At 39.8% G+C, this 144,179-nt stretch overlaps 3 protein-coding genes and 1 long non-coding RNA gene across 6 annotated transcripts; 2 read left to right on the top strand and 2 right to left on the bottom strand.

Moving 5' to 3' along the window:
• Positions 1–16,377: 16,377 nt before the first annotated feature.
• Positions 16,378–18,529, bottom strand: LOC134501732 (uncharacterized). The gene is made up of 2 exons (XR_010068384.1): positions 18,174–18,529; positions 16,378–16,861 (listed from the first exon to the last, which is right to left on the bottom strand). It is a non-coding gene; the product is annotated as an uncharacterized LOC134501732 (long non-coding RNA).
• Positions 18,530–21,942: 3,413 nt separating this feature from the next.
• Positions 21,943–67,176, top strand: SEC24B (SEC24 homolog B, COPII coat complex component). 2 transcript variants are annotated; one of them, XM_063310054.1, is made up of 24 exons: positions 21,943–22,101; positions 25,182–25,889; positions 26,940–27,101; positions 32,072–32,176; positions 34,798–34,878; positions 36,006–36,196; positions 41,221–41,396; positions 46,043–46,145; positions 46,649–46,775; positions 48,296–48,405; positions 48,970–49,082; positions 49,736–49,854; positions 50,244–50,299; positions 50,864–51,070; positions 53,490–53,613; positions 54,764–54,922; positions 55,608–55,781; positions 55,999–56,109; positions 57,329–57,504; positions 58,185–58,322; positions 60,193–60,297; positions 62,299–62,391; positions 63,300–63,403; positions 63,797–67,176. In XM_063310054.1, exons 2-24 carry the CDS (start codon positions 25,199–25,201, stop codon positions 63,909–63,911), a joined length of 3,540 nt encoding a protein of 1,179 aa, XP_063166124.1. In that variant the 5' UTR covers positions 21,943–22,101; positions 25,182–25,198; the 3' UTR covers positions 63,912–67,176. The 2 variants fall into 2 exon arrangements, with proteins under 2 accessions (XP_063166124.1, XP_063166125.1); XM_063310055.1 differs by lacking the exon at positions 32,072–32,176.
• A 7,939-nt stretch (positions 67,177–75,115) lies between these two features.
• Positions 75,116–123,358, top strand: MCUB (mitochondrial calcium uniporter dominant negative subunit beta). Its single transcript, XM_063310639.1, has 8 exons — positions 75,116–75,348; positions 114,020–114,095; positions 115,043–115,213; positions 118,276–118,380; positions 118,838–118,998; positions 120,641–120,844; positions 121,780–121,896; positions 122,837–123,358. The coding sequence occupies exons 1-8, from the start codon at positions 75,205–75,207 to the stop codon at positions 122,912–122,914; spliced, it is 1,056 nt and encodes a 351-aa protein (XP_063166709.1). The 5' UTR covers positions 75,116–75,204; the 3' UTR covers positions 122,915–123,358.
• Positions 123,275–136,691, bottom strand: CASP6 (caspase 6). 2 transcript variants are annotated; one of them, XM_063310640.1, is made up of 8 exons: positions 136,539–136,691; positions 135,101–135,142; positions 133,922–133,970; positions 131,758–131,910; positions 131,231–131,307; positions 130,025–130,200; positions 126,020–126,179; positions 123,275–124,641 (listed from the first exon to the last, which is right to left on the bottom strand). In XM_063310640.1, the coding sequence occupies exons 1-8, from the start codon at positions 136,579–136,581 to the stop codon at positions 124,388–124,390; spliced, it is 954 nt and encodes a 317-aa protein (XP_063166710.1). In that variant the 5' UTR covers positions 136,582–136,691; the 3' UTR covers positions 123,275–124,387. The 2 variants fall into 2 exon arrangements, with proteins under 2 accessions (XP_063166710.1, XP_063166711.1); XM_063310641.1 differs by having other exon boundaries at positions 135,101–135,139.
• Positions 136,692–144,179: the final 7,488 nt, after the last annotated feature.

Raw genomic sequence — 144,179 nt, 5'->3', positions numbered from 1 at the left:
AATGAGCACATTCCAGGCAGATAAGAGGATTCACAGTCCGGAGACTGTTGCTGGGAAAGTTAAGAAGTTCAAGGTAGCTCTGCCCTAGAGTCTCCCAGGTTATTTACCTTAGGTTAGTTAGAGTAGCTTTAGTCTGGCAAGATTCTGTTTGTATGGTGAAAGCAATAAAGAACTGGAGCTTGGAATACACTGACTTGCCATTGTTTTTGGGCTGGCCCCAGCACCGCCCACTCATTCAGCAACCGTTTGAAGTTACAGTGGTGCTGAAAAAGGAGTCTTGCGACTGGTCTTCGAAATTGCAGCTGTCACAGCATCCCTGCGGTCATATGATCATGATTTGGGAGCCTGGCAACAGGTCCACATTTACGATGATTGCGGCATCCCACAGTCATGTGATCACCATTTGCAACCTTCACAGATGGCTTCCGACAAGCAAAGACAATAGGGAAACCGAGAAGAAGTCGCAAGTCGCAGTCACATGATGTTGCGCTTAATGACCGCAGCCAGAACTGATATCATAAGTCAGCACAATCATGTTACATTACACTTAATAACTACACCACTTAGCAACAGAGTTGCCAGTCCTGATTGTAGTCAGTAAGTGAGGACTACCTGTATTCCTTCCTGTCCCAAATTTTGTCAAATGCAGCCAAGTATTTCTGGACAAAAGTAGAATGACTGGGTGCAACCATGGATGCTGACAAGGCAGAGTTTGTGACTGCATGGAGCATTACAGTATACTAGTGTATGAGCGAATGGGCATGTCATGCATTTCCATATATCCTTGTGTCTGGCAGGAGAGAAGGGTCAGAATAAGCAGTGCAAGATGATGTAAAAAAAAAAAGCTCAACATGTGTGAATCCCAGATATTGCTTAGAATGCTTGAACATGACAACAGCCAACTCACACGCATTACAAATTCTGGAAACTGACTGTGATTCGGGCAGCCATACAAATGAATGAATGAATGAAAGGAAGGAAGAATGTTGAACGTAATCTACTCCATTGTTTCTACTTTGTGAACAAGAAACAATTAACTGCAATCAATAAGACTGTCATTCCTGGAAGAATTCTTAAGGGCAGGTGGAAAATATACTGTAGAAGGATCCTATCCTAAATAAGATGCTGAAAAATACCTGCTCAATAAAAGAAGACGGCAGGCTGTGAAGTATACAAAGGGAGAGTGACTTTAATCCCTTTTTTTTTTAAAGATACATTTGGCCCAACACAGTCTGGAAAATGTATTGCTTTTTCAAGCACACTTTTGGAATATCAGTGAACTAACTGACTGGTGTGCTCTGCACAAGTGACCTACACTTGGATCCAACATGTTAGATTTCATACATGCATCATACTGTAATTTGCAACATATTTTAAAATGGAAGATGATTTGGTTGCTAGACACTTCTTCACAACTTTGATGGGAAACATCTGTCCCATATTTATGAATGCAGTTATTGCATTTTTTTAACTCAAAAAAGGCTTGTTCTGCCATATGACAGCTACTTGAAAATCCATGCTAAATATTCTTCTATAATTTCCAATCACGCATCATAATAAAGCATTCAGTTCGCTAACAATTCTTATTATTTTCATCCAACTCAGTCTGTTGATTTCTTTTCAATTTGGGGAGGGGAAGAGTACAGAACTAACGATTTCTTCTACATGACATAGTAAATAGTTGTCATGTGCGCCGTTTCAATGTATTTGATGCATCGTAACGTTTCGCATGTCATTAATTGGATGCGTGTTTCATTTGTCTAGGGAGGATGGGAACGATTATATTTTGGCTTTGCTTTGGAATGTGTTTCTGTTATCTACTGCGCTCAAGGTTACTTTCCCAGGCTAGCAACTCTGACGATTGCTAGCACCTGTGCCGGGCGGGGCTGTTACGAGGGAGGCGGGATACGTTTGAAGCAAGGGTTTAAGTTTGTATTTGGCGCGCTTTTGCTCATTCTCAGCTTTCTTTGTATTTGTCTGTGGTCCCTTAATAAATCAGATTTCATTTAGCAGCCTCTTGTGAGTCTGAGTATTTGGGGCTAGGGCAATCATTACATAAAGCTGAGAATCTCAGTTCCTAACTCCGCTGGCCCCTGTCCAGGGAAGACACGCGTCTAACCTGTGAGGGAGAGAGCCCGCGATGACCGAACCCGACATTTTGATAATGGAGGAAGGGGAACCGGACTCGACCGTGAGGCAGTCCGGCCGCCCGTACCCAGGTGGAGAGCTGTCCGCCATCAGAGAGGAGGCGAGCTCCGAGTCGGAGAGCGAAGCCGGGGGGCTGGAAACGGCCCCGGAGACCACCCTCAACTATCCGGGTGAGCTGATCACCTGGGATGAGACCCGAGGAGATGCCACAGCAGAGGGGGGCCCATCCTGGAAGCAGAGATACCCATTATCCCCCAACGTGGTGCAGGTGCAGCCAACGGAGGGCTCACCCACTCCGGATCGGATCCGAGTGCTGGAGTCCAAAATGGATTCGTTGGAGGCTATACTGAAACAGCTGAGCTTGGATGTGACCTCGTTGCGAGAGGTCCGGGAAGAATCCAGCCAGAGGCATTCAACCCCTTCTTCCCAGGGGCTGACCCCGGAACGGCGACGGGTGGTGCGAAGGCGTGAAGGGGACCAGTCGGTCCAGATGGAAATCGCAGCATCGCCCGGGCGATCGCCCCGGGGCCCCGTGCCGCCCCGCGTCAGGGAAGCACCAGCCGCAGCAGCACCAGTGGTGGGGCGCAGCGCGGCGGGAGGCGGCATGCGAGACTTCCCTGTCAAGTTTGATGGGGACCCGACCAAACTCTCGTTCTTCCTAACGAATGCGAAAGCCTATATGGAAGAATGGGGGGGGGTTTTCCAATCGGAAAAGGCAAGGATCATCACCATTGCCACCAAACTGAAGGGGAGGGCGGCAGACTGGTATGTCCAGATGTGCCAGTCGGAAGCGCCTGAACTGGAAAGTCTCGAGGAGTTCCTCTGGGCGTTGAAGCAACACTTCGAGGACCCCTTAGCCAAGGAGAGAGCAAAGCGAGCCCTGAAGGAACTCAAGCAGGGGTTCAGATCAGTGGCCGATTATGCGTTGGAGTTTAAAGCGCTCGCTGGGAAGGTCGATGACTGGTCCCAAGCAACTATAATCGAGCTCTTCAAGGATGGCTTGAATACAGAGGTGCTGCGCTGGTCCCTGGGGAGGGACGACCCATACACGTTGTATGAGTGGATCCTGCTCGCAGGGAGGGCTGAACATGCCCAGGAGATCTTTGCCCAGCGAAAGAACGCCAAAGCGGGACGGGAGGTGAAGCCCAGCCGCCCATCGACCACCGGGGGGAAACCGGGACAACGACCCTGGGACGAGGAGCGAGAGAAGCGGTACGCCAAAGGCTTGTGTCTGAGATGCGGTAAGGAGGGGCATAGAGTGGCAGCATGCCCGAAGGCAAAGGTAGAGGAACGGCCCGGAAAACCGCCAGCAAAGTCCCCTGCATTGCCGAGGAAACAGAAAGCTGCGGTGGCTGAAACCGAGGGAGACGATGTGATGTTCTTCGAAGTTGAGGGGGAGACCGAAATCCCGCAGCCGGCGGGAAACGCCAGCCACCTGCTCTAAAGGGCGCCGCTGGGCAGGTGGTAGAGGACGGGCGCGAGCCTCCATCGGTGAGTGGCACTTACCGCATACTCATGGTGAAATTGAAATTGGGCTCCCAATCCAAGACTGTGGAAGTATGGGCCATGATTGATTCGGGGTGTTCCCGGTGTCTTATGCACCCCGACGTGGTGGCAGCTTTGGAGCTCCCCACGTTCCCTTTACAGCGACCCATCGCTTTTACTCAATTGGATGGGTCCGTGGCAGGGGGCAAACCGGTCACCCATTTTACAGGGCGTGTAGCCTTGCAACTGGGCAGTCACCAGGAAGGGTTATCTTTTGTAGTGGCTCCTGTTGGGGGACCATTGGTGGTGTTGGGGGTACCCTGGTTGGTGCAGCAAAATCCCCAAATAAACTGGGTCTACCGAACTATCACGTTTAGGGATGGATTTTATCAAGCGGCAGAGGGGAAGGGTGCCCCAGAGGAGATGGTGGGGGTTGCGGCAGCTGCGACTCCGCCTTACCCGGCCTCTCCTCTGGAAGGCTTGCCGGCTGAGTACAGGATGTTTGCTGATGTATTTGGTGAAAAGGAAGCTGACCAGTTGCCTCCCCATCGAAAAACGGACTGTGCCATAGAACTGTTGCCCAACACTCAATTGCCTAAACCAAAAATTTATTCCATGACGCAAAAGGAACTGACTCTGTTGAGGGAATTTGTGGACAAAAATTTGGAGCGCGGATTTATTGAGCCGGCGAATTCACCCGTGGGGGCGCCGGTTCTTTTTCGCCCAAAAAAGGACGGCACATTGAGACTTTGTACGGATTTCCGCGGATTAAATGCCGTCTCAATTTCCAACAAATATCCCTTGCCATTGATAAAGGACATGTTGTCACATCTGGCCAAGGGCAAGATCTTCTCTAAACTGGATTTAAGAGAAGCCTACTATCGTGTACGAATCAAGGAGGGTGATGAGTGGAAAACTGCATTCAATTGCCCGTTGGGAGCCTTCCAGTATAAGGTGTTGCCGTTTGGGTTGGCTGGGGCCCCTGGGGTATTTATGCAATTAATCAATGAAGTGTTGCATGAACATCTGTTTAAAGGTGTATTGGTGTATTTGGATGATGTATTGATTTATACGGAAACCATGAAGGAGCATGTAGCTCTGGTAAAGAAAGTATTGTGTAAACTCAGATCTGCTGAATTGTATGCAAAGCTATCAAAATGTGCCTTTCATCAGACCCAAATTGACTACTTGGGGTATAGGATTTCTGATAAAGGTATAGAAATGGACCCTGCCAAGGTGCAGGCTATCATGGACTGGGAGAGTCCCCGCACCCGCAGGCAACTTCAAAGTTTCTTGGGGTTCAGCAACTACTACAGATTGTTCATCAGGGGGTTCGCTGAGATTGCCTTGCCCCTAACGGAGCTACTTCGAACAAAAGGGGTGGGAGATACTAGGAGAGTCAAAAATCCCGGAGCGCTGTTGAGATGGACGCCTGCTTGTCAAACGGCGTTTGAGCGGCTGAAAGCAGCGTTCGTCAAAGAGCCCATTTTACAACATCCTGATCCCTCCAAGCCTTTCGTGGTACAGGCAGATGCCTCCGATTATTCTATTGGGGCATTATTGATGCAAAAAGATGAGGCAGGATGCCTCAAACCCTGTGCCTATCTATCCCGCAAATTCTCCGAGACTGAGAGACGTTGGCATGTTTGGGAAAAGGAGGCATTTGCAGTGAAAGCTGCATTAGAAGCTTGGCGGCATCTATTGGAAGGGGCAAATCATCCCTTTGAGGTATGGACTGATCATAAAAACTTGGAGGCTCTTAGTACCCCTCGAAAACTGAGCCCTAAACAGGTTCGTTGGGCTCAATTTTTCAATCGCTTCAACTTTCAGTTCAAATTTATTCCAGGGAAAAAGAACTTCTTGGCTGATGCCTTGTCCAGGCAACCTCAGGACTCTGGGGCGGCGCCAGATGTGGTCAGCACCCTCTGGACGGCGCCCCAATTGGGCATGCAGGCTGTGACGCGAAGCCAAACGCGCGCGCAGCAACCGCCTACCACAAGCGCTGTTCAGCCAAGCACTTTGTCAATTCCCTCCCAATTGCAACAAAAGTTTCTAAAAGAGCTGAAAACTGATACTTGGTTGCTTGCGAATAAAGATACTGTTACTTTTGACAGAGGCTTCGCTTGGAAATCCGACCGCCTCTACGTTCCTGAAACCCTCAGGAAAGATGTGTTAACACGTTCCCACGATGACAAACTCGCAGGTCACTTTGGGTTTGTGAAAACCCTGCACCTCGTTCGGAGGCAATTCTGGTGGCCCACATTACGCAAAGATGTCAAAGACTACATTGCTTCCTGCACTGTCTGTGCAATGTCCAAGCGCAAGGTGGGCAAGCCCCAGGGACTGCTGCAGCCGGTAGCAACCCCCTCTTCCCCTTGGGAAGAAATTTCCATGGACTTTATTGTAGAGCTCCCACCCAGCCAACGCAAAACGGTCATTTGGGTGGTCAAAGACTATTTTTCCAAACAGGCTCACTTTATTCCTTGCGTGTCCATTCCGTCAGCACGTCAATTGGCCCGCCTGTTCCTTGTACACGTGTACAGGCTACACGGATGTCCCTCCCGCTTGATTTCTGACAGGGGTACACAATTTACCTCACAGTTTTGGCGGGCTTTTCTCAAGCTGTTAGGCACGAAGCAAGCCCTGTCCACGGCTTGGCATCCTCAGACGGACGGGGCCACTGAGGCTCTTAACTCTACTCTGGAGCAGTACCTTCGCGCTTTTGTGAATTATCAGCAAGACAATTGGGTAGACCTCCTACCATTTGCTGAAGTGGCTTACAACAATGCAGTGCATCAAAGCACTGGACAAACCCCGTTTCGGGTGGCTCTGGGTAAAGACTTTGTACCTATCACTGATCTCCCACAACCTCCTGCCGGTGCAGTCACTACAGATGATTGGTCAACACAACTGGCTGACTCTTGGCCAATGATTCAACAGGCATTGGCTGATGCACAAGCAGATTATAAACTGTATGCTGATCGGAAGCGTGCCCCACACCCTGCATTCCAAGTTGGGGACTCGGTCTACCTTTCTACCAAGTTTATCAAATCTGCACAACCTTCAAAGAAACTGGCACCTAAATTTGTGGGTCCTTTCCCAATCCTTGCTCAGATTAACCCTGTGACTTTTAAACTTGACTTGCCTCATAACCTTAAACGCTTACACCCTGTTTTTCATTGCAGCTTACTCAAACCGACTACTCCTTCTGATCGCTGGCATCGCCAACCTCCACCCCCCACCCCCATCATGATTGATGGTCAGCAACACTTCGAAGTTAAAGAAATCCTCGACTCTAGACGCCTTCGCAATACATTGCAATATTTAGTTCGTTGGAAACATTTCCCTCATCCTGAATGGGTCGCTGCACCAGATGTAGCTTCCCCGGTTCTGGTGGCCCGTTTCCATTCTGCTTATCCCTCGAAACCAGGTCCCTAAGGGTATTTTAGGAGGGCGGTATGTCATGTGCGCCGTTTCAATGTATTTGATGCATCGTAACGTTTCGCATGTCATTAATTGGATGCGTGTTTCATTTGTCTAGGGAGGATGGGAACGATTATATTTTGGCTTTGCTTTGGAATGTGTTTCTGTTATCTACTGCGCTCAAGGTTACTTTCCCAGGCTAGCAACTCTGACGATTGCTAGCACCTGTGCCGGGCGGGGCTGTTACGAGGGAGGCGGGATACGTTTGAAGCAAGGGTTTAAGTTTGTATTTGGCGCGCTTTTGCTCATTCTCAGCTTTCTTTGTATTTGTCTGTGGTCCCTTAATAAATCAGATTTCATTTAGCAGCCTCTTGTGAGTCTGAGTATTTGGGGCTAGGGCAATCATTACAATAGTTCATTTAGGCAGCAGCATATTTCCTATAAAATATGGCATTTGCAGCACTAATGGTACATGAGTTTTGTTGTGTTTCCATTAAAAGTCTCATTTTGTACATATTTTGTAATGCACCATTAATGTCTTCAGCCAGGGAATAAAACTTATTCTAGATACTACCGGCTGCATTTGTAGCAAACCACAATAATGTAAAAATGATGTGTGCAATGATATCATCTCTCCAATGCTACAATTATGTATTTGCATTACAACTTAGGATCATAACACTGCAACATTGCACGGTTATTCCATCATGCATGTGTTTTCACTTGTCCCCCTGGTGGATAGATATAGGCACAGAATCTTTATTGCATTCAATGACCACTCCTTAAAACACTTGGATACCTACAACTAATACTGATTAGTTAGTTAGGTGAACAGATTTGACAGTCAGGTTGCTGCACATCTTACATATTACGTGACAGGATTTGGCCAAACTCAGAGTCATTTGAATCTGATAGTAAGAGGTTGAAATGGAACTGATCAGAGTGAACAGGATATTTAATTAGCTGTGAAATTAGTAGCTCACAGCAAGCATCAGCATAAAATGGACAGTACAGTAAAGCATGCTTGATGGTTTCTATGGGTCCTTCACCACATGGGTACAATCTGAATTTAAATGGAATCCCTTTGTATCTCCCCTCTAAAACCGCTGATGGAAATGCATTAAACCATGCTAGGCTTAGAGCCCTCCTTAGTTTAGGAACAGTTATTTAGTTTAAGTATCTAGCAGGTTTGTAGGGGGTATGAGGGCTACTTAAAAATACATCTTTGGGAAGGGACGTCAAGTATGTATCCAAGTGTTTTATGGACTGGTCATTGGCCACAATATTCTGTTCTGTTGGATCCTAGATATAGGATGCAAGTATGAAAGGTTGGGGCTCATGTTCTGATGTTGCAACACACATTTCATCATTTCTTTCAACATCAAAGGTGAATGTCTAGGCATAAACTATTCTCTGGGTCACAATTTATCCCTAACTATAGGGTACATAGGGACGTGGTGGCGCTGCGGGTTAAACTGCTGAGCTGCTGAGCTTGCTGATTGGAAGGTCGGTGGTTTGAATCCGCATGACGGGGTGAGCTCCCGTTGCTAGTCCCAGCTCCTGCCAAACTAGCAGTTCGAAAACATGCAAATGTGAGATTAATAGGCACCGCTTTGGCGGGTAGGTAACAGTGTTCTGTTTAGTCATGCCGGCCACATGACCACGGAAGTGTCTACGGACAAACGCCGGCTCTTCGGCTTTGAAACGGAGATGAGCACCGCCCCCTAGAGTCGGACACGACTGGACTTAATGACAAGGGAAACCTTTACTATAGGGTACATAAGAGGAGATAAAAAAAGATAATTATCTGAGGAAGTGCATATACAGTATTTGGCTCAAGAATGAAGGAAACTAAAGGGCAGCAAAATTTAATGAATGGTGAAGCCTTTCCACGTCTGAAATCTATGTGTATGCTGAAGTGCATATACGTTACTAATTCTGGATGATGCACCTGTACCATGTGAATAGTAGAATACAGAAATTGCAGTGTTTTTGTCATTACTATAGAGTAGATTTGTGCCATTAAGGACTTTAGTTCTCTTCTGATGTGTGCTAGAAATAATCCCCATTCAAAGAAATGTGCTAGCCAACTGACATATGTGCAATTATTTATCCACCAGAAGAACTGGCTGAAGAAAAAAAAAGACAGATACAAGGAAGTCCTTCAAAATTTAGCAAATCTGCTGATTTTACCAGGGTAATGCCTTATAGCACATAGCATTATCTATCACAAAAGATAATTATCTACCTACCTGACGGAACGTCACCAATTTAATGTTTTAGAAAAATGTCCACTTTTTGCTGAAACGGAAAACATGACATACTGTAATTCCTTAGGATCATTTAACATGCAAAAATACATGGCAGAGCTCATGCAACTGTGGCTCCTGGACACACATTTCTATAAAACTAAAAAGTATATTGTGTGAAGTATTGATTGGTCTTTGTCTTTCAGATTTACCTTGTGAAACTCTCAGGATGTGATAAAAACTGAGAAGTGTCTCAAAAGCTGTAGAGTTATGCTTGAGTAAATGTATTTAAAATCCTTTTCCAATAGCAGAATCCTATTTTAAAGCTGTGTTTGCTTTGTGGATTTAGGACCATTGTTTGCTTTGGTAAGGAAAAAAATTGCTGTAACATATTCTATTTCTGCAAGTGTGTCATTCTCAGCACACTGTCAATTTGTAATTTTAGTATATGCCCTCAAGATACTGTTGGCAGAAGGGGTGAAGAGGAAAGAGCCAAGCTCATGTTAGTATAGGACAGAGTTGTTCTGTTTAATCATAAAAAAAAATAATTAAATGGGAAGTTGACATGATTCACAGCACCAGTTTCCACTATACTTTTTATTTCCAAGAATGCCGTTGGTCTCCATTTGGGCCTCTTGAGTTTTCTTAGAAAATAAAAAAATGTCATTGTTGGAAGATTGGACGTTGCCTTTCTGCCCCACAAAGTGACAAAGGTAAGCAAGGTAGTAGGGACACTCCTAAGGGAAGGGATATAGAGGAAGCAATAGCATCAGTTTGTATTTTGAAGAATTGGTTGCTTGTGATGGTCCCCACCATCACCATGGTAACTATTTTGCTTGAAGACTCATGAAATGCTGTGAAAATTCAAAGTATACTCATGACCCAAAAGGTTTGGGACACCTTTATCCCCTTGATTTGTTCAGCATTTCTGCTTGAGAAGCCTGATGGGAACATCTCTTTCCTTGTCCTGCTGACAACTCCTCCATGCTATCCAAAAATACGAAATGGCACTATTTCCACTCTTCAGTCCCCGAGGTCACTCCTGAGGTCACTCCTGCTGACTCGGAATGCTGAGAACAGATACGGAACACGTGAGCCAATCGTATTCCTGCCAACCGACTAGCAAAAGAACGCAAAAAGCATCATTCACTCAGTGCCCCACTTCTGAGCTACAGCGATTCCTGGAATAACAAAAATCCCTCTCATTCCACAAACGAGTAATTGCTAGTCACCCCCACTAATTTATGGGATATGCTATATATTGGGGGAGGGGCTACTATAGGATGACCCCAAAAGCCCTTCCACATACAAAATATAACAGATTTTTAAAAATCATTTTACTGCCATTCTTTACATCATGATGGCACAGTTTGTATCATAACATAATTGCATGTTGGTAATTGTTGGTCTCTGTGTTAATGATTTACTTATAGACATCATTTTTCAAGGAAACACATAGATGATGATGACTTTGTGACTACCAGTCATAATAGCTATATATTACTTCCAGTATCCATGGCATATATTGGGGAAATAAATGAGAGGTAGCTGTTGCTCTCATGTTTTACTTGTGGCCACTGTGGGAATAGAATCTGGACTACATAGGCTGTTGGTCTTTTTTATGCATTCTAAGCAGTTTACAGCAAATAACTTTCCGCTGATGGGAACCGTACATCAGAGAAAATAAGGCAGAAGCCCTGTCTGCAAGTTTAGAAAGAAAAAGAAAACAGAAAAGAAAGGACTTGAGATCAACTTGACAATGCCAGAATACAGAAAGTGAATTTCTTGCCCATCAATGCTGCTTTCATACCTCACCTTGTCTGATGTCTTCTTTGCATAGTTAAAGTGACAGCTTTGGTAGCCGTTGTCAGTAAGATTAAAGGTATAGCTGGTGTTTCTACTGGTGATGTGAGAACATTTGGTTTAGTTTTTAAAGGGAAAAAAATTGCAGTGCAATTATTAGCTTAAAAATTGTATACAAAAATATGATTTGGGTAAAAATTTCATCCCATAAGTACTCAGGAGGTAAAACAAACCATTATGCCCCAATCCAGTTATAACACTAAGATATAAACTATGGTACACAACCTATCATGGCTGGGATCTTATTATTGATTAATATAATGCGGGAAGTCAGCCTTTGTATAACGTACAGTATATCAGTGTTCTAATCTTAAATTTGCTGTACATGTAATAATCTTTAGAAGCTTTGAACCTGCATTGCAATTTTAGGATTTGGCTGTTAGGAGTCCCCATCACCATCCCCAAAACTTAGCTTAATTCAAGCTATCGTTTCAAAATATTATTTTTGCATATGCCTATATGATCCATTAAACTGGGGTGAGGAACAGCTCAACCACCAGATTTGTTGAATTACAACTCCTAGAATCACTGGTTATACTGGCTTGGATTCCTGGGAGCTGTAAGTCAGCAACAGCTGAAAGAACACAAGTTCCCTACCATTAAATAATAGTTATTGGAGTAACAGAGTAGCAGCAGTAACATTATCATTTGATCTATATGTAATATATGAAACCATTAAAACACCTCTAATAAAGTTTCTATATGGCATGTGTACGCAAGAAAAGTGATAAATGTTAAAGTATTTCTGCAATAATATATTGTATTTTTATACCACCACAATCTGCAAGGATTCCATAATTCATAAAATAAACAAGCAATAATACAAACAAGATCCCAATTACAACAAAGAGGATTGCTTATTCTTCCCTTTCAACACCATTAGAAACATCAAATATTAAATATCCATCCCATAATACCAACTATTCAGTATCCTGAGTAATCTAACCTTAATCATTAAAAATGAGAGCCAGTTTGGTGTAGTGGTTAAAGTATCAGGCTAGAAACCAGGAGACTATGAGTTTTAGTGCTGCTTTAGGCACAAAGCCAGCTGGGTGACCTTGGGCCAGTCACTGTCTCTCACTTCCTCAGCCCTAGGAAGCAGGCAATTTAACCATTTCTGAAATCATGCCAAGAAAACTGCAGGGACTTGTCCAGGCAGTCACCAAACAAACAATCATTAGAAGCTCTACTAAATAGGTCCATTTTCACAGGCTTTCTGAATATTAGATGGGAGGGTGCTTTGCATAGGTGTCCTTTCCTAACCACAATATTACCAAAATGATGAAATGTGCATAATGATGTCATAAGACAAGTTCTACCCTTTTGGACTAAGTTGCAACATGTTTTATTTTAACCCTTCATGACCACTTTCTTTTCCTTTTCTTGCCTCTGATTTGCACCTCCACTTTAGTCACTTCAAATGCACACTTGTAAGGACATTCTAAGCCAAAACCAAACTAACTGTATTAGTGTGATGTTTGAATCCAGTTGTTGAGTTCAGTGTGGCTGAGTAAAATCACTGGTGCCTTATTACCTCTGAAGTCTTCAGTTTTTGTAATAATTCTCTCTTCCCCTGATAAAATGATTATATCCTTATGATGCTATCGCTCTTCTCTTTCAAATGCAAAAGTTTCTGTGAAGCCTTTTAAGTCACAAGCCCTCATTCCAACTGAAAGAAACCCAAAGTTCAGGTAAAATATTTGATGACATTCCTTATTCACTGAGTACTGTTGTCTTCCATGAGGTCTAAATTTAGATTCTATGGAGTAGGGACTTGTTTTTTGATGTTTAATATTTGAATTGAACTTTGCCATTCTCCCACCAAGTGTACCCACTACCTTTTCTTGTTTGATTTTTATTAACTAATTAATTAATTAATTAAAGAGATTTAGATGGCCACCCAACTCACTCATGGTGACTCTGGGCAGCTTACAAAAATAAAACCTCAAATACAAAACCCAAGCACATAACAGCTCTTGATTTCAGCCTCTATAAATTATTTCTAGGGTTTTTTAAATTTAACAGGCTCATTTTGACCTTACTAATTTCCTTGAAATAATGCTAATTGTCTGATTGTCTGAAATTTTCTAAGTCAGTGATAACTTCTTGTGATTTGTAAGGTTCTTGTAAGCAAGAAAATTATTATGCAGTTCTCTGAACATGAAAATAAATCATGTGTTCCTTTCCAAAATAATGCTACCTCTGTTTTGCACTTCCAGGAACTGTAAGAATCTAGAAATCTCCTTCAGATGTTTCCTCTACTGCATCCACATGTCAGTGACAACCAGCAATGGGACTTTCCAAGTTTGACACTTGCAGATCAAGTGTCTGATAACTCCTTTGATGAAGCTGTTCTGCATGCTGTCTAGTCATTTATGGATCTAACTGAAATACTTCATTAGAGCTCCTCACATGCCAAGCCTCCTTCATTTCCTTCTTCTAATCCCCTCTTAAATATATTTCCTTTCAAAGTTTTCCAGAGCTGATCTCCTAGCAAACTGCATCTGTCTTTATTTTGTGATGGACTAGCAGACAGGAATTGCCTGCTTTGACTAAAGACGACAACCAAGGGATTTGTGTTTACTAATAATGTTATAGTGTTGTATAAACTTTGCCTTTCTTGTTGCCAGATTGCATTTTACTGGGAAGTTAGAAAGACCAACTGCCTAAAATGTTAGAGCACCATACACATAACCTCGTGCAGCCAGTTTCTTTCTACCCACTGCAATAGGCTCTGTTGGTTTTCTTGCAGATATGTACAAAACAAAATGGCATATGTAAATATTCTATCTGCCTCTATATCCTTTTGAAAATCAGATTTATTAATATCATTTACCTCAAAGAATGAAACTGATCATAGTATATTAGTCATGAAAGAGAATTCAGTTCTTTCCATGCTTGCTGGGATATGTATCCCACATTTCAATACAGGAAGGTTGCGGTTAGTGCGAGTTTGAATACTGAGCTATTCAATTTAGTGTAAATTGTAAATTGATACCAGGTTGTGTTTAACGTGACCCAAAATTCAGTAAACGCGAGGCTAGCGTCTGTGCAATTCAGGCTTGCGCATGCGCAGGTACAGTTGGGGTTTTCGACGCTGCTAATCTTTGTGTGCGCAAAAGGGCGAAAAGGAAGATTCCATCAGAGAAAACAGTAGAAGTTTAAAATAGAAGAGGCTCGTTATTAGAACAAAAATTTGATGTAGTTGAACATGAACATGGTTATAGCAATGCTAAAATAGGACAAGATGTTGGAATGTCTGAATATATGATAGAATTTTTTGTTTTTATTTTGCTTTCTATAACGACTCTGATTTTCTTAACCATAAAAAATATCCTTCCTGTAATATTTCATTAATACATATAATAATTATGTCAAAGATGAAAGATTTATATGATCTGAAGAGAAACCAGAGTATTAAAAATTATGTTTAAAAAATTTCATTCCATATTTTTGTTGAGCTGGAACCAATTACCATATTTCCCATAAAAATATCCCTTCGAATAGTGCAAATTTAAATAATGCAACCATTTCATGGGATTCATTAACCGCATTGAGACCTACCTGTGGTACTTTTTTTGCAAAGTATTTCTGTTATCTGCAATGATTATATATGGGATCTACGGGTTCTGGCTGATTCCGATGAGAAGGATCAGAGATATGCCAGTTAGCTAAGCAGAATGTCCAAGCTTCCCAAAAAGTAGTTGGGTTCCCAACCATGGCTTATACTCCTGTTTATGGTGAAAGTCTATCTGTTCTAGATGCTTGTGTGCTTCATGTTACTTTCATACCAGTGTTTCTCAACCTTAAGATGTGTGGACTTCAACTCCCAGAATTCCCCAGCCAGCCTTGCTAGCTGTGGAATTCTGGGAGTTGAAGTCCACACTTCTTAAAGTTTCCAAGGTTGAGAAATTGTTCTGTACAGTGACAACTATAATGTATTATTTATTATTTTTCAAGAAAATACAACAAACATCTTTTTCAGCAGTGTATTTTAATTTGTATAACAAAATGTGTGGAATTTTTTAAAAAAAATAAAAATCAAGCCCACTTACTCACTCCATGTTCCTTTGCATTTCTTTCTCCCCTTAAGTATTTATTGTGCTATGCACTGTCTTTTCAAGACGTATGTGAGGTTTCTTTGATGTGCAGCAGCATCTCCTAGTGGACATAAAATTTTAAGCTCTCTTGCAGATGGAAAATAAGACCAATCTCTCATACCTTCTCAGCATCTTTATTTAAAGCTGCCTTTTCAATGACTATATGTATTTTTTGGAAACACACCAAAAATCTTACAAATAAAAGCAGATTTTATCTCACAGCAAACAGCTTTAACCAAGTCAGGCTTTTGTTCCATTAACTCAGTTTTACAGACCTGGTCAATGCTAGTTCTTCCGAATTCCAGATAGGGAGATCAGCCTTACTTGGCAATAGTGGTAATAGAACTGGGGCTTCTGCATGCAATAGTATTCCTCAAGGGTTTTAATCCTCAAAAAATTGCAATGCTGAGAAAATATTTAGTCACTACTTTGACAAAATTCAGGAAAAAAAATAAACCATACAGGAAAGTGGATCGTCTGTGTAGAACAGGAGTGGGTAACACATGACTCTGGTTTTTTTTGTCATAGTCGGAGCTCTGTAAAGCTAGTACAGTAATTCCTGAAAATTAGCAATAGCATTTCAAGTATTTTGAGATTGGAAATACCTAAAAACTGTAATCCCAAAAATAGGTTTTACACTAAAAACTTTAAAAGAGAGAAAGAAAAGATCAAGCTCTGTCCAGATATATGTGAGCGTTTTGTGATGTGATCTCACTCTGTCGGCCAGCAAATGTCAAGCGTAGCCATGTTAAAATGTTACTCATATAGGCTGGATAAAGAAAGGTGTTGAAAGAAATATGGTAACTGCTATAATTCACTACCACTGGAAGACTCTTTAGCCCAAATGAATTTCCCTCATTGCTTTCTACAAAAGCCCCTCCAGTTGGGGTTGAGATGGATTATAGATCCATTACCATTTGTTTCAACAAACTTCCCAATTTTTTAAAAAAATTGGGGGCCAGGCTAAGTTACTGTTCCTCTAAATAAATTGTGATGTTGCACCTATGTTTGCACCATAGTTGAACAGGCCCCAAACAATTTTAAGAGCTCCAGGGAAAGATAAAGTAAACTAGCAAAAGGGAGAAAATGGCAGCGCCACACAAAAGAAATTGTGTACAGGTGATACATTTATTGGCATTGATTAGAAATACTTTTGTAATAATTTACCAATAACCAGAGAGAGCACAGTCACAGAATTAAGATTACAGGAGGGAGACTGCATTAAAAAACCTGAGCTTGGCAAGTACATTCATGCACTTTTAAACCAAACAATGTTTCTGAGTATAAATTGAACAGACTGTTCCAGCTAATGTAACCACATTATTAAAGAGAGACAAAGGGAGCTAAATTTATATAGAGCTGCTTGAGGTCTGTTTTGCTAATTAGCAGCACATCTGGCTTTACTAACAGATGGTTTCATAGAAAACAAAAACTACATTTGGAAGGTAATTTATTAGCTTTCAGTATAAATGCAAAGCAAGAATCACTAGTAGAAACATATTCAGCCATCTCATTTTCACAAGAAATAATATATATTAGTCTCCACTCCGGGCCAAAGACGAGATGCAGTCATCCTGACCTGGTACCTGTAAGCTGTTTGGAAGTAAATGAGAACAAGTTCAGGTTTAATCCTAACAAGACTCCAGCTTGAAATGGAACTATCCTACAGAGAGCATATTGCACAATATGTTTTTTTTTCTGGATTTATAGCTTCTGCTAGAAGAGCCAATAGAAGTCATGCCATGTCACCCTTTGCCCAACTTTGGCTAGTGTGCCAGTTGCAGCTGTCTCTAGAATGAGAGACTTCATTGACAGTCACTTATGTCCTTGTCACTTTACAACTGCTGCAGTTTACTCTACCTGGGGCTTACCCTTGAGGACCATTCAGAAACTAGAGCTGATTCAAAATGCACCTACCTGCATGGTAACAGGTGAAGTCTAATACAGCCATGTAACACCAATATTGCAGAAGCTGCCTTGGAGGCCAGTGTCTGCATTTGGTTAAAATGTGCTGTTCCTGAGTGTCACAGTGTTACATAGTGTTTTTTTCAAACTGGAGGTATATTTATTGCAAAGGTGGCAATGGACACAGAAACACATGACAGTGGAGTCTGCTATGCTTTTTACTATAAACAGTTAAACAGAGTTAAACAACAGTCCTGGTGTCAGGTTTCCTCCCACCTCTCCCTCCCAGTGACTTTCCCCCTCCTTTCTCTCCCCCCCCCCCATTTCTGGGCTTGACAAGAGAAGGAAAGTGAAAATAAAGGAAGGGACTGGACTTTACATAGTGTGCCTTGAATTTTATCCTGCTCAGCCAAAACATCTACTGCTTCTCTGTTGGGGGATGAACTTCTCTCAGGGTCTTCTGCCCAGTTTTCCCCCAGAAACCAGGGCTTTTCTACTGGCAGCTGATTCCCTCTGCTCCCTCCAGGATCTTTGATGTAGCTGCCACCTGCAGCCAGCCAGGGCCCTCCTTCCCGTTCTTGGGTTTTGCGTGGAGGTCTCATCCCTCTGGGTCTTCACTTCCCTTCATCCAGGGAAGCCATCCCTGGGCCATTCTTCTCACCCCGAACAGGAGCCAATAGATGCTCTGCACACTTCACTTCTCTGTCCAACTTCTTTCCAGCTACTCCATTAACTCCAACTACTTGTCTTTTACTTACCTCTACTTCTCTCCACTCCTCCTTCTCTCTCCAATTTTTGGTTAGACCAGCAGCATATCCCACAGCAACTGAGGAGGCAGATGTCCCCCTGGGGCTCTAGTCCCCAACATCTATGTACTTCACTGCACCAATGGGGGTGCTGTCACAAAATCTCACAGCCAGGTCAGTTCATCAGGCCTTGTGATAGAGCAGCTGCCCTTGAAGGCCAGAACTCAGACTCTTCCCCCTCTCCTTTTACTTACTCCAATGCTGGCTTATGCTGGCAGCAGCAATCATGCCAGGCCACTAAAATCCATATGCCACACAGACAAAGAAAGCAGCTGCTATAATTTTATTTTCATGCATTTAGGGTCTTGTAAGCATTTCAGGGTAACATTGCAATGTAAAAGGAGAGCTTAAAATATTTTAAATAAAGTATATAGTCTGTTAAAGGTCTAAAGTTCCCTTTAAAGGGACTTTAAAATAATACTTCAATACTCTTTTAAAGAGTATTCTGTCTTCAGAACCTGTTTGCATTGCTGAATACTATTTTGTCTGCTGTACATTAAATTCTTTTATACTGTAATAGTGTATCTAAGCCAGAATAGTTTAACAAAAACTTAACATCTAATACTTGACTTCACAGTGAATCCAGTTGTATTGCACAACATTGGAAAAAAAGATATTGTACTGACAATATCTGATTGGGAACTCAAAGAATATGCAGCAATGATGAAACTAACAGCATATATACAGAATAGAAGTTTCACTAAATTTAAGCAAGAATAGCCCCCATATCTACTATATATAAAATACAGCAAAGCAAATAAAAATGTTTAGAGTATGGCTTCTAAAGTTTATGTTAATAAATATTGTAAATTGGTTGGAGTAAAAAAGGGGTTATTCAGAAATTAAATACTTATCTATATGATTTTTTTTCTTTTCCTTATTTTTCATATTTACAAATACAGTGGGGATTTGACACTAAGCTCAAAGATTTATGCAGTAATATATACATATATATCTCACAAAAACAAGTCAATGTAGTTTGTCTGGAATGGTTATCTTTTGTTAATGTTATATTGAGCATTAATTGTATACCTCAAGAAATTTCTTTGTCAGGCTTCCAGTGGGAACATGCCTGTCTGAACAGCTGTGCTTGCGGGCTCTGCTGAGCCTGAGCAGAACTGACAACATGGCAATTTTTGGGCTCAGGCAGGTTTTTCCTGAAGCCCAGGAGTGCTTTTCCAGAGAGAGGAAAACACTTGGAATTACCCCATCTGTCCTTGGGGCGTCACCATTTCCAAGCCGCGCTGTAGCCTTAAAGGGACATTAAGACTGGCCACCCCATTTCTAAATCATCCAATTTATTTTTAAGTTTATGTACCCTAAGAGAGGCTTTCTACAGCAAGGAGAAACATGTTCTCTTGGTGCTTATCATTATTTTTGTGATTAATTTCTTTAAAAAAAAATCTTTTAAAGTTTTGGATGTTGTTTCCCATCCAAATATTAAGGAAGGTTGAGAGTATGTAATTGCCTCCCTGCTGTTATTTTTGTACTAAATTTGAAGATTTTAGCATTTTCCTGCATGTTGAATCTGCTGTTTTGAACTTTCAGCTTTCTGTTGCTACTTTCCCTGGGGAACTGCCTGTTATCATACTTTCACTTCTGTAAACACGTTTCAGAATTTTTATATTATTTCCCACTTTTGCTGATTAAATATCTAGGGGGTGCTATAATCTACTGCATGAGACATGGATGATTTCAAGCAAACTTTCTTGGGTTTTCATCATGACTTTAAACAGATCCTTTTTGATTCCTGTCAAGTTTTTCTGCAAGGCATTCAGGACATGGTGGAAAATATGAGGTCTAAAATGTGTCATCTGGTTGGGGATGTAGTGGAAGAAACTGAAGAACTTAATGATAGAAATGTTTCTTCTAATAGTGAGATCGGGGCTTCTGTTGAAATACTGGATGAAGACCAGATAGTCGAGTTGAAGAAATTAAAGGGACAGATTGAATTGCAAGCCATAAGTGAAACTGAATTGCTGATGGAACGTTATGGAAAAGAAGGGATTATTAGGTATGGGAGGCTTTTTGTCGAGAAGTCGGCATTCTTAAGGGGGCAGTTGGGCTGTCTGATTTCTTGATGAAAAACGTTCTGTGTGTATTGTGGGGATGTGTAAATGCTCTGGTTTATTTTGAAGTGGGTTCAGGGCTTAAGAATATCTATCTGGATTGCTTCTAGGGCTGGTTTGACTTCATTCATCTTTAATGATTTGGACTAAGATTAATAAGGTATAATAAATGCTTGGTTTTAGGCTTAATATGATTAAGACTATTATAATTGTTGTATTATTAATTATAATGGCAAGCAATTTATATGCTTTTTAGTTTAATTTTTATTATAGTAGACAGAAATGTATAGAATAGTAGTAGGAAGGAAATAAATGTTATCTTTGGGGGGAAGTTGATTAGGATACACACACACACACACACAAATATTTCTTTTAATATAAGGGGATGGCACAACTGTATTTAGTGATTTTTGTAATGTGCCAATGGAATGATTTATAGAAATAATGTGATTTTGGTTTAATATAGTGTAAGGGATTGATTATGGAAAATGTGTTGTATATCCTTGCTGTTAAAAGTCGGAAGTCACCTCTTCTTGTAATTGTAAAAAAAAAAATTCTGTGTTTTCACACTTTTTTAGTTTTCTCTTTTGTAGTTTTTGCTTTTTTGTAGTTTTTATCTTTGTCTTAAATCTAATAAAATTCTTGTAAAAAAAGAAATTTTCTTTGTCCACTTATTGATATGTCTTCTAGAATTATCTCTTTGTTTTAAATAATTTTTAAGAGTTATATTTTTGAAAATGTAATCACAACACAAACTAGTAATTCTAATGGCTGTGTTCACTAGGACTAAATAAAAGACAGTCAATATCCTGGCATTTTGAAGCCATACATTCAGGTGTGCAGGAAGCAATGCGTTACTTCTGTTTGAAGACTGATTTCTACAAATCTGTGCACATACATACAATTATTAAAAGACAACCTCAGTACTTCACAGAAGGCAAAATATGGAAGTGTTTTCCCCTTTTTGGTCTTTAAACATGATACACATTTATGTAAAGTTTATATAGCCCATTTAAGATTACAGGCTCATTCTGTGATAAAAAATGCCAAACTACTTGCCCCTGCCTTGTTTGTTCATAGATAATATCTTTCTTCAATAAAATTATTTTTTCTGAAACTTTAAAAATGATTGCTGGTGTTGTAATTGAGTATGAGCATAACTAGGTAACCAAAACACAGTTTTCATAAAACATACTAAGCCAAAAACAGAGTACATTATGACTTAGCATGCTGTGTGAACTCAGACAATTGTTGTTTATCCAATACACCAGGCCCAGCTAGGTAGCAGCATCTAGCAATCTTGGCTCAAAATCAGATGTGGTTAGCCCTAGAATAGAGATCATTAGCAAATATCCGAGCTGTAAGTTAGACATGTAAAAAAAAAACTTTGGAAGGCAGCAATGGTGAATCGCTTCTGTACTGTTGCCAAGAAAACTACATCCCCATGTAATCACCACCGGGAGCCAAGCACAACACAAGGAAACCAGTACTTTCACATATTGTAGTTAAACTACAGTTTAGCAATGCTGCATTAATCCAGCCATTCTTGTTTAAAATCCATGGCTTTTAACAGTCATTGTTAAACTTATTCAATAAACCACAATTAAACCAATCACTACGAACGTACTAGGAACAGTCCAATTCCGCGCTCACCACTGTAAGCAATTTTCCTACCAGCCAGGACAATTTTCATCTTCTGGCCGGGAGGCAGTCCCAGCAAACCATATATGCGCAATGCAACCTGGGAGACATTTTAGACCAATGGGCAGCGTCGATTGGCTTTCGGAGGAGGAGCTTCCGGGGTCGCGATTGGGTGGTGAGGTTTCTTTCTGGTCGGATAAAAGGGCATATAAGGGAGCCCCGCTGTGGGCCTCAACCATTGCTGTTGCGACTTCAGCAAGCCGGTGTGGAGGAGGGACCCATAAACAAACACTGTGGCCCGGCGAAGAAGGGAGGCTAAGCGAGGGAAGACGGGTCGGAGAGATCATTAGGAGAAACAAATAGGCTGCGCAACAAAAATTTAGATCGTGGCCGCCTGGCTTGTTTCCCCCGGGTAGGTAGAGGGGTTTGGGACTGGACGGGGAGCCCAGGGAGAAAAATGGTAGCACCCGGAGCTTCGTAGCGGCGCCAGGAGTTTTGCTGAAGCTGCCTTGCGCTTCCCCATTGCTTCACCACCACCCCTGGTAGTTATGTAGTTTTCTTGTGTATCTGTCCACAGGCTTCGTGTGGAGATGCGTGCCGTTGTTCCTTTCTACATGCTTGTTAGAGTAGATCGGAAGATAGCAGTTATATGAATGCATCGTGTATCGTGGTTCAATTATTGTTCTGAAGTTGGCTGTTCGGTGGGTAGGAGCTTAAGTTCCAGGGGAGTTTTGTAAGATAGCTGGCCTGGAAGGGTAGTTCTGGATGTAAGATTGACGTTGCAAAGAACAGATATATTCCAGTTAGATAGCAGACAGCTTTTTAAAATATGGAATACACGGACACACACACACACAGACAGATATATATGTGTGTGTTTATTATTTCATTTATTTAATTTTTATCCTGCCTTTATTATTTTTTTTATAAATAACTCAGTGCATAGTTCTGCATATACACACACATATATGCATACCCATTTTTAATGTCAGTGTTGGTCAAATGAGATATAGTTCCATTAAACCTGATGAGGACATTTTCACAAATTGTACTTAAAATGAAGGGAATGGAAGATTTTAAGTATCTGAAGGAGTGTCACCCAAAAGAAAGTAAAAATCTGTTCTTTGTCATTCAGGGTATGGATTATGCTGTAATGGTCTAAAGTCCCAAGAAATCAGATACTGGTTGAATGGTAGGAAAAATAAAACCATGCTAACAGTAAGAACATTATGATATTGAGACCTATTGGGAAATAGTGCTCCACTGGATTGATACTTATCTGGATTGATAGTTCTGTGATTCTGAGTAGTTTTGACCTTCATGGCTTATATGCTGTCTTCAAGCTCTGATTCTGTGAAAAATTACATCTGGGAAATACACATTTAGCCTAGTAGTAAGGAGCCTATCAAATACTTCCTGAGAAGTATTTGATAGGCTCCCAATTGTTCTTGTCAGCAGAGTTGATAGTTAGGGATAGGAGTTGTTTTCAAGAATGAGGAGGGTTTCTAAGCTGAAAATTAATTGAAAACAAAGGTGATTGGCCTGCATGGAATACTTGAATAAAGGTGTTAGGCACCTCCCATCTGCCAACTAAAATGGACTGCAGTATTTTACTGTGTTAAAGCCAGGTATTTGTGGCCTGCCAAGCAAAATGGAAGCAGAGAGGTTTAGAGCTTCCATCCTTCTCTTCACACAATTGAGTTCTATTCATCTGGAATCTCCTCATTTGTTAAAGGCTAAATGTGTTTTTGTGATTTTATTGTTGACAGGAGAGCCATCAATACAGAAATTAGGGTAAAAATGCATTTTGACAAATGTTGGTTAGAATGATTTATGAGTGACGTTGTAATTGTCATGTTTCTCAGTGTGCAGTAGTCCAGTATTGTCAAACAAAATGTAAAGTAAGCTAAAGCAGTGGTCCTAGTTTCTTTGATCAGTATGTAACTGATATGGTAATTAGAGCCAATGCGGTATGACTACTAAGGTGTTGAGCTATGATTGGCAGGATCTACTTCTAATGTACCTTTAGCTGTGGACGCTCACTGTTTCAGCCAGCCTGTTTTGCACAGTTGTTTTAGAGATAAATGTGGAAGACGGAGTTCTCTGTAAACCACCTTGAGCTCCTGACTGAAAAATGGGCTTAAATTAAATAAATTAGGAAGTTGATAGGCATTGAAATCTTTAGATATATTCACTAGTTCTTGTCAAGAAAAGATCAGGTAGTTGGTTGTACCTGAACCCAATTGAATGCAAGGCTGGTTGTACCTGAACCCAGTTGAATGAAAGGCTACTTGTTTGTGTCTAGTCAAAAACAACCTGAACTTATTTATGAGAAGCTTCTTGTGTGAATTAACTTAAGAATGTACAAAGTCTTGCTGGATCAAACTGAAAGCATATGTGGACTAACTCTATTTCTGCAATGTTCCACCAGATCATGAGTGCTTTAGTACCACTCATTTATTTCCCAGTAATTGGCAGTGATCAAGAAATGTATTGATGGTGGGAGCAATGTATTGTCTGCATGCTGACTGCCACTAATAATCTTATTCACTTAATGCTTTTTCAAGCTCTCCAAAATGATGGTCATCTGCTTATTAGTATTAATAGTATTAGATAGAGGGGTCTAGTACAGCTGCTGAACTCATGGTTTGTATGCAGAAGGTCCTAGGTCAATTCCTGATGTCTCCATTTCAACTGGAAAGACCCTTATCTGGAGAATGGACCAATGACTTGATCGAATACTTTTGTAAACTGCGTTTTTTAAATTGTTAAAAAATTGCTTGACTTTGGTCCTAGATTATCGTTATGATCCAGAACAATATGAAAGATACAGCGCAGACCTTAAAGTAGATTGAAGTATGTATGTTATGTAATGTATGTATGTATGTGTATATGTGTGTGTGTGTGGTGTATACATATATATATACAGACAGACACACCCACCAGATAAGATTCAGTCTTATGCTAAAACAATAGCTGCCTATAATTATGTTGTAATTTAAATATTTGTTTCTTGTTAGTATCTTTAAGTAATTTTGATTTTTATGTTATAACATTATCACAGTGTAAATATCTAGTTCCCATTGAAAAGAGGCAAAATATGTTAAGTGAGCCTGTACTCTCTTCTGCCTGGTGACAACACTGTAATTCTTCATAGAAAATTACACAGATGATTTAGTTTTCCATTCACATCTGATATAAAAATTTTATATTAATTGTTTCAGTGCCTGCAACTTGTAATTATGCAGGTTGCTATAAAATTATCATCTGTCCTCTGTACTGGTTGATTGATTATATGCACCAGGTTGGTGTCAGCTCTTAGCAATTACATTGGTAGACTTTCTCCAACAGAAACAAACATCCTGAAATGCAAACTAGTTTGTTTCTTCCCACATTTTCTTTTGCAACTGATGTGTCCTACTGATATTTGGGTTCATATTCTTCCTTTAAAGAGTATGCAGCTTTAATTATAATAATCTTTCTTTCTTCCAGGATTAGCACAGAATCTGATGCAGTTCTCCCCTGGATATGGATCACATCCTCAAAACTACAGTGCTCCCTCAGGAAACTTCTCACAAGTGCCCAGTAAAGCAATTCCTTCACAGCTGGAAAACTATTATAGTGCAGATTATTATTCTGCCCAATGTCCTGTACCAGCACAAAATGCTAATGTCTCTTCTGTGACACCGAACATGTTAAACGCACAGGGATCGCAACACTTGTACAGTAGAGCACCTCATAATGCAGCACCATCAGGACCTGTCCAAGGAACAGTATCTCCGGCATCCCAGTTGCATACCAGCATTTCACAGTCCTATTCATCATCTACTAGTCCCTACAGTAATTCCATCTTGCATTCTACCAGATCTTCTGCTCCATCTCAGGGATTTGTTGCTTCCTCTAGTCACTATCCCATGCCTGCTGTGTCTAGTGCTGCTTACCCTAATATTGTATATCCTCCCATGTCCACTGGCAGTCCATATGGGCAGATACCTAGTTCTCAACCAGCAATGTCACATGGCTATTTGAATGTGGCAGGTGCTTATTCTAATCAAAGTAGAGCTCCACTTACAGGACAACTTGGAGTTCCTTTGGGCTACAGCTCTGCATCATGGAGTGCTCCAGAGCTCCAGTTGGCTCAGGAGAATCGTGGCAGCTTTGCAGGATCGCTACCTGAGAGAGAGAACACAATGAGCACGGGTATTGCACAGAGAAACAAATTAGATGTGATAGAGAATACAGATAAATTTATGTGCTTGCTTTATGCTTAAAATGGATTGACTGATGTGCACAAAGTTGTGTGCAGGTGATGGAAGCTGAATGTTCTTACTGTGCTTAATATTCTGTTTTTTTCTTCTTCCTCTTAGCTTGCTTTTTCTTTCTCTCTGTATAAGCTGAATGTGTTGCTGTGTGCTGTTAAAATGAATTCTGGATTATGTTCAAGATCGTTAGCTCCCTATTTAATCCACCCATACCTTTAAAGGAGTAAGAATGATTATTTGCAGGATTTTAATAAGCAGTATATTGCCTGTAATAGGCAAAGCTGATACATGTGTTATGCTCTGAGTGCTTTCAGTTTAATACTTTTTTTAAAAAAACTGAAAGTTGATTCTTCATTTTCTTGTTGATATTAATGTTGTGACAAAATAGACTAATCTGTTTTTCAAATTTGATTCCAAACTTCCATCAAGTAAGTCCAGGTCTATAAGCAAATACATGTATAGAAAATAAAGATGTGTAATGAAGCAAATTATTAATAAAAAAGCAGCTTCAAAGGAGTCCTACACAATTTTTTCAAGTCTTTTTTGAAAAATTCATTTATTCATTATATTCATCCATTGTGACATACTGAGGCATCAAGAATTATACCATAAATCATTTTAATATGCTAAGGATAATGGGGGGGTGTCAGTCATTAAGATCAAGGTCCAGCTATTTTCTTCTCTTCCATGAGAATAAAAATTACATTGTAAAGATGGGAGGATTGTCATCTGTTTGCTTTTCTTAAATCATTTAAGACTTAGACAAAATTACCATGAACATACCTATACCATGTAACAGCATATTGTAAATTACCATAATTTTATTAAAAACTTTGAGCCTGTTATCTGCATGCTTCTCATCCTGCCATTTTCAGAAATTTCATGCTATATCTGTTTTTAACTGTACAATAGCTATCTCTCTGAAAATGATTTGTTAATCGGTATAGGTAATCCCTTATAATGTATATTCTCCGTGTTTGATTTTCAGGGTCACCACATTCTGTAAATCAGAATCTCCACTCAGTAAAACCTGTCCACGGAGTGGTTTCACCTGCAGCTTCTTCAGTTAAACCGTCTGTTTTAGAGAAGACAGGAAAGCCCATCACTTCATCTTGTCTTACACAGACATCAGATTCTTTTCTTCATGAAGGTATAGAAACTGGCATATGAGAAATGTTTTCTATGTGTTCTAAATTGCACAGAATTGTAAGTTAAGAATTTGTAGGATTTTGTACATATTATATTTTAATAAAATGCTATTGGTGGGTGCAGGTAATTTGAGAACAGTGGTATAGGACTGTAATTTTAATATTTGTAAGATTTTAGTTCTAATTTAACTGACTACTATCTTCTATATTTTATAATGCAGAAATAATGTACGTACCATAATTATATACAGAGCTTGCATCTATGCAAGTCAGCTTATGTCTTGTCAAAATTGCAATTATAGAGTCAGAGTCAACTTGTCCCAGTGGTGACCTTTTGTTTAAACTCCTGTGTCATAATGCATGATGTATTTACAGGAGGATGTACAAAATGTTCTGTGCAAGAACTGTTCTGTGCACAGTACAACTGTTTTCAGGTGGCCCATGCTCAAACCCAACATGTGTGTTTTTGGACATCAATCCAGATGGGTCTGTTTTATTTCAGGTGCAAACCAAAATGTGTTTGTTCCAGTGTTCTGAATGTTTTATCCTGTTTTAGTTGCTATAATTGAAAGACGTCTTTTGCTATTGTGCCTATTACTTTTTTAATTCTCCTGTCTGGGTCAGGATAAAAGGTGAGATCAGTCATGTCCATACTGCTGTTTAGCTTTGGCCGGTTGTGACAATAATATTTGAGTTTTGAAGTAAAGCAGTAGACTTTTAAGGAGCACATAGCACAGAGGGAACTACTCCTAATATGTCATTGAAGGAAGTCTTTCTAAAGAGAATGAAATTGTTGTGAGGGCTGTTAGACTCAATGCTGGACTGGTGCTTACATACAGTTTGCAACCAGTACTCTTATGGACCACTACTGCAAGATTTCTGCTGGAATGTGAAGAGTTGGTGAAGAGATCACTGATAATAAAGGTATACATTGTAATGGTTGCCTACTCCAAAATACTCAGTCTCACAAGCCAGAGCTTAAAGGTAACTGATTTATTATAAGAATAGTGTGCAAATACAGAGAAAGCTGAGAATGAGCAAAAGCACGCCAAATACAAACTAAAAACCCTTGCTTCCAAACCAATCCCGCCCCTATCCCCTCTTAGCAACCACCCCCTCCCAGGTGCTAGCAACCGTTACCCACATCGGCCTGAGAAAGTAACCTTGAACAGAGTTACAAACTCAAACATACATTCCCAAGTAGCAAGATAAGAAACAAAGAGAGACAGAAAAATACCAGCAAGCCTGCAAGCCTGCAATGCACGGATCAGAGCTGTGACATGTGAAACGTTACGATGTTAACAGAACGTTGAAACGGTGAACATGACATACATGTCTCAACACCTGATCCCTCAGAACATCCCCATCCAGTAAAACTCCATCTCCCTGTTGTTCTAGCAGCTGTGTGTCTAGTAAGTGGCCATACACAACATAACGAGACATTTGGCTATATGTGCTTTTGATCCCTGGGTGTGAAGACTCGTGGCTGAGGCAATTTCTGAACTTCATCTGTTCTTCACAGGGATCCTTTTAATGAAGCAATAGCCATGCTGAGCCAGAATTTTCTGCTTGAAAAATCCTTTGGTGAACTCCAGAAGAATCTGGGATCAAAGGGTAACACCCTTGGCAGCCCATTGTCACACTGAATCATGCATTGGTTGAGACCTTGGGTTCTGAGCAAGAATTCCGCTTGCCAACCTGAATTAGCTGAGGGTGAAGGGGATGATCCTGCACTGACCCCTCCCCTGCCTGGAGACAACTCCTGGTGATGGAGATGTCCCAGGTACAGGACAGAAGTCTAAACTGCAGCAGCTACTGCCCCAGTTCTGGCACAGGATTCTTCTCAGTTTACAATAGTTTGGTATAATGCCTGGGAGAAGATAGGTATTGTCTGCTGGCTCACCCTCTGAGTCATTTGTTGAATGGAACATGGCCTCTCTTTCACATCCCCTGAAAGATACATACTGGATGATATCCACATGGCTCACCTGGCTGTCTTTTTCAGTATCTGAGCAACACCACTGAATGAGGCACAGACTAGAACAGACTTCATGTGGGATTATCTAATCCCTGCATCATCTGAGTTGCAGTAGGACTTAACCACCATACCTTCCATAGTTTTACACACACACACACACACACACACCCTTGAATGCAGTGCTATGGCCCATGGACTTGCCCTCATGACCAGTGATGACATGTTGGGCTGCAGTCTTTGATTCAGCCAGTTTATTTGCTTAGAGGTGAAACGAACTCAGAGCATGCATATATACATGCTGCATAGAGGTGGTAATCTGAACTCCATTGTTTCTCATGGATAAAACATCTGAAGCTATTCTGAGATATGATTCCCTTGAAACATGTAACAGGCAAATCATTTTGGGTTTTGTTTCTGCTAAAGTACAGCTAGCCCCACAGATTGGCAGAACTTTCAAATCTCAGTGTTTTATTTTGGGTTTAAGGCATATAGTGAAGAAGAGGTATAGAAGCAAGTTGTATGGCGAGAGCTCTCATTAATAATTCTGATTGTAATCTCACGTTTCTACTGGCTAAACAGCTATTGTATGTTAGTTAATAAACTCTCACTTGTTCAGTTAATCAGTCATTTCTGACTCTTTGGGACCAGATGGACCTCTTTTTGCCAGGATTGTCTGTTGATGACTGCTTTTTTAATGTCTTGTAAGCTTTGACTTGTGTCATCAGTGATAGCATCTTGCCAGCTTATTTTCTGATGATCTCTTTTACTATTGCTTTCAAACTTTCTATACATCAGATTTTTTTTCATTGATACCTGCCATTGTTTTATGTGTCCAAAATATTTAAGGCTTATTTTCATTATTGGTGCTTCCATTGAGCAATCTGGGTTTACATCATTGAGTATTGAATGATTTGTCCTTCTTGTGGTCCAAATTATTCTCAACAATTTTCTCTAGCATCACAATTCAAAGACATCATTATTTCTTTGTTCAGCCTTTTTTTGATGGTCCAGCTTCACAGCTATATGTTACAACTGGGAGAACCATGACCTTGACAATATTTACTTTCATTGTTAGGGTGATGTCTCAGAAGTTTACATTTTGTCTAAACTTTCACTACAAATGGCCAGTATCTAATAAACTCATAGCAAAAGGTATCTGAAAAACAATTTGAAGAGTTGGTCATATCTTGAAGCATGTTTCAAAACATGTATCCGTTTTAAATGTTATAAGTGGAGCCTCTTTCAGGAAAAGTCAGATACACAATATACATTCTAGTTGCTGTGATTGGAAAGTGATTCATCAAAATAGTTTTTATTTCCTTTGCTGACAACCCCATTTTTTCTCCTTTCCTGCACTGTAGTCTGCATATGCATGATTGTTTCTACATACATAATGAAAGTTATAAATCTCTAATGTCATGTTACATGAAAATTAGGGTACTTGGACATTAAGGAAAATGTAATCATTAAAAAAAATCACATGGGAAACAGTACATTCTAATGATATCAAAATATTCTATCTATGGGAAATTATACTTGATCACTGCTTATTTCAGTTCCTGAAAAACTAATTTAATGAACTTTCTGAAGCAGATTTTGATGCATCTTTGTGTTCGTTCAATTCTCAGACTTAGACTTGAGGCTCCTCCCTAGCAACTTCCAGTTCCAGATACACATGTGCAAGAATTAATGTCTTATTGTTTCTTTAATAGCTTTCTTTTGGGATATTGTCACAAGCATTCTGGTAAAAACTATCCTCCCAAACTGTCAATTGCTATAAATGGGTTGTTGCCTGCAAATAAAAGCCGTGGGTCACCTGCAAGATTAGGTGTATACAGGTCCTTCCATATCAGCTCATATTATACCCCAAGCATTAATTATTAGCTTAATACAGTTTCTTCTTACACTTTAACTTGACTTGATTGTGTTGATGTAACTTTAAGGTTTATTCAGATCTGTTCAGTGATCCATGGCTGCCTTTATATCTGCGTTTGTAAGAGTTTTGCAAAAAAGATTTTCATAGTTATCTTGGTCAAGAAATCACCTGATGTCTTGCTCAGGTGCCTCACCTCTTTTCTTTGCAAATAAATATAAGTGTATAATAAAACCTCCGTTTAATGGACCATTTGGTGGGGTGGGGGTAGAAACTCAGAAGAATCTTCAGTCTTCAGAAGCTATGGAATAAGTTTTGATGCTAAGGAATTCATATTTACCTAGGTTCTCTTGCAAAAAGTCCTTGACTGTACGGTTTTGAAACTAGGTAGACTTTAGTAGCAGGATGTGTAAGTTAGTTTCAGGTTGATGGATAATTGGAGCTGAAAAATTCTCCTTGCCCCTATGCCAAGACTGATGGATTGAGGTTGCTGGCTAATCTTTACTATTTATTATTCCTTTCATTGCTATACCACCAACTTCCGGTAGCTTTCATCATAAACCAAAACACAACATAGTTTAAAAGCCACAGTACAATTCAGCATAAACATGAAACAATAATAATAAAAATGGTAGTATGTGGTGGGGGAGGGGTTAGACCAGTATTTCTCAACCTTGGCAACTTTACGTCATGTGGACTTCAACTCCGAAAATTCCCCAGCCAGCATCCAATTCTGGAGTTGAAATCCACACATCTTAAAGTTGTCAAGGTTGAGAAATACTGCTTTATACTCCTATATCAAGAGTAGTGATTTCTCAACGTAACTTGATGGTTAAGAGACAATTTTGACTTTTTAAAATCTCTGATGATGGGTAAATTATGTTCTATTCTACTAAATTTCTCTGCCTGTTACTAACACCACAGCATTCTAGAACTGTTTGTTGACTTCTGTAAAAAGTTACAGAACTTCTCCAGGGTTAACGAGGTTGTTTTGTTCTTTGTGTTACGGTGTCCTTTTGTCATGCTTGGATTGGTGCTACTTTGATGCTTGTATTCGTGCTTTAAATTTCTTGCCTTTCCTGTGTGTCTGACTCTTGTGTTTGTGCTTTCCACTTTTACAGGCATGCAGTATGGTGGATATGTTAATAATCAAGCTAGCTCTTCAGCAACTCCCTTGTCATCAAGTTCAGATGATGAGGAAGAGGAGGATGAGGATGAGGAAGCAGGTCTGCTTTAGCTTTGCACCAGTATTTCTAACTTTTCACTTTTGATGGCATTATTCCATTTCTTGAATGCAAGAAAGGGGTTAGGGTTAGGGTAACTATCATAACTAATATTTACTATTACTGTTACTATTTTACTATCATTAAACTGTCATGAGTCTGGAGCCTAAATCATATTCACTAGCAGTTAAAAAGATTTGGGGAAATATTTGTATAAAAGATGCTAGTGCTTCATTAATGAAGTATTTTACATGTTTAGGCAGAAGTTAGTCACATGTAATTGAATGGAGCTTACTTTAGTATAAGTGGCTATAAAAATGAACATCTTCTCTTTAGTTAGAAATAGGTACACAGTATATGATATATTTTGTGTAGTTTGGAGGCTTTTTAAAAAAAAATCGATACCATAAATGTCCTTTCTTTCTTCCTTCAGCATCACTGTAAATACTGTAAAGAAACACTGCTTTCCCATTATGGAAACAGCCTTTCCATCTTCCTACTCAGGCAAATATTGCAACGTGATAAATTGTATTGTATAAACCATATCAATTGTAATTGCCAATACATTCCATTCTGCTTTTCCTGACAGGGTGACTGCATGTAATGCATAGATTATTATAATTTTAATAAATTTAGGCAAGCATCTGAGAAAAATGTCCTTGAAGATGCTTGAAATAAGATGACTAAAGACTAAATCTTTATCTATAAAAAGTGTATCTACAGCATAAATTAAAATATGAAAACGAACTTCAAAAAATTACAATAACGTTGTTAAACCTTATACACCCATGCGTGTATGTTTTGTATAGGGTGGCCCAATATAGTGTATGTATGGGAATATTGCCAACTTAGTATGTGAAAATGTGCTTTCCAGAATGTCCTAGAGATTTTGAAACTTCAGTGTAGCTCTTAAATTACAGTTGTCCTGTTTTCACCTACATAGGTTTATTCTTTATCCTAATGGTGTAGAGTAAAAAAGGTTCCGCAGTGTCAGTTTTCTCATTTTATGTCAAATAAAATGCTGTGAATTGCCAATGCCATATGTTAATGTGTTGGAACACTTTTACAAAATTATATAGTACAAGTGATTTATCTTCACAATCCATTTAAATCAGATTTAAAAATTAATATTTATTACTGATCAGCTTGTTTAATATACTCAGTCTCATCAACTTAGTAGATACTGAGAGAGTCAAGCTGTTTACAGATCAAAAAGATTACTATGAAATTTCTATTCCTGCTGCTTTGGTCATCGTGTTTATTAGAATGGTATAGTAGTAAGGTAGTGTTCCATTTTCTGTTCTGATTATTGAAAGACTGAATAAAAACACTACTGAATTAGAAAATGTTTTCATAATTGATGTGGGATAGCTATCAGGTTGTCCTGTCTCAGACATTTTATCCATTTGTTTGCCAAGTTGGAGAATTCAGTGCAGGGTAAGAATGTTTCTAGAGTATTCAAAATATATTGGAGATATTTTAACTTTGGGAATCTGCTGAAATAAATATAGAAGTCAGATATAGAAATTGGAGTGTTGATACTGAAACCTAATTTTTAGTTTGGTTTTCAGTTTTATCTTTTTGCTGAAACCCATCTAGCAAATGGCTGGTAGCATTGACTCACCTTCCACACAGCAAATATGTAATATGCCAGTATAATAAAACAATTATATAGTATGCAGAGGTCTGATGTTGGAATCTTCTAAATTTCTAGGAAGTAGTAAAGGTCATTGAGTCCAATAGGACTTACTTCCTGGTAAGTCTGTATAATAATGCAATCTTTGAGTTGAATGCATCTGTCATAATTAGTCATAATAATTTAATCACCTTTAAATGGTGATTTTGGCGTAAGCTTTTGAGGAATACAGCCCACCACCTCTTCAGGCATGTGTTTGTGTCAGATTTTCTCTGCATGTTTATACTTCGTTTTGTGAACCTAATGGCTAGGAGAATATGAAAAGTTCAGATTAAAGTTCTGAATGTAATCTCCCTGATTACATTCAGTGTTGCATTTTTAACAACACTTAAACAGCACTGTATGGTTTGTAATAGTTGTAATGCCCTGTCCTCTATCCAGATTTTCCCTTCAGCAGAAAAATCTTTCATTGGATGAAGGAAATATTTGGAGACCCCTCGTCTACTATGTGTGCATTATCTGCTGCACATTTGTTGCTACAGAACTGCTGCATGGATTAACACGGTGGCCTCTTTGGTTTATAGTTACTAAATATCAAGGAAAGTTTGTGTTTGTATGTAATGATATCCTCATGGAACGTCTATTCCTGAAGGAGGTTATTTGAACATGCATATGGAAGCAAGTAAATTTTCACTAAGAGTATTCTTTGCAGAAAATCCTTGATTACTGTTTCTCTTAAAGCTCCACATCCACAAAGGCTTCCAAAGCGTAAGAGGTTTTATGCCCTTGTTCATCTTTGCAAGTGATTCTCTAACTCAGAAGTTTCTGAATGGGAAGACATCATATATAGATACTAGCTTAAAATGTATAAAGCAAGAATAAACATTGCTAGTAGGATCTTTGTAGTTCCTTAGAAGATAGTGATAAGCATCTATCAGCATGCAGGTATTATCAGTTGAATATGTAATATATCTGTATTTTCTCCCAGCTATTGACAGCTCTTCCACTACTAGCAGCGCATCTCCTGTTCTCAACAATTATGACACACTTGAAGGTGGTGGCTATCCAGGTGAATCATGTTCTGTTTAATAATTAATATTATCAGCACTACTAATATCAACTTACAATAATAAGGCCAGCCACATGGCAGCACCTGGCCAACCTTTACTGGACTCAAAAAGATAATTAGGGATAAACCTGTTAATATTTGCCTGGAAGATCATTAGGAAATCCCAAGGCGGTAGGCTAAACTAGGAGGTCAGAAACGTCCCAGAAGAAGAGTGTGGAAAACTGCTTTGTTTTGTTGCCAAGAAATATACAAGGAAGTCTCTATGAAGGAGCAGATTCCTTGAAGGAGCCAAGACATGAAGACTTTTATCACATAACAATAATAATGCTGGCTCTAGGCACAGAATAATTATATAACTTTGTCATGGCAGATGAACAGGCATCAGAAATAGAGACATATTTTCTAGTTTCCCCACACTCTGTTTGTCAGCTGTGCCTACCAGAAGAGGGAGGGAGGGAGTTTTCTGTTTGGGGGAGAAAAGTAATTTAAATGCACCTACATCCAGCTTTCTTTCTTAAAGTGGCCAGCATTTTATTCTGTCTCATTGCAAATTTCATTCCACTCTTTAAAAACTATGAAGGTGGTCGTTTATAGAGCTCCTGGAGTTTGTCAATATGAGCAAGAAATCTTAGCTTTTTTATTTCAGACCTAGTTGTATAATCTCTCAAATGGCCAAAGTCAAAGATGGTCATTTACTATATTGCCAAAATAGAACCCCAAACCAAATTCTGTGATCCATTTACCCTCTTACTTTTATCCTATGTAGCTTAAAATAGCCTTGCTTTAAGGCTACATCAAATGAACACTGAAGATGAACAAGTAGTCTTGTAAATTAACATCGGGGGTTAAATATGGAAAACAGCTTGTTCAATTCTTTGGCTGTCTTGTTAGAAATAATTTGGAATGTGTTCAAATTATTGTTTGAATAATTTGAAGTGTATTCAGTTGGAAAAAGATATACTTGATTTGTTTCACTGAATTAGAAACAAGTCATTTTTTCATTTTACTCATTAAAGACTATAGCGTGTAAGTCTGCAGCTTTGCTAATAATAGATGTTATGCTTCCAAGTTCAGTTGTGTGTTTTATAAGAATAAAAGTGATTTTAAGACTTTTTTTCCCTGTTTAGAAACATGTTCTGCAGCAAGTAGCCCACCTCCTATTTCCTCTGTTCCTCAGATGTCTAAAGTCTCTAAGTCATTTGGGTATGGATACCCTGCTCTTCAGCCTGGATACCAGAATGTGACACCACCTTTGCCACCTCCTGCCATGCAACCCAGTAACTCTGGATATAGTTCTGGATTTTCTCAGTATCCACAGGTTAGAAACCAGAAAATTCTCTAAAACTTTATGTCCCTGATGAAGCTTGTGACAGATACATTGAATAAGAAAGCATGTTTAGATATGCAGGATTGGGGTTAGAATTTTGATGCTTTGAATTAGAAAACTAGTTCCCCTTTCTTCATATTAAATATATATTTTATGTTTTAACTCTTTTGACTGTGTATTTGGACTTTGTAATCTGCCTAGCATCTACTGGAGTGGGTGGCCTTAACAAATTTAATGAAGTAAATAAATACATAAATAGTTTTATTTTCCTAACAAAGATAGGATTTAAATCCATATTTTTATATACGCCAAAACATGCTAACATTTATAGCAAGAGAGAATGTTAATTGAAGCTAGAAAATCCAGAAGTTACCTGCTTCTGCCATTCCCTTTAACTTCTCACATAGGAAAAAAAAAGTTTGGTGTTCTCAGTAGCCTAACTGTGACTTGTAAGAACCTGTATTACTATATCTGAGGCTGGGTGGTCAGCCAGTTTAAAGAACATTTATAAAGACAGTGGCTGGTGCTCATCATAATCTTGCTCAACAGCAATTCCCTCTAATTATTTTCCTTAGAACTCTTATCCCTCTTCCTCTTAAATGGGTCAGTCTGGCTAACGTATAATCAGTTAAAAATAAAGCAGTTCCAATCCGCCAGTTTATAACCTAAAAGGACAATGCAAAAATGGAAGAGAAGAGAGATGAATATGAGCATCATTTCTTAAAGTGAAATGGCAGTTTTTATAATGGACAGTTGAACACTTAAAAAAAATGGGTAGGAAGGAACTGATTTTTCAACAAAAATCGATAGAATGGCTCCCTTGTTATCTCTCTCTGCTGTCTTCTGGGGGAAAGTTAGTAGAGCTACTATGTAAGTTGGTTTGGAACCTTAGTCAGCCTAGACTGAAAAGATTTTTTGCAAAAATTGTTTCCTTCTTTACCATGCAGAAGAAATCTGGCTATCAGATACTCACAGCTCTTAACTTTTTAGGCAAAAAAACTTCATGCCTTTTGTCACAGGTATCTATATGGGTGTCTGAATTGTACAATAGATTGTAAATTAATTCTGCTCTTTCAGATACGTGAAGTTATATACTTTGATTTAAGGACTTCAAATAAATTCATTGCAGTTCATATAAAACATCCATCTTGCATATACAATATTTTTGTCACATTTTTCTTAAATGCTGCACCTTAGGATTAGGAGGCCAATTGAGAATGACATGGCATCACACACGGGAAATGCTTTAGTGAACAACGAAGTGATGCACACCTCCATCTTTGTTGTTTATTCGTTTAGTCGCTTCCGACTCTTCGTGACTTCATGGACCAGCCCACGCCAGAGCTTCCTGTCGGTCGTCAACACCCCCAGCTCCCCCAGGGACGAATCCGTCACCTCTAGAATATCATCCATCCATCTTGCCCTTGGTCGGCCCCTCTTCCTTTTGCCCTCCACTCTCCCTAGCATCAGCATCTTCTCCAGGGTGTCCTGTCTTCTCATTATGTGGCCAAAGTATTTCAGTTTTGCCTTTAATATCATTCCCTCAAGTGAGCAGTCGGGCTTTATTTCCTGGAGGATGGACTGGTTGGATCTTCTTGCAGTCCAAGGCACTCTCAGAATTTTCCTCCAACACCACAGTTCAAAAGCATCGATCTTCCTTCGCTCAGCCTTCCTTATGGTCCAGCTCTCGCAGCCATATGTTACTACAGGGAACACCATTGCTTTAACTATGCGGGCCTTTGTTGTCAGTGTGATGTCTCTGCTCTTAACTATTTTATCGAGATTTGTCATTGCTCTTCTCCCCAGGATTAAGCGTCTTCTGATTTCCTGACTGCAGTCAGCATCTGCAGTAATCTTTGCACCTAGGAATACAAAGTCTTTCACTGCTTCTACATTTTCTCCCTCTATTTGCCAGTTATCAATCAAGCTGGTTGCCATAATCTTGGTTTTTTTGAGGTTTAGCTGCAAACCAGCTTTTGCACTTTCTTCTTTCACCTTCATCATAAGGCTCCTCAGTTCCTCTTCACTTTCAGCCATCAAAGTGGTATCATCTGCATATCTGAGATTGTTAATGTTTCTTCCAGAGATTTTAACTCCAGCCTTGAATTCCTCAAGGCCAGCTTGTCGCATGATGTGTTCTGCATACAAGTTGAATAGGTAGGGTGAGAGTATACAGCCCTGCCGTACTCCTTTCCCAATCTTAAACCAGTCTGTTGTTCCGTGGTCTGTTCTTACTGTTGCTACTTGGTCGTTATACAGATTCTTCAGGAGGCATACAAGATGACTTGGTATCCCCATACCACTAAGAACTTGCCACAATTTGTTATGGTCCACACAGTCAAAGGCTTTAGAATAGTCAATAAAACAGAAATAGATGTTTTTCTGAAACTCCCTGGCTTTTTCCATTATCCAGCGGATATTGGCAATTTGGTCTCTAGTTCCTCTGCCTTTTCTAAACCCAGCTTGTACATCTGGCAATTCTCGCTCCATGAACTGCTGAATTCTACCTTGCAGGATTTTGAGCATTACCTTACTGGCATGTGAAATGAGTGCCACTGTTCGATAGTTTGAACATTCTTTAGTGTTTCCCTTTTTTGGTATGGGGATATAAGTTGATTTTTTCCAGTCTGATGGCCATTCTTGTGTTTTCCAAATTTGCTGGCATATAGCATGCATTACCTTGACAGCATCATCTTGCAAGATTTTGAACAGTTCAGCTGGGATGCCGTCGTCTCCTGTTGCCTTGTTATTAGCAATGCTTCTTAAGGCCCACTCAACCTCACTCTTCAGGATGTCTGGCTCTAGCTCACCGACCACACTGTCAAAGCTATCCCCGATATTGTTATCCTTCCTATACAGGTTTTCTGTATATTCTTGCCACCTTTTCTTGATCTCTTCTTCTTCTGTTAGGTCCTTGCCGTCTTTGTTTTTGATCATACCCATTTTTGCCTGGAATTTACCTCCAATGTTTCTAATTTTCTGGAAGAGGTCTCTTGTCCTTCCTATTCTGTTGTCTTCTTCCACTTCCGCGCATTGCTTGTTTAAAAATAATTCTTTATCTCTTCTGGCTAACCTCTGGAATTTTGCATTTAATTCGGCATATCTCCCCCTATCACTGTTGCCTTTTGCTTTCCTTCTTTCTTGGGCTACTTCTAGTGTCTCAGCAGACAGCCATTTTGCCTTCTTGGTTTTCTCTTTCTTTGGGATGTATTTTGTTGCCGCCTCCTGAACAATGCTGCCAACTTCTGTCCAGAGTTCTTCCGGGACCCTATCTACTAAGTCCAGTCCCTTAAATCTATTCTTCACCTCCACTGCATATTCCTTAGGAATATTAGTGAGCTCATATCTAGCTGATCTGTGGGTCTTCCCTAATCTCTTTAGTCTGATCCTAAATTGTGCAAGAAGAAGTTCGTGATCGGAACTACAGTCAGCTCCAGGCCTTGTTTTTACTGACTGTACAGATGTCCGCCACCTTTGGCTGCAAAGGATGTAGTCAATCTGATTTCGGTGTTGTCCATCTGGTGAAGTCCATGTATAAAGCCGTCTCTTAGGTTGTTGGAAGAGAGTGTTTGTTATGCAGAGTGAATTGTCTTGGCAAAATTCTATCAGCCTGTGTCCTGCTTCGTTTTGTTCTCCCAGGCCATACTTACCTGTAATTCGAGGTGTCATTTGACTGCCCACCTTAGCATTCCAGTCTCCTGTGATGAAAATAACATCTCTTTTAGGCGTGTTGTCCAGTAGGTGCTGCAGATCCTCATAGAACTGCTCTACTTCAGCTTCTTCAGCATTTGTGGTTGGGGCGTATATTTGGATCACTGTGATGTTAGATGGCTTGCCCTGAATTCGAATTGAGATCATTCTGTCGTTTTTTGGGTTGTATCCAAGCACTGCTTTAGCCACTTTACTATTAATTATGAAGGCTATTCCATTTCTTCTGTGGTCCTCTTGTCCGCAGTAGTAGATCTGGTGGTCATTTGATGTGAAGTGGCCCATTCCAGTCCATTTCAGTTCACCGACGCCCAGAATGTCTATCTTTAATCTTGTCATCTCACCAATAACCACATCCAATTTGCCCTGGCTCATAGATCTTACATTCCAGGTTCCAATGGTGTGTTGATCCTTAGAACATCGGATTCGCCGTTCACCACCAGCACCGTCGGCCACTAGCCGTCCTTTCGGCTTTGAGCTAGCTGCGTCATCACGTCTGGGGCTAGTTGAGCTCATCCTCTGTTCCTCCATCTACATCAGCCTTAAAACCATGTTGCCCTGTTTGCATGTTTTGTCATATTCTGTAGTATTTAATTACCCACAAGATAGGCAATCTTGTAATTTGGTAATAAAAAGCATTTTCACCAGTTGTGTTTCAGATGATCTAACAAAGGGTAGGATGTCAATAGCCTCTGAAGATTTACTCAGAAATGGTAGAAATTTATAGAAATTCTGAAGATTAATATGCCTATCAGTAGATCTGCATAAATCTAATTTACACAGGTATGAGTTTGGAAGGAGGTGGGGAAAATATGGCTCATGTTTTCATAGAGAGAGATCTGCTTGTGGAAATTGGTAAAAGCAAGCTAGCCTTCCCTGGCAGGCCCTCATAATCCCACCATCACTGCTACCACATTTTCAGGTTGAATTGAAAATTGGGCAGAGTTGGGACAGAATGTTTATCCATCTGAGTTTTGATACAGGATTGCTTTTGTTCCCTCTCACTTCCCATTTTACTCAGCAGCTGGTGAACAGCTGTTGTGAAGAGGGCATTGGGTTTTCGGGGAAAGAAGGAGGGCAAAAATGGGCTTCGATTTAGTTCTGTCTTATAGTGGTCTTCTGAATCCAACTCAGAGTGGGATGGAACATCTAAGTTTTGCAGAATAGTAAATAGAGTTGAAGTTCCTGGAAAGAGTTACTGGGGATGTGAGGAAGAGGGGAGGTTGAACAAATTCTGATCAAGGCATTAATTTTTAGCTGTATTGAATGTTTATTTTAATGCTTTTTTAAAATGTCTTTTTTTCCAGGTATATCCTACCATAAATCAACTATCAGCTAGTTTGGGAGGACTTAGTATACAGCAGCCAGAAAGTCTGAGACCAGTGAACCTTACTCAAGAGAGAAATATTCTGCCAGTTGCTCCAATTCCACCTCCTATGCCTAATTTAAACTCTGATCTGAAAAAATTGAACTGCAGCCCAGAGTAGGTATAAGATGACAATTTTTTGCATGTTTACAGTTTAATTTCCCTTGAGAAAGTGGTCTTAGAATGTGTCCTGGTTCCATCTCAACAAGAGAAATTCAGTCACTGTATGTACCTTGGGCATCTGCAGGGAGACAAATGATGACATTTGCGCAACTACATAATCAAATACTACAACTTGCATCAGATGTCAGGATACAACTTGACAAAGGTGGTGTTTGCATAATGATGTCACTGCACATGTAGTGTCATTTTTATGTCGTCATGGTTTGCTATGGGTGCCACTGATATGTACCACATCACTTTGAAATGTATTCTGAAAACATGACTAAAAGGAATTAAGGATGCTTCTTTTTAGTCCTTCCACATTTTAGTCTTGAATGCTGTAAAATGATAAGTGCTGAAGTCAGAGAAGAAATTAGCATATGTGAAGGAAAACAGGAAAATTAATTTTTATAGTTACAGATTTCTCAGATAAGTGTTTGTTGAAATCAGCAGGTCAAATCTGTTAATATTTTTAATTTTAAAACAAGGCTTCATCTGAGCATGGAGAAAAATTTTGGGCAAGGAATTCCTTGTCCTAGTGCATATATTTTGGTTGGATGAATTGTTTCTGCTTTAAACTTTGCTTTTAGTTCTTTTAAGTTTATTGTTTTTTTCAATTTATAGTTTTTATTGAGGTTTAAAAGTATTTACAATTGGATTTCCTAAAAGAAAAGTACAATAAAATAACAGTTAATGAGTATATATGTAAAGTATGTATAATAATTATTATATACCATATCCTTCCCTCCAATCTAAACTGTTGTATAATAAACTATTATTTTGTATATTGTTGTACACTGACTCCTATGATTAGTGCACATTTCAAGGAAGGAAGGAAACTTTTTTTTTTAAAGAGGGACAGGGAAGAAGGGAAAAAAGAGACAAATTAATAAAAATTCCACATCTATCAAATTTCAAAATCATGTAACATTTTTCAATGTCATGATCATTCAATTTTTGAAATTATTTTATTAAGAATTTTGATTATAATAGTAAAATCTAATACAAACTAAACTTAAAGAGAAGAGAAAAGATACAAAGTGCAAGGAAAAAGGAAAAAAGAGAAGAAAGAAAAAAGTAAAAATATAATACAATACAATACAATACAATACAATACAATGCAATACATAATATAATATAATATATAATATATAATATAAATATATGAATGACTTCCAATATTCATGATGAGTATAAACAAATTTAGTGACTTTTCGCCCCCTAAATAAGGTAACAAACAATTACCTCTTCATCCCATAACCCATCCCTTATCTGTAGACAAATACATAAAGCATCATTTTTTCAGTCCTGGTGTCAGCAGAAAGTCCATAAAGGGTTGCCAGAAGTAACAGCATATCTTGTTTTAACCTTGATCAGAATGAATGAATATTTTCATGACGGTAATTGACCAGAATTGCAAACAAAAACACATTAAAAATAAAAATAAAGAACAAAACAAGATAAAATATTACAATTGGTGATGGGTTCATCAGTGGGTAATTAAAGTCTGCCTAATTTTATACAGGCAGTATAACAAAATTTAGCTACATTTAAGGAGACTGAATCATGCTGATCTGACAACAACAACTGTACATAAAAAAGATCAGAATTTCCCGGTTGTTTTACCAGGTAAGGAGTTATAAGGCAGGTCCTTGAGTCCTTATAGAGGGTATAATATACCAGGACATGAGCTGTAGTTTCAACAGCCGCTTGTCCACAAGGGCACAGTCTCAGCTCATAGGAAACCTTTTCGTATCAGCCTTCCAAAACTCCTATGGGGAGAGCATTTAAGTGTGCTAAAGTTAATGCTCTTTGGAATTTGGAAACAGTTATGTGGTTCTAAGTATCTTGTTGGTTTGTAAAAAAGGGCTTGACTGCTCAGAAAAATGTTCTTAGGCAAATCAGACTGGTCCTGTTGGGCTTCCAGGTCTTTGATTGATTGATTGATTTATCAAGTTTTTATCACTGCCCATCTCCCCCCCCCATGAGGGACTCTTTGATACGTTGTTTGTATACACTATACACTGAGTGCATAGTCTTGATCAAATAAACCAACTTTATATTCCTTCCATTTATTTCTAACAGTCTTAATCTTTAGTTCATTCAAATATTGTTCTATGATTTGCTTTCTCTTCATTTCCTCTGTGTCCCATCACACAGAGTTCTTCAAGGCTTTAACAAGCCTCTTTTGTAAATCCAGTAGGAAAAAATTGTCCTGATCACTCTCTTGGTTTATCATTTGTATTTCCCTTTTGAATTTTAAAACAGCCAATTTCTTTTGTAGATCCAGTGAAACATCCTTTTCCAAGTCATTCTGTTAGCCTGTTGGTTGTAAATCTACTTTTGATACCACCTCTATCTTGTTAGATAAAATTTGTTCTTGTTAGATAAAATTTGGTCATTTCTTCAATAACATTTTTGGATATAGTCTATTCATAGAAGCAGACATCATTACTGACATTGTTGATATTGTGGCTACTAATTTCTGACACCATTCTTCGAAAGTCGTCTTCAGTATTTTCATTGTTACAACATTTTGCATTTTATAGAGTTGGATTCTTTCCCTTACCTAAAATCTTTAGTCCCCTCTAGTGTCCAGTTTTTAAATCATAAATTACTTATCTCTGTTAGGTCTTCCAAAATCCAAAACAGAATCTATTTTCCACAAGAAGCTGTTTGTACTTTATAATTAATCCCAAAGTCTTACTGTAAAATTTTCAATATTCCAAATTTATCTGGACCCTTAGTCCATTTATAACTTTCTAAGATTAAACTCTTATTTAGCTTTTTGCTGTTTATTTCAGATTCTTTAAGTTCTTAAGCTTACAATTTTTCTTTTGTTCAGGGTTGAAAAACTCACCCGATGAAGATCTTTCAAACTTGTCATTCCAAAGGTCTCTAATAGTTTCAGAATGGTTAATAGGCAATTTCAAAAAGTGATTAGAAAGTGAGGTTTGCAAACTTAGTGTCCTCTAAAAGGCTCCACCACAGTTGCAACCAAAATGGCTAATCCCTTTGGCCTGGTACTCAAGCCTGCAGAAAACCGCTATCCTGTGGTCTCCTCATGAGGAGCAGCTGTTTGGAGCACATGTGGGCAATCTCCCATTCTCTCCTTATCCGGAGAGTTTCCAACAAACCAGTCTACTCACCGGTTCCTTGATCTTTGCCCCAGTTGTTGGCTCTGCTTTTGCAGAGCCATCTTCAGCTTGCTGTGCTTCCCCCAGAAGTCCAGTATAAATTTTTGAACAGTGAATTGAACCTAGTCAATGTAGAATCAGACTGTCCAATTTTGTCTGTCCTTTGATTGAAAGTCAAAATGCTGAGAATTAACAGATTTCATTAAGCCAATTTTCAGAATCTGAGATATAATCACCTTTTTTGCAATGCTCTATACATCCAAAGATTCTCATAAACTTTAGATATATCATAAATCTCATAATCAGTGAAACTCTATACACACACACACATACACACTGTACACACAGGCACACATACAGAATTATATAATACATTCATTCCCTTCTCACCCCTATGGGTTGTATGTGTCTTCCTCAACCTCGGGTCCTCTACCAGAGGCCTGGGAGTTTGAGGGTCCTGCACAGTATCTTAGCTGTTCCTAGCACTGCACTCTTCTTGACTGAATGCTTTGATGTTGCTCCTGGAATCTGTTGGAGCCACTCTCCCAGCTTGGGAGTCACAGCCCCGAGTGCCCCTACCACCACTGAGGCCACTTTGGCCTTCACTTTCCACATCCTCCCTAGTTCCTCCTTCAGGCCCTGGTACTTCTCATTCATTCATTCACATTCTTTCTCTCTCTCTCTCACACACACACACAGACAGACAGATAGATAGTTTAAGAAAACTTTAACATCTATGACCCTTAGCTACCTTTCAAAAACCTGGTTCAGTATAGTTATAGTATCTGTCCAATAGGGAATTACCAGTGGACAATTATATAACATGTGAACTAAAATTCCTTCAAATTTATTATGTTTCCACCATAGAAAGGATGTCAGCCAACCCTTTTTAAATATTCTTTGAGGGGCATAATAAACCCAGTAAATAATTTTTGGTGCATTTTGGCAAATAATTCCTTATGTAAGACATATCTGACTTTCCTTAAAGCCTGAAGCCATTGATTGGGCAAGAGAGTATATACAATTCTCCATTTCACATTTCTTTTATACAGTATGTCCAAATTTGTTTTTGTATTTTAAAACATTTGTTATAGTAATAAATTGTCAGTTTAATCTCAATAGACCTTCTCCAATGCACTCAATGCCTCTGGAATTTCCAAGGCCACAATAACAATAAGCATACATGATTTTGCATTGTCTAGGACAGTGTTTCTCAACCTTAGCAACATTAAGATGTGTGGATGTCAACTCCCAAAATTCCCCAGCCAGCATGCTGGCTGGGGAATTCTGGGAGTTGACGTCCACACATTTTAATGTTGCTAAGGTTGAGAAACACTGGTCTAGGATCTTTGGCAAGTTCTGGTTAACAGTAATGTGGCTCTTGAACACTTAGGACTTTTTCTGTAGAACAATCAGTACTACTGATAACAACAATTGATATGTGTGTTTATGATTTCTCTGTAGCTCATTCCGATGCACTTTGACAAATATTCCTCAGACTCAGGCATTGCTGAACAAAGCAAAACTTCCCTTGGGGTTGCTTCTACATCCTTTCAGAGATCTAACGGTAAAACAACTTTTTATTGCCACAAGTTTTACTTAGCTAAACTTGAATAAGGTGATCGTGTTTTTTGTTTATATATTATACAAATATATTAATTTTATGTAGTGCAGTAATAATTTTTAAGTGATGGAAGCTGTAATTATGTTGGCTATTAATGGTCAGTTGTCTTTGAAGAAAAATACACCATTGAAAATTGGGAAAATGTTTTAAAGAGAATATTGCTATTTACAGATTTAAATCTATTTACTTGAATTCAGTGATTTTCAGTAAATCTTAAAAAATTAAATTACAGTGTTAGTCTTTATAGCATTATCTTCTATGGGTGGCCTGACTAGCTTACTTGATTTGTTATCTTACTATAGAAGAATACTTGTTTCTAGTACTTAATCTCCGAACAGTAAATGATCAACTTATATTTGTTGCTGGCAGTCTACATTGTTTCAGGATAAAAGACTTATGAAAAAGGTTTCCCTCACATTAATTCTAGAATTTTGTTGCTTTATTAGCAATTGCCTGTGATAACATCAAACACCATTGTGAGGTGTAGATCATGCAGAACCTACATCAATCCTTTTGTGTCTTTTATTGACCAAAGGAGATGGAAGTGTAATCTGTGCTACAGAGTTAATGACGGTAAGTATTGGTCCTTCTCCAATATACTCAATGTTTCTAGAGTTTCCCAGGCCGCATTTCAGTTATAGTGGGATCATCTTTGTGTGATTTGGAAATCTACTTCTGAGAGAAGGATGCCTGTTGAAGGCAGTTAAGGTGGCAGACAGAAAAGAAGAACAAAGGTTCACTTTTAGAACTTCCAGTTGCTGCTGTAGCAAAAAGCAAGAATGAAGGAAAAAGAAGACAATATGCTGAATGTGTTCTAATTAAGATTTTTTGCTGGTATACTACCCATCCCCCTGCTCATCAGTCTGCCAGCTGAGCTGTCGGAGATTGTCCAGTAGTTGGTGGTAAGAAGCTCTGTATGATTGCTCTGTCAATGTAAGTATACATGCCACAGCAGCTCAGGACTTCAGTGGTAACAGTAAAGCTATCCTGTTCTGTCATCAGCTCAAAACATGTAATAGGAGGCGTTCTGGATATGGTCTACCCAGTCTGGCAGGAGAATGTGATCTGAAAGTATGTGCAGTTATCCCAAACAAGCCCTTCATCTTTTCAGCTAATCCTGGTGAGGGAATTGATCATTGGTATGGATAAGCATTGGTATGGATAAGGCACAATAAAGTGAGATCCAGATAAGATAGGTATTCTGATAGTATATATAGGGTAGCATAAAGGTGGTTTTTCTGGGTAGAGAGTGCTTGCTATACTTTGGATGGGGTTGCACTCCCAGTAGAGGATATGGAGTACTCTTGGGTTCATCATTGTCACTGGAGGTCCAGATGGCTCTGATAGTCTGGAGTGCCTTTAATCAGCTCTGTATACTTGTTCATCCATTTTATTTGTATGCTGCCTATTCTCAAGAAAAGCTTAAGTTGATATATACTGTATGGCCTATCTGAACAGAGATAACCTTGTGGTAATTATTAATTCTATAATAACCTTCCTTTTGGATTATAGCATTGTGTTCTAGTTTTATATCTAGTTACTGGATAAATATTACCTGAGGTCTTCTTTCAGTTGTGCGTATTAAATGAGTTGAGGCAAGTGGCTTTGTGTCTTTCATAGAGAAGCTTACCTGATGTTCCAAGTTTCTCAATTCAGTATTAGAAAATCTTTTTGCAGGCATTGTAACAATTGTTCTGTATGTTTTTAGATTTCCACACTGTTTTATTCCTAATTTAAATGATTGTATATGCTGTTTTTTCTACTTCTTGGTTTTATTTTGCTGTTTTTTTTTGTTACTTTACCAGTAGCTTTCTGGAGAGCTAAGGTTCTTTGGTGATTTAAATGAAATACATTTATTTTATAATTTAGTTCCTTTTTTAATATATGATTTTTATTGAAAAGGAAGATAAAAACTAATACAAACTAATATAAAGCAAGGAAGAAAAAAGAAAAAGAAAGCAAAGAGAAAGCAAATAGTGTAAGAAAAGAAAAAATAGTTGAAGAAAAATAGAAAAGAAAGAAAAAAAGATACAAAGGTTTCCAATATTCTTCACAGCAGTTATAAGTACAATTATATTTATTTTATAATTTAGTTCCTGAAGAATTTATGTACAATCCTCTGACAAGATCCTATGGAGAGCCTCATAAGCGGCCAGAGGTCCAAAATTCTACAGTGGAGTTCATTGCTTCTTCAGACTACATGGTAAGTTTATAGTTCTAAACGTAACTAGACAGCCCATGATCCATTGGGTCATTGTTTCAGAGATATTTCCTTACCAGATTCCTCAATGTCTTCAACAATGGAAAAGTTCCTAAAAATTCAGGGAGATATTCAGAGAGGTATCTGCCTATGTTATTCATATTGAACTGTATAGCACAGTCAAACATCAGGAATTGACCACAGGAAATGTTTTATGACATTTTGAATTATGTCATAAAACGTTTTATGATGATTTTTATGTCATAAAACACTTCATAAAATTTGCCAGATTTCAATTCCATGGGAGTCATGGATCCCTGATTTTGGATGCGTTCTGTAAGTTACCCCTTTTGAGGTTCCTTGGTTCAAAAATTGTTGGTCTACGATGCACTGTTTCATCCAGTTAAAGGTTACAGACAAACAGACATGAGAGTTCCAGTAGAATATAGATAGATATTTTATAGGTCTGTGTATATGTAAAAATGGGGGCTACAGAAATGGCAAAGCTGTTTTATGGCTATAACCAATCTAGTAAGCCCATTAGTAAAAATCAATCTTATTTTACAGCTTCGTCCTCCTCAACCTGCAGTATATTTATTTGTGTTTGATGTGTCCCATAATGCAATAGAAGCTGGATATTTATTAGTTGTGTGTCAGTCTTTGCTGGAAAACCTAGACAAGTAAGAACTTTTTCTACTTTTTGGACATAATAGGATTGGCAGTTGCTTTTTAAAAGATAAAGAAGATTGAGGGAGATGAAAAGATTAAGAGAAAGTTGTGCAAATGCTTGAGAGAAAAGAAAGCTTTGCTATCTTAAGAAATAGGTAGTATGGCAATAGGAGCTGCCATAAAAGAAATCCAACTCACTTGCGGTTTTTTCCATTTGAAATGAAGTGTTTAATGGTAATTGTAGTTGTGGGGCTGAGCTTCTTGGTGAGAGTGTACTATAGGAAACAGTCACTTACCTTTAACAGCATGTTGCTACCATGTTCAACCCTATATTTAATGAAAATCCAGGCACTGGGAACTTAAATTTCTCCTTTCTTTTTCCATATCTCGCCCCACCACAATTAGCTGCAATTTGAGATGGCTAGCTTTCTATTTAGTAAACAAGTAGAAGAGGGAGAATATTTGAACCAACCATGTGCAGGTTTCATTCATAACTTCTAGATCCATAACAGAAAGTAGTTAATAATGTGTTAGGTAGTGTTCATTGGGAGAATACTATTTTCTAAGATAGATCAACTATCACTTACTAGCATTAACAATTCTGGAACATGCCTCTGTACTGAAGGAACTTGTTTGTTTTGTTTTGTTTTGTTTCAATGTTAAGGTTGCCTGGAGATTCAAGAACAAAAATTGGTTTCATAACATTTGATAGCACTGTTCAGTTCTACAATCTGCAGGAAGGATTATCACAGCCTCAGATGCTCATTGTTTCAGAAATTGATGGTAAGATGGGTAGTTATCTGAATAACTGGAAGAATAAAAATGAGAAGGACTAATGCAGAATTCAACATGAGTTAGCTCACTTTAAAATGTTACGGAATAATACAACTGTGTGGAAAATACTACTTCAGTTGTACTAGTTTGATCATAATGGAATTGAGTGGTGTTTTCTTTCCAGAATTCATATCTGCAAGCTAATCTGAAAACGAGTCAGGACATAATAGAGTATTGTTAAGGAATAACACATTTGTTCTCTTTTGCACATACAGAAATGTAATTCACTTGTAAAAGTGCATTAAATTTGCATTTGACCATTTTGCTGTTTTATTATACTTTTAAAATTATATTACATTAACATAAAAAATCAAGAGTGAAACATGTCTTCTCCATAGATGTTTTCCTGCCTACACCTGATAGCCTACTTGTTAATCTGCATGAAAGTAAAGAGGTAAGATGAATTAAAATATAATGGCATTTACAACAATAAATGTTAAAATGAAAATACTCATGGTAGCTTCTTTGCTTTTGATTAAATTAATTTAAGAATAGTAGTGTTGAAACTAAGATGGCATCTTAACAGGTCCTGCATCTTTCCAGCCTTGTTTTCATCTTTATCTTAGAATATGCATTTTGGCTTTGCTTTCTATGATTCAATATAATTTAGAGACTTAGAAGAGATTTGAGCAGACAAAGCAAGGCTTTTGCTGTGTTCAGAACTTGAAAAGACCAACTGGCGTAGCACAGATGAAATTTATCCAGATAGGTCAGCATGCCCTGGAATAAGATAGGGACCACAGTTGTGCTTGAGGGCAAATACGTGTGTGTGTGTGTGTGTGTATAAACACACACACATACAGTATTTGGTTTTTGGGAATCTTGGATTTCATTTAGAAGAATCAGATTCATAGATCACAGCTGAAAACTGACTATTTAGAAATCTAGAGTTGTACTGAATAATATGCTTTAAAAGTATTGCTGAAATTTCAGTGTTCTTGCTCATTCTATTTTCCAGCTAATTAAAGACTTGCTGAATGCACTACCAGATATGTTTACCTACACAAGAGAAACACACAGTGCATTAGGCCCAGCTCTTCAAGCTGCCTTTAAACTGATGTCTCCAACTGGTGGGCGTGTATCTGTGTTTCAGACACAGTTACCTTCTTTGGGCACAGGATACTTACACTCCCGGGAAGATCCTAACCAAAGATCAAGCACCAAGGTATTTTGTCTCAGATAAGGAATTAGGCAGGTGGAAGTGTTCTGTAGAAACATTAGCCAGCACACTGATTGAGAATCCCCGTATTCATTCTAATGAATCAAATGTTGAGTGTTCAAACTGTACGTGATGCTTGCTGGAATCTGACATTGTAGCCCCAGCCTTCTTATTGTTGTGGAACACTGTCCAGTCTAAACTAATATATCATTTGTTTAATCACATAATTTGAACAGATCGCAAAACTCATGGAGGAGGATGTTACATAATGGTCCTTCATTAACCATTTAACCTTCAGTGGTCTTTGAAGGTTAAATAATTTTCTAGACAGTATATGAACAGCCTCAATATAGAACTTGGAAATTTCCATGAGTTTCCTTGTAAAGCGCTCTACGTGGGGCTGCCCTTGAAGAGTAGCCAGAAGCTTCAGCTGGTGCAAAATGGGCAGTTCTGTTTGCCTCTAGAAGGACATATGTTACACCTCTGCTCCACGTGTGTAACGTATGTCCTTCTAGAGCTGCACTGGTTACCAGTTTGCTTCCAGGCCCTGTTCAGGGTGTTGGTTTTGACTTTTAAAGCCCTACATGGCACAGGGCCAGGTCATCTGAGGGACCGCCTTTCCTCAATTACATCTACCCGTCCCATCAGGTCCATCAGGAGAGGCATGCTGTGGGTCCCATCTGCAAAAGAGTTCCATCTGATGGGACCTTGGAGGCGAGACTTTTCTGCTGTGGCACTCGCCCTCTAGAACATCATCCCTCCAGAGGTGAGGTTAGCCCCAACCTCATGGCCTTCCGGAAAGCCCTTAAAACATGTTTTTTTCAGCAAGCCTAGGGATCCCCGGGTAATTAGAGAGTCTGTGCATTGGCTGTATTAGGTGTAATATTCTCCCACTTGCGGTCTTGTTTTTATCTATTTTCATCATTTTGTTTTTAATTGGTTTTGTAGTATGTTTTAATAGGAGGTTTTATTGTACGTCTCCCAGAGTCACTTCATGTGAGATGGGTAGCCATATAAATTTGACCATTTAAAATAAAATAAAATAAAATAGCAAAACAATAATTTATGTTTGTCTATCTGAGCTTCAGGTGCTCATAAAGTTATGTAATTATGTTGAATACCTAAAATGCTAATTTTCAGCTTATTTTTTAAATAATCATCATGTGATATATTGTAAGTGATGTACTGAATGTCTGGGATAAATATAGGGAAAGAATAAGCCCTTAGTAAGAATTTCCCCTGTTGCTTTGCTATAAAATACTTATCTTTATGAAGAGAAAAGCACAAAGAAATCCACTCAGTGGAGGATTTGTTTCAGTAACAACTTCCAGTTATTAGAAGATGAAGATAAACACTCTTTAGATTCTTTATTCACAGTGATTTAGTTCACCTGATTGGTTTCAATACCTTCAAATAAATAGCACAGGATTTTTAGATTAGAGTAGACTTTTAGTAACATGGATATAATCTATTGTAGTTTATTTCTTTCTGTGATTTATATTATGCTGGCCACAGTTCCTGATAGTTATGCTCGTTTAGAGTTTAATCGCAATTTTCAGACTTTTAAAATGATATGATATATTCAGTTATTCACAATCACCTGATGATATACTGGGAAATTAAAAACCCTATGGCATTTGTAAATCCCTTGTTTATTTGTTTATATTTTACTGTCTAATCTCTTATTTTTTGCCTGTTTTTATATTTTAGTTATATTTTATATATATTATTAATATATTAATTATAGTATATTATATATATAGTAAATATATTAATATATTATAATAATTATATATAATATTATAATATTTTATTATTTTATAATAATTATATATATATATATATATTATAATAATTATATATAATAATTTATTACATTATTTTCTCTGAAATGCCTAATAAAATATGTAAAAAATAATAATTAGAAATCTCAGAATGCATAATATATGTCTCTCTACTATGTAAATATTTTCTGTTGAAATGTGGTAGCAGCTTATACTCAAATAGATACAGAGATACAAATCTACAGTGGTACACTTGAAGTGATGCTATAGGAATATTCCAAGAGAAATGCTTTTGAAATCATAGAATAATGTAATTAAGGTTTCTCATCACTATTTAGCAAAGAAATATCACTATCATAAGCAAGTATGCCAAATATCTCTATGCCTTAACTATACTATTGAATTCATCAGGAAATATAATAGGTCATATTTTATTTATATATAATATGTTATGTTTCCATAGATTTTTATATAGCTTCAGCTATTGGGTGGCTTAAAATTTAATACATAAATATATACATAATCCCAATCAGACATTAACAGTGCATTACTATTTAATCTGAAAACATCTTAGATAAGCACAATTAATTTTTTTCTACTGTATCAGTAACCTTACTTTGTTGTTGTTGTTGTTGTGTTAGGTTGTTCAGCATCTTGGTCCTGCAACTGATTTTTATAAAAAGTTGGCACTAGATTGTTCAGGGCAGCAGACAGCTGTGGATTTGTTCCTCTTAAGTTCACAGTATTCTGATTTGGCTTCTCTTGGTGAGCAGTATTAACTTGCAGTTACTTCACAGTTTAACACTTTAAGGAATTTTCTATGTTAATCTGTCAAAAAAAATTCTAAAGTTCCAAAACATGTTTGCTCAGATCTTGCATTAAAAGTACATGGTAAATACTTCATGCTAAAATTTGAAATATTGTAAGGAATGCCTTCTCATTTTTAAATCAAGATTTTTTTTTCTATATGTTTTCTGTGTACTGTAGGTTACCTCACCTACCTGATAGGTCTCATGTAAATGACCCGGCAGGCTTGTTGTGAAATGTGTAAAGGAAGCCCTACTGCATTAACTATTTTGAGTTCCTAGGAAAAAAAGGCAGTATATAAGTATCATAAATAATTGGAATAAAGTAAAACATCTAGCAAAGATGCAGATGAAGCTGTTACTGTACTTTGCAGCATAATTGTTACTTTATGTTGATGCTACAGTCAAGCGGATATTGGTTAGAGTGGTGTTTCTCAACCTCAGCAACTTTAAGATGTGTGGACTTCAACTCCCAGAATTCCTTGGCCAGCCATGCTGGCCGGGGAATTCTGAGAGTTGAAGTCCACACATCTTAAAGTTGTTGAGGTTGAGAAACACTGGGTTAGAGGTACTTTGGATTTTGCTTGGGCATGCTTGCTGTACCTGTCAGCAGCCCCTTAAGGGAATACCTTTCCCTAGGCATGTGCTTCTTTCAGGAGCTGCCAGTGGGTACAATGACCCCATCCCAGCTCTGGAGCACCTTCCCCACTTAGATCCAAAGACTGCATGCTGCTAGTATCCAATGTGTATAGTAATACCTCAGAAGATTTTAAGTACAAAGGAAAAATGCAGTATGAGATGGCTGAGTGAGATGCTACAAGAATTAAAATTGGGGAACCCATACATAACCCTAGATACCATCTTTATACCATTTGTTCCTTGCAGCTGTTCTTAACTAGTTTCATACATTATATCAAAAGTCCTCACCTGATTTTCTTCAGAAAAAGACTTGCATAGCTAGGACCAATCTCAGATGCTAAAGCATTTCCTACAAATACTAGAAAATTATTATTTTCTGCTTTCCAGATGATGAATATTTGTTTTAAAAATAGAAACTGGGTTACCTGTATTGAATGGATGTTGACTGTTTTTTTCATCCTCCCCTAAAGCTTGCATGTCCAAATACTCTGCTGGATGCATCTACTATTATCCATCCTTCCATCATATTCACAACCCTATTCAAGCAGAAAAACTGCAAAAAGATCTTAAAAGATACCTTACACGAAAGATTGGATTTGAAGCCGTAATGAGAATAAGATGTACAAAAGGTATTGTAGAGATTTTGAAATAAATTTAGCTTGAATATGCCAATACCATTTAGAGCACGTATAAAAAAATGATATGCTCTGATACACAGAGAAATTAATTCTATAACCTGGATTGGAGTGCTTTTGGTTTTAAGTTTAGCATTATTTGAGCAACTCTGCAAAAAGGACTTTTGAAGGCTTATGCATCCTTGCCTTGATTATGATTTTTCTAGTAATTGAACTGTACTGAGGTAGCATACCTATTTTTTCAGGCTTAAAATAAAGCATGCCAGTATTCTGGCTGTCTTTCGAGTGGCATGTTTCTTCATTTTTAATTGTTTGGAATCAAGGCAAAAGTTTATGAAGTTTGCTGGGAGTGTTTGGTTTGTTTTTTTGGTCAAGGCCACTCTTACTGCTTGACACCATTTTTTCCCAATGCTGCCCTCAATTCTTGCAATTCCTTGTGAATTCTTTTCTGTCATGCCTGGTGGGGTGGTGGTTTGGGGGGCAGAGGAAAGAATGGGTCAAGTTGCCCAAATGTTTCCTATCACCAGTACATATTCTATATTAAAGTGTGGGTGGTATAGCCTGCAACATAGTTTCTGGAGAGAAAGCACTGTTAAACTCAGATAATGTGCCAAGGCTAATGTTTATCATCCACCTTTGTTATTTGAATATTAACTGAAACACTGCCTTTTACTTTTAGGTCTTTCCATTCATACTTTTCATGGTAACTTTTTTGTGCGATCTACTGATTTGCTGTCCCTTGCAAATGTCAACCCCGATGCTGGATTTGCAGTACAGATGTCCATTGAAGAAAACCTCACGGACACATCACTAGTTTGTTTTCAAACAGCACTTTTGTATACTTCCAGCAAAGGTAATTTCAGAGAAGTGTAATAATTGTTTTTAATATCTCTTCTATAGAAGAAGACAAAAATAGAGAATGATGGCTTTAGCAGTAAGTGTTTCCTTTGATTTGAAGTAGCTGGCGTATTGCCCTTATATGACTTGTAAATAGGTACTTTTCAGAATAAACGTTTTGGCTCAGAAATAAAAATTGCATATTTCTTACTGTATGATTGATCCTAATACAGGTGAACGGAGAATTAGGGTGCATACGCTTTGTTTGCCTGTAGTGACTTCCTTGACAGATGTTTATGCTGGAGCAGATGTACAAGCAATTATATGCCTCCTAGCTAATATGGGTGAGTTGAAAATGAATGTTCAGATACCATGCTATTTTGCAATTAAAAAGGCATATATTTAAACAGGGGTAGGCAATGGGAAGGCACCCTTCCTCTTTCTGCCCTGCAGAAAGCCCTAATTATCTGCCCTACAGATTACAGGGGATGACGCGGTGGCGCTGCGGGTTAAACCGCTGAGCTGCTGAGCTTGCCGATCGGAAAGTCAGCAGTTCGAATCCATGTGATGGGGTGAGCTCCCGTTGCTAGTCCCAGCTCCTGCCAACCTAGCAGTTCAAAAACATGCAAATGTGACTAGATTAATAGGTACTGCTTCGGCAGGCAGGTAATGGCGTTCCATTTAGTCATGCCAGCCACATGACCACAGAGGATGTGTCTACGGACAAACGCCGGCTCTTCGGCTTTGAAACGGAGATGAGCACCTCCCCCTAGAGTTGGAGAGGACTGGACTTAATGTCAAGGGAAACCTTTACCTTTACTAGTCAGTGATACTATGATCACTATTTACATCAGAGAAAAATAAGCCCAATTTTTTTTGGCAGGGGGAACGGGGTGATATTGGGAACTACAGTAAGTGCCCTAAACACCTGCCATGATTGGAGAACTCTTTCATTCCTTAATCCTGTGCACAACTTCTCCCACAATCGTCTATTCCAGGGAGTTCCTGGGGATGCAAATGGGGTGTTGGACTGCCACCTGCAGGTTACAAATGGCATACCAATGTTTTAAATTTAAAGGAACTATTAAGAATGCCTAGTCTACAATTAGAAAACAATGGTTAGTAACTGTATATTAACAGCTCATAGTCTTGAATGTGTACAGTAGGTAACACAACTACTATAAAGGCAGAGAATAGATCCAATGAGTCGACATAATGCTAAACAATAACTTTATTAATAGCAACATGCTCAGTTGGTAAAGAGCTTAAAACTTCAAATTATTTTATTTTACAGTTACTAATTAAGATAAAAACATAAATTACAAGTTATTTATACAGTAGATCTTTCTATTTTTTCTAAAAGGGTTTTAGATAATTATCAGATATTAGGTGTGTTTCCTTCAAACCAATATAATTTAGTCTAGAGGATGTTCAATATCCTCAAAGCTACTTAGCAAAATGAAAATGTGCTAACAGAGTATTTATCACTGTACTGGTATACTCTCATTGCCTCTTTAAATATGTTTCCTTCGAAATTATTTGCTGCTACTTCATTTGCCACAGCTGTGGATCGATCTGTTTCATCAAGTTTGTCAGATGCTAGAGATGCTTTAGCAAACGCTGTCGTAGATTCACTGTCTGCATATATGTCAACAGCATCAAACCTCCAACAATCTTCTTTGATTGCTCCAAATTCTCTCAGGCTGTTTCCTCTGTATATTTTGGCTCTCTTCAAACAGGTACCTCTGATAAATAGCAATTCAAAAGAAATAAATGTTAATTTTTTAAAAATGTATTTTATTTTTCTGTCTTGCCTTTATTATTTTTATAAATAACATGAGGCAGCGAACATACCTAATACACCTTCCTCCTCCTCTTTTTCCCACAACATCAGCCCTGTGAGGTGAGTTGGGCTGAGAGAGAATGACTGGCCCAAGGTCACCCAGCCGGCTTTCATGCCTAAGGTGGGACTAGAACTCTCATTCTCCTGGTTTCTAGCCCAGCACCTTGACCACTAGATCAAACTGGCTCTCAGTTCAAAATATTATATCAAAATATGTTTTGATTACAAAAATGTGATGACTTATGGAAATGCATAGGTTGAATACCATATCTTTGTAATTTTGATGTTTTTTTTGTAAAGTAGAACAAATAACATGCATCAGTTTGCTTAGCTTTCAGAGCTTTTAAGGAGGTAGAAAAATTCTGTTGTTACTCATCAAAACTGTACTTGTAATCAGTGTGTACACTGTTTTATAATAACAGCTAAGAGATATTTAAAAGTTTGTGATATATGTCTGCCATTTAAGTGGGAAAATATTCTGCCAAGCAGTTTCTTATTTAGATGTTCTTAACCAAGATACAATACAATACAAAACACAATATTTTTCTATTAATTGTTTTTGTATTTGTTTTACAGAAAGCTTTTAGAACAGGCACAAGTACACGTCTGGATGATCGCATATATGCTATGTGCCAAATAAAAAGTCAGCCTCTGGTTAATTTGATGAAGATAATCTACCCCAGTTTATATAGGATAGACAGGCTTACTGATGAGGTATATTTGTGTGTGTGTGTGTGTGAGAATATATATATGTATATGTATATGTATAGTATAACTGTTACTTCTGCTAGACAGAGGTGGCGCGCCCACTGCTATCTTTACTCTAGTAGCATCTTGACTAGCTTCTTGGCTAGCTACATAAACTTCAGTTGCTCCACTGTATCATACCTAATTCATTACCTAGCCTTGAAAGACTTGCATTGAGTCCTAGTGTATTTTGTAGCACAACTCAAAACACTGGTTCTAAACTTAAAAGTTGTATCTAGTACAGGATCTAGGTATTTTAAATTAGGATTGTGCTTGAAGCCAAAAAAAAATATTTTTTTTCTTTGCTCAGAACAAAACAGCCACGCACCTTTTGAGTTGACTGTATTACAGTGGAACAAATTTGAAATTATTTGAGTGGTCTGTATTTGAGGAAAGAAACTCGGAACATTTCAAGTATTTTAGCAATAGGAAATAATAGGAACTGAAAACAATTTCTTGTTCCTCTTTTTTTGTTTTGTTTTGTTTACTTCAGGGCCCCAAAAGTAGGTGAGCCTTTGTTGCTACCAGCCTTTCAACCTGTGGAAAATTGGCCTAGGTGATAATTGTTAAAATCCTATAGGAAACAGTGGAAACACAGATCTGCTCTCACCAACTACATTTAAGAATCAATTAACAGAAAAGATCTTGGGGTTCTTTATTTAGTAAAGAACGCTTTTTAATCATTTAAATAAATCTTGAGGAACACATGACTAGAAATAAAGAGTTAATCTCATCAAGATTTTATCTCATTTAGAATTGAACAATATATTTAGGCCAGAAAATAAATCAGGCAGGCAGGCATAAATTTTACTCTGTTTCCTTTGTTTAGCTGCTTAAAAAAATGAAAATCTCTTGCAACAATAAATAGAAGACTGTAACAGTGTTTCTCAACCTTGGCAACTTTAAGACATGCGGACTTCAACTCCCAGAATTCCACAGCCAGCAAGGGAAGACTGGCTAGGGAATTCTAGGAGTTGAAGTCCACATTTCTTAAAGTTGCGAAGGTTGAGAAATACTGCCATAACATAACAGTAAAAATTTAAAAAATACCACTGCAGTTATTGCCTGATGCTTTACAACTAGCAAACAAACCTTAAATGCATTCTGAAGTTCATTGGTGCAAAAGATCAATCATACAAAAGCTCAGCAATGATCCCACCAAACCAATACTCAGTCTTAGCATTTTTAAATGAATCCTGAAAGTGGAGTTTCAGTAGGATACAAGTACATCACAGTCCCTAAAGCTCAAATTAACATAGAAGGCTTTGTATGTTTTAATGCATTTTGGAGCTCTGTATCAAGAGAAGATTGAAGTATGCAGACTATTCAGAGATAATCTCAGTTCAGAAATCAGTCATATCATCACTGCACACAATCTCAGCAGCAGTTGCCATAATTGTGTATGAAGTACAAGACTACAAATGCATCCATGCATCTTGTATTGTCCAATAAGGTACAGTGCAATGTAATGCAAGCTGTTCACCTACCTGAACCCTAGTTTCCTCATAGCAGAGAACTTCAGGCAAGCAGTCCTGAACAGTCATCCTCTGTCTAACCATGTGGTTAACTGCTATTCTTCTTTGAACATTGCATTCCCACCCATCCTATCTAAATCAGTAGGCATCATGGGCACAATTGATCCCTTTGTTGTACTGACCAGTCTGGAAAAAGTTTGGAAAAAGGTGTCACAGTACTCAGAACAGTTGAAATGCTTGAAAGAGCAAAATTTTGTGTTATTTTTTTAGGAACTTGGGATGAACACTCACTGCCCCCAGTACTGAATTATTGCAATGAGACTGAATTATATTGCAAGTTTAATTGTATTGTCCTATTTTAGGGTGCAATACATGTCAATGATAGAATTGTACCTCAGCCCCCTCTTCAGCGACTGTCTGCAGAGAAGTTGACGAGGGAAGGAGCTTTTCTTATGGATTGTGGATCAGTGAGTTGCCCACTTTCAACTTTGTTTTTCATCTGTTTGTATCCTGGATATTTGAAATGTGTCCATTAGGGATAACATTTGAGACTTGCAGATTTCTTTACCTTGTTATTAAATGTAACTCATTAACCGTTCCATCATTGCGTCAACCTGTCAGTATATCATATCAGTCATGAACAGCTGTTTTGCGTGGAAAAATTTTCAAGGCCAGAAATTTTTTGGGAGGGCTGAGAAAGACTTCAGTCTGAAATCCTGAAAGCTGCTGTCATTGCTAACAGTAGTGATTATACAACAGACCAGTGATCTGATTCATTTTTTTAATAGTCATTTTATTAAAAATTACAATTGCAAAGACAAAAACTAATACAAAGTTTAAAAAGAAAAGAAAAAATAGAAGGTACAGAAAAGAAAAAAATAGAAAAAATAGGAATATAGTAAATAAAAAGAAAAGAAATATATAAAGAAATGACTTCCCCCTTCATCACAAGTATAAACAATTTTAGTAACTTGTCACGTTCTCTTAAAATATAACAAATGATCTCTTCTACCCATATCTCATTTCTTTATCTATAAACAAATCCTTAAAGCCTCGTTGTTTCAATCCTGATGTCAGCAGAACTCCATTAAAGGTTACCAGAGATGATAACATGCATATTTTAGCCTTGATCAAATAAACCAACTTTATATTCCTTCCTTTTACTTTTAACAATCTTGATCTTTAGTCCCTTCAAATAATGTCCTAGAACTTGAATTCTTTTCATTTTTTCTTTGTCCCTTCTCACAAAATTCTTCAAAGCTTTAACAAGCCTCTTTTGTAAATCAATATACGAAAATTATCCTGGTCTCTTCATTTGTTATTTGTATATCCCTTTTAATTATTAATTAAATAATTAATAATTATTTCTTAATTTCTTTTGTATATCCAGTGTAGCATCTTTTCCCATATCATTCTTGTAGCCTGTCATTTTTAAATCTACTTCCAGATCAGTCTCAATCTTGTCAGGTAAAACTTGTTCCTCTTCTGTAACAGCTTTTAAACACAGTCTGCCTATAGAAGCAGGCACTCTTAAAATTAACTTCTAGATCCATTGTTCAAAACTATTCTTCAATATGTCCAATGTTAAAATATTTTGCTTTGTTCTGTATTAGTAAGTGGAGTTTGAGAGTTCTTCTCCTTTAATTGTAATTTTTAGTTCCTTCTAGTTCCCTCTAGTGTCCAACCTTCAAAGTCTCATCCTATGATTTTTTTTTAAAGAATTCAAAACAAAACATTTTCCCACAGGAAGGATTCTTAGTATTAATTCCAAAATCTTATTTCAAATCCATCCAGACCCTTAGTCTGTTTGTAACTTTCCAAAATCAAAGTTCTAATCACCCCTTTGCTGCTTATTCCCTCCCACTCCCCAAAAAAGAATTTTTTTAAGTCCTTAAACTTGTATTTAAAACTTATTTCAATAAGGATTGAAGGAAGCTCACCCACTGTTTTCAGACTTGTTGATCCAAAGGTTCCTAATAGCTAAAAAGCAGTTAACAAGCAATTTCCTAAAGTGATTAGAAAAGGAAGTATGTGAACCCAATATCCTTAAAGGTGCCGACCATGGTTTGAGAGAAGATAGCTTTCCCTCATCTCCCAGAGCTCTAAACCCGCTGGAAACAGCTGTCTTGCAGTCTCCTTGCAAGGAGCAACTGTCTAGAGCATTTGTGGGTGATCTCAAGTCTTCTCCTTGTCCAGAGAGGAATTACAAAGAACTCACCAGCTCTTCATTCTGCCACTATCATTGGCTGTACTTTTAGCAGAGCCATATTCAGTCCACCATTTCTTCCCCAGAAAGCCTCACCAGTGATCTGATTCATGATACAGCGGTTTCCTGTGCTCCTCTCCTCATTATCATGCATCCTTAAATCCATTTTAAGAAGTATTTTATCCCAAGAAAATCTTGATGACTTCACATCTTATCAAAGAAAAATGTATACTTAAGTGACTTTATTTGTAACACATTCTAGATCCTCTACATTTGGATTGGAAGGAGTTGTGATAATAACTTCATTAAAGATGTGCTTGGATATCCAAATTATTCGTCAGTACCTCAAAAACTGGTAAGAGCTGATTTTAAATCCAGCTAATATTTCTGAAGAAGCCTTATCTTCATAAACTAAACATACAGTACATTTGTTTTTACAAGGTGCAGTTTGGGCTATATCCTCTATGTGGTACATGGCCTCAGTTATTTTTTTTTTACTTTGATACCTGCTCAAAGGACTGATGGAAGTACTGTATTTCACACTTAGAGGCATTAATAAAGTTCCAAAATAAAAATGTAATTAATGCCTCTAGGTGTGAAATACAGTACTTCAATCAGTTCTTTGAGCAGATATCGAAGTAGAAAAAATAAAAACCTAGGACTGCTACTTGCTGGTTTGCTTGTGATTTTTTGCAAGTATTTGCCGTTCTAAGATGGGTGTGAAATCATTACATCTCCATGTTTATCAGCTTTTACTTGTAGCCCTTGGTTAGGTTAAAAGTATAGAAGATAGGACAGAAAATGCTTTGCCGGGAATATGCAATCTGTAAAGTCCCTTTCTTTGTAATTATCTGTTATGTTCATGAAAAACCAAGCATACTTATAGCCCTTATAGAAATATATACAATATGGCTATAAATGAGTCATGTAGTGCTGCATATGAAATAGTCTGGGTGGTCCACCCCTCAGTCCTTTTTAGGGCTTGCCTAATTTTGAGTCCCATCTTTATCATTTGTTTTCTTACTTAGCGTGTAAATAATTCTCACTGCACTTTGTTTACAGAGAGATGGCATTTAAATAAGATGGAAATATAGGATAAATGTAAATTACATTTTTATTTGAATTGTTTTGGTAATGTAATAAATAAAAATGTCTCCGAGGCTGTTTTGAATATCTTAAACAGCAACATATTATAAGTGTTTAATTTTACTGTGATGTGCTCCTTTCAAGTTTAAGATGATAAATGACATTTCATTTTTCTAGACACAGCTTCCAGAATTAGATAATATTTCTTCAGAGAGAACCAGGTCCTTTGTATCTTGGCTAAAGGATAGTAAATCTTTAAACCCAGTACTTCAAGTAATTAAGTAAGTATTCATATATAGCATCCAAAAGGCAACATTGCTTATATGAAATAGGGGGTCTCCTAAGGGAAACTGTTCTTTGAATAGTTTTTGAAAAGAATGTGCACAAGAATGCTATCCATGTTTAATTCTATAACTACTTGACAGGTTTATAAATCAGAATATTGTTTATAAGGAAGTAATTGGCCAAGCGTTTCCTGATCAGTATTTCTGAATGGCACAAGCCTATCTGTTATGAGGGCTTGAGGATCGGTAGGTAGGAATTGAGAGTGGTTGGTGGGCACGAAGGGAATGACACTGGAATTATTCAGAACATTTACCCAGCTTATTTCTATCAAGTATTGAATCTTGCAGATAATTTTTATTCCACTCCCACCCACCCCCTGTGCGTTTCAGGGATGAAAGCCCAGTGAAGAAAGACTTTCTACAGCAATTAGTTGAAGACAAGACAGAGGCTGCATTTTCTTACTATGAATTTTTGCTTCACATTCAACAACAAATTTGTAAGTGAGAAGAAACAAACAGAAGGGGAAAAACCCCTTTATGGACTTCTTATCCAAATGTCAGCTGTCAAAGAAGCACACTGGAAGTGATAAAACCAAGCATAGGGTCTTCAGCATCCATATACAAAGACTTTCAGTTGAAGGGATAAAATACACTTTTTCAGATGGATTTTACAATTCTGCTTCTGTATAAAAATGATGGATATGACACAGTAGTACTAGTATGTTTTCAGTTGGTTTTATATGCATTTCCAGTAGTGCAACAGTATGGTGTTTCTGCTTATTTCAAGCTGGTGAACATATGTGGCAGTGTGGAATAGTATTTCTTAATGAAATCTAAAATCAGACAGTCTCTTTCTCAACATCTCATTTAACAGCCTTTCCAGATGATCTCCAGCAGAGATGCCAAAAGGCAGTGCTCCATGTTGTTTATATCAATTTGTAAAAGAGAGAATTCACTTTTGAAAGCTTCACCATTTTCTCTGTGAAGACTATATACAATTTTCATACAACTTACAAAATTGTAGAAATATGTATAATGTACAGAAGTGTTAACATTTGTAAAAATACATTTTTTTAAGTAACAAGTATGAATTTCTTGGTGGCCTGCGGTGCTGGTGGTTCAGTTAGAAATCACTATCTCAGTTAAATAATAAGAGTTGGCTAGTGCATATTAAAACAGATCTAAATCCACATAGGAAAATGCAACTTTGTAATTCATTTAATCAGTCCTTTTATGTGGCTTTATTTATGATCAGCTAATTAAAAGTATTTGCTTGATCATGTGTTTTTATCTCTATGTGATTACTGCATTTTAAACACCAATTCTGAATTTGTTGTGCTGTATTAAGGAATGTTTATTACTTTAGAGAACTCCAGAAAAGGGGTTAGTGGGAATATTGAATTCAGATTGGGGATATATTGGCTTGTGACACTGACTAGTGGTAGATAGTGTCTCTTAGCCTTAGATTACTTTAGATACTTTTGCAACATTTTAGGGTTCTGAATTCTTTGTTTTCTCATCCTACCACCATAAGATGTTAAAGAAAAACCTGATTTTATTTAAAGATGGATGTTTTTCCAGCAAGTGATCCACATATTTGCCTGTATTTTTCCTTTTTTTAAAAGTTAAAGCCTTTATGCACATACTGTCTAAATAGGGCTATTGATTACAAATTTGCATTTCATTTCTTAAAAATAATTAGAGCTATAGAATAAGAAATTTTATTTTTAAAACCTCTTCTTTTTTAAAAAGAGATAACAAGCACTAATAATTTCTCAGAAATATCTGTGTCCCAGTATATTTACACATGTAACAATGTGCTTATGCAACAAAGTTGTTCTATTACTTTGTGATTTTAATTTTATGAGTAAGCAGTCCTGATGCTACATTTTCAGTGACTTTTACTAAAGCATGCCAAAGGATTTCTCAGATATTTCTGGCATATTTTAGCTATGTATCAAAGTATGTTGCATCAGAATAAGAAGCAAACACCTAATACTTTAAACTTAAATTATTCATGTTTTGAAGAGATAACATGCCTCAAATATTTTGATAAATATATTGACTGAAAATGTATGTTATATGGAATCGTAAATGTGTCAGATACATTAAGTGTGATTTTAACAATTATTTTTGAATAAATTCTTCTGGAGCTTAGTACTGAATATTCAGAAACATCCAAAGCCATGATGTATGGTAGATGATCTGTAAAACAATACTTAAAGTTTTATTCTTCTATATTTTATATATAAAAATTGTCATGAAAAGTACATTTGAGCAGTATTTTGCTTTGGATAAGGTGTTTGCTACCTATTAGTTGGAAAATATTTAGCACTTGTAATCCTTTCTCATACTTCAGTATAACCAAAAGCATAAAGGTGGATGAGTTCAGGTAAGTGCTATATACAATTACTAGCTGAAATTCAGCATCATAAATTGTAAGGGTTTCTGTAAAGAGAGCCCATTCAGTGGCTTGTAATTAAAGATAAGGAAAAAAAGGATTGATCGATTGTCTTAGCTTTCTTTATGGTGCAGTCCTATGTCCTATACCATATTCTACTCAGGAAAACAATGCTCCGTTGAATTCAGTGGTAGTAGCTCCTCATTTAAGTCTATAGACTTGTTGCCTCAATTCTGCTTATGCAATTTCCTTTACCACTTTTACTAGTTTTTAGATGGTTATGCAGAAAAGATCAAAAGTTTGTGATGAACAGCTTTGGTAAGTATCTCAAGTCAATTTTTTCAACTTTCTCCATAATTGATAAACCAAATATTTAACTAAAATACTATACAAGTTGATCAGATGGAAGTGGAAAATGGTGAGCCAATATCAACTCATTGGTTTTGGTTTGTAGCATGCACTGGACTAAAATGTGATTGCCCAGTAGATTGGGCAAACCCAGCCTGTATGGTTAGTTTATGGTTAATCGGTTAGTTATGGGCCAATTTCATGTAAGCATGTGCACACAGCCACTGCCTTAAACACAATTTTGAAAGTTAACCCTTTTTTAAGGATTCTCTACTTAATTGATTCTTGCTTGATTTGAATGAGCAATATTTTAGTACTTGTAATAAGCATGTTGACTGTTCAGACCATGTCATACTGTATGTATAATCTTATAATCCTCATAACAATGCTAGGATGGTACTATTTTCTGCTAAAATTGTAAATGTGAGTGAATGCATAAATGAATCTGGAAGATAGTTCCTCCTGCTACCATAAGAGTCATCAGTTCTGTTGCCTCTCTGGATCATTGTGACTGAGGTGATGAATTTATGCTTTGTAGTGATATGCAGTGAATACATTCATATAGGCAGGAATGCAGACTTTTTTGGCTTGTTAATCCATTAGATTGTGCATATTTAGAGAAATTACATAAGCAGCAATATTTGAAAGAATTCTTAGTTGAAGCTAATTAGGCTCAAGCTAGTTTACTCTCAAACTAGTAAATTTTATTTAAATCCAAATGTATTGGTTTCACTGATGTAAGTCTGGCATAATGGAGGACAATCACTATCACATTACATGTGTCGATTTAGATGTAAAGGAGTATGTAGTAATAATTGTATCTTAATGGTAAAGTACCTTGTTTTTTGTGTTTGAAAAGTATGTATGCATAAATCAGCCATGTGTGAAGCTTGTGCAAGTCCTGAAATGGAAATACAAGTATAGATATTCAAGCTGAACTGAGCTACTGACTTTATTCTCTGTATTGAGACAAGTGGAAGGGTTAAGCTTGCATATTAAAGAGAATCTTAAATGCCACTTATTTATCGTGCTCTTTTTCCAAGAGTTTGGAGTATACATGTTTAAGCTGAAAGTGACTGGTCCAAAGTCAGCCCTGAGTTATATAATTAAATGGGGATGTGTCTTCTGCTTTGCCTATTCTAACTAATGCATACTGTAGTGGGTTGAGAATATAGATACATAATGTGTCCCATTCTCTTCATCAAATGTTGCTCGCAGTTAGTAATTCCAGCCAAAAGTATAATGCAAATCTACCTCTCACCTTTTTGGAGCTAGTGTGTGTATTTGGAATTTTGTGAGCATATTTGGTTGTCACAATACACTCATCAGAAAGCAATCTATAGACTATATGTATCTACATTTCAGTCTGGGATTTTTCATATAGATAAGCATTAATTTATGACAAGTGAATCTAGTGGATGCAGTTTTGAATGTGAATTGATCAAAGTAGCTGAAAATACAGTATAGCTGTCTTTGTAGTGGGCCACACTGGTTCAATAGAATATTTAAAAGTGTGTATTGGGGTGGGGGGTGATGTCTTTCATACAATATGCAGTTAGCTATTTTGGAAGCTCTGTTAATGTATCTTGTTTTAAACTATTGCCCAAAATGTATATGGTCCTTGATGTCACCTGGAAATAATGTCAAAAAAGACAAGAAGGTATGTTTCAGCCCCTCATTTCCCCAAATTTCATCTTTATTATCAAATCATTGGCAGGTTTGACTTTTGTTGCAAGTAGGACTCAGCATATCTTGGAACAGAAATGCCCTGGAACAGCGTGTGGACTGTCACTTCAAAATGGTCGGCTGGTGGTGAATCCTAAAGAATTAACTCCCAAATGGGAAACTGCATACAAATGTGACATTTCCCAGGTGGATTTGTTTCAATTTAGAGTTTGAAGTGTGAGAAATTACTGACGTTAGCACAGGGTTCTGAATATAGCCAATAGTCAAGGGACGGGTGCTTTTTTGAAATAATGTGTAGGACTTAAGGATATGAAATAGATTTAAGAATGTGTAGTGCCTGCTGAATGTGAAATTGTAATAAGTGTGGATCTTCTATATTGATCATTTGCAGAGGTAGAATTGTACAAAATAATGTATTGCACACACAATAGCACCATGCACAGCACTTCACGTATGTATTTAGAACTATCCCCAGATTGTGTATATTAAATGGGAAGAAATGTGTGCTGAGACTGAGGCAAAGTGACTTGCTTAAGGTTAGTTTGTAGATTCAAAGCAGAGAAGAGAGTATTTGGAAGAGAAGAATTATACAGGATATATTAAAAGTCAGGCCCCTTAGGCCAAACATAAAATGTTTTAGTAATTTATTTTTTTTAGGAAAATGTTACTATACTTAGGAATGTTCAAAGGTAATGCATCAAATGAGTAAGGAATTGTTTAGAAGAAAATTGCAACCAATTCAAACAGTTAATGTAATTTATATAATCAATTGTCTGTAGTGCCTGACTTTGATTTACCCTGTGCATAGTTCTGCCTCAAGCTGCACTATTTGCTCTTCTAAGCCATCTGGGTTAATTGCTTTGCATGATTTCTACAGGTTATAAAATTTAGGAGGATATGAAAAATTGGGGGGCTCAGCTCAATAGGTACTGCCTTCACTATGTTGTTGCTTATTCGTTTAGTCGCTTCCGACTCTTCGTGACTTCATGGACCAGCCCACGCCAGAGCTTCCTGTCGGTCGTCAACACCCCCAGCTCCCCCAGGGACGAGTCCGTCACCTCTAGAATATCATCCATCCATCTTGCCCTTGGTCGGCCCCTCTTCCTTTTGCCTTCCACTCTCCCTAGCATCAGCATCTTCTCCAGGGTGTCCTGTCTTCTCATGATGTGGCCAAAGTATTTCAGTTTTGCCTTTAATATCATTCCCTCAAGTGAGCAGTCTGGCTTTATTTCCTGGAGGATGGACTGGTTGGATCTTCTTGCAGTCCAAGGCACTCTCAGAATTTTCCTCCAACACCACAGTTCAAAAGCATCGATCTTACTTCGCTCAGCCTTCCTTATGGTCCAGCTCTCGCAGCCATATGTTACTACAGGGAACACCATTGCTTTAACTATGCGGGCCTTTGTTGTCAGTGTGATGTCTCTGCTCTTAACTATTTTATCGAGATTTGTCATTGCTCTTCTTCCAAGGATTAAGCGTCTTCTGATTTCCTGACTGCAGTCAGCATCTGCAGTAATCTTTGCACCTAGGAATACAAAGTCTTTCACTGCTTCTACATTTTCTCCCTCTATTTGCCAGTTATCAATCAAGCTGGTTGCCATAATCTTGGTTTTTTTGAGGTTTAGCTGCAAACCAGCTTTTGCACTTTCTTCTTTCACCTTCATCATAAGGCTCCTCAGTTCCTCTTCATTTTCAGCCATCAAAGTGGTATCATCTGCATATCTGAGATTGTTAATGTTTCTTCCAGAGATTTTAACTCCAGCCTTGGATTCCTCAAGGCCAGCTTGTCGCATGATGTGTTCTGCATACAAGTTGAATAGGTAGGGTGAGAGTATACAGCCCTGCCGTACTCCTTTCCCAATCTTAAACCAGTCTGTTGTTCCGTGGTCTGTTCTTACTGTTGCTACTTGGTCGTTATACAGATTCTTCAGGAGGCAGACAAGATGACTTGGTATCCCCATACCACTAAGAACTTGCCACAATTTGTTATGGTCCACACAGTCAAAGGCTTTAGAATAGTCAATAAAACAGAAATAGATGTTTTTCTGAAACTCCCTGGCTTTTTCCATTATCCAGCGGATATTGGCAATTTGGTCCCTAGTTCCTCTGCCTTTTCTAAACCCAGCTTGTACATCTGGCAATTCTCGCTCCATGAACTGCTGAAGTCTACCTTGCAGGATCTTGAGCATTACCTTACTGGCATGTGAAATGAGTGCCACTGTTTGATAGTCTGAACATTCTTTAGTGTTTCCCTTTTTTGGTATGGGGATATAAGTTGATTTTTTCCAGTCTGATGGCCATTCTTGTGTTTTCCAAATTTGCTGGCATATAGCATGCATTACCTTGACAGCATCATCTTGCAAGATTTTGAACAGTTCAGCTGGGATGCCGTCGTCTCCTGTTGCCTTGTTATTAGCAATGCTTCTTAAGGCCCACTCAACCTCACTCTTCAGGATGTCTGGCTCTAGCTCACCGACCACACCGTCAAAGCTATCCCCGATATTGTTATCCTTCCTATACAGGTCTTCTGTTTATTCTTGCCACCTTTTCTTGATCTCTTCTTCTTCTGTTAGGTCCTTGCCATCTTTGTTTTTGATCATACCCATTTTTGCCTGGAATTTACCTCCAATGTTTCTAATTTTCTGGAAGAGGTCTCTTGTCCTTCCTATTCTATTGTCTTCTTCCACTTCCGCGCATTGCTTGTTTAAAAATAATTCCTTATCTCTTCTGGCTAACCTCTGGAATTTTGCATTTAATTGGGCATATCTCCCCCTATCACTGTTGCCTTTTGCTTTCCTTCTTTCTTGGGCTACTTCTAGTGTCTCAGCAGACAGCCATTTTGCCTTCTTGGTTTTCTCTTTCTTTGGGATGTATTTTGTTGCCGCCTCCTGAACAATGCTGCCAACTTCTGTCCAGAGTTCTTCCGGGACCCTATCTACTAAGTCCAGTCCCTTAAATCTATTCTTCACCTCCACTGCATATTCCTTAGGAATATTAGTGAGCTCATATCTAGCTGATCTGTGGGTCTTCCCTAATCTCTTTAGTCTGATCCTAAATTGTGCAAGAAGAAGTTCGTGATCTGAACTACAGTCAGCTCCAGGCCTTGTTTTTACTGACTGTACAGATGTCCGCCACCTTTGGCTGCAAAGGATGTAGTCAATCTGATTTCGGTGTTGTCCATCTGGTGAAGTCCATGTATAAAGCCGTCTCTTAGGTTGTTGGAAAAGAGTGTTTGTTATGCAGAGTGAATTGTCTTGGCAAAATTCTATCAGCCTGTGTCCTGCTTCGTTTTGTTCTCCCAGGCCATACTTACCTGTAATTCGAGGTGTCATTTGACTGCCCACCTTAGCATTCCAGTCTCCTGTGATGAAAATAACATCTCTTTTAGGCGTGTTGTCCAGTAGGTGCTGCAGATCCTCATAGAACTGCTCTACTTCAGCTTCTTCAGCATTTGTGGTTGGGGCGTATATTTGGATCACTGTGATGTTAGATGGCTTGCCCTGAATTCGAATTGAGATCATTCTGTCGTTTTTTGGGTTGTATCCAAGCACTGCTTTAGCCACTTTACTATTAATTATGAAGGCTACTCCATTTCTTCTGTGGTCCTCTTGTCCGCAGTAGTAGATCTGATGGTCATTTGATGTGAAGTGGCCCATTCCAGTCCATTTCAGTTCACTGACACCCAGAATGTCTATCTTTAATCTTGACATCTCACCAATAACCACATCCAATTTGCCCTGGCTCATAGATCTTACATTCCAGGTTCCGATGGTGTGTTGATCCTTAGAACATCGGATTCGCCGTTCACCACCAGCACCGTCGGCCGCTAGCCGTCCTTTCGGCTTTGAGCTAGCTGCGTCATCACGTCTGGGGCTAGTTGAGCTCATCCTCTGTTCCTCCCCAGTAGCATTTTGACCATCTTCCGACCTGGGGGTCTCATCTTCCGATGGTATACCGACATATCTCTGGTTGTACTGATCCATTTAGTTTTCACGGCAAGAATACTGAGGTGGGTTGCCATTACCTTCCCCAGGGATCGCATTTAGTCTGACCTCTCTGTCATGACCTTCCCGTCTTGGGTGGCCCTTCACGGTTTAGCTCATGGCATCATTGAGGTGCTCAAGCTCCAGCACCACGACAAGGTAACGATCCTTTGCTGAAGGCCTTCACTATAGATGAGATTAAATATTTTCAATTTATGAAAGTTATATGTGTTATCTGATTTAATCTTTGTATGGTGGCTAACAGTAAATGATTTGTTCAAGGCAGAGGGTTGTGGGCAGGCCTCAAGGGTCTCTGTCTTAGGAGAATGAATATATCCCTCCTCACCTACAAGTTGAAATGTTCCCATCTGATACCTGTTACTATGGAGACAGAGTGCTAGTTTATTAAGTATTAATGCTTGAGTTGCCAGTGTCCTGGAGAGTGATATGCCCATTACCTTTCTGCATTTGGGAAGCTGGCATGCCGAAAAGTAAATCTCTACCCTCCAGCATCACTTTTATTTCCAATAAGTTTAAAAAGCTTTCTTTATAAATCAAAATGATGGGCAACTGCAGACCAGTTATGCTTAAAAAAAAAAAAAGACGTCTGCCCAGTTACCCAGAAAAGACAAAATGAAGCAGTTGTGGAGCTAGAGGAGATGGCTGGTCAGTGTTTGCAAAAGATGGCTGCCTTGGGGATGGGCAAGTCCCATTCTGTGTGATCACCTGCGCAAAATTCCAATTGTACTGACAAACTCAAAAGTGTAGGGACCATCTGACATGACATGCTTCTTAACATAGTCATTTTAATAAGGACTAATAAGGAAAGCCAAGGAAAAATATTTCAGTTTGGTGCAGATTCTCCTGTTGCGATAATAATGGGAACAAAATTGAATATAAAAGGCGACTTTCACCTGAACATATAGCTGGTCTCTCTGGGGAGATAATTGTTGGTTTTTTTATCCTCCGGTAAGCCAAGAAGGTCCTCCTTATTTCCAATGTGACTTTCCCAATGGTTATTTATTTAACTTCAGGACTTGTATGGCTGCCCATCTCATATAATGGCTCACAACAATCCATAAAAATATGGCTAAAAACAAAAGTACCCTTCCCTCAGGTGCCAGACCAAACATCCTGCCAGCTCAGCCCCCATCCTAGCCCAATGTTTGGGGGAAAAGCCAGGTCTTCACAGCCCTCCAGAAGGCTAAAAGGATAAGGATTGCTTGTTTCTCAGGTGGGAGGCTTTCCAAAGGGCTGGGGTGGCTGCTGAGGAGGCACAACTCCAAGGTCCCACCAGGTGACAACATTTAAGGGAGGGGACCTGGAGCACACCCACCTTATCTAACCTAGTAGGACAGGCAGATACCCTCAGGGAGAGGCAGTCCTGCAAACCTGCCCCTGTGCCACGTAGGGCTTTAAAGGTGACAAGCAGCACCTTGAATTGCACCTGGAAACTGAGAGCCAGTGCAGCTCACAAAGTAGTGGTGTTGTGGCTTCTGTGGGAACATGGCGGTCTGAACAGCTGTGTTCATGGGCTCCACAAGCAGAACTGACAATGTGGCAATATTTTGGGCTCAGGCAGGTTTTTCCTGAAAATGAGAATGAGATGATGACTGAATCAAAGTCATTGGGAGCTTCCATGGCTGAGTATAAATTTGAACCTGAGATTTCTCCAGTCCAACTCCAACATCCTAACCATTGTTTCACTCTGGTTATTAGGGGCCGATTTCACACAGCAACGCTGCTGAGCAGGCATTTTGTCTGTACCGAAAGTCAAGAGAGGCAGAGAGGACTGCCTCCTTTGATGCCAATTCTCTAATTCAGTGTTTCTCGACCCTTGGCAACTGTAAGATGTGTGGACTGGAATTCTGGGAGTTGAAGTCCACACATCTTAAAATTCCCAAGGTTGAGAAACACTAATCCCACAGAGCCATTTTTATGCCATTTAATGTACTGGGAGGGCCAGCATGCTGCAAAATGGCAGGATAAGCGAGAGAAAAGTGGGTCTGTCCATCGCTAGTTTTCCTGGCACTATAATGATGCCCCCACCTTCACCCCAAAGAGCACTTTCCCTGCTTCCCTTCCACAGGGGAACTTGAACCCTAATCCTCCCATGATAAAGCTGCCTGTGTTTCATGGTGGGCCTGTGTTGCAGTTCCTGCTCCCCCCTCCCAAGTGTGAAGCCATAGGCAGGGTCACTGTGGGGCTGCCGGCAGCTCAGCTGTGGCTTTTCTTTCTGCAGCACTGGTAGGAATGGGGGTCTATGCAGTGCGCAGCGGTGTCCTCGAGGACTGCTGCCAGTCGCATGTGTCACGTTGACACGTACCAGCAGCCTTTCAGAAGACTGCTGGACAAGTGTCAAGAATAGCCCTGCAACTTTAACATGGCCATGCCAAAGCCAAGGGAATGGGCAGCTGTACCATGGAGGTCCTGGTTCATCCTTCATTTATTCAAAAAATGGGCTGCCTCGGGGCTGGGATAAGCAGGACATGCGGATGAGTTCTAGGTGGAAAAGCAGCAATCCAGATTGGAAAACCCGATGATTTTAGGCTAGTTTAGGGGTGAGTAACGAACACCGCTAGGCTCTTGAGAGATTAAATTTCCTGTTGCAAGGTTTATTAGAAATATAGTGGGCGTAGCAGGGTTGTTTGTTTGCGGCCAGTTCTTATGTCACCCTATACGCGCTACCGCATTCTTTGTCTTAATACTGTACCGCCCTGAAATTTATGGTTGTTGGCACCCGCCGGACCTGAATATTGTTGAGTCAATTGCTTCCCAGATTAAACCCTTGGGGCAGTCAAATGGAGTTGCTAGAAATCCAGGTTCTTAGAAGCCGGTTTGGCGAGCTGAAAAGGGTGTACGTTAACTTTGGTTGTGGCTCTGATAAAGGCAATTTCTCTTCTGGGTTTTTTTCCCCCCTTACGGCTAAATAGGTAAATCTTAACTTCTCGGGTGACCTGGTTAACTGTCGACTGTAAGGACTGCAGTGGGCAGACCCGTCTCGTTACAACGTCAGTTCTTTTCTCGTTTCACGTTTCTCGCAAATTTCAGCGACCCCCAATTACAGCCTTTTCCGTAAGCCCGTTTGCAGTTAACAAAGGGCTTCCTTCTGAACGCGGAGAAGCAAGAAGTTCGCAGCCCCACTTCCGAACAGGACCCGCCCCGCGTGCGTTTTCCCGACCAGAAGAAGGGCGGGGGCGACTATCGGATGCGAGGAAGCCACGCCCTCTTATTAAGTCCCACCCCACTTTTGGCAGCGGCGGCCGGGGAGCTCGCGGGCGGGCTGGCATCGCCGTCTCAGCGGGCGGGGGCGCCCGAGCTTGCGCTCGCCTAAATGCTTCCTCTGTCTTAGAGACGGCCTCGACGAAGCCGCTGGGGAGATGCTCTCTGCAGCTCACCAGTTGCTCCGAAGCTGCAAAGGGAGATGGCAAGCCCCGTCTCGGATTCCGATGCTTCCGGGCCCTGCTTTTGCCGGCGGGGGGCGAAGAACAGGCGGCTGCATTCTCCAAAGGGTCCGGTTGCAGGTGAGTTCCTGGCTAGAAACTCGTCCTCCTGGGAGCGACGGCGGACTTTATTGCTCTCCTCCCCTTTCGGGTTCAGGCCTTAGAAAAGAGACTTTGCGCCGGGCAAGGCAGAGCTGGGCGGGCAGCGAGGCAGGCGCGTAGGGCTAGGGTTTAACTTCTCGTGCGTTGCTCTTCGAGCTTCAGGAAACGCGGGAACTTGAGTCGCCCTCTGGAGACGCTTGGGCAGAAATAGAGGAGGACAAACTTGGAGTTGACTTGGGAGGGATGGTGTGGAGGAAACAAGGCTGTTTTCCTCTTTCTCCGCCCCAGTCCGGTGCCCGTCCGTTTCCTCAAGTTTTCGCGAGTGCAGTAATCATTTCTCACTGGAAGAGAAGGCTGGGTCCTGACGCGCAGGAAGGAGGAACGGCCCTTGGGGTGTTGCTCTCTGTTCTTGCAAAGCCTCCGCTAACATTTTGGATTCCTTCGTAAATACTTGAATATTCAGGAAAAAGCCTCCTGCCATCCCCTTCAAACAGAGAGACTGTAAATGAGCCCAGTATTTCACAAAAAATTGTGATTACGTTAAAGTTTTCCTTTTTTAAAAGTTAACCTGCTGTGATTCAAATGAATTTATTCACACAGTGCAGATCTCAAATATTTTCACAGAATCAGATCACATTATTCCTGATAGATGTTTTGGGCTATAGTCTTAGATTACAGTCTCACTAGTGATTTGTAGCTCATTCTAGTCAACCCTTGTTATGTTGGGCTACCAGTAATAAGGACAGCTTCAGTGATGTCCAGGTGATGCTCTAAGTTGCCATAAATCATTACAGTAATGGAGAAATGAGCTTTATTCTCCCAATGCTTTGCATTGCAATTTGGGCAGGCATATTTTAGTCTGAGTTATTGTAAATTCAGCTCATGTGGTTGGTAAACTTAGAAAATCAGATTAATTCAGTAAACCATGGTTTGTTAACTATGGGTCTGTGTGTTGTATAGAGATAGGCCTTGGAAGATTTTGTTCATTACTGATTAAAAATGAAGAACTAGATATGTATGTATGCCAGATCATATTGTTTTCCTTGGTGCTTAGAAACGGTAGTGGAGTTTCAAACTGTAAGCATTCATTGTTTAGTAATCTGTGCCTTCTGCTAAAACTAAAGTAATTCATGGTTTTAGGGCAATTTCTTTCTATTAACGTACTTAGAGTGGGGAGAAAATTCAGTAGGATACTCCTTTTGCAACAGACTGAATCATGAAGAAATGTAGATTACATTTGACTATCATTTTAATCTGTAGCTCTGCCTAAACTTCTAAAAGATCTCATTGTTAATTTGGCCCCAGAACAGTTAGAAATCTTATAACATTTACTAGAAGGGACCAATTATTTCAGTTGAAGAGCACTGTGAGGAAAATCAGAACAAAATGCTGTAATGATAAGAGTATCCACTATCCAAATTAACACATTTTTCCAGCACAATGCTACATGCTTTTGAAACCCAGCTGCTTCTCGGCTCATCAACAGAAGTTCACTATCAACAATTTTAGAGATAGATCTTGACAAACTTTTATACAGGCTAATAGGAATTCTCTCTCTGTGAGTCTGTGGGCATTTTAGGAACAAATGCGTTTGGCTAAAGTTACTGCATTGTTTGGGGAAAATAGGAATGAAAGTAAGCAGCATCAAAACCTAATCTTTGGCTCAAAATATCTATCCACAATATTGCAAAAAATCATGAAAATGAATCCTGTAAATAACATTTTATAAACTCAAACATGTGGGGCTCCTAGTGAAACCTTCTAGCTATTACAGAAGACTTTTAGCTAGTATAAAAAGGTTAATCTTGTTAACATTAATCCTAGATCTTATATATCCAGCATTCTTGGGATACATGATTATGTGATATGAACTGGAACCTATCATAACAGTTTATCATCCATGTAGGTTTCTACTTCATTTTCTGTTAGTATTAAGTAGTTCAGTAATCATGTAAGAGTAGAATGGGCTGGGCAGACTTTATGATTGGCCAATTGGCTTGTAGTTTTATTACTGGGATGAGCAACCTGCATTCCCAGGGCCCCCCAACCTCCTTTTTGCAACCCTCTAAACCCCCTTTGACTGCAACTGCTGAAAATAGACAGCAGAATTTCCTCCCAGTTTGAGATGGGAAATGTGTGAGAATTTGTTTTGAATATAAGAACTAAATGGTAGCCAGAGAACTTTTGCACATAAATCAGATCTTCCAGTTATCATTGTCTTTTGGATAGCATCATTTGGGGAGGGAAGTTTATTTTATTTATTTACTATCCTGCCTTCATTATTTTTATAAATAACACAAGGTGGCGAACATACCTAATATGCCTTCCTCCTCCTCTTTCCCCCAGAACAACAACAACCCTGTGAGATGAGTTGGAGTGAGAGAGAGTGACTGGCCCAAGGTCACCCAGCAGGCTTTCATGCCTAAGGCAGGACTAGAACTCACAGTCACCGTTTCTAGCCCATTGCCTTGACCACTAGACCAAACTGGCTCTTAGTTATTTGTTATTTCAATAGTTAAATGATTGGGAGACCCAAATTCATGACAATCTACTGCAGATAACTCAGAAAACAGAATTACCTTCTGCCCATTCCTGAGTTAAAGCTTAGAGGTCAGCAGTCAGCCATATAGCACCTGTACTGACATATCTCCAAAATTACTATTATGTTCTTGTGTGAGCTCATGTGAGATTTCAGGGACGAGGCCCTTGTAAGGGTTCAGGCAATTTCTAAAAATTGAAAAAGGCAGAGCATACTGGTACCACTGCCAATGCCTGAAAAGCTTGCTGACTCCTTATACAGATAAATGAATCACAGATAGTGCTGTGTTTACACACTGCACTAAGCCACTCTCTTTAACCATGGTATGTTAAATAAAACATAGGGGTTTGGTTGACAGATAATGAATCCGTACGCTATGGTTTACAACCACGGAGGCTGGGTTCTCATGTATTCTTTATAGATCTGTTTCAATTGGCATTGAAAATGCAGTTTGTAACTATTAAAGCAATTCTGATCCAATACATTTTTATTGTCTAGCTTTATTCCATTTGAGGACCTCTGGGATGGCTATCGTCTTGTTATATATATTTGCAGTAGGTTGGGCTGCATCCAGGTGCTTAATACTGGCTATTGTGCTGATGTGATAGTATACAGATCTGCAACATGTATAAAAGAAAATTGTGGTTGGTTTTTGATCCTGCAATTGAAACATAAACTTGTCGCTGTAAATTCTTAAATCACTAGCAAATATCCCCAACAGCTACTAAAACCCTATAGAACCAAAGATACCCATGTTGGTCTATGGAAAAACTTCTGAAGTCTTTCTCATAATAATGTTGATAATGTACTCTTCTAGTCTGGTACAAACTTAGCAACCCCTTTTTCAAATTGTGCTAGATTTCAAATATTTCAGTATGCAGATACTGAATTGGAAGGTGGACTGGCTAAGGCATGATCTTCACCAGGTCTAAGCTATATTTTTGTCATTTTTACATTTTTCTCACAAGTGCTGTATAAACATGAATTTTGAAATGAAGTACACGTATAGATGTCGTTTAAAAGAATGATACAGCTTCAGGCATTCCAGAACCAATAAGCAGAAATCTGTAAAGCTTGGATGATTAGATTTGACTTCCTTTCCTGTGTAACAGGTTACAGAAATGATTGTGTGCTATTGTTTTGTGAAATTTCTTTAAATTTATTTTCCTACTCAATAGCTTGCCACACATCACCACTTCCGTTTTACAATACTCTCAGTTTGGAGAGAAATGCAGTTAAACAGATTTTGGTACCTTTGGAAATATTATTTGCCATGTTTAAGTATTAAATGAAGATGTTTCTAACCATACCAAACAAGGTTTGTCAGGTTTTTGAAAGAAAGTCAGACTCCGCTCCCAATTGTTAGATAGCTGCAGACCATATTAAACAGTTCTCACAACTGCTGCTCATTTTGAAGTGACCATACACCCTTAGTAATAATGATGTAATGATACATTTAGGACTTCTGAAGAAATCTAACCCTATTTCAGTTCTTGGATACTTTGCTATTTTATATGTTAGGTCAATCATAATTTCCAATTTAATATAGATCTTGCCTTTGAGGAAGTGAAAACAATAATGGACTCCTGGTTATGGCAATGTTTGATGTGCTAAACCCAGAAGGCTGGATAGCAAGTATGCGTGCATTACCATTTTACCCCATCACATGATAAACCTTATTTATATGTTAGATGACATTGTAAACTTAATCATTAAGAAAGATGTGAAGAATGGGTGCATGCCTACCACATTCGCTAATTGGTCTTGTTTGGCTAAGCATATTGTGCAAACTCAGCCTGTGAAGAAGCAATATCAGTTTGTTACTTTAAGTCATAAGGTATTGGGCAAATCCACAAAGTACTGGCATATGAAATCCTGATGCATTACCATTCATTTGCATAGGAAGATTTTATGCTGTATTGGTTCTCCCTTCCTTCAAGCCCATCACATAGATGAGTAACAAAGGGGGTAGTAGGACTGGCAAAGAAAGAATGGGGAATGTTGCCTTTCAGAGGTACCCCAGCATCTTTCACTATTGCGTATGCTGAGTCAAGCTGCTGGAAGAGTACGTTGATAACTGCAGTGTGCTTTACATGAGGCTGCCTTCGAAGACTACCTGGATGCTGTAGTTGTTGTAAAATGCAGCAATCTGCCTTGGGTGGTGAGTGAGAGCCACAACATGCACTTAACACAAGGGCTGTAGGTCTGCAGTGGCTACCAGTGGATTTCTGAGTAGAGTTCAAAGTGTTGGTTTTGACCTATAAAGCCCTACAGAATTTGGCTGTCAGATAACTGTTGGACATCTGCTTCAGATAGAATACTCCAGAGATCTGGATGGTCTCTTCTCCCCTGAAATTCAGGAAGACTTTAAGACCAAGTTATTTTCTAGAGCTCTTCATGTTTAAATATGTGAATGTAATATTTATAATTTTTTGTTTGTAGTAATTATAATGTTAGTGTATTGGGGGGGGCGTTAATATACACTGCCAACAGCCATGAGTCATATGGAAGTCAATGGTATAAACATGTAATCAATAAATACAAATAGAGGGATTCTTCACTTCTGCTGTAAAGTTTATACTTTTTGAGAGACGGAGGCGCATCCTTTGAGATTTGTCATGATTAGTTAAGTTAATGGGGCCATGATAATCAGTTGTAGTCCAAAAAAATCTGGTTAGCGTCATGTGGGAAAGCTGGGTTATGCAGTACAGTGCCTACAGATGTTTTGCTGGGAAATTTAGAAAATAATACTAAAAATATTGGTATAAAACTAGGTACCAAAAGCAAAGAGAAATGAAGAAGTATACTCAAAGGAATTCATTTATGGGGTCCTAGCACAACAAGCTTGAGAAACTTTGGTTTATGCTAAAGGCAGTGTTGCCTAAAAGATATTTCAGAAGAAAAAATATTAAGGAGGCAATGGAATATTCTGTTAAATGCAGTACAATAAGAAATTGTATCTTTAGTTCTAAAAGATTTTTTTTTAAGTGCAGTTGAGCTCAGAATCAATATTTTGACATAATAGCCTTTTCTTAATTCTTTCCACATTTTAGTGGAAACAAAATATGGGGTAAGTAATTTTTGCACAGCTTTATGCTTTCCTGACTTTCAGAGATCAAAACAATTAACTTCAGAGTTATGTAAACTGATATAGATATTAATACATCTATGCAAGAGTATCACTTAGATTGTACAGCACATTAACAAGCATCCCACATTATTTCAATTTATGTTTTTGTTCCATAACTGCTGTGATAACATTCATACATTCATTCTTTTGTTAACGTAAATGTAATGCTGCATTACTGGTTAGAAAAACTGGAGACCTGTTTAGACTTGTGGAGAAATTTCCTTTCCCAATTCTTCCATTGAAGGTTAATCCAAGGTGTCAGACTTCAAACCATGTTTTTACATTCTTGGGTTAAGAACTTAATAGCGTTGATACTTGCTCAACCGTAACTAAGGGAGGAATTTGTTCCATGGTGTAGGGGGTACATACTCTGAAATTGGCTGCAAATTAACCATGGTTAGTATGACTGTGTCATGTCCATCAGCATAATAACCCTAACCCTACCCTATCCCAAATACCCTACCAGAGTTCTATTCCAAATCTGCTCCATTAAGTGGGACTATGGCGCTGCTTCCTCTGGTAGAATGGATCAAACCCATAGTAGGTTACAGTCTGAGATAATTGTCATTTTTTCCCCACAGCTTTACCATTCATATGACAATTATAGGTGGAAATTTCAAAGCTACTGTTGGTATAATCATCTTTAAAATGTCTTATTTAATGAGTTAACATTGGTTTTATTGCAAGTGTGCCTTTTAAAGTAATTTGTAAGAAGCTTCTATTACAGATCATGTCTGTTGCTAATTCTTGTAAGATTAGAATAGTGGTCATAGCAAAATCTGTCTAGAGCATCTGGTACATTGTTCTTATGTAGTAAAAATAATCTTAATACTTATTGGCCTGTTACTGCATCAGTTCAGACACTGTTTTAAAACAGAGTGAATCTATACTTACATATTCTAAGCAATGTTCTGTGAGCCTAGCCATCCTGGACAAGTTAATAAAGCAGGATTAAATCATGATTTAGTGTGATATTAATTCATTCATTATGCTTGCAGATTATGGATTGTGTTTTGAAATACTGGTTTATCCTGTCGATGATTAAATAAACTGTATCTTAGTACTGTGCAGAAACTTTTTGTATCTAGTGTTATGATATGGCAAGGGCTTATTAATGAAGTAATTATGTACATTTCAATACTGTGAAATCCATATATGGCCGAGAGAGAGAATTAAAATTTGGTAAAATTTAATTGGGGAATTAAAACTCCCCCCCCCTTTTTTTTCTGCAGCTCCTTTAATATTGGCAAAGCTTTTAACCGGCAAAATCATTGAATGCTGCCATTTAAAATCTGAGCAAGACTTCCATCAAGACAGTGTCACGTTTTCATAAGAATAGGGAGAAAAGCCATAAAAGATGAACGTGAACTAAGTTCTTTCCTTGCCATTTAAGCATTCATGCAGATGTTCTGACTTCTGGACCTCTTGTAAAAGCCACTAGCAGACTTTGGGGTTTTGCTTTGCAATTTATGAGGCTTGAAACTGAGGGAGTGTGGGGAGTCTTCTAGGCAAAATTACTCCAGCTATAGATACCAGCATGCCACAATTGTTCTTGACATTTCCCAGCTTACTGCTGCTGGATAATAATGTGTTTGGAAAATAAATCCCAGTATTTCCATTCAGGTGGCATCTTCTCAAAATCTGATGTACTGTAGGGCCATTTTTCTGTTTCTCAAAAGTTCTAAGTGTTATCTTATAATTGTACAGTATCAAGGCTACATCTCCAGATATTTCTGGCTGCTTTGCACAATCACTTCTGTGACCAGAATTTGCTAAGGCCATTGTACACCTGTCCAGCTAGTATTTTGCTAACGTACTGGTACTCCACTGAGTTCATTTTCTAATGGATTTTACCTGGTTTTTTAGGCATGGCTGAGTCTGTGATGTACTGGTCTCACAAATCATTTTAGGTTTGTTATTTCACTTCCAATCAAGATATGAAATCAGTTGTCTATACTGCATCATCTAATCCCCTTTAAAAACAATATTTTAACTTCTGGGTAGTGGTCAAATTGTCTTTACTTATTTTCAGAGGTGAAAATGTGTATCTTGTTACTCATATTACTCAGTCACAAAGTAATCTGGCTTGTGTGCAACATTTCTTAGTTTGACAAATCTGTCAATGAACAATTTATTTTCCACAATGTATTTTTCTGGTAGTAGTGAACTTTGAATTATCTCCACCTGCAATGGAGTTAAAGAATGGGTTAATATGTGTTGGATAAGAAATAGGTTTTGTCATCTGTTTTCAAGATTATAGTGACTTCATGTTCCTTTCACAAAAAGTAATACAGGCTTTCACATCTCTGATGCATAAATTCATCTGGTTCATATACTTGTTGAGCATTTTAAATGCCAGCTTTTGGTATATAAAAGACAGCCCAATACAAATTAACACATCTGTGTGTTAACAGATGCAGTTATCCCTTTTTTTCCCAGAATATTGCAGCATTTGAAGAAAGCAATCAGATCATCTCATTTCTGTTACAAGGGATTTGCCTGCTTCAGCACTTCTAACAACAAAATCTATTCCCCTTTTGCTTTTTTTGTTCAACGTAATGGAATTGAAAGTGGCATACTGCCATCACAGTTTGTTTGGCTAGAAGAAAGGAATGCTGCTAATTTCAAACGAAAAATATTTTCTTATTCGTAACTTTAATTATATAACAACACTGTAACCATCTCAGCTTTCCTTGGAATTAGCTGCAGAAGCCCAACCTTTTGAAATAATTTATAAAAGCAAAATGGTCTGAAAATAAATAAATAAATAAATAAAAATCATGCATGTATTGCCTGCCAAATAAATATTTCTGTTGAATGTTCTGGCTAACAATTTGGGGTGGGCATTTTCTACTCTTGATTTTTCTCTGAAAAAATGTTCATTCTTTTGCAAATCTTTTTGCTACCCTAATATCATCTTGAGTGTGTTTAGATGGTGTCTTTCTGGCTGTGTAAAAATTATCCTTCAGAGACTATGGTATTAAGACTATGAACTATAAAATGTCACAGGATTAAATTCACCATATACAGAAGGGAGCCAACATGGAGCATTAGTCGGCAGTCTGACAGCTAGAAGTTGCTTGGTTCTGCAGTCTACCCCAATACTCCTCTAGTGCCGTATTGCATACTTGGTGAAAACTCTTTCCGTATATATGGAAAGCTCTCCTGTGGATTTGAAGGATCAGGAAACAGAATTTGCTACTCCTTGTTGCTTCTGAGAAGGATTAATACTTCTTAACTTTTCTCAGCATAACGATATCATGATTGCAGGTGCTGTTACTGGGCTATTGTATTTTTCGTAAGAAGCTTATATACTGTAAAAGTTACCTTCCACTAGCTGAAATTGGACCTACATTGGAGAGCATTCTGAAGCTACCTCAAACTTCTGTTCTGTACAGAAGTGGAACAATGCAAGTGCAGCATTAAATTGGAGATGGATTTGCTGCAGTGCCCTCATTCTGTGGCATAATGAAAAATCTATCTAGGTTTTTCATTTGGCTGGGTTTGCCTAGAGAGCCTTCCCAGATTTGGATTTGATTGAGAAGAGATGCTTTGGAACATGCTGAACTATGAACATAGCATCTGCCTCTGGCTCATTAAAGCAGTTGTGCTTTTTTCCAAGGCTGTGTGACTTGTATGGAAGCCTCACCACAGCAGCTGTGCAACTTTGGAACAGCTGCAGCTGCTTTAATGGGTTGTAGACAGCTGCTGTGTTCCAAAATACTTCTTCCACACTAACTCTATAGCATGACAGAATTCAAATAAACAAGGATTGATGTTGAATAGTAAGGAATAGGCGAGTGAAGTTGAAAACAAGCTCATTTGGTCGGATCTTGGAACTGCAATAATTAATCATTGCCAGTTAGAGTAAAAATAGTGGAGAAGAAGAATGAAGCCGGTGTCTCAGCACAGCTGATAGTGAAGGCCTTGCTTTTTATATTTCCCTGATAGTTAAATGCTCTAGACTGGCTGTCTGTATAAATAAATTAATATGCCTTTTCCTTTTGCTTGATGGTGTAGCGTGTAAGTCATAGGAAGCTGAAAGGCACACGGAATTGTAAGTAAGAACAACTTTAAAGGTTTATGCTTGCATTTGGGACTTAGCCTGGTCATGTCCTATTGAACCTTGTAAAAATTGGTGCCTCTATTGTTGTTATTGATTTGATTTTTTAAATTGTTGTTATTGATTGCACTATTTTGTGTATTGGGGGGGGTCATAAGCCATTCTAAGAGCCTTAGGATAATGGGTAGGTTATAAATATTTTACTTAATTAAAAGGTTGTTCAGTCTCATGATAATGCAAGGAATTAACTTCTATAATGTCTCTGCCTGGTGAACCTCTGACTCTTATTTCTTTATAGTAATTTTATTAAACATTACAATTAATAAAAATTAATACAAAGTAAAAAGTGAAAAAAAGAAAAGATAAGAATATAGTAAGGAAAAAGAAAAGAATGTATTAAGAAATGACTTTCCCCTTCATCACAACAAGTATAAACAGTTTTAGTAACTTATCACTTTCCCTTAAAATACAAGAAATGATCTCTTCTTCCCATATTCCATTACTTATCTATAAACAGATCCATAAAGCCTCATCATTTCAGTCCTGGTGTCAGCAAAAGTCCATTCAGTGTTACCAGAGATCACTTCCAATGGGGACATGGAGGACTAAGCAGCTGTGCCACGGCCTTAGTGGGCAGAACTGACAACGTGGCAATTTTTTTTGGCCTCAGGCAGGTTTTTCTGAAGCCCAGGAGTGTTCTCCAGATAAAGGAAAACACCTGGAATCACCCCATCTATCCTCCAGGTGGCTGCTTGTAGCCAGAAGATCACAAACAGTGTTTTGCGTTCGACTGGTAAGAGCCAGCTGGGAGGCGGGGCTGTAATCATTTTCCAAGCCGCGTTGTAGCCTTAAAGGGGCACTAAGACTGGCCACCCCATTTCTAAATCACCCAATATATATATATATATATATAGTACGCGTACCCTAAGAAAGGCTTTCTACAGCAAGGAGAAGCGGGATCTCTTGGTGCTTATCGTTATTTTTGGGATTGTTTTTTAAAATTCTTAAGTTATGGAATTCAAATCCTTTCAAGGAGGATTGAGGGTAAACAATTGTCTTCCTGTTATTATTTTGGTATTACATTTGAAGATATTAATTTGGTATTAAATTAGAAGATATTAGCATTGATATCACATTGAATCAACTGATTTAAAGCTTCAGTGTTCTGTTTCTACTTTCCCTTGAGAACTGTCTGCTATGTCACTTACACTTTATGTAAACACTCCGTAACTCTTTGATATCTTCAACTTTCACTGGATAAGCTCCTAGGGGGCACCATAATCTACTGCGTGAGACATGGAGGATTTAAAACATTTTTTTTTCTGACTTCCATTAAGATTTTAAACAGATCTTTTCTGACTCTTATCAAGTTTGTATGCAAGGCATTCAGGACATTGTGGAAAATATGAGCTCTAAAATGTGTCATCTGGTTGGAGATGTAGTGGATGAAATTGAGGAATTCAACAGTGATAGAAGTGTTTCTTCTAAGAATAAGATTGGGATTTCTGTCGAGATGCTGGATGAAGACTGGATAGTGGAATTGGAGAAATTTAACGGAGAGAGGGGTCTGCAAGTAATAAGTACAATTGACTTTTTGGTGAAATGCCATGAAAAAGAAGGGGTCATTATGTATGGGAGGTTTTCTGAAGAGAAGTCGGAGTTTTTGAGGGGGGCAGTTGGGCTGTTTGATTTTTTCAAGAGAAAAGCTCTGTGTGCATTGTGGGGATATGTAAATACTTTGGTTTATTTTGAAGTGGGGGTAAGGGCTTAAGAATGTTTATCTGGATTGCTTTTTAGGGTTTCACTGATGTTATTTGTTTTTAAGGATATGGATTAAGATTATTAGGATATAAAATGTTTATTTGGATGGTTTTAAGAATTTGATTTGAGGTTATTGTTTCAAATTGTTTTTCTTTTTTCGGTTTATTAAGATTAACATTATTAAAACTGTTGTATTATTTAGTATAATGGCAGACAATTTATGTGCTTTTTAGTTTGATTTTTATTATAGTAGACAGAAATGTATAGAATAGTAGGAAGGGAATAATTAAATAAGTGTTATTTTGGGGGGAGGGAGTTGTTTAGGAGGTTTAAATGAATCCACTTTCAAAACTCAGTCTTGTCCAGTAAAACTTGTTCTTCTTCTTTTAAACTTCATTTAAATATGGACTATCAAAAGGAAGAGGGGCCGACCAAGGGCAAGATGGATGGATGATATTCTAGAGGTGACGGACTCGTCCCTGGGGGAGCTGGGGGTGTTGACGACCGACAGGAAGCTCTGGCGTGGGCTGGTCCATGAAGTCACGAAGAGTCGGAAGCGACTAAACGAATAAACAACAATATAGACAGGCACTCTTAAAATTAACTTCTGGGTCTATTGTTCCTAAATATCCCTCAGTATGTACAATGTTAAAATATTTTGCTTTATTCTGTATTAGTAGGTCGAGTTTGAGTGTCCTCCTTTAATTGTAATCTTTAGTTCCTTCTTGTTCCCTCTAGTGTCCAATTTTTAAAGTCTTACGTTTTTTTATAAAGAATTCAAAACAAAAGCTTTTTCTCACTGGAAGGATTCTTCATAATTAATTCCAAAATCTTATTTCAAATTTATCTGGACCCTTAGTCTGTTTGTAACTTCCTAAAATCAAAGTTTTAATCACCCTTTTGCTGTTTATTCCAAAAAAAGAGTAGTTCTTAAAAATCAGAATAGTGATATTTCTACATGAATAAATATGGTAAGACTAATCAATAGCCAAACAATATCATTTACCACATAGTACTTCTACATTTGAAAGCATATATCATGATCTTGACATTTAATGCAATTGTAAGTAATTAATATTTCATTGAAAAGTATAGCAGCTCGCTTTGATTTAATGGCTCTGTTTTATTCTTTTCCTGTGACAGAATTTCTCAACATTTCTGAATCATGAACTACTAAAAAACATTCAGAAAATGTGAGACCACCCAATTTAATAAGGATCCCTACATGTTTTCATTTTTAACAGCATGGAGGTTCACCTTTTTGTGAATAAGATAATGCTTATGGTTGCATTTGCCTTCCCCCACCAGTTCATTTTAGAAGGCCTCTTAAAATTATTTTTTTTACCCAAACCTCCAAAATCAACTAATTAACATTTGAATTATATCATAATATATGTCATAATAACACTGCCTAGCAAAAGCTTGCTAGTAAAGAATATTCTTCAGCAGAAATCTTTGAATGCTGGAGAGTGGAGTGAGTGGAATTCCAGCCCAATGAAATCCCAGTTTTAGATGCTTATTGTTATAATTCATATTTACATTGTATAAATGTAAACTGCGTGAGATCACAATTCCACTTAGCATAACACATGTGGACTCACAGCCAGTAACTTTGCTCAGCCCCTGTTGTTAGGTTTCTGAAAGTTCATGCTTATGTTGCTGTTTCAATTATCACACACTTTAGAGTACCAGTTTGCTGACTCTTGGGACACGTGGGGATTGAAGCGACAGATGGACTCTGACCAGGTGACTGCCAGTCCCTGTAGGAAAGCAGGGCCAAAGTGGTGAGTGAGCTCTTGCTAGCTGACTCATGAGGTGGCCAGACTCAGGCAGCAAATGAGCACTGGACCATGAATGTGGGGAGGCTGCAGTGGACCATCTGGTGGACCTCTGCAGACCCACATTTGACACGGTTACTTGTTTGGTCATTCCATGCCATGGCCTGCCATTTTGACCTTATCTGTATTTTTGTTTTATGGATTCTGATATCATTGTTAGTTCTTGTTGGTCTGTCTAATTTGGTCACGACTTCCTTGAAGTGTACGCTACTTTCAAAAATCCTTTGAAGTTTATATTGCAATTAAGTTGGTTGATTTGGGGAACTTAATTTGGGAATAAAGCTTTACTTCAGGGTAACAAAAGCATAAATACTGTATGGTGGGCACATCGTAATCAGGCTGCAGAGAGCTGAAACAGAGGAACTCATGCGTGCAGAGATTCACCGCGGCCTTGGCAATAGAGTTCATCCACAGTTAATTATGGCTTTGTGAAAATCAAGAAACCCGGCACCAAATGAGATTTTGTCACAGACATTTCCAATTCTTTTAGTATTTATAGCAGCAGTATTCTTCAAAAGGGAGCTTTTTCTGGTAATGAAAGTCATTTCAGGCAACTAATAGAATAACTTTAAAGGTTATTTAATACTACAAGCATAATTTCTGTTTATCTGAATTTTTTACGGTGTTTGTTTCATTTCTCAACTAAAGTTTGGCTTTTGTATAGAAACTAGAGTAAAATTTGTTCAGAATTTCAGATGATAGTTTGAGCCTGTTTCTGTGGTTTTTTCATCATTGTTTAAGTAACTTTATTTTAGCATATTATTTTATTATTGATTGCATTGTTGGTTATTTTGTTCTGTTGGTATTTTTCTTTGTTGTACACCGTGCTCAGTTTCCATGGATTGAGTCTGTCTAAAACTATTGCTAAATAAATAAAAAGATAAATAAATGTCACTAGTACTTTTGTATTGGAATTGACTTTATAGGTTCTTCAAGCACAGTTCAAGAACTTGGTGTTAACTTCTCAGCTTGACCCAAAATATCTAGCTTGTCATAAAACGTGGTTGGAAAGTATGTGAAAATTATCATCTTAAGGAGATTTTGTACATATTGAATTCAAACATACTGTGCAAATTGGGGAAATGTTCTCTTTAGATGCACTTTAATTTTAGATTGGTCTTTTAATGGCCCATTTAATTTGGAGGTCCATTAAAGACCAACATGATATCAAATGCAAAAGGATATTCTTAGGATATTCTTATTCTTATATAACTTTGATCTTAAATCAGTTTCATTGGGTCCCTGTTTATTTTTATACTCAGTTTAATATGCTGGATATATCATTTGAGGCAGCAAATGGTTAGGAAGGAGTTACTTCTTTCTCCTGTATTATCTGTTCCAAAATAAGATCAGTGACAGAAGCATTTCTGGAGAGGTTCTCTTCTGTGGTAGTACTCTGGCTCTGAACTTTTGAAATCCATTATCATTGTGTTAGAATTTAGTTATCTTTTTATTTCAGTGGGCTTTTAATGTGTAATATTTCTGCCTTTGTGTTGCTAAAGAGTCTTTATGTATATAACTTTTTAGAATGGCTTTAACTTCTATTGATTTAAGTTTGTATTTCACTCTTCTCCTCAGAGTATACAGCAAAGTATACCACATAAATGATGGTATCATTACATAATGTTCTGTAATACTTAAAATAGTTCTATTAATGGCCTCCTTATTTTTCTTTGGGGGTCTCAGGAAGGCAGACTGGGGACTTCATCAGACTTAACGAACTAATTGCCTCCCTTAACACATCCTAAGTTGGGACACATAATGTGGGATAGTGCTACATGGAGAAAGTAGTATTCCTCCGCACACTGAAATGTTCCAAATGTAGTTAGCTCAGTCACAGCTAACAATCTGAAGATGTACAGTAACTAAATATATATTTAAATGTGCTTGGTTGGGCTGAGACACCAAGGCAGGCCCAACAGCAAAAAGTTCTCCTTCCTAAATTTGGAGAGAGGTGTCATGTAAAGAGAACAACAGAAGTGTCCATGCAGAATCAATGTTCGTTTTTGTCTTTAGTAATATCAGAGATCCCTTATGTATTCCTGTTACTTTACGCTCCCTGACTGTTTCGAATGACCTGGAGGAGAGATTTTGAAGAGGAAAATACTTCTCATGGAGCAGCTAAGAGGGACAAGTGAAGAACTATGTAAAATAATGATTGTATCAAAAATTGTATACCTTTAGTAATCAACACCTGACTCAGTCGTACATAAATTAACTTTTGTTTTTGCAAAAAAGAAAGTTAAATGTCTCGTTAATTCACTTTTTAATATACTGAAACATTAGTCAATTTTAATTTTAATAAAATTATATGCCACAGCCATAATTCCCAGGGCAGATTGATAATGGAGAAAAATTCACTCTTCTCAGAACTAGAGGTAAACATATGCAAAGAAAGAAGGTAAATTCATGGTAATAAAGCTTCTCAGTAGATGTTAATGTATTTTTTATTGGAGGAGAGGGACTTTTCAAACAAAACACTCATGAAATATTAGCACTGAGGATTAGGCAGGTTTGCCCAATATAGCAATATTATAAATATGAAATTCATGGTTTGAAAATCATTTGATTCTGTCTGCTAAAAGCAGTATAATTATTCAACATATAGATGGTCACTGTGAAGGGTGAGCAATGGTACATCTAAGGAAGATAATGCTACAGTTACTAATAACAGATCTGTATTATGTTATGTGATGGCCTTATAATATGGCCTCTCTGTGCATTACCAAGAAGAGTATCCTTTTAAAAAGTGTTGTGTTCATTTTGAAAGATTGCAATTAGCAAGTCATATTATCTGACTTAAATAAAATGTAATGTCATTTCAGATGTCATTTCAGATGTTTTCAGAGTTGTGCTGAAAGCCTGCAAACATTGCACAATGGGTATGTTTTTGGAAAATACTGGTGCTATCATGCAGTGGCGTACAACCCAGTTAGTCATAATATTTGGTACAGTATTTGGTTATTTGGTATTTGCGGTGAATAATCCCCCTTTTTTCCTGTGGAGCTTGTAGCATAAAGTGGTTGAGAAAAAGAACTGAAAACAAAGAAAGGAATGTGTTTATGACCAGGGGCTAGAATTGCCTTGCTCTGGTGGTCTGTTTCAGAAAATCATGCTTTTCAGTCAAGTCAAGCTGTGAATCAAGTGATACAGGCTTAAATGTTTAGAATCGTAGTGAGGGAATTAAGATGGAGCCAGATTACAATCAGGTCTTGCTTATTGCGGGGTCTCCAGAGGAAACACTGAGCTGTACATGAAAATGGGACAATTTGGTACAAGAATGAAAGAATTCTACAGTTAAATACAACAGCTGAGCTACTCCCTTCTTTAATTAGCAAGTGAACAGACTTTTTTGAATCCTTTCCAAAGCTCCTTTTTGTTGGAGTGCAAAACAAAGCCAGTATCTTTTATATGAATTTTAGTTTGTTGCTTTTAAGAACATTTTTATTTGTTGAGAAGCATTTGCTTTTTTACTGGTTGTGCATCTTACGAATAAAGGATTTCATGGTATTAATGGTCAGTAGAAATTTCAAACAGGTTGTTCTTTTCATTTGAATGAAGTCAAGATAACCAGGTGATGTGATTTCTTTATTGTATCAGATGTACAGCTATTGACTCATTCTTGGTTTACTTCAAAATACTAGTTTCTGACGTCTTTCCTTCTAGTAAAAGTGCGTTTCTTTTATTAGCCTGAATACATATCCTTCAGTAGTCAGTGTGAGATTTACACCAAGAGTCAGCAGTTTCCAGAGCAGAGATGGGGACTATATAACCAATCAACAACCACTCAGCTTCAGGGTCATGAAGTACATAGCAAAATATGTGCTGAAACATAGCAGGAAGAAAAGCAACGGGATTGTCAAGCCCTAGGGTTTGAGACGGAATTTCCATCCTCTGCTTGAGAAACTGTTTTATAGATCCTTATCCACACAGGCTGTGTCATGTGATTGACAGCTTCTACTAGGTACAGATTTACAGATCATGTTGGACACAGGTGAATCATGCGTCTGGGACTTTTTGCTGAGATTTTGCTGGTGGAGCCTAGCACTCAGAAATGTAGATTTTTGTTTTAGGTGGTATGTTCCATATAAATTCATTATTTGGTCAGGATTTTTTTTAAGATAAATTTTCCTTTAAAAAAGAATGGAATGATGATCTTAGTACCAAGCAGGCCAATCAATATATCACCACCTCTAGTTCAGTTAACTCTTTTAGAATTTGATGGTTATTTTGGCCAATGCCAAGACTGTCACTTGACATCTGAATGGATTCCACTGATAGAAACTTTACCTGAGTCAGAGTTACAGGAACCAAATCCCTCACAATTTGATACATCTGGCCATCAATTTGAAAAGTATGAAGTTCTTGTTATCAAATCCTCTTTTTTTTTTAAAAAAAAAAAAGTAGAACACTTAAGTGTTCTTAACTGAAAAATCTGTATTGACTTTAACATAATTGGGTTAATGCTTAAGTGTTTCCTAGCAAGCATAAAGTACAGCTGCTTTATATTAGTAATGTATATATTGATAAATAGCCAAATGAGTAAATACTCAACCAAATACATTTGGAGGGGGAGGTTTCATAATTTGAAATTAAATAGTTAATTTGACAAATAATCTCATCATCATCCTTAAACTAGGGATAGAGATACCTAGGTTTTTTTCTTGGGGTACTTCCTTGGTGTCAGTCAACTGGCCTCGAGAAACCCAGTCTATCACCAGATTGTTCCATGTGTCTTTGATACAGAAAACAGGCAACCCTTTTGTATGCTATGAGAGTCCACAGAATTATCAGGGATGGAGGGGCATATGCCAAGGATCTTCACCTGAGCTCTAGAGAATGGAGGATCTTGAGAACTGGAGGTTGCACATCCCTGTTTCACATTTTTATTATACCAGATGTTGAAGATATTCTGCTATTTGTTAGCAGCATTGTCAGTGACTTACATTGACCTGACATTTGGTGATTTTTGTAACGTTTGAAAAGAAAATGTGTTAATTTCAACATGTAATCTCATAAAGTTGGAAATAAGTGCATCTTTTTAAAATCTCAGATTTTATTCTTGTGTAAATTTATTTTACATGAAACTCCCGAGACTGGCTTCACTTTTGAGATCACTACTGTAGATAGGTGTATGTGTCAGAAAAATAGAAATAGATGGCAAATAAAACCTAGTCTATCTCCATCACTTGCTTACTTTCTCATGCTGGGCAGCTACTGCGCCATCTTCTGTGAAAAGTAACATAATTATTTACTATATGGTCTCTTTTGCACAGTGTGCTGCTGACTGGAAAGGACTAAATGCAAAGTCTTGCCTGCTCCATTTACATGTATAGCTGGAATTAATTCATGAAACCTGTAAAAGGTAAATCCACATACACCAACCAAAGTTGTTATTGAATCATTCCAGAGTGCAAAAGCCTGATGAAGCAAGATAGAATGCCTCTGATTATTTTTCATATTTATTTATATTTATATTATATGAATCATACATTTTAACATTTGGCTAGCATAAAACATGCATCTGATTGAAGGAGGCAGGTAGTTGTAGAGATGGGTGACTTTCCCCTAACAACTGTTGAGGAACAAATTCTGCCAAGCACTCTTCCAGGAAATTCCTGACTTGCTGGCAGCATTCTCCTTCAGAGGGTGGGGTACAGCCCAAGTAGATCAGCTGTTAATGATTTGATTTTATCAGTAGGGAGGACTTAGTTGAACAAGTAGCAGTACCAGGAACACTGGGGGAAAGTAATATTGTAATGCTGGAGTTGCTTTCAAGGGAAGCTAAAACAGCACATAGGACTCAAACACGTTTCTCAGATTTCAAAAAAGCAAATTTTAATCAGATTTTAATCAGAACAGTGGTAAGTAGGATCCCATGACAGGAGTAACTCAAGACTGGTAGAAGTTCCTAAACAAAAAGATAAGTACAATTGCAAACCATTACAATAGTAGGAAAAATGGAGGGCAGCAGAAAAACCAATGTGACTTACATAAGAAGCTTAGAGAATTGCTGAAAATGAAAAAAAAATCACATTAACTGGAAAGAGTGCTAGGTACAAAGGAAGAGTACAGACAGGTTGCCTAAAAATGGAAAATTGGTATCAAGAAAAAATCTTGGAATGAACTGATGATAGCAAATACAGAATAGACTGACTGACATTGATGGAGGATTCTGGAGTAATTCATAAAGAAATTGTTCTGAAAACTGAAAAGAAAGTATGTACTGATGAATGGAAATTGCCTTCGTACTGCTAAAACATCAAAATGTCAAATACGGATAGCTGTTTTATAGGGAAAGAATGCAGACAAATGTAATTTAGTCGTGGCAATCAATTGCATCTGTGAGATAGCTTGGCTGTGCTCTGAAAAAAAAACATGCTGGTAATTCTGAATTTTAAAACCCTAATTATAATTATTTCATGCAGAGCTCCACTCTGTCTGCTTTTTTTATGGCTGTACATGGTTCTAAGTTCCATTTAAACAGATTATTTATGTACCTGGCATGGATTAGTAGCAGATAAATCCAGATTCTTCCTTATAACCTAAATATGGGAATTGATGCAGATATGCTTATACAGGTAGTCCTTGTTTAACGATGGTAATTGGGACCAGAATTTCGCTAAGTGATGCAGTCGTAAAGCATGATGTCACGTGACTGCATCACTTAGTGATGGCAGTCCCTGTTGCCATTGTTAAGCAAGAATTGCGGGTCATTAAGCGAGGACCTCATGTGACCATGACTTGTGACTTCCTGCAGCTTCCAACAAACAAAGTCAGTGGGGAAGCCAGCAGGGAGTTGCAAATCCAGGGAGTTTTGCAAGCAGGCTGGCAGGTGGGTGAGTGCTATGGGGTGCAGCTGGGTGGGGGGGCATGGGAAGCGGCACTGCATGACTGCGGGCATGAGTGGGAAGCGGCGCCTGGGCACCATGCAGGTGGGTGTGGGGATACTGTGGGTGGGCATGTGCACGCGCTATGAAGTACAAGATCCCTGGGATCTCATACTCTGTAGTGGGCTGCTTGAGAGAAAAAGCAGCGGGAGTAACTTATGGGAGCAACTTGCAAGCTTCCCTGCCAGCTTCCCCTTTGACTTTGTTTCTGGGAAGCCAGCAGGGAAGGTTGCAAATGGCGGTCCCGTGACTGCAGGATGCTGCAACCATCATAAGTGCAAGCTGGTTGCCAAGTGCCCAAATCATGATCACATGACTGTGGGGACTCTGCAATGGCCGGAACTTTGAGGACCGGTTCTAAGTCTCCTTGTTCAGTGCTATCGTAACTTCGAACGGTCACTGAAAAAGTGGTCGCTAAGTGAGAACTAGCTGTACACATTTCTAGAATGGCTCCCTAAAAGTTACCTATACCTGTAGAAATAATATAACATTATTTATTTATCAAATAGCTTCTTCATAAATATCCTGTGCGAGCAATACATTTCATGATTTTAAGAATGGTTGCACTGGAAAGAGTTGCTTGCAGATGCCCCTTGCGGATAGCCTGGGGAGAGTGTGAAGTTGATGGATGGGTCATGCTGGGACTCGGTCTCTTGTTGCCCTTAGGATGCCAAGTGCTGATTATGGGCTTGCTTGTGCAAGCTTTATGAAATGCTGGTGAGTGGAGCAGAAACAAGAGCTGTTAGTTGGCAGAGAAAGTGATAGTACTGCAAAATGTTGGGAGGGAACAGCAAAATAATCTTGTCTCTTCATCAGCCCTTGTTTTTAATTAATAATGGACAATTATTGGTTTACTTACCATTTAGCCAAACCACAATTTAAATGTGCATATCTCTTTGAATTATTTAATTAGCTTTGATTGTTTTAGTCTGTAGCTTTCAAGCTCTGTCTACTAGTTCCTGTTTTGCTAGAGCAGTATATAACATAGGTTTGTTTTGTATGATCTTTTATTAATCTCAGTGTATACTGGGAACATAAACTCATCCTATAAATACAGTTCTTTAAAAACCTTTGAGGGAAGGCTGTAATAGAATAAGAAAATAGCAGTAAATCATCCTTTACTATTTTTCCTTCTCCGTTGGCAAACATGTAATCTTACCTGCGAAGGTGCTGTGCAGTTCTGTTCTCTGACTGGTAATAATTTCTTCCTTATGTTGTTTGCTGCAATAAAAAACTAATGTTAGACAGAATGAATGACATCAGATTTTCAAAATATGGAGTATTACAGGCTAATGTTTGGAATATTTTAATTTCCTTAGCATTATAATACAAGCTGGAAATTTGTTCTCTTTCATGTCCCCCTTTAGATAAAGGAAGCATACAAAAACGAGTGCATTAGGGGAAAACTCTGCATAAAATGTATATATCAGTGAAAGAAACATAGCAAATTCTTCTAAATGTGTTTGAAAAATACAGTGATAGGAAAAATTTGCATCAAAATCCGTATCAATTTCCATAGGGATTTTTTTTAAAATTTAAGTTGATGCAACAATAAGATTTTTTTTTAACTAAGATCAGAAAAAATCATCACACTGATTTTGCTTGCTGTTTAGCTTACTTTTATTTATTTGATTGAGAAATGTTCCACCTTACTTTTTGGCTCTCTAAGGCCTGGCTGCAGAATCCATAGTCTGTGTCCTCGCATGGCAGCCAAAGCCTTTGTTGTGGTTTGGGACCCTCCAAATTTGCTGCAGAGTCACAGTGACAAGTCACAAGTAAGTTAGCATTGACTGCTGGAACAAACAAAGGAAGGGCTGTGCTGTCATTATCTTTCCTACTTCTTGCCATTCCTGTTCTGTTCTGTTCTTTTTTTTTTAACAGTTTTTGGCAATTCTTGCTCCAGCTACTTCTGAGATTTCTTTCCTCTTTTTCACTCTTAATGTCTCTGTTCCTATTCTCAGTGGGTGTCAGAGTGTCCAGTAATACGTTTGTGATTTCACATTCAAAGAAACTCAGTGATCAGTCAGCTAGTCAGGGTTCGCCAAGGAATACAGAAAAGCATTGCAGCTCTTAGTGGAGTTCGTCCTCATGGAGAAAAAGAGACATTGGGAGCTGGAAAGGAATCAGTTCATTTATTTTAAACCTGGGTAGGAGAAATCCACTTAATTATAAGTTTGGAAGTGAGAGGGAATTCAATTTATACTGAAAGTAGGATAGGAAAATCTATTCGAAAGGTCTGCTTTTTCAGGGCATAACCAACAAAAACTGCTACAAAAATTCTAGTACAATTAGTATTACACTGGGAGCTGATGTACTGAAGTGTTTAATGCAGACTGGAGCTGGAAAGGCCAGTTTGCTGGATTACTTTGGGTCAATCATTATCTCCCAGATGACTGAGACAGTCCATTTCATACTTGAAGTAGGTGTTTGGTATTTGAAGTGGATGTTTTGAATTTGAGATTTTTTGCATACCCTTCCTTGTGTCTCTCAGAAAGGTGGTACCAAGCTGTTGTCTTCCACAGCCATCTCTTAATGACCCCCGTTTATGTCTAGTCCTCTTGTTGATGTACAGCTGTTTCAGAGAAAGATGTGGGCAAAAAAAAAAAAGCTTGCTATGAGGGAGGAAAAGACATTTTGTATATTGTTGATAATACTTTTGTTTTCAGGTTTTGTTCAAAATTTCAGGTGACTAAGCATTCATTACTTGGCCTGCTTATATTCCTGAGTAGGTATATTCTGGATGTTACTGGCTTGGTTCACATACTGTGCTAAATCATGGCTTGATTAAACAATGATTTATTGAATGAACTGCATTAAATCATAAACCTTACTTTGCAAGCCGTAGTAGCTGAGTTCACAAAACAAATAAACCATATTATAATTTAGCATGATGCATGAACCTAGTCAATCCATTTTTTCACTTTCTTGGATAGCTTTAGCAATACATTTCCCTTGACTCTTGTCCTCTTTTGCCTGCCATTAGTGTTAAAATCATGTCCAAAAACTTTTCGCCTGCCGCATATTTCATTGGTTTGGTATCCTATCCTTGTTGTGATTACGGCGGGGGTACATAAATTCACAGAGGTAACAGTCAGCCTTCAATAGATAACCCTAACCCTTTTGGTGGAAAAAAGTGTGAGACAGCTGAAATAAGTAGATGTACAGTAATTCATTAGTGCGCAAAACTCACTGGCAGGCAAAACCTTTCTGGTGGGCAAAAAAAGAAACAAGGTCCGTTCTTTCTATGGAACAGGAGTCAGTAAGACACAGGATTTGGGTGTAGGTGATATGTGGTACGGCCTAGATGGAAGCAGGAAATACATGGATGTCTAGCAATAAATGGAAACCAATGCTGGTTGCTTCTCTTGAAAGTACTTTTCAAATGTTCAGATATTTTATGTTAATCCATGGCTCCTCAGTTTTATATAATTAATGTTCTTTTCAGTTAAAACTTATTGAGACAATTAGTAGAAATGAATCTATCAGAAGAGCAGTTTTCAGATTATCTGTCTTCCTTTCATATCTTTAAAACAGTCAGATACTATCTCTTCCAACTGTTAACTACAGTGGTGTTAGCTTCCTTCCCCTCCAAATTAGAAGATTGTACTGAAGAGCTGCTCAAAAGAAATAAGAATAAACAACAGTCATCTGTGTCTTACTTTCCTGAAGAAGTAGAAAACTGTATTAGCAATAGCCAATGAGGTTTCAAACTCAGAGACACGTGGAAAATTAAATCGTATTAGCTACTGCCAGGCATGAAAGCAAACAAGCAGCATATGGCCCTGAAAGTACTTTGTGTGGCCCACACATATCTGCAGTAGTGGAAACATATGGAAATATATGACTGGAGAGTAATAATTTCAATTATATTTAATTTTGAGTAAATGTAATTGAAATGAATTTTTTCTTCCGGTCTATTCTTCACTTTTGGAACGTGGCCAAAAGACTGAGTGTGGCCCTTGGCCACCAAAATTGCACAGCCCAATTTAGTAGAATACACAGAGGTTATACAAGTAACTTAACAAATTCAGATCTTGTTCCTCATGTGTTGACAATCTAAAGTAGAATTACAGTTTTTCTTTGTTTAGCTGTTGAATAATAAGGGAGTACTAAGTTGTATTCAGAAGAAGAGAGGATCACACAGATAAATATGAAACTTGTCTATGATTAATATACCAATCAGCACCATTTATTTGCTTTCTGCTATAACCCAAGAACAAATCATGAACAGCCCAGCTCGGTGTAGGTATGTTATTGCCATTTTCGCTCGTATTGTAGCAAAGAATCCTGTGACATTTTAATTCTAATAAATGCCTATTTTAGGCATACAGTACTGTTTTCATCTGTTTTCCACCAAAACATGACTTCAGTTTTCAGCAGTCATGATTAAAGAGGAATCCTGGGGCCACAAAAAGGGGACTTGGGGACTGCTGGATACCCATCTGTATTTATATGATCAATAAGGTTTTTAAAGTATTTAAGGTACCACAATGTTATACAAAAGACAAAGAAAGTTATTTCTGTGGAAGCAGTAATTTTAGTAGATGTGCATACTCATTAGGGCATGATATACAACCTTGTTCCAGATTATACTTATTTAATCCAATTAATTATGGAGATTTTATTTATTTATTTATCAAATTTGAAACCGCCCATCTCCTCCCACCGGGCGGACTCTGGGCGGTTTACAACAAAATAATAAAAAAACAAATTATAATAAAATTCCAATATAAAAGTGCACTATAAAACAATTTCACATAGCTACTAAATATAAAGATCACTGTCCTAACTACCAGGAAACACACTGAGACAATGACTTGGTCTCTAATATTTATTACTAGTACTTAACAAGAATCCTAACAAACTGAGGAAGTGTGGGAAAAACCCAGCCATATAACCCCCAAAGGTTAAGGCGGTCCCGATCTGTGTCTCTTTGAATGGCTGAACAGTTCCTCAGTGCTACGCATGCGCTTGACAGTCTGGGTGGGAGCCCCCTGCTCGCCATCCTTACTCATGACAATCACACTTAAATTCTTTATTTCAGCCATGAACACTTGAAAACCTCTTTACAGTATTAGATACTATACTGCCATATATTAGTCCTCTGAAAATTCCTGTATTTTAATTTTATTCATTCTCTTTTGTAATGTGTTATTTCTTTCTTCTTCCACAGGCTAGTTTTAGAATATTATTTATTACCTGCTACTTTATGTTTTCCATAGTGTGTGCATTTCAGCAAAGTTCTCTCTCTCTCATTTTGAACAAAACAGAAAGCAGTAATTTTTCATTTGCTGGTACATGTCACACTGGGAATATGAATATGGCTTGTTGAAGCAGAAATCCTCAGTGATTTTAGCTGTTTGTTATTATCTTTGACAGCCACTTGGAAAACTAATCAGAATTTTTGCCAAATTCTGCCCTTTATTCAATTCATATTTATTCAAAGCATTCAGGCACTGTCTGTTTCTGCATGCAGGAATGTGGATAGTGGTGAAATATAGATAACTTTTTATAGGACCTTCTTGTGTAGTGCAGCCCATGGGATCTGTCCTCAGGTTGATCCTTTGCTTGCTGGGTTCCTTAAGGTGGATAAATGCAATTGGAAATCTAAGATGGTGTCATGCGCTGCCTACCTCTGAATAATTCTCAGACACTGGTTCTGTGGAACAGGCTCTGATTTATTCACAGTGTAGGTACAGTATAGGAAAAAAGCTGAGAGTGACAGGAGCGCGCCGGTGCGGGGTTTAAATACCCCGCGCCGGTCAGCGCCCCCTCACTCGCGGTTACGTCACCCCCCTTTGTCCAACACGTTGTCCTGCCGGTAGGTGAGGGGTTGCGAGGCCCCGCTGGCGTTCCGGGATCGCCCATCATCGGTTTCTCTATTCCTCTGGTGATTGCTGTCAGCTGGGCGATCTCCGTTGCGTTAGCGCTAACAGTTTGGGTGTGCCTCGCGATCCGTTTAGCCATTGTTTCTTGTCCTTCAGTCTTTGTGAGTTGATGGCTACTTATCTTGAGCCCCTTCCCCTGTTTCCTTGCTATTGTCATGTGTGCCATTGCGCTGATGTCTTCAGCTCAACGGCACTCATGACATACTGCCCCCTGTCCGAATAGTGCCCCCCCCCCCGGTTTTCTGGTTTTTTTTTTTTTTTCCAGGGGAGCTGTCAAAGTAACTTTTTTTTAAAAAATTCCCGCCGGAGTGTTTTTCGCCCCTCCCTTTGTTCCGCCCTCTGCCACGTGCTTTCCTAGGGTGTGTCCTAGTGCGCATGCCCAGGTCACACCCTGGCGTGCGCATGCTCCGGCCACACCCTGTTAGTTTGGCTCAGTTCGGCGAGGAGAGAGGCGTGGCTGGTCGGGTGCTTATCGGCTCCAGGTAGGGCCCTTCTTTTTTATTCAAAGTGCGTCGCCTTTGTTATGTGTGCTCCTGGGCGTTGCCCCCAGGATGCCCTGTTGACTTGCTTGCCACTCCCCCGTGGGCCCGGGGCGGGGGGAGGGTGCTGGCGAACGCTTGTTACTGCCTCGTGGGCCCGGGGCGGGGGGAGTGAGTCCCGGGGGGGGAGGTCCACCCAAGTCGCGGGCTTGGGGGGGCCCTTTCCCTTGGGGCACGGTAGGCGGGGGGCCCCGCGGGGGAGGGGTTTTGCAGGTGACGGCTTGCTAGCCTTGGTTTTGGCTTGTCGGGGTATGCCCGGTGAAAAGCCCGGGTCAGGTCAGGCGCGTTAACGTTGTGCGCCGCCACCCATTCTGGGTGGGGGAAGTGTTTCCACCTGACCAAATAGTGTAAAGTTCCCCGTTGCCTGCGAGAGTCGAGTATGTCCCTTACGTCGAAGTGATGTTGCCCGTCGATCATCACCGGTGAGGGCTGTGGCGTACTTGGGTGCCATCGTGAGGTGGTTGCCGGTTTCAGGAGGCTGGTGTGGAACACCGGGTGGAGTCTCCGTAGGTTGTGTGGCAGGTCCAAGCGTATTGCCACCGGGTTCACTATTTGCGTGACTCGGAACGGCCCGATGTACTTAGGCCCCAGTTTTTTCGAGGGTTGGGGTGACTTTAGAAATTTGGTGGATAGGTAGACCATATCCCCCGCCTGGAATGTCGGTTGTTGGCGCCGGTGCTTGTCGGCCTGCTCTTTGTAGGCCGCCTGTGCATCCTTCAGCGCTGCCGTGATTATTGGCCACGATTCCGCAATCTTCCGTCCCCAGTCGCTAGCGTCCACCTGGGGTTCCGGGGGTTGTGGTAGCTCCGGTATGGGGACGAAGTCGCGCCCCGAGACTACCTCGAACGGAGTTTTCCCCGTGCTCGTGTGGACGGCGTTGTTGTATGCGACTTCGGCAAACGGGAGCAGTTCGGCCCAGTCGTCTTGATGATAGTTGGTGTATGAGCGTATGAATTGCTCTAGGGTGGCATTAAGGACCTCTGTGGCTCCGTCCGTCTGGGGGTGCCAGGCAGTGGATAGGGCCTGTTGGGTCCCTGTCAGCTTTAGGAAGGCCCGCCAGAATTTAGAGGTGAACTGTGTGCCCCTGTCGGTCACCACACGTGCGGGACATCCGTGTAACCTGTACACGTGGATGAGGAAGAGTTTGGCTAGTTGTTGTGCGGACGGGACCAATGTGCAGGGGATGAAGTGGGCCTGTTTCGAGAAGTAATCCTTCACCACCCAAATGGCCGTTTTCTTCTGGCTGGGTGGGAGGTCCACTATAAAATCCATAGAGATTTCCTCCCATGGGCGGGAGGGTTCTGCCACCCGTTGTAATAGCCCCGCGGGTTTGCCTGGTGCCCGTTTGGCCCTAGCACACGTTGGGCAGGACGCTACGTATGCTTTCACGTCTCGTCTGAGCGCGGGCCACCAGAATTGACGCCTTGTTAGGTGTAGGGTCTTGAGGAACCCAAAGTGTCCCGCTTGCTTGGCGTCGTGTGACCTATGCAAGATCGCTTGGCGTTGCGAGTCCGGGACATAGATTCTGCCTTCCCCCCATGCCAGGTCCTGTGCCATCGTTACCTTGTCGGGGTTTGCCAGGAACCAGGGGTCGGTTTTGAGGGCGGCGGCGAGGTCCGTGCGTATTCCCCCTGGTAGTTGCGGTTGGCTTCGTCTGGCCGCAGGTTGTCCCGCCGTCGGCTGCGCCATAGAGTCGAGCTGCCTCCGGGCGCCGCTTCGGGTGGTCACGGCCATCCCCAGTTGCGAGGCGGATAGGACCGTCCCAATGGTGTCTGGGGCGGGTTCTTCGTCCTGGGGCAGTCGGGAGAGGGCGTCAGCCAGGAAGTTCTTTTTGCCCGGCATGAACTTCAGCTGGAATTAAAGTGGCTGAAGAATTGGGCCCATCGGACCTGTTTTGGGCTAAGGCGTCTGGGCGTTCGGAGGGCCTCGAGGTTCCGGTGGTCGGTCCAGACCTCGAATGGTTGGGTGGCTCCCTCGAGTAGATGTCACCATGTTTCTAGCGCCGATTTTACCGCGAAGGCTTCTTTCTCCCAGACGTGCCATCGCCTTTCTGTCTCGGAAAATTTCCTCGACAGGTAGGCGCATGGTTTCAGGAGTCCCGTGGGGTCCTTTTGGAGTAGGATGGCCCCCAGGGAGAAGTCTGAGGCGTCGGCTTGGACCACGAACGGCCGTTCTGGATCCGGGTGCGCGAGGATTGGCTCCGTGGTGAACAGCGCTTTCAGCTTGTTGAATGCGGTCTGGCACGCGGGAGTCCAATTCAATACTGTGCCCGGGTTCTTGGCGCGTCGGGTGTCCCCCACCCCTTTGGTTTTGAGGAGGTCCGTTAGGGGGAGGGCTATCTCTGCGAACCCCCGGGCGAATGACCTGTAAAAATTCGCGAAGCCGAGGAAGCTCTGGAGTTGGCGTCTGTTGCGGGGGCGTTCCCAGTTCAGCACCGCCTCGACTTTTGCGGGGTCCATTTCTATGCCGTCTCCGGAGATTCGGTACCCCAGGTAGTCTAGGCGCGCTTTATGAAATTCGCACTTTGTAGGTTTGGCATAGAGCTGTGCCCTTCTGAGCTTGTCGAGGACTTGCCTGACTAGGGTCACATGTTCTTTGTGCGTTTTAGTGTAGATAAGGACGTCGTCTATGTAGACAAGGACCCCTTTGAACAGGTGTTCATGCAGTACCTCATTGATGAGCTGCATAAACACCCCGGGGGCCCCCGCGAGTCCGAACGGCAGCACTTTGTACTGGAAGGCGCCTAGGGGGCAGTTGAACGCAGTCTTCCATTCGTCCCCCTCCCTGATTCGGATGCGGTAGTACGCCTCGCGAAGGTCCAATTTGGAAAAGACTTTGCCCGTGGACAGGTGGGCGAGCATGTCTTTCACCAGGGGTAAGGGGTATTTGTTGGACAGGGAAGCCGCGTTTAGGCCCTGGTAGTCGGTGCAGAGCCGTAGGGTGCCGTCTTTCTTCTCCCGGAATAAGACGGGGGCTCCGACCGGTGAGCATGCTGGCTCTATGAATCCCCTGTCTAGGTTTTTATCGATGAACTCCCGGAGGGTTGCCATCTCCTTCGGGGTCATCGAGTAGATCTTCGGTCTAGGTAAGGGGACGTCGGGCAGCAGGTCGATCCGGCAATCCGTCTTGCGGTGGGGGGGTAGTTGGTCAGCTTCCGCCTCTCCGAAGACCTCGGAGAAGTCGGCGTATTGTTCCGGTAGGTCTGCTGTGGTAGCAGCGTTGTCCTGTGTAGTCGCCTCTGCTCGTCCCACAGTGGGGTTGGTTCTGCCCGCTGGAACTGGTGCCCGATACTTGCCGTCGCCAAATGTGAAGGTGCGGGTCTCCCAGTTGATGCGCGGGTTGTTTGTCACGAGCCATGGCATTCCCAGGACTGCAATGGGCCGTCCGATGTGGGTGACGACGAACGATGTGCGTTCGGTGTGAGTGCCCATTTGCAGGGTGACCGGCTCGGTTTGCATCGTAGCTGGTTTCCCTCCCGCTGTAGAGCCGTCCAGCTGGTGGAATGCCAGCGGTGTGGGGAGGGGGAAGCAGCGGAGGTCGAGTTTGGCGACTAAGTCGGGGTGGATGAGGTTTTTTGAGCACCCCGAGTCCACTAGTGCCGCGGCCGTGGTGGCTCCGTTGCCGGCAGAGAGTTTAATTGCCGCCATTATCACGGAGCTTTCGCCGTTCCGTCGGGGTGGTCCGCGCTGCTGTCCCACCGCCTGCCTCGCAACGCGTTTCAGGGCAGGCGGGGAGCTTTTCCTGCCAGCTGGTCTGGGTCTACGTTGTCCTCTTCCCCCCAGTAGGCGTCCCAGCCTTCCTCTGGTGTCGCTGTGGCTACGGTCATTCGGCGGTGAGGGGGCGGCACCAGGTTAGGTGGTTTGGGGCTAGCTTTCGGGGTGGGTTTAGGCGCACCGGTTGGCGAAGCAATCCGCCGTCTTGTGCCCAAGTTTTCCACACCTCCCGCAGGGCTCCCGATTGAATTTCTTCTTTGGGTATGTGGGGCCGGCCGTCCCCACGTGTGGTGCGGGTACCTTTTTGCAGCTGTAGTTCGCGTCTTCCGTAGTTGTCATGAGGAAGGTGCGGTGCGCGTGTTCGGCTTTCCCCGCGAGGTGGATCCACCCGTGTAGAGTTTCTGGGTCGTCGCGGTAGAGGGCCCATTGCAGTACGTCGCGGTTGAGCCCCCTTTTGAACATTTCCAGCAGGGTGGTCTCGGACCAGTCGCTGACCTTCCCCGCGAGGGCTTTGAACTCCAGGGCGTAGTCTGGGACCGTGCGTGTGCCCTGTTTAAGTCTTTGGAGTGCACTCTTCGCCCTCACTTTGGCTAGTGGGTCTTCGAAGTAGCTTCTCATCTCCTTGATGAAGGCGGGGAAGTTGGCGAGGGCGGGGGAGCTGGACTCGTACAGTTGGACGTACCAGTCCGCCGCCCGGTCTTGTAATTTGATCGCCACGGCAGCGATTTTGTCTGCTTCGGAGTCGTAGGAGTGTCCGTGCCTCCCCATGAACTCCCTGGCGTTCGTGATAAAGAACGACAGTTTCACGGGGTACCCCATCAAAGAAGATGGGGAAGTCCTTTGGGGCCCGGGCGTTTTGTACGGCCCTTCCTCTCGCTTCCCGGCCTGTGGTGTCGTCCGCCTGGGCCGTCTGTTGACCTTCATTTGGCCCGTGGGGGTTCGGCGCTTCGCTCGGGGTGCGGACCTGTGCGGGGACGTCGTTGGGCGGCGCGGGGGGCATGAGCGACTGAAGCATGGTCCGGAGTTCCTCCAGTTGGGTCTGCATGGCCGCGAGACCAGCTCGTGCTTCCTCGTCCACGATCCGCGCCGCCGCTGGGGCCGGTTCTGTCGGTGTGTCGGCGGGGGTGGGTTGCCGGTGGGGTTCAGTCTCTCTTGGCCGTTGGTCCGCTTCCTCTGCCGTCTGCTGGGTGTCTCCATCGTCCTCCTCCGTGCTTACTGCCGTTGGGCTGTCGCTCCACGCCCGTTGCTGGGGTGCGATGTGGGGCGCGGGGTTCTCCGCTGGTTTCGGAAGGTATGTTGCTCCCTCCCGTGGTCGGGTTGCCTCCGTCGCCATCTCCCCTTGGGGTTGGAGCTGAGGTTCGGGTTGGGTCGGGTGGGCGTCCATGGCTCCGGGAGTCCGCGGTGCCTCTGGCCTCGGTCGGTCCTCCTCTGCTTCTTGCCGTGCGGCTCGCCCTCCTTGTCCGCGTCGCGCCGGCCTCATCTTCCTGGTCTTCTCGCCGTCTACTCCTCCCGCGGCTCGTTGTTGTCCGGTGGGGCTCGGCGAGGCTGAGTTTATGACTCTCAGCTTTATGTCATGCGCTGCCTACCTCTGAATAATTCTCAGACACTGGTTCTGTGGAACAGGCTCTGATTTATTCACAGTGTAGGTACAGTATAGGAAAAAAGCTGAGAGTGACAGGAGCGCGCCGGTGCGGGGTTTAAATACCCCGCGCCGGTCAGCGCCCCCTCACTCGCGGTTACGTCACCCCCCTTTGTCCAACACGTTGTCCTGCCGGTAGGTGAGGGGTTGCGAGGCCCCGCTGGCGTTCCGGGATCGCCCATCATCGGTTTCTCTATTCCTCCGGTGATTGCTGTCAGCTGGGCGATCTCCGTTGCGTTAGCGCTAACAGTTTGGGTGTGCCTCGCGATCCGTTTAGCCATTGTTTCTTGTCCTTCAGTCTTTGTGAGTTGATGGCTACTTATCTTGAGCCCCTTCCCCTGTTTCCTTGCTATTGTCATGTGTGCCATTGCGCTGATGTCTTCAGCTCAACGGCACTCATGACAGATGGTGTGTAAGGGCAGCAGGATTTAGTTCTGTTATTCGATTCCTTGTCAGTGTCATTTAACTTGAAGCTAAGGATTGATTTTTTCTTATTAAGAGGATGAAGAGAGGCAAGTGCTTATAGCAGTTAGACTTAAAAATTGAGTTGGGTGATAAATAAAAATTGACAAAACCATTTTGAAGCGCTGTTGATAGTTTCAGTTACCAAGATAACTTTTTATATATGTACATTGATAATGCTGAATTTTGAAAGCTGCCCAGTCTATTGCATTGCTTTTTTAATCAACAACTTTTTTTGATGCTATGTAATGGCATGTACAATCTCATCACTTAGTAGCTTTTTCCTTATTAATCAAACATGGCTACTAACACTGTAGCCAGGTTAAGTGAGATGATGATTGGACTGTTTCTTTTTAACTTGTTTGTAAGTGAAATGAAATGAGGGGGTGAGCAGCAGTCATAAATCATGTTTGCTTAAGAGTACGAAATTATTTAAGATGGTTAAAACAGAATGATAATGAAGGATTCCAGAAGAATTTCCCTAAACTAGGTACATGGGACTTCCTTAGCTTAGAAAAACTGGTAAGTAGGGAAGAGCAGCCTGCTTAGCAAAATTGCAGGGACCTGTGCTGCCTTCTTCCCCTCCCATTTGAGCCTTTTCCCCAGTGTGAGCCCAGCAGTGTTGCCAGTAAAGCTGCAACCTTGACACAGGTGTGAGAGGTGGTGTGTGCTTTGGAAGCTCTGCAGCCACCAGCAGACAGAGAAAAGCAGCCCAACAAAAGAAGGTGGTGTTGCTTCAAAGGGAGTGGATGGTGTAGAGGAACAAGAAGTACAGAGGCAAAGCACAGCACAACATGGAAAGGTGCAAGTACTCTACGTGCTGGCCATTAACAGAGAAGAAAAAAGCAGAAGAAATCCCAGAGAGAGAGGAATGAAGGCAGAAGGCAAAACAGGATTTGTTAGAAGAAAACATTGCTAATCGTACTATAAAGTGTAGCATAGTAATAGTAAAGAGGAAATGTTGTAATAATAATAGAATAGTTATATTACAGAGTATAGTATAGAGGAAATATTGTAATAGTAATTGAATAGTAATATAATAGAGTATCGTCCCCTGTTTGGGGGGAGATGGGCGGTGATAGAAATTCAAATAATAAATAAATAGTAATTGTTATGGCAACAATTAGCATAGTAATTATACTATAGAAATAATAGCAATAGAATAGAATATAGGATAGTGGCAATAGAAAACACATTTGTGATTTGTAAGATTCACATTTCACTTTTATATCTTGTTTTTTTCAAAATAAAACATCTCCCCACTCCTTATAGGGAGATATAAAAAAACCCACCTGTCCAGGGTCCAGTGCTTTTGTGGCTCTTTTGAGTCTGGGTCAGTCTGTTTGGGTACAGTGAAGAAAAGAACCAATGACAGTGTGATGGAATGTGTCTACAAGGGGGGAGGTGATGTGATGGACTACAGTAATGCAGCTGGTTCTCAGGAAGGAGGGAGATCATTCCAAGGAGGGGGGTGAGACAAAAGACAACACAGCCCAGAGCAGGACCATGAGAAGAGGAAGAGGTTCAGAGTAGCCATGCCCTAGACCCTCCCAGGTTAGGTTAGAGTGGGTTTAGTCTGGCAAGAGTCTGTCTATCCGGTGAAAGCGAATAAAGAACTGAAGTTTGGCTGGACTGATTCCTTGTTATTCTTGGGTTGGGCCTGACAGACCGCAAGAAACAGGTGATATCTGGGGTGATAGAGTGAAGATGAATGATAGGAAGTTTGAGGCATATTTTCTCAAAATCAAACTATAATTTGTGGTTAACGTTTAACATGTAACTATATTATTACATGTCCTGAGAGTGCAGGATCCAGCTCTGGATTGAGAATATGGTTTTGGTTGTGAGGAGGGGAGAGGTTTGAACTTTTCTTCTAGCCTCTTGCTTCCTAAATTTCATCCTCCCTATGCACATTTTGAAGGAGACCCTAACCCAGGAGATGAAAATTTCATGAAGCAAGCAGTTATGTTACCAAAGTTTAAACTTTCCTGTCATGTGGGGTGATCTCAGACTAAATTAGAGTACCACAAAATTACTTAGGGGGAAAAAGAGCTGGTCACCTGCATATTGCATATTGGTTCTACTTTTAAAGTTAAGAAGAATAAAGAGCATGCTTAGGCTGCACCTCCAAGGTTTTCCAAGTGCTCCAGAAGCATAGCATGAAAACATTAAGTCCCTCCCCTCTGTGAAGCTTCAATTTATAGAGCAGTGTTTCTCAACTTCGGCATCTTGAAGAAGGGTGGACTTCAACTACCAGAATTCCCCAGCCAGCTTGGATGTCCACCCAACTTCAAGTTGCCACAGTTGAGAAACACTGGTATAGAGAGTAACATGATTGTTTCAGTTTGCAGATATGCTCTAAGTAACTTGATACCGCACAACTTTTAGACTTCAACAAGTTGGTCCAGAGGAGAGGAGAAGTTTAGACTTGTCTTTTGATCTGCTCAAAGCACTTCAGTAGATCAGCAGAAGGAAATGACCCTCCTCAAGCTTGGATAATAACTCACATAATAACAGTAACCCAACTATCAAAGAGCATATCAGAATCTCATACTGTGGGAGATACCACTATATATGCTTGACATTGCAGAAGGAGAGCTGTTTGAGTCTATGATGGCAAAAAGAATCAGAAGGAGTCTAGTAGCACCTTTTCTGGATTATAAATTTTATTAAAAGACAAGATTTTTTGAGCTGCAGCTCCATTCTAGCTATTCTGTGCATCTACAGGTAGTCCTCACTTAAGGACCCAATTGGGACCAGAATTTCAGTTGTTAAGCAATGTGGTCATTAAGTGAATTGACCCAATTTTACGACCATTTTTGCAGCAGTTGTTAGTTAACCATTTAATTGTTAAGCGAATCGTGATTCCCCACTGATTTTGTTTGCCAGAAGCCAGCTGGGAAGGTCAAAAATGGCAATCACATGACCACAGGATGCTGCAACAGTCATAAGTGCAAGGACCGGTTGTACGTCAGGTTTTTTGGCACTGTCGTACATCTAAACCATCGCTAAACAAATGGTCATTAAGCAAGGACTACCTGTAATGAACGACTCCTTGTAATATATATCCTTGAGTGGCTTCTGTGTTAGAGCAGATTTACCTTTGCCAGCCAAGAACATACATTTGAAATAGGACAAGCAGTGTGTGGATGTGGTTTTCTGCATCCTTCATGATACATTACTTGGGTTCTTTATTAAAATAAGGTACAGTTCCGATTCTGCATCTAATATTCATCAGAGCCTATTTGAAAGGGTGGAGTACAGGACAGATGTTTTGGTTGGACCTTGATTTAAAGGGAGCTTCAAATTCAGGCACTAGTTTGCTTTTTAAATATTCAAATTTTGACTCACTCAGGTTTATATATGTCATTTTTAATTTTTATTATAGCTATGAGCCACAACAACTGGAAGTGATCAGGCTTCTTTAGTGCAGTTTTTTTTTAATTCCCTATGGGTAAAATACTCATGCTATAAAATTACATCCTTTTTTTTTTCCTTGGGAGGCAATCAACTCCAGTTTTTATGTTTAAAATCAAATTTGGGTATAAATTCATCCCAGTGAATAAGAAGAGTATAGGGCAGTGAACCATTTAAAGCAATGGTAGTTCTGAAGTCAAAGTTCTGTTATAATTAAATCACATTATCTGAACATTTGTAGGAACCTTTACCCTGAGGTTGTGCTTAACGCTTTATTCTGCTCATAAATTTTACTGCTGATAGAATCCTGTATTTGTGGTGTTGCTGCCAGTTCAACCAGTTGGTTGGGTTTTTTTTTTTAAGTTTTGAATTTGCAGTGCTGAAGGTAAGTCAGCTGTGAAATTTAATTAAATTGTAATGCTCTGATTGTTTTCATTTCCTGAGTCATAAAAGGATTATGCTAATAATCTCAGCATGAAATGTAAAACGCTAATTATTGGTTGCAATATGGACCAAATGTAATATTGTGGGGGTAAATCAAGAAGCAAACTTTGGATATTTGGTGTGGAATCAAGGCTGAGTGGGAGTTGCTCATCCAGCACAGTTACCGTGCTTTCTTTGCAAAAAAAAACCAACATTTTTTTTCTGGTTAGGGTTCACCCCCCCCCCCCCCGAGGCTTTTTCTGATAAGAAGTAAAACCTTTCCTGTGCAGTGTAGACAACTGAAACTAAATTGGAGATGGAGAATTCAATTCACTCCATGCATATACTCGAGCCATTTTTGTTTTAATCTCCATCCTCACTCTGTAGGGAATTGACAGATCTTTGGACATCCTGGGACTGTGTACTACCATAATAATCAGAGAATTGAGAGAATTAAATCGTTGGTAAGAATAGAAGCTGTTAAAAACAAAGGATTTGCAAGAGGTGCAAAGGAGTGGAAATCTAGTTGCTGCAAAAAGTGGGTATCTTTGAAGATTACCCTGAAGGTTAGCTATGGCTTAGGAGAGTCTGATTGCCTGGTAAATTTAACACTTTTTGTAATCCCTAAACAGGTATTTCCATTTTTCTTTCCATCCCTGTCCGGTTCCATTCCTTCCCTCCTCCTCATCCCTTTCCTAATCTCTCGCCTGCCTACCTTTATATACATAGAAAGAGGGGAATAGGTGTGTAAATTTGTATGATTCTGTATGTAAAAATAGTTTCTGTGTGTGAAGGAAAGGTTCGTATGTGCAGGTGGGGGTCAATTAATGTGAGTACCTTATTTTATAGGCTGTTAATTCAATTAAAAGATACTCCTTTTTCATCCTGCAATTTTAGAGGTGGTAAGCCTTCTGGAAAGTGTGTGTGTATCTGTGTGTGTGTGTGTATCTGTGTGTCTGTGTGAACACCTATGCAAGTGTGAGCAGTAGAAAAAGTAAAAGTAAATTATTTCCTCTAAGGAAAATAATAAACATTTCCATCTTCATCTTTCCTTAATCTTAGTGTGTGTTTTATGGAAAACATTGCAATTAGCATATAGGATAAAGCAGTATATTAGATATAGTTGTATGAACAAGCACTGACACTGTTCACCAGTTATTCCAACCTCTACAAACCTGCAGATTCCCTGTATTCCAAGCAGCATTTTCCATTAACAGTAGTTGGGATGACACTGTCTAAATTATAAAACAGAGTTTCTTGTTTGGATTCCATGTTAGCATCCAATCAATCAATTTTATTTCAGTCATAGACCAGTATACCTTTCAAATGCTGTGCTTTTTCTTTGAGGCTGGTGGTATAAATCAAATTATGATGGGAGGAGTGGGCGATGACAAATTTGATAAATAAATTCAAGATAATGAATAAGTAATTGTGGTATATACATTTATGCACAATAGTTACTTCACAAGCAATAGATAAGTTTAACCCTTGCAAGTTCTCTGGTCAGTTGTATAAAACAGATGGGAATTACATAAAGCAAATGAGCTTATTACATTCCTTACTTAGAAAACAGATTATTGCTTGAAAAGATGCTAAAAACCTAAGCATGAAATGAAACAAACCTATACTAGAATTTGACAACATACTGTAAACCCAGGAGATTGGATACTGACACCAAAGCAGAAAACTCACACTAAAGTAAGACATTGTAGGAGGAGAGCCATGTTAGTCTACGGTGGCAAAAAATCAGGAGTCTGGAAGCCCCATTTCTGTTTTTTTAAAAAAATATATTAAAAGGCATAGGTGAGTGTCAGATGAAGTGATCTGCAGCTCATGAAAGTTAATACTCTTTAATAAAACTTGTTGGAAAAGGTGCTGCCAGGCTCCTGATTTTTTGCCACTAAAAGAAGAATATCTATTAATCAGGAAAAAGGTGGACTTAATTTGCTTTGCTGTGGAGAATTTAGCTGTTTTAAAAACAAACAAACTGAGTAGTAAATTTCTATTTTAAGTTATGTGCAAGAATTTTGTCCTTTCATTATGCAGACTCAGGTTGTCGTTTTTCTCATCAGAAAATGGTTTCTTTTATATGACGTTTTTAGAAATCTTTGCAATCTAATGGGTAAATGTGGCCCAAGGCCTTTGGCTCTCAGGAGATATGTGGCGTAGCTGATTACAACAACAGCACAATAACCCACTTTCCTTTATTAAAACTTAGTTCTAAAATGGGAATCTTCAATAAATATCTGGTCTTCTGAACCATACAGTGGGTTCCATGGGAGAAAACAGAATGATTGGGAAGGTATTCAGCTGAACACCTTGATATCTGAATCAATCTTCTTTGCCAGATGCTGTGCGTGAGACAAACTGGAAATTTGAGGCACCACAGAAGAGCCCTGTATAGTACTCTAGTGCCATCTGATGGTATGGTTTCTAACTAATTGCTATTTTCCTATCAAATATCCCAATAGTACTAATTTCAAGGTGCATACCCCAAATATTCCTGTTTTATTTTAAGCAGTTTGAATCCTGCAGATTTTATGTTGGCTCTGAAATATTCACTGCTTTCTGGAATAACATCCTTGTGCCTTCCTCATTTTTCATGAGAGGCTCTTACCTTTTTATACTAAGGTATGCATATCTCTTGAATACAATGAACAGTTTATGGTGCTGTAATTGGAGGTCTGTAAGCTTGTACGGCAAAAACTAGTACTGCCTTGAGACTGATAGTTTTAAAAGCTGTCAGGTTCTGCCTCCTTTAAATCCTAGGTCTGTTTAGAGTCCACTTTATCCTAGCATGAAGGCCTAAATCCAGCATAAATTCTAGCTGGGTTAAAATTCAGCCTTCTCTCCTTCCACAGATACTTCTTTCCTGCAAACACCTGTGGATTACAGCTTGAACATTCATTTCCCATATCCTGTAATTTAGATTTATCTGCTTCCAGAATGATGTCATTACTTGCATCCATGTCATATGACAACACTTACCTGAAAGAAAGTTAAGCTAAGAGTAAGATTTGTTTAGTACTTGGATGGAAAACTACTAGGCTGTATGATAGTCTGGGAAGTTGAAAAAATATTGTGGAAGAAAGCACTAGCAAGACATTTCTATATTGTTGCCAAGAAAATTACTTGATGCATCATGTAGTCACCAGAAGTTGAGCTCAATTTGAGTCTTAAATTATTGGATATTACTGTTTCACTGAGAGCTCATAGATAATTTATCAATGGCACACAAGAAGATGTCCTGAAGTTCCCAATTTTCTCAAGGTATGCCTTAACTGGTATACAAAAGTATGTATCTGTGTATGCATGTGTACATCCACACACAACATAAATATACATATCTTTCTCCCTTTTTCTTTTTGCAGAAGTAACTGTTCATTATAAACATGGTCTGCCTGTGATAACACTTACATTACCTTCAAGAAAAGAACGTTGCCAGTTTACTGTCAAGCCAATGCTAACAACTGTGGGCACCTTCTTACAAGACATAAAGAGAGAAGATAATGCAATTGAAAAGGTAGAAGTCTTCACAGCAGGTACTAATGCTGGTATCACCTTGAAAATCAAGGTTGTTCCATCTCTTTACAGGTAGTGCAAACTTATTAATGTTCAAAACCTGCCAAGGTTACATCTTGGCAGGACACCCACTAAAATGTATCTGCCTCAACCCCTTGCTGTTATTGCTTCTTTTCCTTCACTTTCTTCAGTTTTTCATCATTTCACTGGCTCACCTCTAGGGAAAAATAGGGGCAGCAAGAAATAAGTGGGAGCTCTGAATGAGGAAATGGTAAGAAATTTACAGGGGCAAAAAAACTCAAAGTTAGGAGCATGAGCTCTTAGTGAGGTTGGATGAACAGTTTACCTTCTTATGCTTCTAATGCTGTAGGTATTAAAAGGACCACTTATTATAGTATTTATTCCAAAACTTTTGTTCGGGAGGAAAATACATTTGAATAAGAACACCAGCAATTTTTCCTGAAGAGATTGAGCAGAGTTCATATGCAGTTATTATTGATGTATCTTTGTTTCATTTTTCTTTTGTAATTAAATGAGATGAATGCTTGCTGTCAAACAAAACAAAGTAAAATATTTCATGAGCCTACATATTTAATTTTTCCTTCTTTTTAAATAGTTTCAGTCAGGTTGCATTCCCAATAGAGTGAGTAAAACAGAAAGTTGCTAAAACTGGTCTACAACTTCAGTCATCAGGAAGTTAATCTTTCTAAGATGGATGTACAATATGGTTGGGCATTTCTTCTTTGGTTTCATTTTGAGACTCTTAACTGCAGTATCTGTAAATGTAAGGTTGGATGTAAAGAATCCATGAAGACAGACTGATGAGACTCCTTCACAGAAGCAATCTTAAACACCTAAATTAAATTGCAATTTAATAGAGCATTAACAATCAATTAGGATAAGCCAATTTTCAAGCTAACATGCCAGTTGATAGTTCCAGGCTTTATTGGTCAAGAATCAAACCCCATAAATTCTACTTCTTAGGTATATCTTGAGAACAAAATGTGGCTTTTTCAGAGGGCTGGGTCAGAAATAATCTATGAAAAAGATGTCCTCCAAGATTTGTAAATTTGGAGTGTCAGAATTTCCCAAATCTTGTACTGAATTGACATTTGCTTGAAAGTAGTTAGCTCTCTTAATTTATCTAATATAGGTAGTAGCCTGGAGTGGAGGAGCAAAAATAGATGATGGCATACAGGACTTAAAGTTGGACTCATTCCTGTTATTCTGTGAAGCCAGTGAACATGTATATACTGTCCGAAATGCTATTGGTCTTGGAAGAAAGGTTCATGTTACCCACGTATTTGGAAAACACAAGAATGGCCATCAGATTGGAAAAAATCAACGTATATCCCCATACCAAAAAAGGGAAACACTAAAGAATGTTCAAACTATCGAACAGTGGCACTCATTTCACATGCCAGTAAGGTAATGCTCAAGATCCTGCAAGGTAGGCTTCAGCAGTTCATGGAGCGAGAATTGCCAGATGGACAAGCTGGGTTTAGAAAAGGCAGAGGAACTAGGGACCAAATTGCCAATATCCGATGGATAATGGAAAAAGCCAGGAAGTTTCAGAAAAACATCTATTTCTGTTTTATTGACTATTCTAAAGCCTTTGACTGTGTGGACCTAACAAATTGTGGCAAGTTCTTAGTGGTATGGGGATACCAAGTCATCTTGTCTGCCTCCTGAAGAATCTGTATAACAACCAAGCAGCAACAGCAAGAACAGACCACGGAACAACGGACTGGTTTAAGATTGGGAAAGGAGTACGGCAGGGCTGTATACTCTCACCCTACCTATCCAACTTGTATGCAGAACATATCATGCAACAAGCTGGGCTTGAGGAATCCAAGGCTGGAGTTAAAATCGCCGGAAGAAACATTAACAGTCTCAGATATGCAGATGATACCACTTTGATGGCTGAAAGCGAAGAGGAACTGAGGAGCCTTATGATGAAGGTGAAAGAAGAAAGTGCAAAAGCTGGTTTGCAGCTAAACCTCAAAAAAACCAAGATTATGGCAACAGCTTGATTGATAACTGGCAAATAGAGGGAGAAAATGTAGAAGCAGTGAAAGACTTTGTATTTCTACGTGCGAAGATTACTGCAGATGCTGACTGCAGTCAGGAAATCAGAAGACGCTTAATCCTTGGGAGAAGGGCAATGACAAATCTCGATAAAATCGTTAAGAGCAGAGACATCGCACTGACAACAAAGGTCCGCATAGTTAAAGCAATGGTGTTCCCTGTAGTAACATATGGCTGCGAGAGCTGGACCATAAGGAAGGCTGAGCGAAGGAAGATCGATGCTTTTGAACTGTGGTGTTGGAGGAAAATTCTGAGAGTGCCTTGGACTGCAAGAAGATCAAACCAGTCCATACTTCAGGAAATAAAGCCAGACTGCTCACTTGAGGGAATGATATTAAAGGCAAAACTGAAATACTCTGGCCACATAATGAGAAGACAGGACACCCTGCAGAAGATGCTGATGCTAGGGAGAGTGGAAGGCAAAAGGAAGAGGGGCCAACCAAGGGCAAGGTGGATGGATGATATTCTAGAGGTGACTGTCCTAACAGCCAGGAACCACGCTGAGACAAGGAATAGGTCTCTAGTGTTTTATTACTGCTACATAACAGAGAATCCTAACAAACTGAAGAAGCGTGGGAAAACCCAGACATATAAACCCCAAAGACTAAGGTGGGCCCGATCTGTGTCTCTTTGAATGGCCACCTAATTCCTCAGTACTATGCATGCGCTTTACAGCCTGGATGGGAGCCCCCTGCCCGCCATCCTCACTCATGACAGTGACGGACTCGTCCCTGGGGGAGCTGGGGGTGTTGATGACCGACAGGAAGCTCTGGCGTGGGCTGGTCCATGAAGTCATGAAGAGTCGGAAGCGACTAAACGAATAAACAAAAACAAGTCACATTATGGATTCACTGGTCATAGGACTGGCTTACTCCAATAAACCTTGCCGTAGGGAAGTTTTGTTTAGAATACTGACTGCAATCAGCATGGCAATATAAAAGAAATTTGTATAGCCTTTTATTACTTTCACTGAAATGCCTTTTCTCTCCTGCAGATGGCAGCATGATTTCCAAGTCAGCACTGATGGAAGTTCTGTTAATGAATGATTTTAAACTCATTGTCAATAATGCAGAATATAGTGTATATCCACCAGTGAAAGGTACATAACTTCATGGCCATCTTGAAATGGTCTGGAATCTTTAATGATTATCAAACTATTTAAAATTAAAATCCAGTGAAAACTACATGTGCATATCTGCTCAGAAATTAATTCCACTGAGTTTAGTGGAACTTTACTTGAGAGTGAAATTATATAGGATTGCAGCCTTAAATTCTCAAACTTTGCATCTTTTCATAAGCATTTAAACTTTGAAATTACTCGTGCTTTAATAAACCATAGTGAAATTCTTTGCTTTCACCATAACAGCTTAAACTTCTACCTTTTAAATAAATTATTCAAATCAAAGTATATACATGTGTTTATTCCATCCAGTGGTAGCAGGAGAAATAGCACTAAGTTTGGACAGTCTGTTTCTGGAGAATGGTCCCTGTATGCTTGTTGAGAGTATGGATGCTTACAAGTAATTGTAATGACACCAGCTTCACTCTTCTTTCAGATAAAATGAGTACAGAGCATGCCACAGAGATGGATGACATCAAGTCAACAGTCCATAAGTTATTTGTAGCACTTCACTTAGAAGAGCACCAGACGAGAAAAGAGAGAGAGCTAATGCAAAAAATGGAACTTCTGAAGGAAGAACTGCTCCCTTTAGAACAGGTTTGGAAAAATCTTAATTCAGTCCTATGGAAATTGATAATCAGGAAGCTAAATCTTGAATCTGTTATACGAGATGAAAAACTAGACCTAACAGCTGCATTTTTCTAAGTGAGATTTAGAGGGAACAGCATTATTCTGTAACAATGGTTGGAAGACCATCCAAGAGTGTCTAAAAACAACCCTAAAGTTGTTTCACAGGTCATGTTCTGAAATGTCTTCCTTGAAAGCAGTAACTGTTGGTGTTCGGACTGAATTTATATGTGAAGCTTTATGCTCAAGAAACTATTAGAATGTGTTTGGGTGAACTCAGAATTCCATATGGAAGTATAAATTCGCATACTGCAGTTGTAAATACTGCATAACAAATGGGAGAGCAGCATAATTGGTTGCACTTATGGATGATCTCTGGTGGGAGTGGGATGGGGGCAGTGCATCCATCCTGGCTCTTCTTGACTTCTCAGTGGCTTTCAATACCATTGACCATGGTATCATTTTCGGGCAACTCAAGGAGTTGGGGGTGGGCAGCGTAGTCTTGCGCTGGTTCACCTCCTTCCTCCAGGGCTGGTCCCAATCGGTGTTGATAGGGAGTGAAAGATCCAGCCCACGGCCCCTCCTTTGTGGGTGCCGCAGGGCTCGGTACTCTCTCCGCTCCTTTTTAACATCTACATGAAACTGCTGGGCAAGATCATCCATCACCATGGGATGAGGTATCATCAATATACTGATGACACCCAATTGTACATCTCCATCTTGGGTGAAGTAAGTGATGCCATGACCACCCTCTTCAGGTGCCTGTGGCGGCCTGGATGGGGAACAAAAGGCGGAGTGGCTGTGGATTAATGGCTCCTCAGTATCTGAGGAATTACTATCTCTTGTTCTGGATGGGGTCGCACTGCCCCAGACAGACCTGGTGTGTAATCTGGGGGTCCTCCTGGACTCACGACTCCTGCTCGAAGAGCAGGTGGCAGTCATGGCCAGGAGGGCCTTCACTCAACTTCGGGTTGTGCACCAGTTACACCTTTTCCTGGACCAAGAGGCCCTTCAAACAGTCACTCATGCCCTGGTCATCTCCCATATAGACTACTGTAATGCGTTCTACATGGGGCTACCCTTGAAGAATATCTGGAAGCTACAACTGGTGCAGAATGCAGCTGCACAGGCAATTTTAGGTGCCCCAAGGTCGGCACATGTAACCTTTGCGAGGTCCAGGAAGCAGGCCTTCTCTGCAGTAGCCCCTGTCCTCTGGAACATCCTCCCCATGGAGGTGAGACCGGACCCCTTGCTCCTGGACTTCCGTAAGAAACTAAAAAACCTGGTTTTGCCAGCTTGCCTGGAGTGGGACCAGAAATAGTCATTCCTGCCAATGGCTAGTACCTAAGGACAGCCCTCATACCTAAGAACAGCCCTCATACTCATGGACTGATACAGAATTTTCAGCCATCTGGATTTTACTTCATTTTATATATTTATATATTTATTGTTTGTTTATATTTATATTTATAATTTTATAATTGTAGTGAATTTTTAAATTTTGTCTCTTTGTAAACCGCCCAGAGTCCCTCCTTGGGGGGAGATCGGCGGTGATAAAAATCTGATAAATACACACACGCTCTGGAGCATAACATAGCTTTTTTGTTCCTAGACAAAGGCTAGAATTGCAAAAGATATTGATGCGAAGACTTCTCGCCTTCTATGGATTGGTTTAGCCTTAATGTCTACTCAGGGTGGAGCCCTGGCTTGGCTAACCTGGTGGGTCTACTCATGGGATATTATGGAACCTGTTACTTATTTTATCACCTATGGAAGTGCCATGGCATTCTATGCTTACTTTGTACTTACTAAGCAGGTAGGTAACATACACAAAAAAATCAGTTCCGAGTGCTTGAAATTTGAAGCGTCCATGTGCAAGGCTTTGGAGCAATACAGTAAGGATACTTTTACTTTGCGAGCAAGATTGTAGGATGTCTGTTTTCAAAAGTTCTGCAAGTTGTTCGGAGAGTTCAGCGGATTAGTGAAGTCTCAAAGGCTTCAGGTTCTGCAAGCCTGAAGGATCAGCTGTTGTTCGTCGTATTTATAATACAGCACCTGCCAACGTAATGCAGTCTGTATATCTTGCGCATGCTGGAACAGAGTGCTTATCTTAATGGCACTCCCTCAGATCTATTTTTTTTAAAATTAACAGTCTTTAGAATGATACAAGGCATATCAGCCCTTATTCAATTATCTGGGGATTCTAGTTTTTGAAGAAAAATAGGTCATATCAAAGAGAGGCCCTGGGACCACGCTTCCCATTTCCCTTCATGTAAAAATTGGTGGAAGAATTCTCCCGTGGTAATCACATTGCCATATCCTGAAAAGGATTCTTTCTAATATTATTCAAGAGATGCTAATCATAAATAAGCATTATTATTTCTACAGAAACCTATTGTGGAACTCAATCCTTAGTACCTTTTTAGAAGTCTGGGATCTTTGTATTTGAGATGGTATTGTTGAAGTGGTACCCCATAAAATGATATTACTATTACAAAACACTGTGAATAGCCAGACTTGTAGCTTTGTTGAGTGCAATTAGAATTTGGTTTATTGAGTACATCACGGTTAAAACAACCTGGCTTAATGGAATGTAGAAATCCACATAATGCTCCACTTGTTTCATTTGAAATAGAAATGTGTATATTGCAGACTTCCATGTCTGGGTCAGGGGAGGTTTCCTGTATTGGCTGATGATATTCGGAGTTACTGGATTAATTTTTTCTGTTTTTTTCCTCTTGTCATATTGAGGATTACATTTATCCAGATGCTCGAGACAGGCAATTCCTCCACTATTTTCACTGGAAATCTAAAAGCCAGAACTTCGATGTGGTTCAATATAACAAGCTAAAAGAGGATCTGACAGAGGTAATTGCATACATCTATCTATCTGTTTATCAGATTTGTGCAGCCTCCATCTTAGAACACAACTCTGGACAGCTCACAACAATTGGATAAGATACATGATATTGGTTGCACAAGGGATCATGGAAAAGAGCTTCAATATGCAGGTAGTCCTCACTTAACAATCATTTGTTCAGTGACCATTCAAAATTACAATGGGGCTGAAAAAATGGACTTACGACTGTGCCCAAAGTTATGACCGTTGCAGGGCCCCCACAGTCACGTGATCAAAATTTGTGTGCTTGGCAGCCCGCCCGCACTTACAACTCTGCAGGAGTGCTTCAACTCCACCCACCCACCCATCGCCCCCCACATCTCTGCCTTTTTGGAAGCCCTGCACCCTGCCTTGCAGAAAGCAGGCTCTGGGGTTGCAAGAAGCTCCTGAGCCGCAGTCCAGCCACCCCAGCCCACATTCATTCACCCAGCTGCCTCCTCTCCCAGTTCCCTGCACCAACCTTTTGCCCTTCTTGCCCAGCCGCACAGGTGAAGCAGAAGCGCCTGGCTGCCTCTGCAGACTCCTTTTCAGACCCAGCTTCTCCAGCAAACGGTTCCTCCACGTGGCTCTCTTTGGGACGCCGTCTTCAGAAAGTGGCATGCTCAGAGCTTTCGGAAAGGGAGGGCAGACCTCCGAAGTCAGCTGCCCTCCCTTTCCGAAAGCTCTGAGAGAGCACAAGCTTTCAAAGTGTATACTTTCAGAGTGTCAGTTTCCTAATTTTGAAAGCTAAGTTTAGTTGAGTCATGTTTAATTCTATATAGAAGAGAGATGGACATTCAAGTTAATGGGGTGCCCTGGGTATCAAAACATGTGATTGAACAGTGTAGAGCTTGATTTGTGGAAGCCGTTTACAGCTACAGTATTTAAACCATAAACTCATCAACTTTTTTTTCCCTTTTGCACTGTCAGGTAGAAGAATCGTTGAAACGACTGAGGGACCCCTTACAACTGCAACTTCCAGTGCAAGAAATCAGTGACAAACATTAATTTGCTTAAGCCTTAGCCCAGTTTTTCTCAACCTTGGGAACTTTAAGATGTGTGAACTTCAACTCCCAGAATTCCCAAGCCAGCATGCTTGTTGGAAATTCTGGAAATTGAAGTCCACACATCTTAAAGTTGCTAAGGTTGAGAAACACTACTTTAGCCTGTTTAGGTGCATCAAAAAAATTAGAAACTGGACATTCTAACCCACTGTATTAAAGCTGAATGTACAAGACTTTACTGAAAAAACCCAAAATCATACTTTTTGTATATATCATTAATCCTCAGTGTTCTAGTTTAGAAAGCGCAAGCAGCTAATCCATCTTAATCTTGGATGGCCAATCCAGTCTCAGTTAAACAAAACAATGTTTCTAAAGGATTATTTTATTCTTGGGTGCTTATATTTGAATGCAATTTTCATAATGAACTAAATAAAAACAGATACTAGTTTTGGATGTCTTCTGAGTGTCTTGTTTAGGATGTTAAGAAAAAAAAAGTTCCTTATATACACATGCACAAACTATCTCACATGCACATAGAACCTGAGAAATTTATGAAGCAAGGTTTCTCAGGGACAAATTAATCTCCTTTGAGATGATCCACCCAGTTGTCACAGTACTATCTAAGGCTTGTTTGCCTGGAAAATAATGCAGTATTTGAGTCAGTCAATTTGCAGTAACTCCACAGGATATCAGGAACTGCTGTAACTAACTGAAGGAGTCACAATTTCAGTGATGGTTGCATAACTCATTTTTCCAATATGTTAAGTGTGGGAACACTTCATGTAGTACAAACAAATTAAGAAAATGATTCTCACAAGACAGTTACTATATGTGTAGAAACAAGAGTATAAAAATTTAACCAATTTTAGTACAAAATATCCATTATAATATCCATTATGGAAGGTGAAGCTAAAGACAGCTAACTTTTGATTAACTATCCTTTATGATCCCAACGTCCATGCTGACCTTATTTTTAAAACTCCCTGAGGGTAGCAGAACATCTAAGAATTTCAAGTTAAATTCTAAAAGTATTTCTGCCTGAGGTGTTAAACTTCATAGAAGTATTTTTTTTTTCAAATTTTAAAGTAAAATTTGAATTTCTCTTTGCCTTTTAGTTAATTCTTTTTAAGTTCTGAAACTTTCTATTTATATTGACAGCATTACAAAAACCTGCAATTGTTGGTTCTGATTTTACTGCATGGATCTGCTCATAATTTTGTAATGGTTTTAATTCACCATCTCCTGGAGATCTCATTTTAGGTAAACTGGCTATACACTAACTAAACATATACTTGAAATTATCAGTGCAATTCTATATGTCTACTCAGAACCAAGTCTCACTGAGTTTAATGGGGCATATTTTCAGGTGAGTAGATATAAAATTTTAGCTGCAAACTATTTCAAGAGTGCCATATGCTTTGGCTTGAGTCCTGTGGAGCACACCACCACCCACCACCTCCACACACAAAAATGGTTATTACTCCACCATGCTACTATGAGATTTGGGGTGGAAATGCAGTTTTTTAGTTAACATTGATGCAAAGCAAGGGATCTGTTTTTTCCCTATAGCTTGAACATCTTTGCATATATCCACTTTGCGATGAGACACCTTCCTGTTAACAAGCATCAGTAATTCTGTGAATTCCAGGGAAGCACCATGCTTTTGTATCATCTCGCACAGATCTTGAATATACCAAGAACCATTTACAGTCTCCCGATGAGAAAAGAAACCTATTGGGGAAGGGGGGGGGAGAATAAATTACTGTGTGAAGAAATTAGATTTAGTTTTCAACCTATATTCACTGTTCATAAGTAACCAAAGGATAATTGAAAAAAATGTTTGATTTTTTTTCCTTAGCGTTTTTCAATTTATTTGCCAGTATTCAAGAATTTTTATTATCATGTTTGTAGTATCTTTGCTTGGCAAAAATAATTTGAGAGGAGATTTTATCTGTCTCCAAATCATCTAACACTTTCCTTTCATTAACTATCTGTTAATATATACTAGCTGATCCAATCCTGCTATATTTTGCTAATAAACATTGCATCTAGTCTCATTATCTTAATGGTGGCCTTTGTTGAGCTGAGCAGGGAAGTTGATTAATGGCCATGTAAGAAAGTCTTCCTGATGTCATTCTCCAAGGTGAGATTAAAAAAGACGGAGATGAGGAATCCTTACTGTAGCCATGTTCATTTGAGCACACCAAACCATAAACTAGCAACCCCATTTTAGCCTGTTTTGGTCTGCAATCCTAGCTAGTAAAGTCACTCATGAATTGGTCACCTAAATAAAATCATCACAGTTGCATTCATAAATACAGCATGCACCAAATAGCCTTGTAATCACTCAGTGCAGGTATCTGCAACAAGGAGGTCTCTACGAAATTGGGACTTCATATTGCATGGAAATGTTTACAATAGAGCTATACCTAAAGTTTTCTTTCCTGTAGGTATTTAGTTTGCAACATAGGCAGGGCTAGTTAATCTATGCTCTGCTGTGGTGGAACTATGGATAGCTGACACCATACTGGTGGAAAAGAGGTGCCGGATGTGGTTTATACAATAAATAAGAGCTTCGCTGCTGCTTGTAGGCCCAATTTCTACCTGCCATAGTATCTACTGATTAGTTTCATTTTATTTTATTTTAATCCTGCCTTTATTTTTTTTATAAATAACTCAAGGCAGCGAGCATACCTAATTCTCCTTCTTCCTCCTATTTTTCCCACAACAACAACCCTGTGAGGTGAGTTGGGTTGAGAGAGAGAGACTGGCCCAAGGTCACCCAGCCGGCTTTCATTCCTAAGGTGGGACTAGAACTCTCCATCTCCTGGTTTCTAGCCCAGCACCTTAACTTCTGAGCCACCTCTTTCATTTGTTTTTTATTATTGAGATGGTTTCTAGCCCAGCACCTTAACTTCTGAGCCACCTCTTTCATTTGTTTTTTATTATTTTTGGGGCCTTTAAAAAACAGACTTGATTGCCAGTACCTATTCAACGTATAGCATGGATAACCAATAAATGATACATTAAAGCAACTTCCTTTAAGAAACTATTACTAATTTTATGATGAGGATAAATGTTTTTCTTCAAGGATAACACTGATTTTTACCTTCTGCCACAGAGTAACACATGAGGAAGTCAGCACCAGCAGGCAAAGTATAAACTGCAGCAGCATCAACTTTGGTTTCATTGATGAGTGGACCTTCTGTGGTACAATCCACTGTATCATGAGCAAAGACGGGATCATCATGTTTATCTCCTCTGCATGCCTAAAATTAGGGATAAAAGAGCTGTTGGAAATTAAATCCTGCATCTGAAGTTACTTATAAATCCCAACATTCCATTGTAGGTCCAGAAAAGTTCTTCACTTAGATCAGTGCTTCTCAACCTCGGAAACTTGAAGCTGTGAGGACTGCAACTCCCAGAATTCCCCAGCCAGCAAATGGCTTAAAGTTGCCAAGGTTGAGAAACACTAAATAGATGATTGAACATATGAATGTCTTTAATTATGCACTGCTGCAAACACCAAAGTGGTGATTTTTTTTATTTTTTAAGGTGAAGCCTATTCTTACACAACCACCCTTAAACACAAGCAAAATCTAAGGTGATTCTGGCATGTCTTCCACTCACCCACTATTTTCCCACTACAAATTGGCAATCACAGACACAAATTCTCTACAAACCTTGGTGGTAAATCCTCATATAACTTAGGTTACACAGGTGTAGGTATACCAAAATATATCATTTTGTTGTTTATTCGTTTAGTCGCTTCCGACTCTTCGTGACTTCATGGACCAGCCCACGCCAGAGCTTCCTGTCGGTCGTCAACACCCCCAGCTCCCCCAGGGACGAGTCCGTCACCTCTAGAATATCATCCATCCATCTTGCCCTTGGTTGGCCCCTCTTCCTTTTGCCTTCCACTCTCCCTAGCATCAGCATCTTCTCCAAGGTGTCCTGTCTTCTCATTATGTGGCCAAAGTATTTCAGTTTTGCCTTTAATATCATTTCCTCAAGTGAGCAGTCTGGCTTTATTTCCTGGAGGATGGACTGGTTGGATCTTCTTGCAGTCCAAGGCACTCTCAGAATTTTCCTCCAACACCACAGTTCAAAAGCATCGATCTTCCTTCGCTCAGCCTTCCTTATGGTCCAGCTCTCGCAGCCATATGTTACTACAGGGAACACCATTGCTTTAACTATGCGGGCCTTTGTTGTCAGTGTGATGTCTCTGCTCTTAACTATTTTATCGAGATTTGTCATTGCTCTTCTCCCCAGGATTAAGCGTCTTCTGATTTCCTGACTGCAGTCAGCATCTGCAGTAATCTTTGCACCTAGGAATACAAAGTCTTTCACTGCTTCTACATTTTCTCCCTCTATTTGCCAGTTATCAATCAAGCTGGTTGCCATAATCTTGGTTTTTTTGAGGTTTAGCTGCAAACCAGCTTTTGCACTTTCTTCTTTCACCTTCATCATAAGGCTCCTCAGTTCCTCTTCACTTTCAGCCATCAAAGTGGTATCATCTGCATATCTGAGATTGTTAATGTTTCTTCCAGAGATTTTAACTCCAGCCTTGGATTCCTCAAGGCCAGCTTGTCGCATGATGTGTTCTGCGTACAAGTTGAATAGGTAGGGTGAGAGTATACAGCCCTGCCGTACTCCTTTCCCAATCTTAAACCAGTCCGTTGTTCCGTGGTCTGTTTTTACTGTTGCTACTTGGTCGTTATACAGATTCTTCAGGAGGCATACAAGATGACTTGGTATCCCCATACCACTAAGAACTTGCCACAATTTGTTATGGTCCACACAGTCAAAGGCTTTAGAATAGTCAATAAAACAGAAATAGATGTTTTTCTGAAACTCCCTGGCTTTTTCCATTATCCATCGGATATTGGCAATTTGGTCCCTAGTTCCTCTGCCTTTTCTAAACCCAGCTTGTACATCTGGCAATTCTCGCTCCATGAACTGCTGAAGTCTACCTTGCAGGATCTTGAGCATTACCTTACTGGCATGTGAAATGAGTGCCACTGTTCGATAGTCTGAACATTCTTTAGTGTTTCCCTTTTTTGGTATGGGGATATAAGTTGATTTTTTCCAGTCTGATGGCCATTCTTGTGTTTTCCAAATTTGCTGGCATATAGCATGCATTACCTTGACAGCATCATCTTGCAAGATTTTGAACAGTTCAGCTGGGATGCCGTCGTCTCCTGTTGCCTTGTTATTAGCAATGCTTCTTAAGGCCCACTCAACCTCACTCTTCAGGATGTCTGGCTCTAGCTCACTGACCACACCGTCAAAGCTATCCCCGATATTGTTATCCTTCCTATACAGGTCTTCTGTATATTCTTGCCACCTTTTCTTGATCTCTTCTTCTTCTGTTAGGTCCTTGCCATCTTTGTTTTTGATCATACCCATTTTTGCCTGGAATTTACCTCCAATGTTTCTAATTTTCTGGAAGAGGTCTCTTGTCCTTCCTATTCTATTGTCTTCTTCCACTTCCGCGCATTGCTTGTTTAAAAATAATTCCTTATCTCTTCTGGCTAACCTCTGGAATTTTGCATTTAATTGGGCATATCTCCCCCTATCACTGTTGCCTTTTGCTTTCCTTCTTTCTTGGGCTACTTCTAGTGTCTCAGCAGACAGCCATTTTGCCTTCTTGGTTTTCTCTTTCTATGGGATGTATTTTGTTGCCGCCTCCTGAACAATGCTGCCAACTTCTGTCCAGAGTTCTTCCGGGACCCTATCTACTAAGTCCAGTCCCTTAAATCTATTCTCCACCTCCACTGCATATTCCTTAGGAATATTAGTGAGCTCATATCTAGCTGATCTGTGGGTCTTCCCTAACCTCTTTAGTCTGATCCTAAATTGTGCTAGAAGAAGTTCGTGATCTGAACTACAGTCAGCTCCAGGCCTTGTTTTTACCGACTGTACAGATGTCCGCCACCTTTGGCTGCAAAGGATGTAATCAATCTGATTTCGGTGTTGTCCATCTGGTGAAGTCCATGTATAAAGCCGTCTCTTAGGTTGTTGGAAGAGAGTGTTTGTTATGCAGAGTGAATTGTCTTGGCAAAATTCTATCAGCCTGTGTCCTGCTTCGTTTTGTTCTCCCAGGCCATACTTACCTGTAATTCGAGGTGTCATTTGACTGCCCACCTTAGCATTCCAGTCTCCTGTGATGAAAATAACATCTCTTTTAGGCGTGTTGTCCAGTAGGTGCTGCAGATCCTCATAGAACTGCTCTACTTCAGCTTCTTCAGCATTTGTGGTTGGGGCGTATATTTGGATCACTGTGATGTTAGATGGCTTGCCCTGAATTCGAATTGAGATCATTCTGTCGTTTTTTGGGTTGTATCCAAGCACTGCTTTAGCCACTTTACGATTAATTATGAAGGCTACTCCATTTCTTCTGTGGTCCTCTTGTCCGCAGTAGTAGATCTGGTGGTCATTTGATGTGAAGTGGCCCATTCCAGTCCATTTCAGTTCACTGACGCCCAGAATGTCTATCTTTAATCTTGACATCTCACCAATAACCACATCCAATTTGCCCTGGCTCATAGATCTTACATTCCAGGTTCCGATGGTGTGTTGATCCTTAGAACATCGGATTCGCCGTTCACCACCAGCACCGTCGGCCGCTAGCCGTCCTTTCGGCTTTGAGCTAGCTGCGTCATCACGTCTGGGGCTAGTTGAGCTCATCCTCTGTTCCTCCCCAGTAGCATTTTGACCATCTTCCGACCTGGGGGTCTCATCTTCCGATGGTATACCGACATATCTCTGGTTGTACTGATCCATTTAGTTTTCACGGCAAGAATACTGAGGTGGGTTGCCATTACCTTCCCCAGGGATCGCATTTAGTCGGACCTCTCTGTCATGACCTTCCCGTCTTGGGTGGCCCTTCACGTTTTAGCTCATGGCATCGAGGTGCTCAAGCTCCAGCACTACAACAAGGTAACGATCCTTTGCTGAAGATGCACCAAATGTTACTGCTTCATTTTTGTATATTCTGCATTTAAAAATGTTGCTTTTAATATACAGCAGTCTAATTCCTCTCTTTCAATAAGATTGATTTTAATCCCATACTATATGCTGTGCTGTGGGGTCAAGAACTCCACCATCTCACCTGAATTACGAATATTTTTGGCTTCCCTATTAGGCTAGGGCATTTGTCACCTCTGAACATAGTGGTCAGCGTTTGTATCTTTATTTTAGCATCATAGGCATAAACATGATTATCTTCTCCATGGCTCAGGAAAACACACATAAAACAATCTGCATCTTCATGTTGACCTGCAGACACTACAAAAAATGCAGAAGGTATTACATGCAGAAGGTATTTTTATATTGGTGGCTATTAAAGTAGTGAGGTGTGAACTTCCCTTGGCTTGCTTTGGAAATAAATTAATCAAACCAACCCACTTCTCCCACATGCTAAATGAATAGTTACTTTTATTCTGAAATGGATTTAGAAATTTAAAAACACAATTTGTACTCCATTACTCCTTGGTGCCCACTGCATCATTAAAACCATCTTATAAGATGCAGCGATTGCTTACTTTTGAGACCTTGCAGGCTCCTGTGCTGCTGCTCTTCCTTTTGTGCAGCAAAGACATCTTAAAGCTTATTTCCCACTTTATTTCCTAAAAACTCACCAATTTGGGAATGGAGCCTTTCAGAGAAGAAAATGTGCTGAATCTCCTCCTGACCTTGCTCCTCCAGGAAAAGTTTCCAGAAGTAAATTCTCTGAACTGGAAATGGTGGTCTAGAGTTATCCAGCTCCAAAACAGGCCTGTTTCATCTGGGATGACATGCCTGAGATAGCTCAAATCATTTCCAATTTAGAGAATTTACTTCTGTAAACCACTGAACTGATGGAATAGCTTTATCTGGAGAATGTTCAGCATTATTTGGAAGGAGAACAGAATGCTCTTGAATTTTCCAGAACATACATCTCTCAATTTTGCATATCACTAAATTCTACTTAAAATTTTTATTAATTTTTAGTTTTAAAAATGAAAAACTAACATTAAAATGTAAAAAGAAAATTTTACGATGTTAAGAGACAACTTCAGTTTACCAACACAAATATGTAACCCAGCAGTTAATAAGAGTCCTGATGAGTATGAATAGCTTAACAGGCCCAGGGTGGGAAAAAAACGTGAAAAAAGCATGCAGATCTTTCTGTCTGGTTGGCTCTTCCACAGTTTAATAAATTAAATCTTCACTAACCAGAACTGTTTTCTTACTAGGAACATTTATATTAAGAATTTTACCAATAAAGTATAACTACCAGCCAAGCACCTACAGGAAATACACTTGCTTTACCTACCATTATAAATGTTCTGCAACACTTCTTCTGCTCTAAGGTCATCAAAGCATTTCACTTCAAATCCAAGTTCAGTCAAGCTATTGTAAACAGAACAATATTTCACTCTAGGGTCATGTTCATGAATTTTTAGTAACTTGTGTATTAATATTTAGCACTCTGAAAGGATGCAAGATCATCTAAACATTCAGCTTTAGAAATCACTGAAACACTGCTTACCACATCTTATGATATGAGTACTTCAGAAAAAATAAGAATCTACCCTTTTAGTCCACAGAATTCAATGGATTCCAAGTTAAAATATATATGTAACTAAAATCCACATAACTTTATTAAAAATACAGTATTTAACAGTAATATTTTATCTGTAACCTTAAAAAACGAACAACCCCCCCAAAACTTTTCACTTAATGTCTTTACTACTTGACACAACTATTTTGTATAAAAATGGAAGTACTTTTTGAAACATCACTGGAGTTTTCTTCTTTCAGTGTAAAAGAAAATACACTGAAGAACAAAGATTCCCTTACCAGCGGTTCAGATTATCTCGGTCAGCAAGGGTGCCACGTCTCTCTGGTAACCTTAAGTGCCAGAAAAACCTCTCATGATTGAAGATCAAAGCAAGTCCTCTTCTCTTGTGGTTCATTTTGTATTCCACAGATGGATCAAAGAGCTGGCGGATCCTACAAAAATAATGTATCTTAGTTAACAAACTCAGGTCTTTCTCATTCATATAAACACATCTGTATGTTTAAACAAGTCAGTGACTAGGATTCAAAGAATTGTACAATTAATATAAATCTTATTAGAAGTCTTAAATAATTTGATTTGATTTACATGAAGGATATCCTTCACCATCACAGTTTGCACCTACCTACATGCATAGCCATCATACTATTCCTATTTAGGATAAGCAGCATTATACAGAGTACAAAAAGGCATAAGAAGTATTAGGCCAAGGAAAATAAAGACATAAAAGAAGAAAACAAAAAGTACTACAATTAAAACTAGGTTACATCACCACCATTCACTATACCTTTCTATCCTTGGAAATCATCCCTGCTTCAACCATGCTCATACGTTGCTTCACATGTTGCATTTTGCTCTTAAAACTTCCCAATTGCCTCTTCTTCAGGATCTTGTTTACTCCATCCAACCATGAGTTTCTTAATCTTCCTCTTCATGATTTATTTCATATTTTTGTTTTCTGATTTGATTCTGGTTCATTCTCTCCATGTGATCAAATAATTTCCATGTACTTTCATAAGGGTCACTCATTTTTGTACTTTGTCCACATTCATTCACTACCCATACTTTATTGACCCTACCTCCTCTTCTATCACAAACATTTTAAGGACTCCATTTCCACTGCATTCAACTTACTCTCCCAACATGAGAAAGTAGGCAGAAAATGCTTTTAAATGCAACCATTTTTACCTCTTCCAACAAACATTAATGCCTTGCCACTGACTACATGCTATCTACTTTCTACTAGCATTTGGATATCTGAAAATATATTTTCTCTAACTTCAACAAACATATGATACATAAAACTAGTCACTCTAGTTTTTTACCACTTACGTGTAACCTGAATTCATTCACTCCATTTTCCCTGTTAAACATAATAATCTTGGTCTGGATGTATCAACTTTCACTTCCATACCCTATAGTTTTTGCATTTACTTCAGCTACATTTCCCTTTGTACAGAGGAAAAGTACCAGCACTCTTTCCAATACAGATATATTTGTCACAAAGACATCAAACAAGCCACACAGCCACTCCATCTTATTTTTATTTTATATCCTGCTTTTCTTTCAAGAGCTCAAGGGAGCATACACCGGATCTCCCATCATGTAATCCCCACAACAACAACCATGAAAGCTCAAAGTCATCCACTGAGTTTCCATGGTTAAGGGTGGATTTGAATGTTGGTCTCTGTGATCCTGGTCCAATACGTTAACCAGTACCTCATATTGTCTCCTTCCCTGTCCTTGCTTGGCAATGAATAACAGATGGTCTTCTTCCTCTGAAGACTTACCTGTTTTTTTAAATTATTATTTTTATTGAATTATGTGCAATTTCAACTTTCTCCAGGTTGTTTATTGCTCACTGGTATTTATCACTTTTATTCTTTTGTTGTATTTAATATGTAAACCATACTGCAAGGACCTTAGCTTTAAAGTGACTTAAAAGAGTTTTCAATAAACAGCTGGAGGCAAGTCTGTAGTTTAACTCAAGAGTTTCCTAGTTGTGATAAACTAATCTCTTTTAACAAACTTAAGAATAATAAAACAGCAAAGCATATGTGAAGGAAGTGGAGAAGAAATTAAGTATACAAGTATGACACCTATTCTGTTTGATATCAGACATCTGATCTCGAACTAGATTTGGCTTAAAGCTTTTATAAAACCTCACTTTAGCAGTTGTATTTGAAAAAAGTTATAGATTTGCAAATCAATTAGTACTTGTGTCCAGTGAAAAAAAAGTGTAATACCGATGGATAATGGTAATTTTAAAAGAAATTTGATTTGGTTACAAAATCAATTATCTAGCTAGGAGTTCAACTGCTCCTAAAATAGTTATGCTTTCACTGTAAGCTTCTTGGAATAGAGCCATACAAGATCCAACAAATAACTATAATGGTTATAAGGAAAAACATGAACTGCAAAATATCCTGACTCAAAAAAGATTACCTTTCACCATTGGCATCTGTTTCAGTGAAGCTTTGCTGCTCATGTGTTACTAGAAAATAATTCAAACATAAATAAATCAAAATAATTTAATTTCTTATATGCTTAAAAATGTGCAAGTACAATAAATACTTTTATTTTTAAAATATACAGTACTTTAAATAGCATGCCTTCAGTGCAAAAGCTTAACTTAGGTGAAGATGTTTTATGGAAATCCATAAAATAAGGAACCTAAGTGATTTAAAAAGTTAGAAAAGACACAAACCAAGAGATGATGTGCTTATGTTGCTTTAAAGCAAGCAATCTAGTTTTACATAGTGAGGAACAAAAGTTGCAGTCCTTCCACCATTCAAAATCCAGCCAACTAACCCAATTAATCCACAGAAACTAGACTGAACCCCAAATAGCCTTGCCTGAGATTAAACAAATCACCCTTCTAGTCCACTAATTCCTGTGGAGTCCTCGGTGCTCTCTGAGTGCACTGAAGGTGTTGCCTAGTCTGGCAATGAAACATCTGCAAGAAAACAACAAGGCTCAGAGAGCACCGAGGACTCCACAGTTCAACCCTGGGCTACAAATATTCGCTTCGATTGGTACCACTAATTCCTGTATGGTATGTAAAGTACTTCGAGTGTTATCAGTCCCTTCCAATGTCAATTACTAAAGCAAAGACAAAGAAAGAGGTCCTGCAAAAAAGAGCCCCATAAAGGCCCATCTCTCCTGCCTTTTGATTTCCATCTTCCCACAGTCACATGGGAGGTGAAAAAGGGGCAGGAATGGGACACTTACGAGCATGCCCCCACAATTCTGTCTGTGGTGGTGCCAACCAAAACTATGCCAAAGTGGACTTTTAATTTCCTCTAAGGACAAAATCAAATTAAAAGCAGAAATTTGGGAAAGAAGTAACAGCTTGGTAAGTTTCTCTGTAGCATCTGGGAGGACCAAAAAAAATGGCCAGTGGTCAACCAATCCAGTCTTCCCAGATGTTAACCTTTGTATGCTGCTGGGCCACAACAGTTAGTGAATTCAGAGGATCACTGAAATGACCATGGCATGTAAACATAAACATTCCTCATATTCTTGGGAGGGTTTCAACCTCTCGCTTTTTTCCCCCCTTATTATGTTGCCATTTATAATAGATGAAGTGTCAATTATAGTTTGAAAAAATGCTGGGTACCTTACCTTTGTACTGTAATATGTTCTTGCTGTCCATGTGGATTTCTTCTACAGTAGAAAGCAATACAATGAATATCTCTCTTACAAACCATGTTCAAGCCCAATCGCAAAAGAAAAAAAAGGCAGGGTTCAAGCCAATATTTACAGTAACATGCATATTTCCTAAGAAGCATATTGCGACATACTACAATATAAACAGCAAACAAGGTTTTAAATACAAGTTAATCATTTAAAGCCTGAACTTTTTCTCCAAAGATTTTTATTGTCAATATGGTGTAGGTGTGCTTTTCTAGTGCCAACAGCTGGTGTGAATCCGTGCTCCTGTAAAAGAGGCAACTGCTTTCTGCTACTATTGAGATGATTGAGTTGGCACTGCATTTAATGTCTGAACTAAAGTAAGTGGTCTGTGCGCGCTCGCGCCTCATATACAGTCTGGACAGGAAGTTACTTGGGTGACCTCTTCGGACCAAGTCCCTATTAACAAACACTCCGCTCCCTGTCCTCGGGGAGCGACAAGATACCAGCCACACAGCTACGATCGAGTACTAAGCACTGCGGCGCGGCAGCCGCGCTCTCGAGGTAAGCGAATGGGCGGAAACTAGGAAAGGCAGGAAGAGGAGCGAGAACAAAGCGGAGGCGGCTGCCAGAAAAGCCGCCGCGGGCACCCGGGCAGCAAGCCAGCAGGAGTCGCACACCTTTAGCGAGGAGCAGCTGGAGGAAAGCAAAAGGGAAGGTAAACTAAAAAGCTGCCTAGGGCTGCATTTGAGATCGCAGATCTGGATTCTTTGTTCCAGAGCAAAGATGGAGCACGTCGGCCCCCAAGGACGAGTTGTTTGTCTTCCCCACTTCCTCCCGCATTTCACTGTACAGACGCGCTCACCGGCTAGAGCTGCTACTTGAAACTAAAGCTCTCTTCATCTCAATCTGTCCTAAAGGGCTTACTCCGCGGCTGTCTTCGCACAAGACGCCGAACCACGTCAGGTCAAGACCTAGCAGCTCCCTTTGCCCGACGTGCAATTCATTCATTTCAGCTTCGGTCAGGGGGTTCTGTGGCGCGGCCACCCCGCCAGCTCAGATTTGTGCAAACCCCAAAACGGGATAGTTCAGTCACAGGTTAAGCGGGCTGTGTGAACACAGCCATTGCGTGCTCCTGCTGCCTCCCTGAAAGAAAAACAGTCTGTATGTGCTCCGAAGCCTTGGGACGGGTGCTGCCTCCCCCAGGCTCTTTGCCTGGGACGCTGTTTGCCCAGACCGCGCGTCTGGGGGAATCCGTCCGTCGCCGCCGGCCCTCCCAGTCTTAGGAGGCAGAGCAGGAGCGAAGGGTAGCCCCTAAGCTCAACCAAGGTCAGGCCGAAGATCAACCTTCCCGCTCCGAAGCGCCCCGTCCCTGTTGTTGAAAGTCCTCTTTGCCTGGAGCGGCTGCTGCAGCCCCTTCTGCGCCTACCTGAGGAATTCGTGCCACTCTTCTGTCGCTTGGAGCTCGCCATGGCTGGATTTCGGGCTCCACGCTGGCTGCAGAGAGTCTCGCCCGCCCTCCCCGGGGCAGTTGCTACCACAGTCGCAGATCTCCTCCTCCAGCTGCCTGGAAGGAAGCCAGCCAACTTCCGCCTCCCGCCCTCTTCTCCTCCTCTGCGAAAGGGACGCCTCCCCCCGCTTCCCCCTTGCCCTTATCAGGACTGGGCGGACCGGCTCGGACGGTGCGCGCGGCCCTCTGCGGACGAGGGAGACTTATCTCCGTCCTCCGCGGCCAGGCTCGGCGCTCCGCTCTGGCCGCGGAGAAGTGAGAGGAGCGCTGTGTGGCCGGAGGTTGCCAGATGGCTGAACAGCAAACACGCGTTGCCATTTCGTACAATAAGCAAAGGAAGCTGCGATAGCCTGAAGGGGGAAAGACTCCACCTGACGGCACCAATTCAAGGCCACCAAAGAGCGAGGGAGCTTTCCGTAATTCCTCGTTGCTGTTTTTAAAGTAGCTGATAAACGGAAGCAGCGTTCCGGATTTGGCTTATTAGACGTACTGACCTAATACGGATTTTGAAAGCGTTTTTTCCTCGATATCCAAAGCAGTTGACAGCAGCAAATCGCCAGCCAACCTTCCTGAGATGAAATGGAAAAGGGAAAAACTTCCTTTCTTCAAGCTAGGAATTCTGCCAGTGTTTTCCAACCTCCCTAAGAACAAACCAATCCGTAATATAATTTTCAGCTGCATCCCACCACCACCACCTCCATGAGTTAAGGATGAGTTAAAGCGTCTCTCCCAGTGGATTCCTGTGCTGGGAGCTGGACTTTATGGTCCATAAGCCCCCTTCCAGGGCTTACATTCTATGAGCTGATGAATACTGTTCAATCTGTCCACCCAAGTTCAGTGGGGCAATCCTTCATAATTTGTAATTTTGTAATTTTGTAATTTTCTTCAGCAAAGGATCGTTACCTTGTCATGGTGCTGGAGCTTGAGCACCTCAATGATGCCATGAGCTAAACCGTGAAGGGCCACCCAAGACGGGAAGGTCATGACAGAGAGGTCAGACTAAATGCGATCCCTGGGGAAGGTAATGGCAACCCACCCCAGTATTCTTGCCATGAAAACTAAATGGATCAGTACAACCAGAGATATGTCGGTATACCATCGGAAGATGAGACCCCCAGGTCGGAAGATGGTCAAAATGCTACTGGGGAGGAACAGAGGATGAGCTCAACTAGCCCCAGACGTGATGACGCAGCTAGCTCAAAGCCGAAAGGATGGCTAGCGGCCGACGGTGCTGGTGGTGAACGGCGAATCCGATGTTCTAAGGATCAACACACCATTGGAACCTGGAATGTAAGATCTATGAGCCAGGGCAAATTGGATGTAGTTATTGGTGAGATGTCAAGATTAAAGATAGACATTCTGGGCGTCAGTGAACTGAAATGGACTGGAATGGGCCACTTCACATCAAATGACCACCAGATCTACTACTGTGGACAAGAGGACCACAGAAGAAATGGAGTAGCCTTCATAATTAAGAGTAAAGTGGCTAAAGCAGTGCTCGGATACAACTCAAAAAACAACAGAATGATCTCAATTCGAATTCAGGGCAAGCCATCTAACATCACAGTGATCCAAATATACGCCCCAACCACAAATGCTGAAGAAGCTGAAGTAGAGCAGTTCTATGAGGATCTGCAGCACCTACTGGACAACACACCTAAAAGAGATGTTATTTTCATCACAGGAGACTGGAATGCTAAGGTGGGCAGTCAAATGACACCTCGAATTACAGGTAAGTATGGCCTGGGAGAACAAAATGAAGCAGGACATAGGCTGATAGAATTTTACCAAGACAATTCACTCTGCATAACAAACACTCTCTTCCAACAACCTAGGAGACAGCTTTATACATGGACTTCACCAGATGGACAACACCGAAATCAGATTGATTACATCCTTTGCAGCCAAAGGTGGCGGACATCTGTACAGTCGGTAAAAACAAGGCCTGGAGCTGACTGTAGTTCCGATCACGAACTTCTTCTTGCACAATTTAGGATCAGACTCAAGAGATTAGGGAAGACCCACAGATCAGCTAGATATGAGCTCACTAATATTCCTAAGGAATATGCAGTGGAGGTGAAGAATAGATTTAAGGGACTGGACTTAGTAGATAGGGTCCCGGAAGAACTCTGGACAGAAGTTGGCAGCATTGTTCAGGAGGTGGCAACAAAATACATCCCAAAGAAAGAGAAAACCAAGAAGGCAAAATGCCTGTCTGCTGAGACACTAAAAGTAGCCCAAGAAAGAAGGAAAGCAAAAGGCAACAGTGATAGGGGGAGGTATGCCAAATTAAATGCAAAATTCCAGAGGTTAGCCAGAAGAGATAAGGAATTATTTTTAAACAAGCAATGCGCGGAAGTGAAAGAAGACAATAGAATAGGAAGGACAAGAGACCTCTTCCAGAAAATTAGAAACATTGGAGGTAAATTCCAGGCAGAAATGGGTATGATCAAAAACAAAGATGGCAAGGACCTAACAGAAGAAGAAGAGATCAAGAAAAGGTGGCAAGAATATACAGAAGACCTGTATAGGAAGGATAACAATATCAGGGATAGCTTTGACGGTGTGGTCAGTGAGCTAGAGCCAGACATCCTGAAGAGTGAGGTTGAGTGGGCCTTAAGAAGCATTGCTAATAACAAGGCAGCAGGAGACGACGGCATCCCGGCTGAACTGTTCAAAATCTTGCAAGATGATGCTGTCAAGGTAATGCATGCTATATGCCAGCAAATTTGGAAAACACAAGAATGGCCATCAGATTGGAAAAAATCAACTTATATCCCCATACCAAAAAAGGGAAACACTAAAGAATGTTCAATCTATCGAACAGTGGCACTCATTTCACATGCCAGTAAGGTAATGCTCAAGATCCTGCAAGGTAGACTTCAGCAGTTCATGGAGCGAGGATTGCCAGATGTACAAGCTGGGTTTAGAAAAGGCAGAGGAACTAGAGACCAAATTGCCAATATCCTCTGGATAATGGAAAAAGCCAGGGAGTTTCAGAAAAACATCTATTTCTGTTTTATTGACTATTCTAAAGCCTTTGACTGTGTGGACCATAACAAATTGTGGCAAGTTCTTAGTGGTATGGGGATACCAAGTCATCTTGTCTGCCTCCTGAAGAATCTGTATAACGACCAAGTAGCAACAGTAAGAACAGACCACGGAACAACGGACTGGTTTAAGATTGGGAAAGGAGTACGGCAGGGCTGTATACTCTCACCCTACCTATCCAACTTGTATGCAGAACACATCATGTGACAAGCTGGCCTTGAGGAATCCAAGGCTGGAGTTAAAATCGCTGGAAGAAACATTAACAATCTCAGATATGCAGATGATACCACTTTGATGGCTGAAAGCAAAGAGGAACTGAGGAGCCTTATGATGAAGGTGAAAGAAGAAAGTGCAAAAGCTGGTTTGCAGCTAAACCTCAAAAAAACCAAGATTATGGCAACCAGCTTGATTGATAACTGGCAAATAGAGGGAGAAAATGTAGAAGCAGTGAAAGACTTTGTATTCCTAGGTGCAAAGATTACTGCAGATGCTGACTGCAGTCAGGAAATCAGAAGATGCTTAATCCTTGGGAGAAGAGCAATGACAAATCTTGATAAAATAGTTAAGAGCAGAGACATCACACTGACAACAAAGGCCCGCATAGTTAAAGCAATGGTATTCCCAGTAGTAACATATGGCTGCGAGAGCTGGACCTTAAGGAAGGCTGAGCGAAGGAAGATCGATGCTTTTGAACTGTGGTGTTGGAGGAAAATTCTGAGAGTGCCTTGGACTGCAAGAAGATCAAACCAGTCCATCCTCCAGGAAATAAAGCCAGACTGCTCACTTGAGGGAATGATATTAAAGGCAAAACTGAAATACTTTGGCCACATAATGAGAAGACAGGACACCCTGGAGAAGTTGCTGATGCTAGGGAGAGTGAAAGGCAAAAGGAAGAGGGGCCGACCAAGGGCAAGGTGGATGGATGATATTCTAGAGGTGACAGACTCGTTCCTGGGGGAGCTGGGGGTGTTGACGACCGACAGGAAGCTCTGACGTGGGCTGGTTCATGAAGTCACGAAGAGTCAGAAGCGACTAAACAAATAAACAACAAACAATTGTAATTGTAATTGACTGGCTGGGCGACTTTGGCCCAGTCACTCTCTCTCAGCCCAACCCATGTCCCAGGAGGCAGGAGTATTAAATATGTTCACTGCCCTGAGTTGACCGCTTAAAAAAAAAAAAGTCAGATAAAAATCTAATAATAATAAAAAAATTCTACTGGGTGGTACATAGTGGCCAGGAGTACAGCCTTCTCAGGGGCAATCCCAATAGTGGAATTCTCTCCCCCTGGAAGTAGATCCCCCCTCCAGTGCCCTCCCTCTTGTTTAGCCCATCATCAAAGACATGCCTGTTCAATCAGGTAATTGTAGAATAGCACTCTTTAGACTGTTGCATTACTTTTTTTAAAAAGTCCTTTTTATTTACATGTATTGGTTTTAAGATCTATTGGTTTTATTATGAAGGTTTTTAAAAAATTATTATAAACAGTTTGGGGCTATTTTGAAAGAAAGGGCAGTATGGAAAGAAAAAAAAACATTAACATCAATTTATTTCAGGGATTGTTTTGCTATAATATACTCAAACTTGACATCTGTACTCCAAGTGGCCCAGTAAAAAAAATTGACATACAAAGAGAGATGTGTGCAAACCACATGTATTCAACAAATGTACAATGTTCAGAGTTCATATAATGTTCCAAGTTCTGAAACTGACATTGCTGTTGTTTGGTAACTCCAGAGTGCTGCAGATGTCTGATTTCTCCGTAGGTGTGCATCAAATACAAATACAGATATGTTCAAATGCATCTGACAGTAATCTGGGAGATTTTAGTTTCCATATGGCTTATGGAACTTTGTTAATGGGAGAGGTTTAGCAGTGAATTGGAGATCCTAGAAAAGCCTCAGATGAGGAGCATACAAGTGGTTTTACTGGACAGATGAAAGATTTATCTACAATTCTTTAGCTAGCTGTCACAAAGACCTGGAGAAGCAAGTCAATATATTGGATAGGTTTGCCTTCAGCATTTGGTAATGAGGTACAAAGATTTAGGTAAATTAACTAGATGGTGTGGGGTTTCAGCTGTATGCTTCCATCAGCAAAAATGCTTTCTGTTGACAGAATAGACAAGGCAATGCCACTTCTTCCCGGTAATCCCCCATATGTTCTTGTTCTGCTACAGATCTTCCACCCCTTTGGAGGGAATGAGGTCAAGTGGAAAATGACAAGAAGACAGGGAAGTACGATTGTGGGAATGAATTTCTGTTCGCACAACATGGGATTCTGCCCAATATAATTATATTAGCCATAGTGAAAAGGTCAACCTGTAGAGTGCACAAGCACTTGCATGGAACAGTGGGGAAGGCTGTACTTGAAGGTGGGGAGGCAAGTTTTGCTATCACAAAACCCATCAGGATTCCTAATTCTCTAAACATGGAGGCTCCCCATAACTAGAATGGCTGCTTATAGATGAGCCATTTTTTGGGTATTCACTTTGTCTCAAGTGCTACATTCTGTGCTGGGGTAGGGCCCGTATGGGGTTATTTTTTAATTTATTACCCATTTTCTCTTTTAAAACAAAATCATAGGAAAAAAAATTAAAGATGGATAATTTGAATATCTTTTGACTGACACTGTCAAGAGTCATCCATTTGGAAATATCCATTGTAGTAAATAGCTAAGTCTTGGCAGAAGTCTTTTTAATTTTGGATTATATAATAGTATCTATATATTTAACTAAGGCCATAAGGTTTGCTAATATTTGTATAGTATCAATTTACCCTTTTTTTTCGTGCCTTTTTGTCACTGTTGACTCCATGTGACTCCCTGGACAAGTTCCTGCAATTTTCTTGGTAAGATTTCAGAAATGGTTTTCCATTGCCTGGTTCCTGGGGCTGAGAGTGACTGGTCCAAGGTCACCCAGCTGGTCTTATGCTTAAGGTGGGACTAGAATTCATGGTCTCCCAGTTTCTAGCTTGGTGCCTTAACTACTACACCAACCTGGCTCTCATCAATTTACATATTTGCAGTTAATTTTATGGCATACGGTGGCGCTGCGGGTTAAACCGCTGAGCTGCTGATCGGAAGGTCGGCAGTTTGAAACCGCGTGGCGGGGTGAGCTCCCGTTGCTCGTCCCAGCTCCTGCTCACCTAGCAGTTCGAAAACATGCAAATGTGAGTAGATCAATAGGTACTGCTTCAGCGGGAAGGTAACGGCGTTCCAAGTCGTCATGCTGGCCACATGACCCGGAAGTGTCTACGGACAATGCCGGCTCCAAGGCTTAGAAACGGAGATGAGCACTGCCCCCTAGAGTCGGACACGACTGGACTTTACGTCAAGGGAAACCTTTACCTTTACCTTTAATCAGATAATAAATTGCATCAATAAAGACTAAGTAGCATGCAGGCTGATGGCTGAAAGCGAAGAGGAACTGAGGAGCCTTATGATGAAGGTGAAAGAAGAAAGTGCAAAAGCTGGTTTGCAGCTAAACCTCAAAAAAACCAAGATTATGGCAACCAGGTTGATTGATAACTGGCAAATAGAGGGAGAAAATGTAGAAGCAGTGAAAGACTTTGTATTCCTAGGTGCAAAGATTACTGCAGATGCTGACTGCAGTCAGGAAATCAGAAGACGCTTAATCCTTGGGAGAAGAGCAATGACAAATCTTGATAAAATAGTTAAGAGCAGAGACATCACACTGACAACAAAGGTCCGCATAGTTAAAGCAATGGTGTTCCCTGTAGTAACATATGGCTGCGAGAGCTGGACCTTAAGGAAGGCTGAGCGAAGGAAGATTGATGCTTTTGAACTGTGGTGTTGGAGGAAAATTCTGAGAGTGCCTTGGACTGCAAGAAGATCAAACCAGTCCATCCTCCAGGAAATAAAGCCAGACTGCTCACTTGAGGGAATGATATTAAAGGCAAAACTGAAATACTTTGGCCACATAATGAGAAGACAGGACACCCTGGAGAAGATGCTGATGCGAGGGAGAGTGGAAGGCAAAAGGAAGAGGGGCCGACCAAGGGCAAGGTGGATGGATGATATTCTAGAGGTGACGGACTCGTCCCTGGGGGAGCTGGGGGTGTTGACGACCGACAGGAAGCTCTGGCGTGGGCTGGTCCATGAAGTTACGAAGAGTCGGAAGCGACTAAACGAATAAACAACACACAACAAGCATGCAGGCATAACTGACCCATTCCATCCTACACTTCTTGAGATTCACTAGGAAGTAGAATTCTGAAGCTGTTTTCACAATGTGGAAATCAGTTAACCACATTAACCTAATTGCCTATGTTTGCCCAATACACCAAACCATAAATTAATCTAACAGGCTTCACTAACCCAACATACTAAACAATTAACAAGACAACCATATATTAACTCATCATGTTTGGCAAATCCAGCCTAAGGTTGACAAATTATGGTTTGCAAATTTAAATTACATACATTTAAACTGTTTTCCAGCTCATGAAAATACTCCTGTCTCAAGTGCTCACCTGTGACTTTTAGAGT

This window comes from Candoia aspera, chromosome 8 (assembly GCF_035149785.1).
Source record: "Candoia aspera isolate rCanAsp1 chromosome 8, rCanAsp1.hap2, whole genome shotgun sequence".
NCBI classification, from domain to species: Eukaryota; Metazoa; Chordata; class Lepidosauria; order Squamata; family Boidae; genus Candoia; species Candoia aspera.
Note: the sequence above shows the minus strand (reverse complement) of the source record. Positions and strands in the feature narration are given on the sequence as shown.

Bases quoted from the DNA above. Each gene is read 5' to 3' on its own strand.
- SEC24B (XM_063310054.1), top strand. From the start codon at position 25,199: ATGCAGTTCTCCCCTGGATATGGATCACATCCTCAAAACTACAGTGCT. The intron at 49,855-50,243 runs GTAAGATGGGTA...TCTTCTCCATAG, and splicing joins CATTGTTTCAGAAATTGATG to ATGTTTTCCTGCCTACACCT. The intron at 51,071-53,489 runs GTATTTTGTCTC...TTGTTGTGTTAG, and splicing joins ACCAAAGATCAAGCACCAAG to GTTGTTCAGCATCTTGGTCC.
- MCUB (XM_063310639.1), top strand. From the start codon at position 75,205: ATGCTCTCTGCAGCTCACCAGTTGCTCCGAAGCTGCAAAGGGAGATGG. The intron at 114,096-115,042 runs GTATGGTTTCTA...TTCTTTTTGCAG, and splicing joins TACTCTAGTGCCATCTGATG to AAGTAACTGTTCATTATAAA. The intron at 120,845-121,779 runs GTAGGTAACATA...TGTCATATTGAG, and splicing joins ACTTTGTACTTACTAAGCAG to GATTACATTTATCCAGATGC.
- CASP6 (XM_063310640.1), bottom strand. From the start codon at position 136,581: ATGGCGAGCTCCAAGCGACAGAAGAGTGGCACGAATTCCTCAG. The intron at 126,180-130,024 runs GTGAGATGGTGG...CCCTAATTTTAG, and splicing joins CAAAAATATTCGTAATTCAG to GCATGCAGAGGAGATAAACA. The intron at 124,642-126,019 runs GTAAAAATCAGT...CTTCCCCAATAG, and splicing joins GTGTTACTCTGTGGCAGAAG to GTTTCTTTTCTCATCGGGAG.